The sequence below is a fragment of the Phyllostomus discolor genome, chromosome 12, assembly GCF_004126475.2.
Source record: "Phyllostomus discolor isolate MPI-MPIP mPhyDis1 chromosome 12, mPhyDis1.pri.v3, whole genome shotgun sequence".
Classification (NCBI taxonomy): domain Eukaryota; kingdom Metazoa; phylum Chordata; class Mammalia; order Chiroptera; family Phyllostomidae; genus Phyllostomus; species Phyllostomus discolor.
In genome coordinates, this window is record NC_040914.2 from 17154976 (window position 1) to 17295889 (window position 140914).

General features: G+C 50.0%; 5 protein-coding genes, 2 non-coding genes and 1 pseudogene across 9 annotated transcripts; 3 read left to right on the plus strand and 5 right to left on the minus strand.

Moving 5' to 3' along the window:
* Positions 1 to 5150: 5150 nt before the first annotated feature.
* On the minus strand, positions 5151 to 5844 carry NANOS2 (nanos C2HC-type zinc finger 2). Its single transcript, XM_028530058.2, has one exon. It carries the CDS (start codon positions 5680 to 5682, stop codon positions 5266 to 5268), a length of 417 nt encoding a protein of 138 aa, XP_028385859.1. The 5' UTR covers positions 5683 to 5844; the 3' UTR covers positions 5151 to 5265.
* Positions 5845 to 17606: 11762 nt separating this feature from the next.
* LOC114511762 lies at positions 17607 to 17713 on the minus strand. Its single transcript, XR_003685731.1, has one exon. It is a non-coding gene; the product is annotated as a U6 spliceosomal RNA (small nuclear RNA).
* Positions 17714 to 26950: 9237 nt separating this feature from the next.
* NOVA2 (NOVA alternative splicing regulator 2) lies at positions 26951 to 55874 on the minus strand. The gene is made up of 4 exons (XM_028530016.2): positions 55152 to 55874; positions 46244 to 46387; positions 41078 to 41244; positions 26951 to 32171 (listed from the first exon to the last, which is right to left on the minus strand). Exons 1-4 carry the CDS (start codon positions 55426 to 55428, stop codon positions 31089 to 31091), a joined length of 1671 nt encoding a protein of 556 aa, XP_028385817.2. The 5' UTR covers positions 55429 to 55874; the 3' UTR covers positions 26951 to 31088.
* A 12902-nt stretch (positions 55875 to 68776) lies between these two features.
* On the plus strand, positions 68777 to 93426 carry CCDC61 (coiled-coil domain containing 61). Of its 3 annotated transcripts, none has more exons than XM_036013072.1 (14): positions 68777 to 68871; positions 80638 to 80796; positions 81052 to 81134; positions 84037 to 84194; positions 85266 to 85427; positions 90206 to 90416; positions 90508 to 90590; positions 91274 to 91443; positions 91554 to 91629; positions 91874 to 92016; positions 92129 to 92207; positions 92375 to 92435; positions 92897 to 92977; positions 93105 to 93426. In XM_036013072.1, exons 2-14 carry the CDS (start codon positions 80649 to 80651, stop codon positions 93144 to 93146), a joined length of 1497 nt encoding a protein of 498 aa, XP_035868965.1. In that variant the 5' UTR covers positions 68777 to 68871; positions 80638 to 80648; the 3' UTR covers positions 93147 to 93426. The 3 variants fall into 3 exon arrangements, with proteins under 3 accessions (XP_035868965.1, XP_028385819.1, XP_035868963.1); XM_028530018.2 differs by having other exon boundaries at positions 92375 to 92432; positions 92905 to 92977; XM_036013070.1 differs by having other exon boundaries at positions 92375 to 92430.
* On the plus strand, positions 79463 to 79571 carry LOC114511765. The gene has a single exon (XR_003685734.1). It is a non-coding gene; the product is annotated as a U6 spliceosomal RNA (small nuclear RNA).
* Positions 93427 to 93946: 520 nt separating the features above from the next.
* Positions 93947 to 97666, minus strand: PGLYRP1 (peptidoglycan recognition protein 1). Its single transcript, XM_028530053.2, has 3 exons — positions 97305 to 97666; positions 94740 to 94858; positions 93947 to 94192 (listed from the first exon to the last, which is right to left on the minus strand). The coding sequence occupies exons 1-3, from the start codon at positions 97592 to 97594 to the stop codon at positions 94014 to 94016; spliced, it is 588 nt and encodes a 195-aa protein (XP_028385854.1). The 5' UTR covers positions 97595 to 97666; the 3' UTR covers positions 93947 to 94013.
* Positions 97667 to 115694: 18028 nt separating this feature from the next.
* Positions 115695 to 117273, minus strand: IGFL4 (IGF like family member 4). The gene is made up of 4 exons (XM_028530067.2): positions 117019 to 117273; positions 116401 to 116451; positions 116056 to 116315; positions 115695 to 115854 (listed from the first exon to the last, which is right to left on the minus strand). Exons 1-4 carry the CDS (start codon positions 117035 to 117037, stop codon positions 115768 to 115770), a joined length of 417 nt encoding a protein of 138 aa, XP_028385868.2. The 5' UTR covers positions 117038 to 117273; the 3' UTR covers positions 115695 to 115767.
* A 15105-nt stretch (positions 117274 to 132378) lies between these two features.
* LOC114511460 lies at positions 132379 to 134491 on the plus strand (annotated as a pseudogene).
* Positions 134492 to 140914: the final 6423 nt, after the last annotated feature.

Here is a 140914-nt window from a genome sequence, read left to right on the forward strand (position 1 = left end):
GCTGACCGTGTTTTAATGGGACCACTTTGGTCAGGGTTGGAATGGATACTTTATGGGGGTGTCCAACCCACGGCCCTGCGGGCAGCATGGGGCCCAGAATGGTTATGAATGTGGCCCAACACAAAATCGTAAATTTACTTAAAACCTTTTTTTTGCTCATCAGTTTTTGTTAGTGTTTGTGTATTGAATGTGTGGCCCGAGGCAGCTCTTCTTCTTCCAGTGTGGCCCAGGGGCGCCAAAAGGTTGGACACCCCTGTGAGAGGTCAAGAGCAGAAACAGGGAGCCCAGTGAGGAGGTGACTGCATAGTTCTGGCGAGAGTGGGTGGCGGGGAGCACCCGGAGTGGGGCGGTCAGGGTCTGGGTGTATTCGGAGGGTAGAGCCGGCAGGATTTCCTGATGAGTGTGTGATTTCCCTTTTGGACACGATGAGACATCCCAGCAGGTATTTCTTAGGCAGTTGTATGTGATGAGAGTGGAGTCTGGGAGAAAGGTTTGCATTTGGCAGAATGCCTGCAAGAGAAGGGAGGCAGGGAGGGAGGAAGGAGAAGAAAGAAAGGGAGGAGGGAGAGAAAGAAGGGAGGAGACAAAAGGGACAGATTGAAAGACACATAAAGAGAGAAACAACCCCAGCTGGTGTGGCTCAGTGGATTGAGCACCAGCCTGTGAACCAAAGGGTCACTAGTTTGATTCCCAGTCAGGGTATGTGCCTGGGTTGTGGGCCAGATCCTCAGTAGGGAGCATGCAAGAGGCAACCACACTGATGTTTCTCTCTCTCTCTTCTTCCTTTCCCTCTCTCTAAAAATAAATAAATAAATAAGTGCTTTTTTAAAAAAGAAACAGAAAGCTGAACCTAAAAGTGATCTTTCAACATGCTCAATACAGATTAAAAACAAAGAGACTTCAGTCGATGGAGGTACCTTTTCCCTTCAATTGTGTAAAATTCTCCGGAACGGCCCAGGTTCTGCTCAACATTGGAAATCGGCTTTAACCTATAGTCTCAACACACCAGGACCCTTGAACCCGGGCAGGTGCACAAATTCAGTTTCTGAGACCCACGAGACGGCAGGCACTGAGACCACAGAGGGAGGTGCGGTTCAAGAATTCAGGGAGCAGTGCTTGCTCTGTGGGGTTCTAGGGCCATCTTTAATGGATCTAGTTTTTCTTCCCCGGTTCTAAGAGGGTGCAGAACTGCCCCTCCCCTTCCTGCTCCCCAAGTGGCGCTGCAGGGAGGTGGGAGGGGGTCAGTCTGAAGCACTTGCTTTCTCTGCGTATCGACCAGCCTCTGTCCCCCTCTGTTCTGTTCTAGAACGCACAGAGTGGGCTCACCGGGCGCCTGATCAGACGTCCGTGGTTTCCCTCCAGGCCTGCTCCGCCGCTAGTAGGCCTGCCTGGAGCCCAGGGGGCTGCCTGCGGCTCTCCCTCTTCCAGTTCCCTCTTCTCTGGTTCCTGGGAGGGACCCGCAGGGGGTGGGGGAGGTGCTGGAGTTCGAGTAGCCCTCCCGCAACCTGTCTCAACAGCTCACACCCGCACAGCTGCACAGCCGCATGGACAAACCTCTTCCCTGGGCTGCCTGGCTTCGGCCTTCTCATTCCGCTGCAGATCTGACTCCAGCCCAGATGGCCCCTCAGCCCAGACTCCGCTGGCGCCAGCAACCTCCCCGATGCCCAGCGCATTCATTCCGAGGGCTGCTGTAACAACAGCACAAACTGGTGGCTTAGAACAACAGAAACACTGCCCCTGGCCGAGTGGGGTCAGTTGGTTGGAGCGTCGTCCCCCTTACACCAAAAGGTTGCGGGTTCGATCCCTGGCCAGGGCCTGTAAGAAGGCAACCAATTGATGTTTCTTTCTCTCTCCACCTCTCTCTAAAATCAATAAACATGAGGTGAGGATCCTTAAAAAAAGAAAAAAACAGAACTGCATTCTCTCACACGTTCTCTTCTGGAGGCAGAAATCCGAGTGTAGATCCGGGTGTAGGCGGTGCTGCACTCCTTCGGAAGTCTCTCGGGGAGGACCCTTCCTGCCTCTTCCAGCTTTCGCCACCCGGGGCCTCCCATGGTTTGTGGCCACATCACTCCAATCTCAGCCTTAACTAATAATTTATAACTAATGCCATCGCCACATGAGGCCATGCTCTGAAAGCTCTGAGGGAGAGGACCTCGACATATCTTTGCGAGGAGGACAGCATTCAACCTATAATACCCAGAAAGCACCTTACACTCACCATATCCTAATTGACCCCATGTCCCCAACTGGGACCTCGGCCACACACCTGGTTGTTGCCTAGGCTCCTCCCTTCCCTTGGGTGTCCAGGGGAGCTGTGGCTCCGTGAGAGTCTGGGCTGAGTGGGGGCTAGGTGGAGTCAAGAGAAGGTTACAGGGACAGAGCGGGTGGCAGAGGTGTATGGAGCAGGGCAGGTGCGAGATCAGGGTCAGGGTGCATGATGGCCTCAGCCCCTGTAGCATCCTCAGCTCCTGCCTGCCACTCTGCCACTTAACTACCTGTTAAACAAATGGCTTAATTCATTTAAAAAGAAAAACAAACCCCAAACCCTGTAACTACGAATTGTTTGTCTCTAGCCCTCTCCTCCGAACCCCGGACCCGGGTGTCCAGCAGCCTCCCAGTCCTCACCTCGTGTCCCCAGGCGCTTCCTGGCATCTCCTACTGTCGCTTCTCCAGGTCTCGAGCGCACCCCTCCGCCTGTCCTCACTCCTGCAAGCAGCGAGGAGGCTGGTTGCTGTCCCTAACTGCCGCCCACACTTTGGTCCCTTTATTAAACTACCGAGCTCCCCTCTGTCACCCCGTTTGAGAGGCTGTCATCTTCCTGCCTGATGCAGGGCCCAGCCACCCACTTCCTCCAGGGCACCCCCTCCCCCGCCCCCGTGCGGGGGGGCTCCCCACCACCGCTGTGCACCGAAGTTCCGGGGGTTAGGGCGTCCCTTTTTTTCTATTGCTTGGCTTAACTTGGGGGTCTCTGTCATCGGCAGAGGTGCGTTTTCGGAAAAAGACCTGTGAGCAGAGTCCTAACTGGGTTTTTGGTTCACAGTTTAGTGTAAGTGCGAGGGGGAAGTCCGGGGTGGGTTTCCGAGGCTGAGAGTGCGCAGTAAGCGTCCCAAGCTCACCACTGATCCGCACCGTTCTCGCTGGCCACCCCACTGGCTTCTGCGGTCTTACCTCTCGCTCAGCTGCCCTCTTGTTCTGCAAACTCAGCAGCTTCAGTTCTGCCTCAGGGCCTTTGCACGTGCTGTCCTCTCTGCCTGGAATGCCCTTCCCCCACGTACTCTCCGCTTCCCTCATTCCACTGGGACCCTGCTCAAATGTCACCTCCACAGAGAGCCCTCCCCTGACCACCGTGTATGTGACAGCCTCCCCTCCACTCTCCACCCCTGTACCTGCCTTCTTTTCTTTCCTAACACTTAGTGCCCCCTCCCAAGATAAGGTATTTATTATTATTGTTATTATTTTTTTTAGAGAGAGAGGGGAAGAGAGAGAGAGAAACATCAATTGGTTGCCTCCCCTATGCATCCCCACTGGGGACCACACCCACACTCCAGGTGTGTGTGTGCCCCATACCTCCACCAGGAATCGAACCCATGACCTCCTCCTCCACCTGTGGTTTCCTTGGTTTGTGGGATGCCACGCAACCAAGGAAACCACACTGGCCAGGGTTGCTAGGTACTCACTGATTGTTAGCACTCCCCCTTCCCCACTAGAAGGTCCCCACTAGAAGGTGTTGCCCATTTTGCTTACTGCTGGGTGCGCCAATGTCCAGGCTGGTGCCCGTCACGAAGCAGGTGCTCAGTAAATATTTGTGGAACAGTGGACTGAAGGAAGCCCTGGTGTTATATGCTACATTTTGTGCAATTATGCGTTTCCTTTGGGTGGAGTCCATGCTTTTTATCACCTCCCCAACAGGGTTTTAAGAACGACCGAAGTTGGTCCCGGACCACCTGGGGCCTAGCAGGGTGGGAGACTGACCCCCTGGAAGGAGCCAGAAGAACAGGGGGGAGCCCTCTGGGGGGCAGGTGGACGCTGAGACTGGAGGACCACTCCACGGGGGACCTGTGTCGGGGGTTGTATGACGGGGGTGGGGGGGCACATCCTGAGAGGAACCCAGGGTCCCTCCTCCTCCGCCTCCCACTTCCCACGTGTTGGGGTAAATGAGAGTCCTCCCCCCCACACACACCCCCCGCGGCCCTGCCCCCAGCAAGGGCTGGGTTGAGGGCGGTTGGGCATGGGGAGAACACACAAACAGACATAGCGATTCAAAGATAACCAGAAAAGTTCTTTATTTACCAGAGAGACGTGGGACCCAGCCCTGAGCCAAAAACAACCGAAAATCTGACTGGGGCTCTTTTTCGCCCCTTAAAAAAAATAAAAGCTAGGCAGCTGCCCTTCTCATCCGGGCACCGAAACCCTTTTCCGGTCGGGGTTTTGTTGACTTCACTGTTGGAGGATGAAAAACACAGAAACGGGAGCAAAAGACGACCTTTCGGCAAACTTGGGTGGGGCGGGCGGGAGGTGGCGGAGAGCGGCCCTCTTGCTGCGCGAGAGGACCCTCCGGTGATCTGCGGCTGGGGGCCCGGAGCGCGGTAGAACGAACGAACAGGGAACACAACCGGGGGAGCTGGAGGGTGTCCGCTCGCTTGCAGGCTCTCAACCCTGCGGAGGCAGGGCGCCCAGCAGGGTGTTCGCTCCCTCCCACAGCTCCTGCCGGAAGGGAAGGAGGCACCCGAGTGGCTCACGGTGAAACCGTGGCCCGCAGGTTGCTGAAGAAGGTGGGCAAGGCTGGTCTTATGTCAGTCCCATTCGAAGTTTTGCGCTGGAGGGCCAAGCCAGCTTGCTCACTCTTGGCCCGTTCCCGGGCTGTCCTGGGAGAGCACGGCAGACTCCTGTGGGCCCCAGGCTCCAAGAATTCCGCAAGGAAGGAGCCCAGGGGCAGTGAAGTCCAAGGGCTGGTGTCCCCAGCAGGCCCCAGGAAGGACCAAAGATCCATGAACTGTGGTTCAGGAGCCACAGGGCTGGGTGGCCCGAGGGGCAGGCTTCCTGCACCACCAAGAATCCACAGATGCTTGCAGAGCACGGAAGGCTGAGAGGTCCCAGGGGCTGGGCTGGTCTGGCTCCCCCACAGCCACCACTGTTTCAGGGTCCATCAGAGCTGGAGTTCTGGGGACCAGAAGTTCCAAAGAGCCGGGTGAGTCAGGGAGGGCCTGGGAACTTAGGGATTGAACCAGGAGGGTTAGGGTGCAGGGAGGCACCTCAGGGTCCTCAGCGCTTGACCTTGCGGCCAGCCGAGTTCCGCCCACTGCGGCGGTAGAGAGACTGGTGGCCACCGTTGAGCGGGCAGTACTTGAGCGTGTGGGCCTGGCCCCCGGTGGCCCCGCACAGGGGACACACGTAGTGCCGCAGGATGGGGCACACCACCACGCCCTCCGGGGTCTTCAGCTGGTGCGAGGAGTAGACGTGGCGGGACTCTCCATTGTGCTTGCAGAAGTTGCACAAGGGGCCCGGGCCCCCGCTGGCCCCCAACTCTCCCAGCCCGGGGTCCTGCCCCAGCTGGGGCTCGGGTCTCGACTCCCTGATACCTTGGGTCTCTGGCCTTTGCCCCCGACTCTGGATCAGTGCCAACACCACCTGGCTCAGGTTGAAGTAGTCCTTCCACATGTCGAAGGGTGGCAGCTGCATGGCACCCAGGCAGGGATGGTGCTGGGCTGCAGAGATGCCGGGGCTGGGGGCCAGCGGCAGGAGCAGCTGGTAGTTTTCTGGAGCAGAAACTGCACCCCTTTTATACTCCCCTAAAGACCCTTCTAAGCAAAGGTGGAGCTTAGGATTTAAAGGGCCCACTCCCCACCCACGAGTCCCATCCAACTTCTGTTGCTCACCAAGGTTGGGAATGAGGCCGTTCCCTGTGTCTCTAGCCTTGCTCAGCCTCCAAGCTGCTCTGTGACTCTGGAAAGGCCCATCCTTTCCCTGGGCCTCAGTTCCTCTATCCAGTCAATAAAGCAAATGTCCCTTTCCCTTCTCCTCCCTTATTCCAAGGTGGGGTCCTGCTCCCTCCATACACTCCAGAGCCATTCTTAATAATAATAACAGCCCCTGACTGTAGCCCGACACTATGTTGCACAGTTACCTACAGGATCTGATTTAACCCTCACAAAAACTCCATGTGGGGGACGTAGTTATGATCCCATCTTGTGGACAAACATTTCAAACTGAGAGAGGGAAATTTGTTGGCCCGGCCCAGAGACTCAGCCAGAGATGGGGCTCTAACCCAGGTTTATGGAACTCCGAAGAGTGTTCCCCTTCCTTTCCTAAATTAAAACCTAATGGCCCTGGCTGGGCGGCTCAGCTGGTTAGAGCATCATCCTGAGATGCTAAGGTTGCTGGTTCGATCCCCAGTCACGGATCAAATCAACCATTCAATGCATAAATAAGGGGAACAATGAGTTGATATATTTCTCTCTCTCTCCCTTCCATTCTCTCTAAAAAAATCAATAAATTAAAAAGAATTAAAAACCAATTTCTTATGCCCAGAACTAGGAGCCACTTATTCAACAAGTATTTATTGAGGGCATACCACAGTGTTCAGTGCTTTATAAACATGATCCATAAACGTGACTGGAACCGCATAACCACTCAAGGAGGCAGGCACAATCATTTCCAATTTACAGAGAAGGCTCTGAGCCTCAGAGAAGTGCCGGCATGTACTCAAGGTCACACGGGAGAGACAGGAAAGAGCTGGGACTTGCACCAGCCTGGGGCCAGAAACCCTGGGAATTGACCTTAGAAGCAGCAGGAGACCTTGGCTGGCACAGTCTTACTGAGAAAGCCCCGTCTCAACCCTGTGCGTTGTTCCAACCTTTCCCAACCTTCGGGACCAAGCAAAAGCCTTGCTTCGGGCCATGTCACTTCAAGGAAGTTTTCCTCCACTAGTGGTCTCTGGTGGTCGGTCACCTTGACCACCCAACGCAGTCGTTGAGGCCCCCAGTGTCGGGCCCCAGAAACTCAGCAGTGACCACGGCTACCTTGTGCCTGTTTCATGGGTGAGCAGCCCCTCCTGGGAAGAGCCAGCGAGTGAGACAACAGTAGCCCGCAGACCCCTGGTCACCACAGACAGGGCGCTCTGATGGAGGCTGGCCTGGGTGGGGCGGGGGTGACCAGGAAGCTGAGACCTCAGAGAAGAGCCTTCCATGAAGAGGAACACAAGATATGGAGGCCTGAGGTTTGGGGACAGCAGTGGGGCTGGGTGGCCAGAACGGAGTGAGGGTCCCCAGATGAGGCTAGGCTGGCGTGCAGGGGTGAGTGCCGGGAGGCTGTGGATCTCTCTCTGGGGGTGTTTTGGAGATGGTAGGGACATCTGGGTTTCTCACAGTGATTGGAGGTGTGACTGGTTTTAGCGGACAGGGGACAGGGACGCCAGATATGTTCACAGGCCACACGAGCAAGATCTGTCCCCAGCCCCACTTAACTTCCCAGTGTCCCACTGGACACCCATGTAGGGAGGAAAACCCGTTTGTGACGAGCTGAGTCTAGAACTTCGCTGTGTTTTACGTGTAAACGCCGAGTGCTTTTGCAATATCGTAGGATGCAGGAAACTTTCCTGGAATTCACATAACTGCACCTGGTGGCCTGCCTATTCTAGTTTTGCTGGGAATTTCACCCAGGGTTACTTACTATTTCTAGAATTCACGTCATTGCAGGCAATGCTGGTTGTGGTAATTGTCTGAGCAACACAGTGTATTCCTATCTCATTCCTGGTGAGTCTCCGCGCAGCTGATAGTATCTGCCCGGCGAGACTGTTAGAGCAGTCCTGCCTGCACATTGATACGCAAAAACAGATGACTGAGTTATTATCCATTTCCCCATTGTAGTTAGTTCAGTTAGGACATGACATAAAAATGTTTAAAGATTTTATTTTAAAATATTTTATTTATTTTTAGAGAGAGGAGAAGGGAAGGAGAAAGAGAGGGAGAGAAACATCAATGTGTGGTTGCCTCTTGCGCGCCCCCTACTGGGGACCTGGCCCGAAACCCAGGCATGTGCCCTGACTGAGAAGTGAACTGAAGACCCCTTGGTTCACAGGCTGATGCTCAGTCCAGTGAGCCACACCAGCCTGGGCAGTTTCTCTCTTAAAAAAAAAAAGTTTTTATATTTATTTATTTTTTAGAGAGAGGGAGAAAGAGAGGGAGAGGTACATCAATGTGAGAGAGAAACATCAACCAGTTGCCTCTTGCGCGCCCCAGAGCAGAGACCTGGTCCGCAACCAGGGCACGTGCCCTGACGGAGAATCGAACCAGAGATCTTTCTGTTTGTGGATGACACCCAACCCACTGAGCCACCTCAGCCAGGGCAGGACAAGATACAAATTTTTGAAAGTAAAATTTGTGTTGGTGGGCCACATTATGTAGGAGTTTGGTTTCAGAATCCTAGAGGGGCATTTCCAAATGTTGTATAAAGTGGGTGTCAGGTCTCACACTGTTAAGAACCAGCGACATAGGCCAAGCTCAGCCTGTTGGCTTTGCCTTCAGAGAAATAGGGAGCCCCTGAAGGGGAGGAGCAGGGAAGGGACACGAGAAGAAATGTGTTTCAGGACACTCCTCTGGTCGCCACTTACTGAAGAGGGGCAGCAGGGTTGTCCCCATCAACTCACTCTGTGGCCGTGTGGTCAGGGACTGAAGTCTGGACACAGTGCTGAGGACGCCCTGGTGGTAGGCACTATGCCCGTCATGCCTCAGAACAAGCTTAATAAAACGCTTATCAAGTGAGTTGTGTTGTCTCCGTGGATGGGCTCGAGGTTGGGAGGTGACAAGGGAGGAGTTTGGGGACGTCACAGGAAAGGTTTTCTTGTGATGGGATTTCCCAGCTTTCTGCAATTTCCTTTTCAAGTTATGATTTAGATGACGCTTGTTTGATGTCTGTCCTCGCAGGTAATCTGTGAGCCTGGAAGGTCGGGGACAGGGCTGTCTGGGTCACCGAGGTGTCCCCAGCACTGTCCAGCTCAGGGCTCGGCAGAGAGCAGAGCAGGGGATGTTAGAAGGATGAATGAATGGGTGGAGGTGACCTGATGCTCCAGGCCATGTTATATTTCCTTGCTCTAAATGCCCACAGACTAGCCCTGAGGGTGTGGCTCAGTCGATTGAATGCTGGCTTGGGAGCCAAAGGTTCACTGGTTCGATTCCTGGTCAGGGCATAAACCTGGGTTGCAGGCCTGGTCCCTAGTTGGGGGCGTGCAAGAGGCAACCAGTTGACATCCCTCGCACCTCACAGCAATGTTTCTCTCCCTTTCTTTCTCTGTCCTTTCCCCTCTCTCTAAAAATAAATCTTTACAAATAAATGCCCACAGACTAATGATACATCCTTCACGTGGGTGGTTCCTATGTCTTTAGCGCTTACAGTGTCCAGCTCTGCTCACCGCTCAGCTCTAACGTATCCTCCCTCAGGAAGCCTGCCAACTGGGCCAGCCAAGTTCTGTGGGCCATTGCATCCCAGCCCTGTCCACTCCGAGTCATCACTGACTAGGGAAGGGTCTCTCTCTGCCTCTGGGCTGGGTCATCGAGGGCAAAGCCAAGGTGGTTCCTACAAGGCCGTTTATGCACCTTGTGCCATTGAAGCCTCATTCCCTCCTTGACTTAAGTACATTATTATTTCTGATTTGCAAAGGTGGCACCTGATGCTTAAAGAGGTGAGGTGAACCGTCTATGGTCACACAGCTGGCAGCCAGGAGGCAGCCAGCAGAACCCTTAACCGATGCTCTGTACCGCCTCACCAAGTACTTGTCAACGGAATGGATGAATAAATAAAGGCATGTGAGAGCTTCACGGGACCTTCAGATCACTGGTCCAATGCACCCCGCTTTCTGATGTCACGGAGGCCTGCAATGGAAAGGACCCTTCAAGCTCAGTCTCTTAAAGCCATGGTTCCTGGCCAAGATCCCAGACTCGTGTGTGGACCGAGCGCTTTCTGAAAACCTGTAACTAAAAGCACTCTCACGGCTGTATGGCCGGCTGTGAGGTTTGCAGCCTGCCTGCCTCCCTGAAGAGGCCAGTCAGGCCTCTCTGGCATGACGCTGGGGTCACTGGGTCAGGCAGTGGGGTGACTGGAGCACAAAAATACCCCCACAGTTTAGGGGATGGGCAGCATCGTGGGTCAAAGCTCAGCGATCGGCTCCAGGTTCAAGCCTGGCTCTACAACCTGCTCGCCGGGGGCTGTGGGCTTTATGACTCACCCTCTGCTGGCCTCAGTTTCCTCATCTATTGAGAGGGGACGATGTGAGTCCCTGCCCTAGAGCAGGGACTCCAGGGCAGCCATAAACAACACAGAGGCCACCCCATGAGGTGTGCTCATTAAGCATTAGTTCTAGTAATGAAGGCACAATTGAGGCAAGAATCTTAAGGGCACTTATTTGTTGAGTGTCTCCTCTGAGCCAGCCGGTGCTCAAATAGGCCCTCCCTGTCCTCTCCTTAAAACCTCGCCCAGACCCTGTGAAGTGGAGTCTGTTAATAGTCCCATTTTGCAGATGCGTCCTGGGAGGCTTGGAGAGGCGGAGGAGCTTGTCCAAGGTCATACGGACAGGGAGGGGTAGGCCGGCATGAGCCAGGGCTGTCTGGCCCAGGCGCAGGACATCCTCTGTCTTTTGTGAGATCTGCAGAAGCGGCCCACAGGAAGCAGAGCAGCCCAGACAGCCTGCCAGGTGTAGGGGCGCAGTGAGGTGGGGAGTCAGGAAGGATGGGGTGCATGAGCCACCCAGATCTTCACAGGAAGAATGAATGAGGCCTGTTGCCATCCATGGGCAGGGGTGGTTTTTTTTTTTTTTTAAATCCTCAACCGAGGATATTTTTTTCATTGCTTTTAGGGAGAGAGAAAGGGAGAGAGAAAAGCGTCCATGTGAGAGAGAGTTGCCTCCTGTACGTGCCCAGACCGGGGGTCGTAGTCGCCGGGACTGAGGATGGAACCTGCCACCCTGGCATGTGTCCTGACCGGAATCAAACCCGAAACCCTTCGGTGTCAGGGCGATGCTCCAGCCAATGGAGCCACGCCAGCTGGGGCCCTCCATGGGAGTTCTTTTTTTTTTGTCCTCACCTAAGGACATGCCCCCCCAAACCCCCTCTGCTCTGAGATAGAGCGAAGGGAGAGAGGAAGAGAGAGAGGAGCATCGGCAGGTTGCCTTCCCTGCGCACGCCAGGGCCAGGGGTCGCAGGCACCGCCTGGATCCGGATCTGAGATGGAACCTGAAACCTAGGTGTGCGCGCTGAATGGAACCCGAAACCTCTCAGTTACGGCAGGGAGGACGCTGCTACGGAGCCAAACCGGCCAGGGGCATGGACTTTCTTGAAGGCAGAAGAGATGGGGTCCACCATGTGGAAGAACAAGGTTCCTGGGGGCAGGAGCCAAAGCAAGAATGGGGGTCTCTGTGTTAAGTGCTTTCCACAAAGTCATAGCTGGGACTTTCAGCTCCGGAGGCAGGAGTCCCTGCTTGAGGCAGCGCCAGGACCTGGGGACCCAGTGCTGCTCTCTGCAGCTGTGGCATCTGCTGGATGTATGAGAATGGCTAAGGAGAGGTGAGGCTTCTGAAGTTCCGGGACTCCCCTTAACCATCACACCTGTATCGGGAGACTTAGAGACTTGTTGCTTGCCAGCCTTTTTTTTTTTTTCTTTCTCCCTGCATTCTCTTTCCAATTGTTTTTTTCCTAGGGCTCTATTATTGAGGCCAGGGCTGTGCTTCTCCTCTCCCTCCCCCATCGTGTTTTATTGGGTCAGTAATTGAAGGATGTCCCTGTTCAGACGACCTTTCAAGGTGTGTTTGCTGCAGGGCACTAAGGGAGAGTCAGAGGTGATACTGATGAGAAATTCATCAGCCTGGGGTGTTTACTTGATCACCACCTCTGCTCCTAGGGCAGGGCCAGACCACGTCTGCCAGCCAGACTCCATCCAGACTCCATCAACGCCATCCAGACTTCATCTGCCTTGTTTACTCGTGAATTTCCCCCGGAGCCTGGTGTCTGGCAGGAAACACCTCTTGGAGTCCTTGAGAGGAGTGGGAATGGGCAGGAGGGGAGAAATCTTGAGGAAGAGGGGGAGAGAAACATACAGAGGTGACAAGGACTCCCAGAGGGGCTGAGGTACCCACTGTGCGGAGACCAGGACAGGTGCAATGGAGACCAGGGGAGAGAGAGGCCACGCCCCCTCCTCAGACGGAGGAGTTCAAGATCATTGTCCTTGCAGTCCCACCTTACTGGGTGCTGGCCTGTGCGACCTCATGAAGCCCTCCCTCCCGACAACCCTGTCAAGGGGACTTCTGATATCCCTATTTCACAGAACAGGAAACTGGGGCCCAGAGAGGTGACATCTGTCATTGATGTCACCCAGTTAGCCTGGATTCAGATTCAGGTCTGCAGGGAGAAAGGGACACATGTTTACAGCGATGGGAGGAGCCAGGTTCCAGGAGAGGGGGCCGGAACAGAAGACGGAAAATGAGAAGAATGCTAAGTGAGATACTTAGCACAGTGCCTGAGAGTGTGGCTGCGGCAGCCAGGGCACCTGGGCACAGCCGTGTGGCTTTGAACAAGTGGTGTCACCTCTTGGGGCTTCTATTCTCCTCCTTTTCACAGAGAGAACATTGCAGACTCCCTGCTATGGGGCTGTTTTGGGATGACAGCTGATGACACAGGTAGGGTCATTAGAATAGGGACATGGTGAATTTTAGCCAGTATTTTTAATTTTATTCCTCTGCCAAAGATTTCCTGAAGGTGCTAGGTGGAGGGATGGAGACTGTGGGGCACAGAGATGGAAGAATATTTGCTCATTCATTCAACAGATACTTACTGGATCCCTAACATGTCTGGCACTGTTCTAGGTGCTGAAGATACAGTAATGCATGAAACAAAAAAGTCCCTGCTCTTGTGGAGCTGAAATTTTAGACAAATAGCAGATAAAATAAGCAGAATGCAATATAGCAGGTAGGGCTGTTTGCTGTGGAGAAAAAATAAAGGAGGTATGGAGATAGAGAGTGGTCAGGGAAGGCTTCTTGGAGGAGGTGGCATTTCAGAAGTCTTAAAGGAGCTAAGAGAGGGAGCCTTGTAGATATGCGGGAGGAGAGTGTCCCAGACAGAGGCAATAGCCAGTGCAAAGGCCCTAGGGTCAGAGTGAGACTGGCGTGTGGGAGGAACACTGTGGCTTGGGTAGACTGGGAGGGAGAGAGGGAGGGGGTGAGGTATAACGCAGGACCCTGTGGGCCACTGTACAGCCTTTGAATACTACAGAGCAGAATGAGATCTCCAGAATGTACGTCAGAGTGTGACAGAAATGCTCCTGGCTCTCAGGGAGCAAACATTTTAGTTGGGAGTGGGGTAGGGGAGGAAGAAAACAGACCAGTAAATTAACAAATAGTTATGAGGTTCAGAATGTGAGCCCCCAAGTAGTCAGGGACTTTGTTTTGTCTGCTCATGTCTTTGTCCAGAACAGCACACGGCAATACTCTCAATGGAGACATACTGAAATGGCCCCGGCCGGTGTGGCTCAGTGGATTGAGTGCCAGCCTAGGAACCAAAGGGTCATCAGTTAGATTCCCAGTCAGAGCACAGGCCTGGGTTGTGGGCCAGGTCCCCAGTAGAGGGTCCTTGAGAGGGACCCACACACTGATGTTTCTCTCCCTGTCCCCACTCTCTGAAAATAAATAAGATCTTTTTAAAAAAGGACATGTTGAAATGAATGGATTGTGTTAAGTGCTGTGGAGACTGTAAAAACAGGGTTTTCCCTAAAGAGGCTCCAGAGAGGGGTGAGGTGGGGGTGTGTGGCTATTTCAGGTAGGATGTTAGAGAACACCCCTGTGGTTAGAGATGTTTTGAGTTGGAAAGAAGGGTAACAGCAAATGCCAAAGGTCCCTGAGGCAAGACCAAATTTGGTGTGTTTGATGAGCAGAGAGAAAGCCAGGTATGGGGGCTGAGACAAGGAGTGCAAGTGAGACTGAGCCCAGGTCCTCTGGAGTTCAGGCCAGAGACTTTGCAGAGCACATGGTACGTGGATTTGACATGGGAAGGCGTGGGCAGGGGGTGGGGCAGGGGAGCGGGGTGTCTCTTAAGCAGAGAGTGATGTGATCCAAGATCCCTTGCAATAGAGACACCTTTTTGTCTCTCTTTTTTTAAGATTTTATTTATTTATTTTTAGAGAGGGAAGGGAGGGGGGAGAGAGAGAGAGGGGGAGGGAGAGAGAGAGAGAGAGAGAGAGAGAGAGAGAGGGAGAGAGGGAGAGGGAGAAACATCAGTGTGCAGTTTGCTGGGGGCTGTGGCCTGTGGCCTGCAACCCAGGCATGTGCCCCGACTGGGAATCGAACCTGCGATGCTTTGGTTCGCAGCCCGCGCTCAATCCACTGAGCTAGCCAGCCAGGGCTGTCTCTCTCTTTATTTGTGCCTCTGTCACATTTTGGGAGACCCACTGGAGAATCTGATGAAAGCTGTACAAATACATGCCATTTTCTGGGCAATTTCATGGGGTTCACTGAACACTCAAGTTCAGCTGTCTAAACCGTGCTCCTGAGGCAGGTAAACTGAAGTACCTAGTCATAATGACTAGCACCTGCAGGGCACTTAGTCTGTGACAGACTCTAAGAGATTTATTTTTTTCTAAAGGTTTTATTTATTTATTTTTAGAAAGAGGTGGAAGAGAGGGAGAAAGAAAGGGAGAGAGACATCGATTGGTTGCCTCTCGCACGTCCCCAACAGGGAACCTGGCTGGAAATCCAGGTTTCCGTCTGAAGGACACCGACCAGTCCCCTGAGCCACACCAGTGAGGGCTGTTCTGAGTGCTCTGTAATCAGATAAGTTAGTCCTTGCAAGGCCCCAAAGAGGAAGGAACTTGATGATCCCCATTATGCAGATGGGAAATGAGATTTGTACAGGATAACTGCTTTTCCCATGACCACATAGGTAGCCAGTGACAAAGGAAAGGCAACACCCTGGAGTCCTGCTCTTCCCCTTAGGCTAGACTCTCTTCAAGTTAGTCTGGATCTCAGGGGTCAATGACCCCCTACAGTTCATCCTAGGTCTTCCCAGGGGTCTCAGGCCCAGAGTTTGGTTGAACAAAAAGCAGAGGCTTTTTGTTTACTTTTTGAACCACTGTTGGTTCAGGTGAGGACCCCAGTCTCGGGGGGTGGACTGGGTTGTGGGGGGCGTCACACAGCTGGCAAAGTGGGCATGGGGAGAGGGTCATTCAGTCAGCGAATGCATCTGTGTATTTGTTGCTTGTTACCTTATGTCTGTTTCTGGGGTTCGTGGGAGTGTTTGAGGCCCAGTCAATCAGCACATGGGCTGGGGAAGGAGGGAGCATGACGAACTCTCAGCTTACATCTCACCAGCTGCGAGTGAATTTGGGTAAGTTACTTACCATCTTTGTGCCTCTTTTTCCCTGTCTGGGTAATTGAGATAATCAGTTTCTACCTCGCAGGGCCTTTTCAGGATTCAAGGAGACAGTGCGTGCCAAGTGCCAGGCTTAGAGCCCAGCCTCTGGTGGGGGACTCATCACGATCGGTCTGTTTGATTAGGTGTGTCATTCCACAGCGTGTTCTGGCTGATGCTACCTCAGCTTCACTGTGGGTTACTATGTTTTCCATTCATTTTTCCCTGAGAGAAGTTAGAGGAGCTGCCTCGATACTTTCCGGATCTTCCGCTTCCAAGACTAGTTACAAGATTACCCTTAGCTATCCTCTGTCCTGCCCCTGGGTATCCTCTCTCAGAACCCTGTGTGAACCAGCTTCCTTTCTCCGACTCCCGTGCGAACCCGGCCGGGTGCGAAACCCGGCCCGCTCCCCGACCCTCCAATCCCAGGGGTAAAGAGCGTCAGGACCCTCCTTCAGGGTCGGACCGCTGCGTTCCTTAGCCACACCCACAGCACTACACCACGCCCCGCCTCAGTTCTCCAATCACAGCCATAAGGCCACGCCTCCGTCAGTTTCAGGTCTGGATTGGTCTAGAGAACGCCACGCCTCCTGCCCATTCCACTCTAGCCACGCCTTCTCCCGTCCGGTTTCGCACCGCTCCCTGCCCTCGCAAGTCTAGTAGCCCACCCCGCCTTGTCAAAGCCCTAAGCTTTGAGTAGTCACTACCGTGGGGAGGGTTTTGCCACTGGGAAGGTCTTGGCACGGGAAGTTAGCGAGGTACAGCCTGCGCTGGGGCAACTTGAATCTCTGGGCCTCGGGAGGGGGTTAGGCAGGGGCTGTAAAGGTCTTGGACCCACCCCCTTTGTCTATAAGCGTCTGTCTTTCAAAAACATCTTCAGAGTAAAAAAAAAAACATCTTTTCTGGTGGGGAGAAAAAAGCCGCAGGAACCTGGTGATGTTAGGGTACCCTCAGCAAAGGCCACTTGTCTGCCACCTTCAGGCTCAAAGTTCTGCCCAATCTCTGGGCTCTGTAGCAAGAATAGAAAGGGTTATGGTTGCTTTTTTTTTTTTTTTTTTTTTTTAGGAATGGTCAAGATTGTAGGCTCCCTCTATTTCCTCTAAGATACAAACATTAAAAAGGAAAAAGAAAAGAAGGAAAAGGAAGAAACAATGACACTTCATCTACTAAAACCGACAAGTGGACTATATAAACATATCACTCAGAAGGACCCAGAGTACAGGTGAGCCCTCACTAAGTAAAGAGAGAGGGGAAGGGTGGCTCAGGTGAGAGTGAGGAGGTGACTTCTGAGACTCACCTCCAGCCCCTTCCTGGATTTCTTTTTCCTCCTCTCCCCTTCCTTCCTTCTTCCTTCCTTTCTTTTTTTCTGTTCTCTTTCTCTCTTTGGGTCTCTGTCCACCACCCTCCTGGGTATCTATTGTCCCCCACTCCCACCCCACCCCACCCCCACCACCCTTGTCCCTCTCCCCTGGATCTTCGCCCCTTTCTCTTTCTAGGTTTCTGTCCCCTAGTCCCTGAGTTCCCCCCTCATTCTCTCTGGTCTCTGTCCACTCTGTCTCTGTGTGTCTCTTTCTTAGTCTCTCTCTGTCATCTCTTTGGACTTTTGGCCATGCCCCCTTCTTAGCCCTCCAAACCTGGGGCTAAAACCTGTTAATCCGTCTTTCTCCTCATCAATTCATGGCTCACCAATTCCCTCTCTTTTCAACCCACAGCCCCATCCTGCATCACTAGGAAGGGCCATGTGACTAGCATTTGTGAAAGGAAGACTGGCAGAGGTGACCCGTGTCACTTCTGGGTTCGCAGAAGTTAAGAAGGCTTCTCCTCCTTCCCCTTCTTTGTGTTGATGATGGCAGAGCCAAAATATGTGGGGCTAAATATGCTTCAGCCCCACATTGCACTGTTGTCCTGAGCCCCTGAGATGTCAGGGTTTGTTTGTTACAGCAGCTCATGTTGCCCTATCTAACACCACCCTCAGTGCACATTCCCTATGGAAAGCTGATCAGACCCCAACACTAAAATTCCCGAACCTTCAGCTCACATCCATCTCTATCCTGCTTCAACCCCAACTGAATGGAACCTTAACCCAACCCACATTCTTTTCTTTTGAATTTCAGACATTCCCTTTTATTTAGAAATCCTGTACCTCTTTGTTTTGGTCAAGCCATGTAGTCTTTCTTCAGCTTATTTTAAAAAATTCTGCCTAAAATATAGTCTTTTTTAAAAAATATGAAGCACTTCACAAATTTGTGTGTCATCCCTGCTCAGGGGCCACACTAATCTTCTCTGTATTGTTCCAATTTTAGTACATGTGCTGCCGAAGCAAACACATATCCTTGTATTTTTAAAGTAACAAATAAATATAATGCGAGCTGGTAGAGATCCGGGAGACTGGGTATTGTACGGCAGCTTTTATCTTTTGTCTGCAAATGATGCTGCCGCTGTCGGTGTTCCCATGTTCCCTCTTGCCAAAGCTGCCAATTCTTCGATCTCAGCATTTAATGTATGTATTTACCATTCCGTTACTTCTGGCCCTTATTAGCATTTGAAGACACCGTGCTTGCCATCAGCCCTTGGAGATAACTTCTGAGACTAACTCCTTTCACAGAGATTATGGCCTCTGGACTCCAACAATTTTTACTGGGTCCTGAAGATGTGGTTCATCTATGTCTTCATATGCGAAGACTGTGGTCTTTCATCTGCCGACACCATATTCGTAAATGTCATATTCTTGGCTCTGTGTTCCACTGTCTTCTCTCCAGGATCAGCCACAGAGCATTCTTGAATGTATGTTTGGGTTCTTGCCGCACTGATAAATAAATATAATGTGAGTGGAAGGCAGTCCCCACCCTGTGCTGAGAAATCTGAGGCTGTGCATATTTCCAGAAGAATCTGTATGTTTGTCCCATATACCACCTCTGACCACGCTTTGGGTCATAGGGTTTGGGTATTTCTGCATTGCAGCTGTTGTAACAGTTTCCCATGGGTGGTCAAAGACGTGCTCCAAAGTCCAGATCTTTGTGGTGCTGGCCACTTGGGCGGTGTCAGGAAGGTGCAAGGAGGCCAAGAGGCCACACAGGCCACCACCATGCTCCCTAGCCACACCAACCTGAATTCTGACAAAAGTTGGGTCAATGCTTAAAGGTGATCCTACCCCTGTTCTCGCCTTAACTCTGCCTTTGGCCTAGCCCGGCTCTGACCTCAGCTATGACCTAGCCCTATCTCTATTATGAATCTGACTCTGACTTTGTCCTGAACCCAACACTATCCTTAACCCTAAACCTATGACCTGTTCTTAGCCATGACTTTTTTTAAAAAAATATTTTATTTATTTATTTTTAGAGAGAGAAGAAGAGAAGGAGAGAGGGAGAGAAACATCAATGTGTGGTTGCCTCTTGAGCACCCCCTACTGGGGACCTGGCCTGCAACCCAGGCATGTGCCCTGACTGGAAATCGAACCAGCGACCCTTTGGTTCACAGGCTGGCACTCAACCCACTGAGCCACACCAGTCAAGGCTTAGCTGTGATTCTAATATTGGCCTAATTCTATCTCTAATGACCCTAGTCTTTAACTGTAAATCTGATGATTATGGTATACTCCAGTCTTAAACTGTAACCCTGGTCCTGACTAGAGATTGATTCACCTCGACCTTGATGCCAGAGAGAACCCCAATCCACTCCTAGGTCCAAACAAACACAGCCCCGATTTTAGCCATAATGCTAGCCTTGACTGTGATTCCAGCTATAGCCAGAGTCTTAACTCAATGGCTAATCTTTACCTTTGTCCTATATAATCCAACCTTAACCATGATTTTAACCCAAACACCAACGCTACTTGTCACCTTTCCCCGAATCCTAAGCCTTTCTTCAGCCCCAAACCAAACTCTGGTGATAGTGATTGCTACCAATCTGTAATCTTAGCCTTAGCCTGATTAATTTCTAATCCCAGCTGGAACCAAACTCCAGTCCTAAGAGCTTTAATGTAACTAGAAGGCATCCTTGATTCTTCTTCATCATCTTTCACGCCCCCAACCCAGTCTGCCAGGAAACGCCATCAATGCTGCCTTAAAATTCCATCCATAGCCAACGACTCCCCCCAATCTCCACAGCTGCCACCTTCTTCCTGGACCTCTGCAGCCATCCTCTCACTGGGCTCCCTGCTCTACTCCACGCTCCTAGCCCCGTCCCCTACAGGCCGTTCCCCACACAACAACCAGAGTGATGCTGTTAGAATCCGAGTAGCTCACATTGCTCTGCTCAGAAGCCTCCCATGGCTTCCATCTCACCAGGTGTAAAAATCAAAGCCCACAGTAGCCCTCAAGACCTCAAATTAAAGGGCCCCCTTTGTCTCCTCTCTGACCCAATTTCCTTGCACCCTCCCCTTCCTCACTCTGCTCCAGTCGCCTTTGCTTTCTTGCTACTGCATGTATATTCCAGGCACATTCTCCTCCAGGGCCTTTCACTTGCTGTTTTCTCTGCCTGCAATGCTCCCTCGCCGGATATCTCCATTCTCACTCCCATCTCTCCTGCCCGTCTTTACTGACATGCCACATTTTCAGCCTGTCCGTTCATCTTATTGAAAATTATGATGCCTCTCTCTTCCAGCACTGTTTACTTACTCCATCTTATTTTTCTTCATGACGTGTATTATCATCTGGTGTACTGTATAATTTACCCATTTATCTTGTTTATTGTCTGTTTCCCTCAGTAGAGTGTAAGTTCTTAAGGATAGGGAAATTTGTCATCTCTTTTGTTCCCTAGTGTGTAGAACAGTTCCGGGCAATGAATCAGGAGATACATAGTGAATAATTTTGGAATGACCAAGTGCTTCCAGAGGAGGATGGAGCTCCATTTCCCTGTAGTTTTCCTAGGTAAGGGGAAGAACAGGGAAGAGGGAGCGAGTGGAGGTAGTTACAACTTCTAGGAGAGCTGGTTGTCAATCTATTGCTGACAGAGGGCCTGGCTGTGTCCCCAAGCCCTGATAGGCACTCCAGCTCCAAGCAGGAACTCCCCAAACTCTTCCCTACCTGGAGGGACTGGCTTTTCCCACCTGCAGGGAGAGCAGCGGAGAGACCCCAAAGTCTGGGTCCTCCTCCTGCCTTGTCCGGGAAATCAGGGGCTCCCATACCTTCCCCTCCCTTACAGCTGTGAGCCTCCCGTTCAGCTGACAACTGAGTGAAGGCCGAGAGGGAGCACCCTCCATGCTGGAGCTGGACTTGGGTGGGGACAGGGGTGAGGGTGAGGCAGGGAGGCTATGGGGCTCGGTGCTGAGCAGCCAGTGATGAAGAAAGAGGACCAGAGACAGCCATAGAGATGAAGGACTGAAATAAAACTGGACAGTGAAAAAGAGGCAAAAGAACGGGCCGAGACGAAGAGGACTGAAAGCGAGAAATATATGAACATAGGGAGTTGGAGGTATAGCATAGAGAATCTAGTCACTAATATCGTAGTAACTATGTATGGTGCCAGGTGGGTACTAGACTTAACGGGAGATCACTTAAATAAATGTCTAACCACTGTGCTGTACATATACCTGAAACTAATATAGTATTGAATATCTACTGTAATTGAAATTGCATATGTAAAATTGAATGTCAACTGTAATAAAACAAATTTTTAAAAAGAAAGAAATGGGCAGTGAGAGAGTGCGTGCAATTATGGGGAGAAAATGGGGTCCCGCAACATTTATTCCACTTCGCATCTATTTCGCGCCCCTAGCGCGCTAACTGCAGCGGTCGCAAGCTAAAACTACAATTCCCAGAGTGCCTTGTGGTGGGGAGGGGGCGTTCCAAGAGATTTAGGTTCCACCAATCAGATGCCTCCGCGGGACGCTTGAATTTCTAATTAAGTGGGGGAGAGAGGCAGTCACTTGGCCGCCGCCCTGCCACCGCTGATCCCGGCGAGCTGGGGTGGTCACGGAACCTGCGGCCGGCCTCCTGATCGCGCAGGAGAGCAGCAGTTCCTGGGTGGCCTTTTGTGGGCGGTGGATTTGGGAGTGCCCTGGAGGCTCAGCCTACAGCCCGTGTCTTCCGGCAGGCTCTGTGCTCCTCAATAAGTCCCTTTCTCCTTTCACTGGCTCGAATGGATTCTGTTGGCTGCCACTGAGCAGTAATGGGTACACAGACAGGGAGAAAGAGATGCAGACTCGGGCAGCGACAGGGAAAGCTCTTGGGAGAGGCACACGGGTGCCCCATTCCGAGGAGAGACAGAACCAACTGGGGTGTACAGTGGGACGAAACTGGAAAAACAAAAAAAGTGATGGAAGAAAGATGTGAGACAGAAACCCAGAGAAATACTGAAGGTAAACTGAGGCAGCGAGGAGCGCCGGCAGAGGCAAAGGCAGGGGGCGAGAAACAGTGACAGAGACCTCCCCAGATTGCTGGAGTGGCGGTGCTGGAAGGGGACCCTTTAGGGACGAGACTCCAGCCGGCATAGCATGTGGAGGCAGGAGGACGGAGGGACGGGACGCTGGAGAGGCCCTGGCCTGTTGGAATCACCGAGGCCCCGCCCGCTGGTGGAGCATTCTGGCGGGATGTCTCTTTTCCCCAGCCCCAAACTTCAACAGCCTGACCCAGGAGGGGTGTAGTGTCCCTGAATGCACTCCCCAACCTCTCCGTCACTTGCCTCACAGGCCTTGTCTCTGAAGGAGTCCCAGACTCCACTTGATGAATCAGGAAGGGGTGAGAAGAGTGACCCCACCACTTTTGATGTCTGAGGCAGACCCCTCAGGAAGACTGAGGGGCAAAGAAGGGGAGGGAACAGAGAGACAGGGTCTCTAAGAGAGGGAGGCTGAGTGACCAAGAGAGAGGTCTTAGGGACAGAGAGCTGGGGAGAGGGAGGCAGAGAGAGGGGAGAGAGAGGGGCAGTGAGCAAGGCATGCTGGGGTCGGGGGTCCAGACAGTGGACTGGGGGGACCTGGCTCCTCTCCTGGCTTTGTTGTCGCCCCCCAAATCTCTGTTCTCCATCTAGGGATGCCCGATAAAATACAGGATAACTAGTTCCATTTGAATTTCAGGCAGTTTAGTTTAAGCACGGCCCCAATATTGCATGGAACATACTTAGACTTGAGATCATTATACTCATGGCGCCCTGACAGGTATGGCTCAGTAGGCTGGGCTTCATCCTGTGAAGAGAAGGGTCGCCGGTTCCACTCCTGTCAGGCAGGGCACACGCCTGGGGTGCAAGTTTGGTCCCGGTCGGGCTGTAGGGGCGCGCTGGAGAGGCAACTCAACTGATTGATGTTTCTCTCTCACATCGATGTCTCTCCCTCTCTTTCTCCCTCCCCCTCGCTTTAAAAATAAATAAAACCTTAAAAATAAGAAAATTATACTCATTTTTAAAAGTCTGAAATTCAAATCTCGCTGGACACGCTGTATTTTTATTTGCTAAATCTGGCCACACTCTCCCCATCTCTGTTTTCTTTTGACCTTTTCTGTTTTTTTTTTGTTGTTGTTGTTTGTGCTTGTTTTTCCTTCGCTCTGCCACTCCACCGCTGCCTTCTCTGTTCTCTTAACGACCTCGCTACAATGTGCAAAGGCTTCTCAGAACATCCCTGAGTTCCCCCACACCCCCAACTCGCCCCCCTCCTTCCTCCATCCTCCCAGCCCAGCCCTGTCTCTAAGACATCTTTCTCCGCCAGGAACCTCTTCTGTCTTCTTTCTTCATCTCTCTTCTCGTGGAAGCCCCGCACCTCTGCAATTCTCCACCCCTCCACCCGCATCCCTGCCACCAGAAAAGGTTTGGAAGGTTTGGAAACTTTGAGTTAGGGATCCCCCGGTACTCACCTGTGTCCTGACCTCCTGTCATTTCTTTTCCTTCTCCTGGGCCAGAGAGGTCGGTCGTGACAGATTTCCAAAATCACACGGCAGAACAGAGACTAAACTCCACCCTTTCCCCCAAATCCCTCCCCAGTTCTCAGCTTCCTGGTAGAAAATTCTTCTACTTTTCATGAGTAACAGCCTGACTTGGTGATATCTCTGAATACCAGGCAATACTTGGAGGTCACAGGCCAGGACCAGAGGTGCCTGTGGAACAAGTTATGGCGCATTTTGAGCATCTACTATGTGCTAAGAGTTGGGGATATGGCTCACAGGCTGTTAACACAAGACCAGTGACTGGTTGCCACATCCCTGGGCCTGAGAACATAGTAGGTGCTTGATAAATGCCCATCGAACGAACAAATGAGTGAACAGATGAAGAAACACACCCCAAGCAGGTGAGGACTCCTTCCCATGTCTTCCCTCCTTGTCTTTATCCCCATTGCTGTCTCATACTTTGTCATAGCCTGTGTCCCCTGCCCGGCCCTTGGTCTGTCATTCTCTCCAGTCATGTTATTGTTAGTTTTTGAGCTGGGAGGTTCTTCTCTCCAGTGACCACTATCTGCTGAGCAGCTCCTCTGTGTCAGGTACTGAAGGGGTGATTTGCTCATGGAATCCTTCTGGAATATTCCAGAAGGTGAGTACAGCTTTAATGTGTGTTTTCCAGACGTGGAGACTGAGATCCAGAAAGAAGCAGCGAGGTGTCCTGGTTGCCTCAGAACCAGTGTGTCTGGCCTCGTATCTCTCTTGTCCCTGCATCCCCAACTCTGTTCTTTCTCCTGCTGGCCACATCGCCACCTGCCCAGCCCCATCTCGGACACTCCCAAACACAGTAAAGAGATTAGTAGTAAACACCACAGGGGTTGCAAATTCAAGTTCGTCCAGGGGCCAGGCATGTAAGCCCCCCCCCTCCCCACCTGGATGCTGGACAGTGACTGACCTGCTCACCCAGCCACGAGCAGGTGGCTATCCCCACCCAGAGATGCCATGTCTGATTTCTCAAGAGGGGCTCGAAAGCCACATTTTCAGAAGTCTCCCAATGTTTAAATGCTGGCATCAAATTCTCACAAATGCTGTTTGGGCCAAACACTAGACATGCCCACTGGCCAAAGGTTTACAACCTCTGAGGTGCTTTCAGTTCCACGTGCCAGGTTCTGTGCTAAGGAAGCGTTTCCAGGTTCCAGTAGAATAAGCAGAGACATTTGGGCCTGTCCTGTTAATTGCTTTATCCCCAGCACCTAGGACAGTGCCTTGCCCATAACAGGTGCTCAGCAATTTTTAAGTAAGTGGTGTATTAAATCCTAGCATGAGCCATAGAAATAAGTTTAAAAATCTCCATTTTGCAGATGGGGAAATGGAGACCCAGAGGGGCAAAGTCCCAGAGTTACAGAGTAGCACTGGGATTTGAACCCGGATCTCAACACACTCCCAAACTTTAACCCTAAGCTGTCCAGACTCTGCTTGGGGTCGTGCATTTGCAATGCTGTGTGTGTGGCAGCACGTTTGCAGGACTGTGGTGCTGAGGCCGTGCGGTGGGCACGGTGGCAGTGGTGTCTACCCTCCTGATTGGGCGTTGAGGCCCGGAAACTAAGCCTGGAGCGCCTGCTACCCTGACATACCCGCCCTGGGTGCTTACGCAGTCCAGGGAGAACATTCCGCCCCTCCCCTCCTTGGCCCACCGTCAGAGTTTCCCCCACCCTCCTCCCCTGGATGCCCAGAGCCCTGGGGAGAAGGGGGAAAGAATTTAGGATGAGGGTGGAGGTGTGGGAGGAGGGAGAGGGAAGGGGATGGGTTAAGGAGTGTGTGATGTCAAGCAAAAAAGACAACATTAGACACAGATGCTGAGATGGCGTTTATCGCGGCAAAAAAAGGTGAAGTCGCCGAGGGAGAGGGGGTGGGGGAGGGGGTGTGGTGGGGGCCGGGGTGGGGGCCATGGAAGCTAATACATGGTGCACTAGGTCACACGACGGACACTGGGGGTGGGTGGGTGCGGTGGGCGTGGCCCAGGCATGGCAATGGGGGGAGGGGGAGAGGAGAGGGCAGTGGGTCCCAGCCAGGAGCTTCTGGAGGTGGTGGGGAGGAGGTGGGCGGCGTCTCTGGTTGCAGAGGATGGAAGGAATCAGTTAGAGGGGGTTGGATGGAGACACTGGAGGCATGGCCACATGGTGGACGGTCTGGGCCCAAGAAATGGAAACTGGGAACGGGGGAGCAGGCAAGGGGCCAGCCCAGGGCTTGGACCTTTAATCTAAGGATTGGGGGATACCCAAGGGACCTTCAAAGTCCTCCAGTCCCCTCATTTTCCAAGGGAGAGAACAAGGCTGGGAGAGGCTAGCTTAAGATCCTAATAAGGATTTAGCAATCCGTTCTCCAGCCCTTCCCCACCCCCATTCTTCTCCTATCTTGTCTGACCCAAACAGAGCAAGGGGAAAGAGAGATTCTAATTCCTCTGACTCCACCATTATCTCGCTGAGGCTCCTCAGGGAACCTGGAGGATGAACCCATTTCATAGACGGGGAAAACTGAGTCCTCACATCACACTACACCTTTCCACACCTCTCCCAGCTCCCTGCCAGGGGATCTGTGCATCCCATCCCTCTAGGGCTAATACTGATAATCCTGACATCCTTAGCATTGGGGACAGGTGAGGGGACACACCTTGGGATTTTCCCAAATCACACCAGGATGTGGGCCATGCCTCCAGTGGCCTGAGATGCCAACACAAAGCAAAAAAAATGACTCCCCACGTCCCCTGGCTCAAACCCAGTACAAAAGTGACTATTTACAATGAAGGGGTGGGGAGTGGTGGGGGCACAGAAAGGAGTGGGGCCAGAGCGAGCTCTCCGCTTGGGGGAGGCCACGCCCCTGGCCGCGACTTTGAAAGGGACAAAGCCAGACAGATATTTATACAGGGTCTCTACCCCCAGGGCGGGGAGGACCCTAGGGATGAGGGGAGGGGTGGGGCATGGGATGGGGTGCGGGTGGGGAGGCATGGGCGGTGCGGGGAGATGGAGGAAAGGTAGCTAGTGCCCCTCGCCTCCCCCCTCCCCCGCGCCGGACACACAGTTTTCCGTGGGATGAACACAGAAAGGGTTAATCAAAAAGTTCGATGAGCGAGTCTGACTGTCGAGTGGGGCGAGCTGGAGCAATGAGGCCGCAGGTCCCGGTGGCCGGTGGTGATGGAGTCACTTAGAAAATGAGAGGTTGGTGGTTTGGGGGGTGGGGGAGGGGGGAAGAGAAGGTAGGGGAGGGGGATTAGGCGGTCTCCCCAATTATCTCTGGGAGACAAGAGTATCCTGGACTGGCTGAGAAGGGGTTGGAAACCAGCAGCCTTCACCGCCCCGAACCCCACAGAGACTTCCCCGGCTTCCTCCCTGCCACCCAGCACAGAGACCGACCTTACACGCACCAGCAGCGCACCACGGGAGAAAAGTCCCGCATGGCGTCCAGACGGCTGACTGAGGTGGAGAGGGATCGCGAGAGCAGAGCTGGCTGTCGCGACTCCACGAGAGCCGTAGGCCTGAGTCCCTGGCCCGTAGCGCCCCAACAAGGGCTTCGCGATCCCGTTCTCCCCATCGTGACATCCAGTCCAGGCTTTCGCGACAGCCGAGCGGGGTTCCAGACGGCGCGGCAGGCGCGTGGCGGACGGCGAAGGCCTGCCTGGCGGTCGCGACAGGGGTGCACCCCATCAGCAGCCTGGACGCCCAAACTGCCCTTCTCATCACCACTCTCGGCGAATGCTTTTTCCACCGCTCCGTCTCTCAATCTCCAATCCTGGTCTTGAAAGAGCAATAAATCAAGGCAGGGGAATCCTCTCAACTTTCCAAACAGTAGGCCACCACGAGAAACAAAGTAAAGAGGACGTGGGTGGAGGACTAGGCAGGAGAAACACAGCGAGGGGATACCGAGGAGTTTGGGAGTTAAGAAGGGGAGAAAAAATACCACTCAGAGGAGAGCGGTACCGTATTGTTCCAAGTACAGGTCCCCGACCGTCTATAAATCGACTCTTTAAATTCCAATGGTGATACTTGTAATTCCCATTTACTAGCCCAGGGCAGGTGTTAGGGCAGATTCGTATGGCACGATCTTCACCTTCTCATCACTAATAATTATTGCAGTGAAGCCCCCTTGCCTGTGTAGAGGTGGCTGGGACAGGACAGAAGGTGGCTGGGGCAGGTTGGCTCAGAGCCCCCTCTCATCCCCAAATGGGGGATGAAGGAGGTGAATTTGGCACATTGAACCTTCTTCTCCTAAGTGCTTTGAGGTCCTCTAGGGAATCCAGCTGGCACCACCCCTTGGGTCAGCAGAGGAGGGCTGAGCTTGTCTCCCCTCCCCCACCCCAATTTCTACAGATTTGCCCCAAGGAGGCCAGCGGGGTTCTCCCTGGCTGGTGGAACTTGGGGGAATCCAAAGGGTTAGGGGTTAAAGGAAGGGGAGGTTTTTTTTTGTTTTTGTTTTTGTTTTTTCTTACAAAGATTCTAAGAAAAACTCAGCGTGGGAAGGGTGAGGCAGGGGACCCAACTGAGCTAAATGTTCACAGACTTTTTCAGCGCCTTAGGGGCCTCCTCAGAGAGAAATGGTCCCGTGTCCTGCCCCCCTATCTGAGGTTCCTTTCCCCCAGAGCGGCTCAGTTCCAAGGAAGTTTGGCACTTTTTTTTTTTAATCGATGGGGAAATGGTGGGTGGAGTTGAGAGGAGAGGGGAAAGACAAACATGGACAAAGATAGAGACAGGACAGGCAACACTGGGAGCCACAGGGAGAGGATGTAGAATGCCAGAGTGGGCCAGAGAGAGAGAGGGAAACGCTCAGGGGAAGAGCTGGGGGCTGGAGGGCAAATGGAAAGGAACAGGGAGACGACGATTCGATGCAGCAAACACTTATTAAGCACCTAATGGGTGCCGAAGAGCAGGGTGCAAGGAGGCCACTCAGAGTCTCTGAGACCTGACTGGCTCACAGGGGAAAAAAGAGGCGATGGGTTTTTCAACGATCCCCATCTCTGACCCCATGTCTGTGTCCCCTCTGGACAAACTGCAGCACACAAGATTGAGGTCAGATTGCAGAAGGGACTTTCAAGAGATAGGGAAGATGGTAACTTTCCCAGCGTGAAATGGGGCAAGGTAGGTACTCCCCAGCATGGTGAGATAACTAGCTCACTGAGCTAGCAAGCTACCTTTCAGATAACCCTGGCTGGTGGGGGAGGGGATCCCCGAGAAATGTGAACAGGGAGGGGACTGTCACACAGATACCCCAAGGGAACACTTTTTAGGAGGCCCAGCCTCCAGAGACGTGTCTGTGTGAGAGGATTACTGGATGAATGAGTACAGAAAGCATCTGACAAGCAGAGGGCAGCTGAGAATGCAAAATGATATGCAAATGAGCGCTTTCAAATCCCACCTCCCCACTCCCAGACCTTACTTTACCTCTCCCTGGCTCCTTCCCCTCCTCTTGGGGGCCTGGGGATGGGAGTAGTAGGGGGGATATTCCAGCTAGATACTGCCACACCCACACGTGGGTGAAGACACTGTGAAATACTGTAAAGTCTTTTTGGCAGGCAGGAAGGAGCAAAGGCCCACAGGGCCACCGCCACCTCCAACCTCAGAAGCCCCCAACTGCAGAAGATAATGTACAAAATTACATCAAGAATTGTTTTGGCACTCAGATCTCCATCTGGGTTCAGTCTGGAGATTAGGGGCGGCTGGGGGCAGCAGCGATGGGAGGGAGGGGGTGGGGAAGTGGGGCCTGCCCCCACCACCCTGGAGATGGAGAGGGCATGGAAAAAGTCACCCTAGTGCCCAAGCTACAGCCTCCCATCAGGCGGAAGGGCAGGGGTAGGAAATTCAGTGCAAGGTACCTTGAAGGCTATTGCTTTCTAGGGATTTTCACATTTTGATTTGGGGGTGGCTCTCTAGAAAGGGGCAGGGGCCTCCCAGGCTTTAGAGGTGGGAATTGTCTCTGGCTTTTTCCCCTCCTTTTTGGGAGAGAGATGAGGAGGCCGGATTCCCCCAAAGCCATGGAGAAGGGTCTGGAAGACCTAGGAGGGGGCAAATGGGGGAGAGGGTGGGCATGGGGTGCCCCTCCCCCAGAGATGCTGATGATGGAACCAGGGCACCTGGGGCCCTGCTTTGGGTTGGAGGAAATGGAGGTGGTCTCCGAGGGGGAGGGGGTGGAGGCGGGTCTCAGCTATCCTAAGTCCATAGCGTGGACAGGCCTAGATTTCAGCCTGCGAACCAGGCCAGTGAGCTGACCACAGCCGCAGCGCTCAGGAGCCACTCCCAAACGAACTCTTAGGGCTGCCTGGCTTGGCAGCTTCCATCAGAACATTCTAGCTCCTCAGGGCCCATGGTGAGAACACCAAAACATTCTGATTCGTCAGACACCACCAAAGTGCTTCAGCTCGCTGGAAACCACAAGCCAATCTAGTCCATTAGACCACGCCAAGTGTTTTGGCCAAGGGGCCCTAGCGTGGCTCACCGAACTCCTCGAGGGGCCACACAGGCCCCACAGAGCCACCACACGCTGGGCTCACCAGACTCCATGAAACAAAGCCACGCAGACACGAGCATGCACACAAGAGGCAGGGTGGGGATGGGGGTCTGTAACAGTTTCCACCAGCTCCATCTCCCACCCCTCCCTGCCAGGGGAGTTCACAGCCTTGGTGTGTTCTGGTGCAGGGGACCCTGACAATGCCAGGTCTTTTTTCTTTGAGTCTTTCAGATTAGATCCAAGCCCCGCCCCTCGTTCTCCTCCTAGGAAGACCCTCAGGCCAAGACCCACCAAAGAGGCGTGGGGGGCTGGAGAAGGAGGGTGGGTAACTGGCCACCGCCCAATACAGGAAGTGCATGCTTCATCCCCATGACGTCACAGGAGGTACCCTGGAAGCACCACAGGAAGTGCACACCCCCATGGTATCATTAAAATAACCTTCCAGGAAGGCTCGCTGAGACATCGGAGGAAGAACCTGCCTCTCCTATCATCACAGGAAGCGACCTCTGGGGAACGACTTCCTGTGACATCATGAGGAACGCCAGAAGCGCCCCAGAAAGTACTTGATTCAGTGACATCACAACGTTACATCACATCATTCCTGTTCCTTCAGGAAAAGCTACAGGAGATGCCACAGGCGGTCACTCCAGACTTTCACAAGAGTCTTGCCCACTGGTTTGGCCCAGTCCGAGCGCCGGCCTCACTCCCAGCAGCAGACCCCCACCCCTCCCCACACAACCTGACAACGAAAGAGTTAAAAGCCCCACCTAGGTGGGGGCGACTGTAGTGGGGGGAGAGTAGCTGAGACCATCTGGGGACTCTGGGGTCCCTGCTCCCAGCACCCCAAGTCAGCTCAGGCTCCTGCTACCTCTCCTCCCATTACATCCCTCGATCTGGAACTGCAAGCAAGAGAGGTGGGGTGTTATTTTGGGGAGGCCCCTCATTCTAGGTGACCCAGAGGCTCCCTCCCCTCCTCCCATATGGAAACAAAAACTTATAAAGGGGGGAAAAAAGTCCTTACTGGAAAAAAAAGGAGGGAAAGAAAGAGAAAATAACGCTTTGTTTTCTATTAAAATCAACAAAATGCAATATATACAGATATCACACAGACCTGGGCCCTGGGAGAGGAGAGTCAGGCCCAGCCAAGCGCGGGGAGGGAGGAAGGAGGGGTCAGTTCAGGGCCAGGGAGGGAGCTTCTGGGCTCCGCCCCCGGCCTTTTCTCAATCCTGCCTATGACTACCAGTGGGAGGGGGGCGCGTCAGACCTACCCCAGCCCCAATCCCGGGAAGAGCAGGACCACACCGAGCTGAGGTCAAGAGTTGGGGAGGAGGAGGAGGAGGAGGAGGAGGAGGAAGAGGAGGAGGAAGAGGAGGAGCAGGGAGAAGGGTGGGAGCGCACACCACAGGCCTCATCCCACTTTCTGGGGGTTTGAGGCCCTCACTCCCTGCTCGTAGGTGACCCGCTGGCTGATGAGGTATTGAGCGGCTTGCGTGGCCGCGGGGCTGCCCGTGATGGTGACCCGCCGGTTCCGCGTGCCTGGCAGGAATTCGCCCTTCTTGGAGATCTGGATTCGGGCGCCTGTCAGCTCCTGGTACTCCACCAACGTCTTGCCCCCCTTGCCCAAGATGGCTCCCACCAGGTTCTCAGGCACCGCAATCTCCACCAGCTCCTTGGCACTCTCAGCGGCCAGCTTCTCTGCCGTCAGGAAGCCACCAGCCGCCCCGGCTGCGGCTGCGGCGGCCACCAGTGGGCCACCCCCTCCGCCGGCGCCACCGCCTGCCCCGGCCCCAAGGTAGCCATTGGCGGCCGCGGCCAATGCAAAGGACCCTAGGGCTCCGGGTGGCGGGGGTGGAGGTGGGGCAGCCCCTCCGGCCGGCCCGGCTCCCGCCTCACCCGCGTAGGAGGCGAGGAGGTTGGCAGCGGCGGCGGCGGCAGGGTTGGCACCAGCGGCCACAGCGGCCAGGACCCCAGAGGCTGCGGCCGAGTTGAGGCCCAGGCCAAGGGAGTTGGTGTTGTAGCCGTAACTGGCCAGCGTATTAAGCGCCGTGCTGATGGCCAGCAGGTCGGTGCCTGAGAAGGCAGGCAGCGCGGCAGGAAAGGCGCCCACGCCCGCCAACCCCGCAGGGCCCAGTAGGCCGGAGGCGGCGGCAGCCGAGGCAGCGGCCGCGGCAGGCAGCACATCGGCAGGGCTGGCATATGGTGAGCCGGTGGGGTTGGAGTTGGCCACGGGGCCAGCCACGTTGGCGTAGCTGATGTTGAGGCAGCTGCTGCTCTGGGGGTCTTCCTGTACCTTCTGCACGATGGCGCTCACAGCCTTGTGCACCTGCTCGGGTTCGCCGCTGACTGTCACCACGCGCTCCTGCAGGTTGATGCCCTCTGGCTTCTGGGACAGCTGCACCCAGGCCCCCGACTGTTCCATCACAGCTTTCACTGTTGCTCCACCCTTGCCGATGATCAGGCCCGCCGTGCTGTTGGGGACGATCAGCTTGGCCTGCGTGAGCAGCGAGGGGAGGATGGTTAGGGGGACGATCAGGGCCTGAACAGTAGTAACCTTAGTGTTGTTTCCGACCCTGCTGCCAAGTGTCCCAAATCAGCTCCCCCCCCCCCCATATGACCAGTATGTTCCTACTGGTTGTTAAAAATATCAGAATTTTTCACCCTGGCTGGTGTGGTTCAGTGAATTGAGTGCGGGACTGCAAACCAAAGGGTTGTGAGTTCGATTCCCAGTCCAGACATATGCCTGGGTTTTTGGGCCAGTCTCCAGTAGGGGGTGCTCAAGTGGCAACCACACTGATGTTTCTCTTCCTCTCTTTCTCCCTCCCTTTCCCTCTCTAAAAATAAAATATAAAATCTTAAAAAATATATCAGAATTTTTCCATATTAGTTGGTTAAAAAACCAGCTAGTATGCCAAGTCCCCTCAGTTACCTCTCAGCCACCCTGTCTCATGACCCTAGGACCCCTGGGACCTCCCTTCCATCCAGCACCTCAAAGCCTTAACGAGGGGACCCATCAGGACTCTGCTGATAGTGCCCATGCCCTTCTGTATCGTGAAGTCTTCTGAGTCCCAAAAGAGGCATCATTCGCCTCGCTTTACAGATGAGCCACTTGAGACCTAAGAGGTGAAGGGACTTGCTCCCAGGTCACCTGGATAGTGAAGGAGCTGACATTCAGCCTTATGGATTCCTGCCCCATTGTGCTTCCCACCCCATGACTGGGTCGCTTGCTTAACCTCTTCGTTGTAATGGGCCTAATGGTTCCCCCTCACACCCCTATTCATATGTGAAGTCCTAACCCTCAGTACCTCGGTGACTGTACTTGGAGATAGGCCTAGAAAGAGGTGATTAATACTAAGTGAGGTCAGCCCTGGCTGGTGTGGCTCAGCAGTTGAGAGTCGGCCTGCAAACCAAAGGGTCGCTGGTTCGATTCACAGTCAGGGCACATGTCTGGGTTGCAGGGCAGGTCCCCAGTAAGGGAGGGCAACCTCACATTGATGTTACTCTCCCTCTCTTTCTCACTCCCTTCCTCTCTCTAAAAAATAAGAAAAATCTAAGTTGAGGGGGGTAAGAAAGAAGTGGGGGAGCACCAAACTGATAGGACTGATCTCCTTATAAGGAGGAGATTAGGACACAGAAACAGATTGAAGGCAGACAAAGGCAGCCGCCTACAAGCCAAAGGAGAGAGGCCTCCTCAGAAGAAGCCAGCCCTGCCAACATCTTGATTCCAGAATTGTAAGTAAATTTCTGTTGTGTAAGCAATCAAGTTTGTGGTACTGTGTTATGGCAGCCTGAGCAATCTAATACCGTTGTCTGATCTGTAAAGATAGCTAAACTTCACTTAAACCCCTGTTTTAGGTAGCAAAGCAGCCCATCCTGTGCAGCTACAAAATCGATCAATCTAAATCCCAGTAGGGATCTTTCAACATTAAATGTTCTATGCATGAATTCCTTCTTCTCCACCCTGCCCACGTGCCCTCAGAACTGTGGAACTGTGGCCCCGGAAGCTCTCCCCTCCGCCTCTCCTCTCCACCCCCAAGCCAGATGCTGGGCGTATTTGGGAACTTTGTGGGAACAGCTTCGGTTGTCACAAGGACTAGGGGGTTAGATATGGGCATTCGTGGGCAGGGCTGAGGATGTTTGCACCCATGATGTGAGAATCAGTTCCTTACAACGAACCACCCGAGGTCCTCTGTGACTGTTGGATGTCCCCCTGGACATTCATGTTGTAAAAACTCTGTTTATAAATCTTAGCCCATGATACACGGAAGTGCCATTTTTTTTTTTTTGCTCGGTTTTAAGATCTACTGAGGTTTCCAGGAATGCAACTCTCGGCAAATCAAGGGAGGATTGTACTTTGTTTTGTTCTGAGTTTTACCAAGAGTCTTTTGTCATTTTAGAAAACCGAGACATCATTACTGCTACCTGTGTCATTTCAGTTTCCAATACCACCCTCTGGATTCCTACGTTCGTTGCTGGCTCACTCAGGCTACGTTAGGGAGGAGCAGCTGACTGTTTTCATTATTTTTGCTACTGTGGTCCTGGCTGAGCATCTGCATATTAAAATTCATCTGATTTTTATAACAAATCACCTTAGTTTCATTTCTCCTTTATTAAAAAAATCTAATGGGATAAATAAAATGTTCATCCATAGAACAGAACATTATGTGGCAGTCAATTTAAAGGAACGGAGTACTGATATACGCTTTGGCGTGGATGAGCTGAGAACACATGCTGTGTGAACACATGGGCACAAAAGACCACATACTGTAGGATTCCACTTATGGGAATGCTCAGAGCAGGCAAATCTATAGAGACAGAAAGTAGATTAGTGGTGGCTTAGGGCTGGGGGCGGTGAGCTGGGGGGGACTGAGGGGCGAGAGCTAAGGGGGTCAAGATTTCTTTTTGAGGAAATGAAATGCTCTAAAATTGATCAAGGTGAGGGACACACAGCTCAATATAATAAAACCACTGAACTGTACCTTTAACAGGTGAATTCTATGTAAGTGAATTATATCAGAATAAAACTTAAGAACTATTACAGATCCTGTTATGTGTCATATCCATTTTTTATGTGTAGTTTCAGAGAGGGAGGTGGGCATGGGAAATATTTGTAGGAAAAAGAAGACATTGGGTCCCACAAGGCTGAGAACTGCTCAGCGCCCCACGGGCTCTGATCCCCGTTGATCTGACTTCATCTCTGCCCTCCCTCCCCCTTGTGGACTCCACTGCAGACACACCAGACTCCCTGCTGTTCCTCTAACTTGCCATGCTCAGTCTGGACTCAGGGCCTTTGCACCTGCTGTGCCCTCACCTGGAACACTCTTCCCCAGAAAGGGAGGTTCACCCCTCCCTTCATTCAGGTCTTTGCACAAATGTACCCCCTCAGAGAGGACTTCCCTGACCACCCAATTATCAAAACCTGTTTATTTGCCTATTTTATGTCCCCGGCACAGGCACCTTGAGACTCATATCCAGCCCTGGCTGGTGTAGCTCAGTGGTTGAGTGCTGAATCAAAGGGTCACTGGTTCGATTCCCAGTCAGGTTACATGCCTGGGTTGCAGGACAGGTCCCTAATAAGGGGCAAGTGAGAGGCAACCACACCTTGATGTTTCTCTCTCTCTCTTTCTCCTTCCCTACCACTCTATAAAAATAAATAAATTAAACCTTAAAAAAAAGACTCATACAACAGCTAACCTCACAGTTTGTAACCTCACAGCTTTAGACTGAAGTTGAAAGGATGCCCCAAACATAAAGTCCAAAATGGAACTTCACATCTTTCTCCTCAAATATGTTTCTGCCGTGACCTTCCTCATTTCAGTGCATCGAAAATGCACCCTTCCATTACTCAGGCCCAAGACTAGGTGTCCTCTCCTTCCCTCTCATTCAATATCCAACCAGCAATGCTGCTTCCTCTACCTTCAGAAATCTATCCTAGGCTATGTTCTAGATCAAAAGAGACTAATCAGGTACAGCAACCAAATACAATGACCAAATACTGACTGAATCTTAGATAGAAAAATACATACTCTTTTGATTCTGGGTTTTGGCCCCAAAAAGAAAAAAAAAAGAATATGCACTCTATAGCTATAAAAGATAGTTTGGGGCAATGAGGATATAAACTTTTTGTCAAATAATGGTATGGAATTAGTATTAATTTTTGTAGGTATGATATAGTACTAAAATAATATAGGACACTGTCCTTATTCTTGACAGAGATATATGTTGAAGTATTGAGGGGTGAAGAATCATGAGGTTTACAACTTACTTTCAAATGGATCAGTAACAAACAAACAAAACAAAACAAGCTCTGTGTGTGTGTAGCTATAAAGCAAATGTAACAATGGGTGATCTCAAGTGCAGTGTAGAGGGAGTTCATTGTGTTGTTTTTTAAACATTTGTAAAAAAGATTTTATTTATTTTTAGAGAGAGGGGAAGGGAGGGAGAAACTTCGATCTGTTGCCTCTCCCATGACCCCAAGGGGGGTGGGGAACATAGCCTGCATCCCAGGCACGTGCCCTGACTAGGAATCGAGCCAGTGACCTTTTGGTTTGCAGGACGACGCCCAATCCACTGAACCACATCAGTCAGGGCTTTCCTTTAAACATTTAAAAAATAAAAAGTCAGGAGAAAAAAAATATAGACACCTGATCGACTGTGGGAGCCAGGGGTGGGCAGGGAAGGGGAGAGCAATGGGGTAAAATTGGGACAACTGCAATAGAACAAAATAAAAAAAAAGACACCTCCATAATCCCTTTCTCTCTTCTCTGGTTGACTTTTCCTCATAGAACTGTTCACTCTCTGACATCTTATATATTTTACTTATTTATTTTTCATTTAATCACTTTATATTTTTCTTTTTTCTTTTTTGTTGAATTTATTGGGGTGACATTGGTTAATAAATTATATGTTTCAGGTGTACAATTCTACAATATATCATCTGCATATTGTATTGTGTGCTCATCACCCCAACTCAAGTCTCCTTCTATATTTTACTTATTTATGTATTTTCTGTTTCTGATAGAAGATTTACCATATTTGGTTGAAAGAATTTAATTTAAGATCCACAGGGGTAGAGGTTTTATGTGTACTGTTTACTTCTGGGCTCCCAGTGTGTAGAGGAGAGCCTGGCACACACTCTGCAAAGGGGAGTGAATGAATGAATGAATGGATGGATGGAGGAGAGAATGAATGACGGCATGCCCACAGGACCACGCAGGAGTGAAACCAGGTGGAGGAAACCAGGTGTGTCACCTGGTGGTGATGTGGCGTGTGTGTGTGTGTGTTAGGATGCTATGCATTTGGGTTATCAAACTCAGTCCCATTGAAGTTTTCTAGAGTAATGGGACATTCTGAGTTGCCGTATATGAAGCATCCAAGGTTTTAAATGTTGGCGGCCTCTTAAAAAATGTCTAAGAACCACTGTGTAGGAGCCAGGCCATCAGGCTGTAGCCTGTGTACACACACCATGGAAAAACTGCCGTGAACTCTGGAGACACCTGCTCAGGTTCAAATCCTGGTTCCATCACTGAAGCTAGGCAAGGGATTTAACCTCTTTGAGACTCAGTTTCCTCATCTGTAAAATGGGGATATCCATACCTCTTCTGAAGGATGATTGTGAGGCCCAACTAAGATCATGCTTGGAATTCAAGCATGGCCACATTTAACCAGACCTGGGTATGGCTGCCCTTCAGGGGACTCACAGAGCCTACCACTGCCAGGATGCACCTGGCTACCTCCCCTCAGTCATGTTTCTGCTTGGCCCCTGTAAGTGTGTCACTGTGCATTCATTCATACAAACAACATTTGCTGAGCACGTCCTATGTGCCAAGCATAGGGTGCCATGTGAGTGTGCAATTAATATGAGCCCATAGTAGGTACTCTAAAAAGGTTGTTGTCATTGTTACCCATAGACAGATCTGGATTTAAATCTCACATCTGGGTTAAGGCCGCTTTGGGAAACAGTCTGGCAGAGTTTTAATAGGTTAAACAGATTTATCCTGTGACCCAGTCACTTCACCCTTAGGTGTGACCCAAGAGAACTGAAAACATATGTCCACACATATGTTATTAACAGCTCTATTTAAACTAGCAAAAAAGGAACAGCCCAACTTTCTATCAGTTGATGAATACACAAACTGTGGTATATTCATACAATGAAATATAATTTGTCCTTAAAAATGAATGAAGTTTTGATATATGCTAAACTTTGCATGACTCTTAGAAACATTATGTTTTTAAGCTAGACCCACATAAATATCACTTAATTTACATGAAGTATTCAGAATAGGCAAATCCATAGGCATCAAAATGGTCAGTGGTGGGAAGGGGCTGGAAGGGGGGGCCTGGGGAATGGAAAGTGACTGTTAATGGGTGTGGCACTTATTTTGGGGGTGGTGAAAATGTTTCAGAACCACGTAGTGGTGGTCAGTGCGCACCTTTGTGGACCCACTAAAACCACTGAGTCATATACTTCAACGGTGAACTTTACCGTAGGTGAATTGTATCTCAATACAACTGTTATTTCAAACAACTCATCAGAAAACAAGAAGTCCGACAAGCGAAGGGGAGAGAACAAAAGAGTGGACTAAGCCAGACCTGAGAGCAGAGAGGTATTTGGTATGTGATACAGCATTTCAGAGCAATGTGGGAAGGAAGGGACCTCTTCACCCAAGAAACTGATCACTTAGAAAGAGTGAAAGGAAATGCTTTCGCGTCTCTGTGTTTCAGTTCCCTATCTCCCACACTGACATAGCCACAGCTACTCCATACAGTGATGGGGAATATTCAATGACTAAAGTGACCACCCAGTGCCTGGCACATGGGAAGCCTTCAGAAAACAGAAGCTGCCTTCATGAGAGGCCCAGAGTGGAGAACCGCAGCATCTTAGAGAGATCCTCAGGGGCCATTCCATAGAATCCTGGAGTCTCAGGATGTTAGACCAGTAGAATCTTAGAATAATAGCTCCAGAATCCTGGCATCACAGAGCCATTGGATTGTAGGCATTTTAGAGCCAGAAGGACTTTAGAGACCATCTGTCCCAGTGATTTGCAAGTCTGGAGATTTTAAACTAGTAGTAATAACCACAACAATAGCAATAACTGCAGTAGTAGCAGCAGCAGCAGCTAACGGTGCTGACCATGCGTCAGGCACTTTTCTACACTTTCATAGAGTAACTTACTTATCTTTGCAACAACCTTACAAGGGATGCACTATTATTATCACTTTTTATAGATTGGGAAATGAATCTATAGGGGTTTAGTAACTTAGTCAAGGTCACACAGATAGTGAACACTGGAGCTGGGATCTGATCCCAGACTAGAGTCCAGGTTCAGATTCCTAGGCCTTAGCCCCAAAAATTCTGGTTCAGAGCAGGAAATATATAGTAAGCTACCCGGATAAACTCAGACACCAGCCAGAGTTGAGAGTCATCGGTCTAGTAAAACTGGTGGCAAACTGGTAGTCCCTAGGCCACAGCTGGCCCATAACCATGTAGTGTTTTAAAATTGAAGCTGACCTTTAAAAAGCAGTTGCTTTCAAATATTTCTGGCCTCTTAAAAATAGGGAAGATGTGACAGCACTATATCCACATTCCCAAAGGGCACATGTCAAGTGTGCTTGAGTCAGCCGCTGCCCGCCCCCGTTGAGGGGTGGCATTATATCTCTCTGATAAAACCATGGTCCTCAGTCCTTCATGTTCCCATTCCGAATCCCAGAGGCATTTCAGTTCATAATCCCAGGCTTGGCCCAGCTTCCACCCTGAGGCTTATAGGAGGAAATACCCAGAGTAACACAGCGGGTCCAAGGCAAAGAGAGAATCAACAGACCTGTTTCCTGACTCAAAAATCCCATCACAATAACTACTAATATTTTTTGAGAACTTTCTGTGTGTTAGGCAAACATGCTAAGTGCTTCTTGAACATCAGTGAACACTAACTACCACCCTCAAGTGGGTACTATAATGAAGCCCACATTGTAGATGAGAAAACAAGACATGGAAAAATCAAGTCCCTTGCTCAAGGTCACACAGGTAAGAAGTATCAGAATAAAATTCAACTCAACATCTGATTCCGCGGCGTGAGTCTTCAGTCATTATCTCCCTCATTCTCTGTAGCCCTGGAGTAATAAGGCAGAGGGAAAATCCCGGTTCTATAACCCTTTGACTCCAATATCTCAGAGTTCCTGGGAGTTAGGGGGTGGTGTGGGAGGTTCAGGCACAGATGGTGCTGAGTCCATCTTCCCTGCAACATGTACCAAAGTCTTGATGAACCCAGGGTCCGTTGTGGCAGTGACCAAGGCGGAGGGAAGAGACAATACCCTGGCTTCCCGGTAAACTGTGGCCTGCTTGGTAGGAGAGGCCTGGCACGGGCAAGGAGCGGAGCCGCTTCAGCACCAAGGACAGCGGCCGCGCCCGAGCCCCAAGTCCGCAGTCCTTTTTGGGACGATCTGGTGGGCGACGTTCTTCCAAGGCTTTCCTATGAGCTGGGGGAGGGGTGACTTAGCCCGTGGTCTTCCCCAGCTCAGGGCAACAAGAATTCCCAAGAACTCCAGATTCCTTTTTACCAAGGCCCTCTCTTTTGTCTTTGCTTGTAGGCAGACGTTAAGGAACCCTCTCAGGTGGCCTGTCCTCCCGCCCGGAGCTTCTCGCCCCTTTGCATCGCGTGTGCAAGAATGTGGGAGCAGGCCAGAGGAGAGAAAACGGGAGAGCGCGCGGCCAGCCGGCGTTCCCCTCGGCCTTAGCCCCCTACCCTCAGGACCGTGCGGCCAGGGGCTGAGCCGCCAGCCTACCTGCCCCGCGCCACCGTGGTCATGGCAACCGGAGAGGCTCGGCAAGCTATTGGCCCGCTCCCTGCCACGCCCCTCCGCCAGCGCTTCCCCGTAACTGAGGCAACCGAGAGGCGTTGCCTTCCTCCTTCCAGCTTTTCTAGAGAGGACTGTGTAGGAGAGGGACCCGCCTCCTCTCTCACTAACGAAACATCATTTCTCCAAAATGGTGGCTACTCCCTTACAGTAATTGAGGGAGAGAGCGACTAAGAGGGGATATGTTGTTTGGGATGTGGATGGGCTGTTGCTGAGGTCACTTCCGGCGAGGACAGGAAGTGGGAGGCAGGTTGCTCTGAGAGACAATGGGGCGGGGTGGAGGAGGGAAGAGGATATAGAGAGTCCCAGGAAGGAGGGATAAGCAGAGGGCTGTGGGCCAGATCCTCCCAGACCTTCACATTCTCTCTTAATCACGAGGTCTGGGGTCCCTAGGCGGGCTCCCTGGTAATAACGATACCACTACCATGTATTTGGTTGATAAACATTTTATCGACATTATCCCATTGAACCCCCCAAACAGTCCAGTGACGTGTTCTCCGGATCCTCACCAGCTTTACAGAAACCCTATCTGCCCCTGCTGACCTGCTTGGCTCTGTCGGGGTTCATCGTGGTTTGGGGTTGAAGGATGTTGACCACCTCAGGTTTGGTCATCGCTTGTGGGATTTCTCGGACCTTCTCGGCAATAAAGCTGTGCACAGCATTCAAGGCCTCTGCTGTGCCTTGTACCAGGCATACTCGTTCTGTGGTTCCTGTTGGGTAAGGAAGAGACAGGCCCTATTTAATGGAAAGAGAAAACGGAGGTCCAGGGAGTAGTCATACAATAAGCCTGAGCAAGCTGGCATGGGCTCCCCAGGTCATGGTGGGCCGCTGGGAGAGTGAGTGGAATCCCTGTTTTATAATCTGTAGTTCATTGCCCGCCCCCCACAATACAACCCCAGGGGATGGAAGAATGATGGTTTGGCGATGCCCACAACAGCCCTGGGCAGGGGAGTCAGGGCTCAGCTGCCTCTTCCCAGTCCTTGCCGGCTCCTCGTTGCTTTGGCAACCATTCACTCACTCCCCCCTTCCAGAAGCGGGAGAGCTCAGGCCTGCAACGGTTGCCACAGTAACTGGAACCCCCTTATCGGTCTGGCTGGCCGGGTCCTCAGCCCACCCCCAGGGGGATGAGGGATGAGGCCCCGTTGCCATGGCAACCCCTGAAAGCCTGCAGCGAGGGCCTCTGGGCTTTTGGAGAGGATGGGGAAGGGCTGGGGGATGGGGGAGCCAGAAGAGAGGCCTGAGTGCCCGCCTGGACCCACCAGATGGAGTTTGAGGCGTGGGGGAGGGCAGGGGTGTGGACCCAGGAGAGAGCTGAGGGGGTGGGAGGCAACTTGTGGAAGAGTGGGCACTGGAGGACTGGGTGTCTTTGCTGGAGATTCTCCAGATATTGGCTGTGGTTCTGACCTAGGCATCATTACTGTGTGTGTCTGAGTCTGCTGGGGGGTGGAGGGACAGCGGGGCGAAGAGAAGCTAACTCTGGGTGGTGTCAGGATAAGTGTGTGGGAGAGACACTCTGGGTGGCACTGTGAACAGTGCGAGGCTATTGGTGAGTCTGTCTGGCTGGGTGGTGTGTGTGTATGCGTGTGTGTGTACACTTGGGCAGGACTGGTTAAATGGTCTGTATCTGTGTACGTGTGTATAAGAGAAAGAGCAGGAGAGATGAGATAGAAACAGGCTGCATGACACAGTGATTCCAGGAAAGAGGATTGTGTGTACTCTCGTAGGTGAGAAAGACTATGAGTGTCGCTGTGATGTTCAAGGTTAAGTACACCATGAGAGTTTGAGAGGAAGAAACAAAGACTCTCATGAAGCGACATTGAGGCTGTATGATGAACACATATCACTTTGAAACTGTAGGGCAGTGTGTGTGTCTGTGTCTGTGTATATAGGTGTGTAAGGGAGAGAGACAGCTTTTGAACACCGTAGGTGTTCCAAAGACTGTTTCGATTATGGGTATGTGATACACATGTATATGAGTGTGTGCATAGGATATGCACAAGACTGTGACTGATGTGCGTGAACATAAAAGACCAGCAGGCACCTCTTTCTTGCATCTGGGTGCCAGGATGTAAGACTGTTTGGAGGACTGACATGTTTGTGTGTCAAGTTTACGTGGCACAGCCAGACAAAGACTCCTCTTTGACTGGCTGGCCCGAGAATTTGAGTGCCTGGGTGAGCTGGCCACTTTTGGTGTGTGGGGGGTGTGTGTGTGTGTCTCTCCCAGGGTGGGACTCTGTCTGTAGGACCAGTCAGCTCCCCGGTTCCATAAAAGGACTTGAGTGTGTGCCAGGCTCAGCATCCCTGCGTGTCTGGGACACCTGGGGTGAGTGTGCAATGTCCTATGCGCATTCTAAGGCAGTGTGGTGGTTGCTACTACTCTGACCCCTCATTTGCCATCTCTCAGCCCGGCATGACAGTGTGTGGGTGTCACTGTCTTGGGTCACTCATGTAGTTGACATCCTCCATCTCCTTTGGGCCACTGTTCCTAACTCTTACTCCCCTCCACCCCAGAACAATGGCTTGGTCTGAGCCAAGGGTGAGTCAGCTCTCAGGCTGCCTCCGTCTGGGTGTAAATAGGAAAGGGTGTGGGTCAGGTTGGGAACTGGGGGGCGGTTCGGGTGGCCCCAGGGAGAGCCTGGATGAAGCGGTCAGGCTCTCCATCACTGTGATGTTCCCTTCCAGCTCAGAGAGTCTGTGACCTCCCACCCCCTCATAGTTCTTAACCCGGGTCCAGAGGGGTTTTGTGGGGCTCAGCTAAACTCTGAAAGAATGTCCAATAATAACAGCTGGTGCTTACATAACACCAAGCACCAGGCACCATTCTAAGTACTTTATATATACTTGCTTCCTTTAATGTATAAGGCAGGCGGTATTATTATTCCTGACTTACTACTGAGGACACTGAGGTCCAGAGAAGCTTCGGGGTTTGTTCAAGTTCACTGAGCCAGTAGTAAAAGATCAAAAGGTTTTGAACCCAGGCGTCTGGCTTCAGAGTCTGAGCTTTTAACCACTGAACCACCCTGCCCTAAATTTGGGAAGTGTGAAGTGTGTGTGTGGGATAGAGAAGCAGGCATCACATGATTGCAGTTTTCCTTTTGCATTTTTGATAGTAAAAAAGAATAGGTATGGATTTAGTAAGAGTCAGTTAGGATTTTTGTACTTTGGGGCAAACATATTATAAATCAATACTTTTTTTTGTTTTTTAGAAAAGTGTGTGTGTGTGTGTGTCTGTGTTTTCCTCCCGAGGGCAGGGTCCAGGGCTTCAGGTGCTGCTCAAATTCAGAAGGAGTTTAGAACCACAGGGGTGTCTGGGTGAGTGCACAGGAGGAATCTTTGTGGCTTTGGGCAGGGACCTGTCTCTTTCTGGGTCTCCGAAACCTGAAAGGATTGAATCTGGGGCCTGGGGTTTCCCATAAGAAGGAGGGAACCCTCTTTGTGTTCTGCCCCTCCCTTGAGGGGCCAGGTAGGTTTTGTAGTTGACACACAAGTGCAGTGTGTGCTATCTGTGTTTGTGGTGACCCTACTAGGCCTAGAGGACACTTTCCATCTCTCACCTGTTCTCTGTGCTTCAGCCACACCAAATAAACCACCCTCCCCCCAGTCCTTGAACACGGTATTTCATTTTCCTGGGACACCCCTCACTGTTCTTTACCTGGCTCACTTTTACCTATTGTTCTGGGCTCCTCCTCCAGGAAGTCCTTCCTGACCTCCCCAGGCTGAGTCAAGTGCCCATCTGGGCTCCCACCATCCCCTGGGCTTCCCCATCTTGCTGTGGCCACTCTGGACCATCACTTGTGTTGGGTCTGTCTCCCTTTCTGGGGTGTGAGATTTGAGAGGGCATGGCTGGGTCATCTCAGTCACTGCTGTGTCCCTGTCTCTATCCAGCACAGGGTGGCAGAGAGGAGCTGCTGAGAGAATGTGTGTTGAATGAATGAAAGAAAGGGTGTCAGCCAGAAGCAGAGGGAAATATGTTATTGGTTTCAAGCAGTAGTATCTTATTTCTTGTGCTCCTGTGGGTCCTGGGAAGTCTAGGGACAGGACTGGGATAGAGTGGGCTGCGTCCTGTGTCTTGGAGTCAGGAGCTGGCACCCACCACATGATTTGGAGCGGGGAGGGAGGCTGGTCACATGTCTGAGGGCTCAGGAGAGATTCTGGCTTATGTTGTTTGTTTGAATTGTATGTGTCCCAGGAGAGGCGATGACTGGATAACTGTCCCAACCTTTGGGGTTCTCAGCTGCCTAGTCTGTGGGGTGTGTCACCGAGCTGGGAGGGGATGATGTGTCTCCTGTCACAGAATGTGACCCAAGTGTCCTTGGATGAATGTCCTGATGTCTTATCCATATCTTACAGGCTAGGAGGGTACGGAGGAAACTGGGCCAGAGCAGAAGAGAAAAGCGGGGTTTGCTTGGTTCCCTGGACTGTTCTCCAGAGCTCTGGCCAAAGCTGCTTACTGAGATGGGAGGTGGGTGGAGTAGAGGGTGGAGAAAGAGAGAGAGGGGAGAGAGAAAGAATGACAGAGAGAGAGAGATTATGAATATGAATGTGTCCTGACCCTAAGCTCCAGCTCTGGTGTTTGACCTAAAAAAATCCAAGGGGATTAAGGATGAACGAGAACCAGCGCTGGGCCAAAGATGCAATAATTCGAGGGGCCTTCCCTGGCCTCCCAGATGCCGAAGCTCAGGCATTGGTCTCGGGAGGGGGATGTGCAGGGGTGAGAGATACCGAGGGGGATCAGAGAGCGTGGAGGGGCCTCGAAGAACGCATGGTGGAGGGGAGGGAGATAGAGATGGAGGAGAGGCAGGAAAAAGTCTGAGTTTAGGGAGAGACAAAAATCGAAACAAAACACACGAGGGAGCTGAGGTTTAGCAGAAGGAGAGAAACATGAAGGAGACGAGGGAGACGGAAGACTGGCAAGCCGAGGCAGAAAGAAAGGAGGGGCAACCAGCAGAGAATGACCCATGCAAGGAAGGTGCTGCTGGACACTGGTGGGAGGGGTGGCTGAACAGAGAGTCAGGAGAGCAGGAGAAGGAAGCATGAGAGAATACGAGAGGCGGATGGGATGACAAAGATGGGAAGACCGGGAGGGAAAGGGAGGAACAGAGACGGGTGAGAGGCTGAGAGGACAGGATGTGCGGGACACCCCGACAGAACCAGAGACTCGGAAGACACAGGCAGAGAGATGGGAGCCCAGAGAAGAGCAGGAGACAGAGAGGGGCCATGGGGATGGAGGCAAAGGGAACAAAAAGCTGGAAAGGCAGAGACAGAATGAGAGAGAGACACATAGAGAATGACACAGACAGAAACCCAGTGAGACTCAGATTGGGGTGACAGAGATATCCAAAGGGAAAGTGTGGGAGTTTGTGACATGGATGGCTGGCCCCCGAAGCCCCAAGGAACACCCTAACACCGGCCTCCCTGCCTCTCCTGCAAGCTCCTCCAACTGACCCAAAGGGGCAGGTGTGTGGGAAGGGGCACATCTGCCGGCACACCATGCAAATGAACTCATGAATATGCAGCAGGTCCATTGTCTTGCCCTGCCCCCACCCCCATCTGCTCCGGCCTGGCCCCAGGGGCCGAGGGCAGCTCTATTCCCCGCCTTAGGGGGAGGAGAGATCCCCCATCACTCTCACTGCCCCTGGGGCAGCCCAGCCCCCTCATCAGGGCCCAGGTGGGTGGGACGGGAGGCCTAGGGCAGAGTCGGGGGCTTACCGGGATAGAAGTCTTTGGACTTGGAGAGCTTGATGGTGGCTCCCGTCTCCTTCTGTAGCTGCACGATGGTCTGGCCGCCCTTGCCAATGATGGAGCCCGCTGCGTAGCTAGGGATCAGCACCTTCAGGAAGTATTCACCTTCCTCTGCGGGGGCACATGGTGGACGGAGAGTCAGGGTAGAGGGAGGTGGTGGAGGGAGAGGTCTTCACCTTTAGAGGGTACCCCTTCCCTTCTTCAGGTGCCAGCATGGGGTGCTCTGGGAAACCCCATGATGCCCACTGGGATCACAGTAACATACAGGAGGGATGGCCATGAGGATAGCAGTAAGGAAAATAATAATGATCATTCATTCATTCATTCATTCCACAAAGTTGCTAATCACCGGCTATGTGCTTGGCGCTGTTTTAGTGAAACAGCCTTGAGGAAAACAGACAAAGCTCCCTGATTCCGAGTGTAAAGTAAGGGAGAAACAGTTTTAGTGCCTCAGCTAAGAGCTTGCACAGCTACATTCTTCTAGTGAGGGGAGACAGTACGGTTTGTGTCAGACAGGAGTAAGTACCAGGAAAACAAAAAGAGGCAGGAAGCATGATGAGGAGGGCAGGGGCTGCACTGTGGGATTGGCGACCAGGAAACCCCTCCGGGAGAACTCGGCTTTCTTTGTTCACCAAACACTCTACATACAGCACCTAATATGGGCTGGACTCTCTCCCAAGGACTTACAATATCAGTCCTTTGGGTTTTCACACTGATGCAATGAGGGAGGTACTTAAAAGGTCCCATTCTACGGATGGGAAGCAAAGATGAAGAAATTGCCCCAGTTCACACAGCTAGTAGGCAGCAGGGCTGAGATTTGAAGCCAACCTGGCTCCAGAGTCCATGCTCTGAACCTTTAAGGTTTACTGTCTCCCTGCTGTGGAAGGGGGGACAGAACCACGTGGCTATGCGGAAGAGCAAGTACAAAGGCCCTGGGGTGGGGTTACACCTGGGCTGTTCCAGGGAGAAGGTGGTGGCTGTGCAGCTGCTGCTAAGTGAGAGAGCAGGAGATGGGGCTCAGCGAGGCGGTGGTGGTGGTGGGTGTTCAGGCTTGTGGTCCACAGTGAGGTCACTGGTTTCCACCCCAAGGAAGATGGAAGCCACAGAGGGATCTGAGCAGAGGAGGGATGTGACCTGACTTAGGTTTCAAGAAGATCCCTCTTATCCCCTGGCTGGTATGGCTCAGCGGGTTGAGTGCTGGCCTTCAAACCAAAAGGCCACCAGTTTGAATCCTGGTCAGGGTTGCGGGGCCAGGTCTCCGGTTGGGGTTGTGAACTGATGGATGTCTTTCTTCCTCCCTTCTACTCTCTCTAAAATATCAATAAAATATTTTTTTTAAAAAGATCCCTCTGGCACTCAGGAGGGGAGCAGACTGAGAAGCGCAAGGTGGAAGAGCTGTAAGTCCAGTGAAGAGCTGAGTGCAATGGTCTAGGCAGGAGATGACGGTGGTCTGACTGGCGGAAGCAGGGAGAGGGGAGAGTGGAGGAGGGCTGGGTTCCGGAGACGTCTCAGCACTCACTACGGGCCTGATGCTGCTTGGCAAGCTTGATCTCTTCCATTCCTCACAACCTACCAGTGAGGTGGGTAGCATGGGCTCTGTTTTTACAAAAGAGGAAACTGAGGCACAGGGGGACTCAGAGAAGGAAAGGCACCAGCCCAGGGTCACCAAGATAGTTAGTTGCTGGGTTGAGATTCAAATGCAATTATGCCTCAGTCTTGGCCCTCTTCTGCTTAACACCCTCTCTGGCTGGTGGCTAAAGACCAAGGTGTTCAAGGACAGTTGGTCTCAATACCTGAGGTGGCCAGGTGGGGCCAAGGGTGTTTGTGGGGCTTTGACCATTCTTTGCAATGGGCCAGTTTTCTTGGTCATGTGTAAGGCGCTTTGTTAACACAGGCTCAAGGCAGGTGCTCAGCCCTCCTACCTTCTCACCAAACTGTAGCCCCTAAGTCCTTCCAGGGTACAAATCTGGAGCCTTTTTCCATATAAGTCCCTTGGTGATTTGGCCCCGCCCACCTTTCCAGCTTCAGGCCCCCATCTTTCTCCATGGGCACTAGACATACTTTTCCTTCCTCCAACGTCTCTCCCTCTGTCCCATCTCAGGGCCTTTGCACATTCTCTTTGCCTGGAATGTCCCCCTCCACGCCTCCCAGTGAATTCATCTTGTCCTTTAGATCCCCACTCAAATGCCTCTTACTCTCAGAAGCTCTCCTTGAGCTCTGAGGAGGGGATGGGTTTCCCTGTCTCATGCATTCGGAGCCACGTGTCGCAGAAGCCCATTGTGGGTCGTGTCATTAGAGCTCCGCTTTGTGTCCCAGTGCCCAGCAGTAGTAGGCATGCAATCAACACTGGGGGAAAAATGGGGGCAGGGGGAGCCAGGTCACTCTCTTTCCAAAGCTTAAGGTCTTCAACCACCTCCAGTGGTTTTCAACTGTTTCTTTTAAGTGGAGGAAACCTATTTTCAATGTTCTCCCATGAAACGCCGACATGCAGAGCAGGCAGAAGAGAAACTGTGCTAGTAATAGTGGGGGCAGGGCAGGGGCGGGAGTCCTGCCCATCTCCACCTGGTCCTGCAAGATGGGAGGTTCTTGGTTCCCTGATGTGTTATGATGGGGGTCGGGGTAGGGGCGAGGGTTGGATGTGGCTGTGCCTGCATGGGGAGGGGGCACAGAATTAAGGGTTTCCTTGAGCCTAAGGCAATCCTCTTAAACTTGCCTAATCAGACCATTAAGCCTGTTAGGTAATTAGCCCCACCCACCAGGGTGCCTTCCCATCAATCACCCTGACACTGCCCCCGATTCACTTTCTTCCCTGGGCTCCCGGGGTTGGCCCCCTGCCTGCCCTGCTCTTAAACCCATCACAGAGATGGGGGCTGGTTCTCTAACTCGGGGAGGCTCAGAAACAAGGTTCAGTAACACAGAGATGCAGCCCCTCTCACTTAGGGCTCCGTCCTCTATCCTTCTCTGACTCCATTCCCCATCCCTCCAGCGAGGACGGAAGAGACTCATCTGCTCTGCAGAAAACTATGCGCATCCCCGACCCGGTTTCCCGTGCTCCTTCCCACACTTCCCAGGTTTTACCAGAAGTCCCATAGGAAATGGCAGGAACGGCCCTAGGCTGAGGGCGGATTTTCTCACTGACTGCCTGTGTGGCCCTGGGCAAGAGGTGTCACCAGTTTGGGTCTCAGTTTTCTCATCTGTAAAGTGGGGGCATGATCATACTCTCTCGTAGGGTTATTGTCATGGATTGAATGATAAACTGTAAAGTACTCAGGAAGGTCTCGAGCACCTAAAGCACTTGAGGAATGTTAGATATCATCATCATCATCATCATCATCATCATCACCACCACCCAGTTCATGAATACAGGCAAAGTTCTTGTCCCAGTGTCTGGCACACAGTCAGTGCTCTATAAATGAGGAAAGGAGCCTGTAAGGTTTGCCATTTTGCCAGGAAATACAAAAAGGAGGGGAGACCCCTCTTCTTCCATCCCCTTGCTCCACTGGGAGGGGCTGCCCCCACCTGTCCCTGCTTCTTGGAGGAGGAACATCTTCTCACTGGTAGAAGTGAGATGCTGCTCCCCCAGTCTCCTGCCCCAATGTCTCTGTGACTCTCCTTCTTCATGCCACCTTTGTGAATTTTCCCCTTCTTCCATCCTTCTACCGTTCTACTGTACTTCTGTCCTGTACTATTATTTCCTTCCTTCTTCTCTCCCTCTTCCTTCCCTTCCCTTCCCTGGCACCCACTGTTCCAGGTGCAGCAGATATATCCAGGAACGAGATAGGTGGATCCTTTATTTTAAATCCACTCACTTGTCACATTTAAATGCAATGATTTAAAGAGGATATTAAACAATCATTACTAATAATCAGAGTTTGAGGGGCTGGTTATATTGTTTCCTCCCACAAAGTACATTCATATAAACATACAGTGGTAAAACAAAAGTTTGTCTGTGGACCCCCATAAACCACCTTGTGGCTGTGGGTGGTCTTTGTATCGGACCTGCAGAAATCTGAAGCCCCACCCTCTGGCCGGCTTTCAGTGGAGAGGGGCCAGCTGAAACCTCCCCCCTGTTCTAGCTCGGAACTGTAGGTCCCGGCCATCCCCGTTGTGGCCATCAGCCTGGTTCTCTTCAGAATTTGCATGTCCTTCCTATTTGGGGACACTTTCTACTGTGAGTCCCACTTCCCCTGGGAAGAATCCAGGCTTCTGTTTCCCAGCCTGCCTTGCAGCAAGGACAGACACTTGACCTAGGCTGAACCTGCAGCCCCCAAGCGTCACCCATCCCACTCTGAACATTCAAGACTCTGCCTGAGAAGAGTGTTTCCTTCTGGTGAAGCAGAATCTAGATGTCAGAACCTTCCACCCACCCCAGCCCTCCGCTTTCAGCTCTTTCCTTGGGGGTCCAGGCAGCCCCCTCTACCCATGACAGGGACTGAAGAACTGAAGATGCCAACTTCCTCTCCCAATCAGTCTGTGTCCCTGTGGCTGCAGCTGCCACCATTTCCGCCTTGGGAAGGGGCAGTCTTTCCTCTTCTAGTCTTTATGAGGCTCTGCTCCTCCACCCCCTGGATGCCCACCCTCCCCAGGAGTGTTCCTGAAAGCTTCCAAAAAGCAACCAAAACTCCTCTACCCCTTCTCTAAATAATGTTTACCTACCCAAAAGTGGTGCTTTTTACCATCAGAGAGTTGACCCTGAAAAGTGGCTTTGATCTGGAAGGGAATTCATTAACGACCAAGGTAGGACAAAAGGGGTGTATGTTGTAGAGGTGTTTTCGGTGACAGTATGTCTGGGGGGCAAAGTTGGGGTGCTGCACTCATGGTACCTGCTCTTGTCTGGGGGTCAGAGGTGGAAGTGTCGCATGTTCCATGGAGGTTCAGGGACGCTGGGGGTGGTGGTGATTTTGTCAAAGAGGCACGTGAGGGAGCTGCCGGTGCAAGACAAGAGATGGGGGGTGAGGTGTGGGCTGGTACCGCCGAGGGCGTGGGACGCCAGGCATGCGATGTCTTTCTGTGAATGATGGTGTTGCCCGCTAGTGTGAGAGATGTACTACTACTGGAGCGTGCCCCCGAGGGGATGACATGCCGGAAGGTGTGATGCTGTCTTTGTGCTGTGACACTGTCTGTGAGTGAGAGAAAGATGGGTGGGGTATAACTTCCTTGGGGCGATCCACCATTAAGTGGTGAAATAGTGACATTCTCAGTGGCGATGATGATGATGATAATAGTAAATGACAGCTATTGTTTATTGAGTACGTCTCATCTGCCAGGCCTCGTGCTGTGGACTTCACACACACAATCTCGTTTAACCCACACGACAGCCCCGAGAGGCAGTGGGAGACCTTACAGTCCCCATTTCTCAGATGAGGAGACTGAGGCTTTAGGGCAGCAAAACAACTTGCCTGAGGGTCCCACACTGAGCACGAGACAGTGACGAGTGGGACCCTGGAAGATCTCACTCTAGGGTTCGTAACCCGGTGCTGTTGTCTTTGTGTTAAAGAGTGTGGGGTGTTGGGAGCAAGACCTGGCTAGTGTGCTGCGTTTGGGGTGTGGGCTGTGAGGTGTGTGTGTGTGTAAGTTTCCTGTTTATTTGGGGGTGACAGAGGTGGTAATATAGTCAGAAGTACGGAGGCCATTCTAGTGAGGCTTCATAGTTATCATCTGTACTTAAGGGGGCCACTCTCTGTCACTGTCCCATCAGACTGGGGTCATTGGTTTTTCCTAACTGGGGTTTCCACCCAACTCCTCACCCCACGCCTCCTGTCCTCAGTGCCCCGTGTCCCTCCCAGTGCTGCTGCCAGTCAGTTTTACAGCCACCATCTCCTCTCTCAGCCCCCAAGAGTGGGGCAGGAGTGGCAGGCTGTGACACCCCGGAGGAGTGCCCTCCTCCCTCTGACCCTGTTTCCTCACCTGAAAATGGGGTTCACTACAGTGGACACCCACACAGTGGAGCCGGCCTCCCGAGTTCACATCATGGCTCTGCCTCTTACTAGCTGACTGATTTCAGGCAAGTTACTTAACCTCTCTGTGCCTCAGTTTGCCATCTGTAAGATGGACAACGTAACAGAATCATGGGGATTCAATGATTGGTCTGTATGAAGTGTTTCCCAGAATTATTCTTGGCATACTGTAGGCCATCAATATTAGCCATTATTGTAATTTATTATTATTATTACATCATAGAGTTTTGGAAGAATTAAACGGAATACTGCACACAAGGCATTAAGCAATTATATTGGTTGCTTTTGTTATTATTATTGTTGTGGTTATTGTTATGTCCCGATTTGGCAGATGGTCACACTGAGGCGCAGAAAAGGGCGGGGCTGATCCAGCCTCCCGCAGCCATGATAGTGTTACCAAAAGGAGCCCTCATGTTGGAGATGGAATTCCCGGACCCTTTCCCAGCCCTGCCCCTGGGTGTCTTTGTAAGTGGCTGTCCCTTTGCATTTCGGGGCCTCAGTTTACCCATGGGTCAGTGGAAGAGGAGGTCAGGCGGCAGAGGCTGGAGGAGCAGGTCTCTAAGGGCTCATCCTAGTTTCCCCGCTGCTGGGAGTTAAGCACATGAGCTCTGGAACCCGGCACCCTGGGCTGACTAGATCCCAGCTGTGCCAGTGACGAGCTGTGTGACTTTGGGCAAGTGGCTTCATGTTCCTGAGCCTCAGTTTTATTCATCTGAAAAAACAGCTCAGATCATCTCCCTGGAGGAATTTGTTGGGAAATTAACCCATATCTCAGAGTCTGACTCAGAGTAAGTGCCAAGTACTTGGACCTGGCAATCTTCTGCAGCATCACTATTGATAGGTTGTGCTGTTCTGAGTGATCTGATTCGGAGCATCTCAGCCCCTTTAAGAGAAAAATGGATGTGCCGCCCCCCCCACCGGTGGGGGTGGGGCTGAACTGCCCGGCTTGGGGACCACCTGGGTCCCTGAGCCTCTGAGCACTGGGAATGGCAGTGGGACCGGAAGGAGGGAAGGAAGTCAGTGGGGCCACATTCATGTGTGTGCTGGGGGTGGGGGAGCAGGAAGAAGGACAGGAAAGTCACTCCCAACCCCTCCCCCAACTTCCTTTTCCTCCAATTTCTGCTGGACACCCTCATAGATGGCCAGGGGGTCCCCAATTCCTGTCCCATCTGGACAGGGATGAAGGGAGTCCTGGGATGGGAGGAAGAGCCTCGACTGTGCTCATCTGAGGGGAGGATGTGGGAGGTCCCCACCCGGCCCACGACAGCGCCTGGCAGCGTGGGAAGGGTGCATTCTGCCTGAGGCCATCCCGCTCCCATCCGGAGGAAAAGGCCAGAGGAAGCAGAGATTTTGGCCAAGGTGACCGCAGGGAGGGGCTTGTCTGCTCTGGGGTCTCCTTCCTTCCAGGGCGCTGACGGGCTGGGCTCTGAGGACCCCCGCAAACCCTACCTGCTCCCTGAGACAAATACCTAGCGTTCCCAGCTTGTCTTTTATTCTCTGGGACACAGCCCTCCCCAGGTCACACACACAGTGAGAACCCCCCTTGTCTCTCTCTCACACACACACACTCACACACACCTTCGGTGGGGTCAAACATTCAGCCATCACACACATACACACACTCCCTCGACATACATACACCGTCATCCCCACCTCACTGGTGCCACACACTCAACCATTTCACACACACACCTCTCCCCTTCTTACAAATACACACACTTGGGTGTCATACACACACCCCCTTCCCTTCCATACCCCTTGGGTGTCATCTGCACATGTTCCCTGTCACACACCCTCATGCGTTTCACCCACAGAGCCCCAACCTCTCCCTCATCATACACCCACCTCCCCTTGTCGCACACACCCCCTCTGATGTCACTGTTGCACACCTCCATGTGTCACACTCAGCCACAGCCTCTCTGGAGTCACACCCACACCATTTTCTTGTCATACACCTTCACTAGCTTCCCCTGGTCCCACCCCACCCCAGACACGCCTGTGCCATACACACTGAACTGCCTTCCCTGGATCCACACAGACTTTCATGGCTCACACCCAGAGTCAGCCCATCCGGCGTCCCCCACACACCCCCTTGCATGTCACACACATCCTCTCACTCATGTGTCACACTCACCACAGCCCCTTTTGGAGCACACACTTTCCCTTGTTACACATACTCACCCCTTCATGGGTCTCAAACATGGATCTCAGCCCCTTCTCACCTCGCCCCGTCTCTTACAAACACACACACACACACACACACCCTCTTTTCCTGTCATACCCATGATACCTAATGTCACACTTCCAGGCCTCACAGGGCCCACAAGCACACACACACACACACACCCCTGTCCCAGCCACACAGTTCTCCCACCTAGCTTTACACACCTACACTTTCCTCCATCTCACCCAACACACCCACCCAGCTTGTCCCACGCACAATTCCGCCCACGGCCCACACATGCCTCCCTCCAGGACAACCCTTTCTCAGGACATCCCCTGGGAGGGAGGCTGGGAAGCTCCGGGTCCACAGGCCTCCTCTACTCCTTCCCCTCCCCCCGCCAGGACACGCCAGTCGGGGAACACCCTTGCCCTGAAAGGGTCACATCACACACCCCTCAAGGACACAGACACTAGCTCAAAGAGACCCACGCCCCCCAGCCTTTGCGCCCCCCCAAGGACACTTACCACCCCCTCCCCCCCCAAGCCCTCTCGTCTCAGACAAAGCTCCCAGACCCGGGCCTCGGCCAGAAGGGGACAGGGTCCGGACCCTGCCAAACTCCCCTCTCGGTTCCGGGTCTAGGGAGGGGCGCCCTTGCCCTCCCCAGACCCCTTGCACCTGCCAACTGGGGAGAGAGGAGGATGGAGAAAGACGAGGCCTCTGCCGCTCCTCCAACCCGAGCGCAGCCCTTTCTCACCTCCCGTGTTGCTGCGCTTGGTGCAGACCACCTCGGGGGGCGTTTCGAGGGGCCTCTTGCGAGAATCCGGGGCCTCGGGCTCCATGGGGGGGGCCTGGGGCGGCGGCTGCTGCTGCTGCTGCGGCGGCTGCGGCGGCGGCGGCGGCGGCTGCTGTGGCGGCGGCGACGGCTGCTGGGGAGGCTGGGGCTGCGGCGGCGGCGGCGGGGGCGGCGGCGGCTGCGGGGCCGCGGAGGCCGTGAAGAGGCCGTGCACCGCGCCGGCGGCCATCATCCTCATGGTGGGGGGGGGCGGGGGAGGGGAGGGGGAGGGAAGGGGATGTGGGAGGGGGAGGGGGCGGTGGCGAAGGGAGGGGGAGGGGGAACCCCCGGAGAGGGAAGGAGGGAGGGAGCCGGTTCTGGGGGGCTGACAGAGGTAAGAGAACGGATGTGAGCAGTGTGGGAGGGCCAAGGGGGTCTCTCCGATGGGGTCTGGAGAAAACTGAGGGGTGGGTTCTCTCTCAAGATCAGGGAGCTCCGGGACTGGGCACGCCACTGGAGGGACGGGACCCCCTTGTTTGCTACCCCGGGCAGAGGGCCGAGCCCCCCAGACCCTGCTCGGGGCGGGGGGCCGGAGGTGGGAGGCGGAGGCGGGCGCTAGTGGAGACTCGAGGGGCGGCGGGCATGGGAGGTAGCGGCGGCGGGGCTGGCTGTGGCTGCTGGCCCGAGCATCTTCTTCCCGGAGGCTCCCACAGCGGCCTGGCCCCGCCCACCCGCGGGAGACCACGCCCATGTCAGTTAGGATAACGCCCATCAACTCCCCATTGGTTTTCTCTTGAAGCCAGACCACGCCCGTACAGGTTGGTCACGCCCCTTCCCACAGCTGCCAGTGGAACCCAGCTCCCCCAGGCTACAGTAGGACCCTGGGCTTTAGGGCACACGTTTCCCACCGTTCACCTGTAAAGAACGTTTATTGAGCACTTACTGTGTTCCAGTTACGGTTCTAAGAAAACGCTTCACAAACGTTAGCACATTTAATCCCTGGAGCAACCAACTCGGTGAGGTACTCTTTTCCCCATTTTGCAGATGAGGAAATTTAGCATCAGTGACTTGACATCACTTGGTCAAGAGAAGAAATCCCGCATCACACGTCACTTAATTGACAGCTGGGAAGTCCCTCCTCAAGTTTTTCATCCATTCCTTGAAGAATTAACACAGGGTTACTGCAAAGTCTCAAGGGATTAATTCAGTGAACACCTGAGTGAAAGCATGTAACTCTGAGCCTAGCACCCAACTGGCGCTCAATTCAATCAGCACATACTAAGTGCCAGGCACTGTTCCAGACGCTAGGATACAACGGAGAGCAGTCTTGGACTTTGTAAAGTACTACTATCCAGGTCATTGAGAAAAACACATTTTCCAATGACAAAGTGGAGGCCCATGGAGCATGGAGTGTGGCTTGTCCAAGGGCACGCAAGTAGACAGAGGGAAAATTGGGATTTGAATGCAGGACAAGCTTAATTTCAGAGCCTAAAGTCATTGGAAGTCTGGGGTCTTTCCTTGGAATTGATCATTACTAGTATTCAATATTCTCTGACACGTGAATTTTCTTCTCTTTGGATTCCTGGTCTCCAAGGATTCTTTCCTCCCAAGGTCAGCCAGAGGCAAGATTAGGCTCAGAGGAGGCCTGGACGGAGGTGATGGTGGCAGCTGGGGGGCCCCTCCCTCTGCTTCGTCCCACTGCTGCCCCTCCCTTGCCATGCTCTCAGGTCCCCAGGATGGGGAGGGTAGCAGATGGCCTGGGGTGGATGGGGTGGCTGCCCATCTGTCCCCTCCCCCCATTGTCCCTAGAGCCCAAGGGGATGGTAGGGGGTTGTGGTCCACTGCAGTCTGGATCCTCCCCCTTCATCTTCCTGGAGGGAGCTGAGGAGCTGGTTGCCATGGAGATGGAGAAGAGGGAAGAAGAATGCAGGGAGATACTGAGGTCAGGCCGAGATCCACACCTTAGACCCTTTGAATCATATATACTCACAACACATAAGCACATATCCCAACATCCATGGAGTTGGGAGCAAAGCCCCCCACCCCAGTCACACAGACCCCCTTGCAAACACACAGGTACACACTCAATAGTTCCACATAGGCACACTCTGATGTATGAAGACGACTCACGGGGGATAGGCACACATGCTCACACACACACTCATCAATAATGCATAATGCACATTCAGTTATGCGGACCCAAAGGCACGAGGAGGCTCTCACACACGAACAGATGCAGGCACGTCCAACATCTCAATGTTTCCCAGGTGCACACATTCAGAGCCAAGCAACTCCGCACTTAGCCACACACACACTGAGAAGTTACACATACACGATCACAGCCACAAAACAAGCACAACCTCTGTTACATATGGCATATATGTTACCAACATGTAGTACATAGACTGACACACAGACTCGACTCTGTCTTCCATACACATTGGGTAATCACACACATTTATATACATGGCCCACAGAGACTAATGCACACGATATATGAGACATCACGGGTGGCTCAGCAACATGCACAACACACATGCCGTCCTGTGTGCTGCTGAGCCCCTGCCCCCAAGTCATGCCTGCAGCCCCAGCTCTACCTCCCCACCCCAGCCCTCGAGTTTGGACACACAACAGCACGGTTGGTCATGCACTCACACTCACACACAAACACAAACCTCCTCCCAGATATTTTTAAACCCAGGCTAGTTCTGCTACTATGGCAACCGCCCCAAACCCATTGCCATAGCAACTCAACGTCAGCTTTCCAAGCACCAAATCCTGGGGGATTGCAGGGCCCCAATCAGAGGCCGGTGGAGGGAGCTGCTGCACCCTCTGCCACCATACTTGCCACCCCAATACCCTCATCCTAGAGCCTTCAGAGGAGTAGCCACCCGAGGCTGGGCAGGGGCTGGAGCCAGGGATACAACACAGCCAGGCTGAGCTGGGACAAAGGCAACCGCCAACTTGCACTTTGCTCCTGCTCCTTGGAGCTTTATGGAGAGGCTCATGGGACAAAAAAGTCAGCCTGCATCTGGACACACACAAGCCTGGGTTCAAAACCTGGCTCTGCCATTTATATGCTGTGTGACTTGGGCATGTTCTTACCCTCTCTGAGGCTTACATTTCTTAACTTGGAAAATGGTGCTGCTGTTGCTGTTGAAACTACCATCCCAAAGGGCTACTGTGACTGGGAGGTGAAAAGCCCAGGCAGACCTGCATCCAGATGCTGACCCTCCCATGTTCTAGCTGCATGAACTCAAGAAAGGGCCTCCCCCTCTCTGCAACCGAGTAGGGGTCAAATAGTAGTCCAATTACACAGGTTGCTGGTAAGATTTCCAACAAAGGGCTGTGCCCACTGACCTAGTAATTTTGCATGTAATCCAACATATTTAAGTCTTGAACATGGCCTTCGAGGTAGGTACTATTATTAATCCTGTTGCAGAAAAGGAAACCGAGGCTCAGAGAGCTTGCCTGGGATCATACAACTGCAACATTAGGAAGCTTGGGCTTTGAACTGGGGTGGTCCAAGACACATTTTTAGTCATTTCTCTCTCCTGCCTTTCAAAGAGGGCTGTCAGAAAAAGAGCAATAGAATGGTGGATTCTTGGAAACGCTTTCTAGCCTCAGTTTTCTTTTTTCTTTTTTTTAAAGGATTTTGTTTATTTATTTTTAGAGAGAGGGGAAGGAAGGGAGAAAGAGAGGGAGAGAAACATCAGTGTGTGGTTGCCTCTCACGTGGCACCCAATGGGGACCTGGCCTGCAATGTAGGCATGTGCCCTGCCTGGGAATTGAACCAGCAACCCTTTGGTTCTCAGGCAGGCACTCAATCCACTGAGCTACACCAGTCAGGGCTAACCTCAGTTTTCTAGCCTGCTAAGTGGGAGTTCATGCCTGCAGCCCCAGCTCTACCTCCCTACCCCAGCCCGATCCTGCGGGCTGCAGTGTTGGAGGATCCATGGGGCGGCTTGCAGCTGAGGGCTCTGAGCACACACTGGCACGCCTGAGTGCTCTGTGTAGGTAGGGAGCAAATTGGGAGGGGCAGGGCCAATGGGTGACTCGGTGGGCATGGGAGGGAAGTTGGCTGGGGCTGAAGCGCTGCTTCTCTCTTTCCCAGCCCAGTGACCTCAGGCATGGGCTCTCTTCAATCTGAGCCTCGGTCTTACCCTCTGTCAACTGGGTGGCGAGGAGTCTGAGAGCCAGAGGAGGTGAAACCACTTGGCATGGGTCCCAGGGAGGAGCTGATACTAGCATCATGTATCTGGCCTATACATGGGATTTAGAAGAGGCAGGACTGTGCCGTGCAGGGTTTAACAAACATTTTGGACCCACGGTAAGAAATACACTTAATCATGAATCAGTGCATATAATGCTGAAACAAAAGTTTTATGAAATCATACTCCATCTGTATCTTAGTCTATCCTATGTCTACACTCTAGGCACAGGCTCCCATCAGCTCTATTGTACTGGAAAAAATGCTGGCTGGTTTCAGTCCACTAAGCAGTGGTGACTGACACTGTGGAAAACCCTGGTGTTGTGGGTACCAGGTGGAATCCTGGAGTCGCTGGGGGATTTTACGCAGGGGAGTGGCATGGGCTCCAAAGGGGCAATGGAGAAGGGGCCGGATGGGAGTTGGGGTGGAGCCAGAACAGATTCCAGGGAGAAGGGGTTCTTCACCTAGACCCCAGCAGGGGCAGGGGAGATGGAGAGGTGTGATCAGAGGCTGATACATTAACTCAGTGTATCACACACAACATCTGGTGATTATAAGGACCCACCTGAAGGCAGCCTCTCACTCATCCACCTGACAAAAATATTTACTGAGCACTTACTTATGCCATGTGTTTAGGCACTGGAGATGAACAAAAAAGACACAAATTTCTGACCTCCTGAGCTCACCTTCTAGGGAGACAGACAATAAGCAAGTAGAAAAGTAAAACATAAAGTAAGTTAGATGATGGTAGTGCCATGGAGAATAATACACCAGGGAAAGGGGTGAGGGGTTGGGGTACAATGGGTGGGAGGGATTGCAGTTTTAAGTAGAGTGAACAGTGAAGTCCTCACTGAGGAGGTGACATTTGAGCAGAGACCAGAAGCAGGTGAGGCCCTGTGGATCTCTGGGGAAGGAGCAGGTCAGGCAGAGGCAAGAGCAGGTGCAAAGGCCCTGAGGCAGGGTGCACCTGGCCTGTTGGAGGAAGGAGGAGGAGCCCAGGGAAGCTGGAGAGTGGGAGGGGTGAGGTCAGAGAGTTAGGCAGGGAGCCCACTGTGTCTGCCTGAGGGCCAGAGAAAAGACTCCGCTTTGACTCTGGGTGAGATGGGACCACGGGAAAGGTTTTGAGGAAGGATGTGAGTTGATGTTGGTTCTATCACAGGATCCTCCTGGCTCCACTGTGCCAGCGGGGTGGGGTAGAAGTGAGGAGCCCAATGAGGAGGTGAGCTGGACCATGCAGGTGAGCGGTGCTGGGGGCTGGACCTGGGTGATGGTGGCAGTGCAGGTGGGGAGACATCACTGGAGTCCTGCTTCTCCCGTGTGACTTGGGGCAAATCCTTTCACCCCTCCTGTGTCTCAGTGTCCCCATTTACTAAGGGTGGGGGGACGATACTAAATCACCTGTCTCTCAGAGCTCCTGTCTGGCGTCAGTGTGGTGGAGCTGAGCTAGGGCCCTTGGCGCAGGATGCGTGCTCGGCAAATATCAACAGCCATCGTCACCGATATTATCCCCTAGGCTCCCAGACTAGGGAAAAGTGTCCTGTCCACTGGGATGAGGACTGGCTTTGGGGGAGGATGAGTAAGAGAGAGGTCTGACTTTGCATAGTACTGTGTGTGTGTGTGTGTGTGTGTGTGTGTGTGCGCGTGCGTCTGATACTGGGGATACTTGATTTTAGTGCGTGTGCTGCTGAAGCGAGCACCCAGGGATTATTTGAGTCAGAGAATCTTGGAGCAAAAATCTTTGCACTGAGAGGACTTTTAGGAGTCTTTTGTTCCTAGCAGTCTCTTTACAGGATAGGGAGAGGGAGGTCCAGGATGGTTTTGTCGTGCCCAGGAGCTCACAGTGAGCTGGGGGCTGAGCCAGGGCTGGAATCCATCCTGTCTGCTGTCTCTCAGGCCTGTGTTCCCGGTCCTGGCTGCCTCCTTGGTGATTATGGCATCTGACCACATACCCTCCCCCTTCCCAGCCTTAATATCTTCCTATGATTTCCTACAGCCTCTGGGATAAATTCCAAATGCTCCCAGTTGCTCAGGCCGAAAACCTTGCATTCGCCCTTGACACCCCCTCTTTGCCTCACACCCATGTCCAATCCATCAGCAAGTAAACCCTTTCTGCTGCACCTTTTGATTCCAAATCTGATCCCATGTCGCCGCCTCTATCAATACCCCCAAGGTCCAGGCCCCCAGCAGATCCCCCCCCAGATGCTCACAGGAGCCTCTCTCCTGCGCTCCCCGCTTCCACCCTTGCCCATCGTTTCAAACCAGAGTCATTCTTTTAAAAAGCAAGTCAGATCATATACTGTGTTGTATGCAAGAGAAGAAAATTTTCTTAAAAAGGGATTTCTGTAGGGACTTTGAAGAACAGGGTAGATTTCTTGCCTTAGGTTTGTGGAGGGAGAGGGAGCTATCTGTGCATCTCTCTGAAGGGTGGGGTTTTACCAGTACTATGGATGGGGAAACTGAGGCACAGGAGGTTAGGTCACTAGTAGCAGGACTGGAAATTGGATCCTGGCAGCCTGGCTGCAGAAGCTACCCAATTCTACCACACTGCCTTCCTTTCTCAGATGCGTCTCTCTTCTCAGCCAACTTTCTCCAAGGTGTTCAGACCCCCTCCCCCACAATCTAGATGCATTTCCAGCTTATCACGGTGCATAGGGCTGAGCTGATTCTATGCAATCATCTCTGGTTGAGTTTAATTTTAGTAATTTCTCCCTTTCATCTGCCCCCATCCCATACGCACCCACTCTAGGGTTCTGAATTTTTGGCTCCCAACCCCTCTTCTATTCTTTCATTAAAATCCATGTCAAGCTTTAAAGTTCGTTTTGTCTTCTGTGGCTTTCAAATTTGCAAAAATGCCTTTGAGCTACAAGCCTATCTTTCTTTCATTGTACTTTCTGAGAGCTCTCTACGGGGCTCTGCTTATTTCTAGCTCGTGATGAGTGAGTCTGAAGAGGACTCTGGAGAGGCTGCCTGGGTTGAAGTCGCAGCCTGGCTGCACTAGCTGAGTGCCCTGGGGCAAGTCACTTAACCTCTCTGGGCTCCAGTTGCTCCATTTGGAAAATGGGAGGTGTTAAATAACGGTACTTCTCTCTTTGGGTCCTTGCAAGCTGGCATTTAAAGCATTTAGCACCTGGCATTTCCTAAGCATGACACTGGCTTCTTTTATATTGTTGTGTGGTATTCCATCATACGTGTATATTCCCCATTCTACTTCCCAAGCCCTGTTAATGGACATCATGTTCCTTTCAACTCTTTGCCACCTACACTGGCCTCATTGCTCATTCTCATGCATCACCTCATTCACGAGCCTGTGGAGAGTGGGGAAACTGGGTTGTCAGCCATCCTCACGTTCAGTTTCTCCACATATTGCCAGGTTGCTCTCCAGAAAGGGTGCACTCGGTCGTACTCCTACTGTCAGTGACGACTGACCTGTTCTTCTGTAGACTTCTCTAGAACTGGGTGTTCTTAGACTGTCTAATTTTGGCCAGGCTAATGGATGTAAAAGTATTGCGCTATGTACTCTCTTATGTAGATCAGTTTAGCATTTCTGGGCTTTAGCCTTCGTCTCCACCCAGAATTACTAAAAATGAACACATGCCTCCCGGCGTGTGTGCAAGGCTTTGAATGCTAACGCTTTAATGTTTTAGCCCTGTCACAGTAATCAAGGGATCGGAATAGTACCTTTCACTCGTATTGTTAAGACGATTTAAAGAGATGGCAGTGGTTCCTGCTTGTTGAGTGTTCACTGCCGGGCAGGCACTGTGCTAAGCACTTTGCATGTATTCATTTATTCATTCCTCACGGAAACACCGTGTGGCACCTGGTGCTGTTATCATCCCCATTTCACAGATGGGAAAACTGATGTGCGGAGAAGTTGACTACAAGAAGCGGAGCTGGGATGCAAACCCAGGCAGACAGACTCATTAACCACCCACTGCCTCTCATGGAGATGATACAGGAAGAGCACCCAGTGCTGAATGGATCCCCTGTACTTTCACAGCTTTAAGAATCAGACAGGGCAATGTAGACGGGCTTGAGCAGTGTTTGATAATGGATTTAGCTTCTGGGTCATTGTTTAGGTATAATAATAATAGCATCATATATATATAAATTTTAACCCTCACTTGAGGATTTGTTTGTTTATTTTTAGACAGAGAGGAAGGGGGAGAGAGAGAAACATCAATGTGAGAGGGAACATCGATGTGTCCTGACTGGGGATCAAAACCAAAACATATGTGCCGTGACTGGGAACTGAACCTCAATTTTTTGGTGTGCAGGATGGTGCTCCAACTACTGAGTCACCTGGCCAGAGCTCATATATATATTTTTAAACATTGTGTTAGAGAATGTGAAACTTGGAAGGGACTCAACTGGGCCTCGGTGTCCCCACCTGTGGTCCCTATTCTTTTTATAGACCTTCCATTTCCTAATTCAAAGCACTTGTAACTATCACAGTTGGCCTCCTTTCTAGCACCCACTGGGTACTACATCCTGTTTTCAGCTTTGTTATTTTAAAGATTTCATTTATTTATTTATTTTAGAGAGGGGGAGGGAGGGAGAAAGAGAGGGAGAGAAACATTAATGTGTGGTTGCTTCTCATGTGCCCCTTGTTGGGGACCTGACCCGAAACCCAGGCATGTGCCCTGACTGGGAATTGAACCAGTGACCCTTTGGTGTGCAGGCTGGTGCTCAATCCACTGAGCCACACCAGCCAGGGCCAGTTCCCCACTTTTATGTGAATGTGGTTGGTGGACATTCACCGACCTCTCTACCTACTCTGCCCGTACCCACTGAACATGTCTGGACAAAACCACACACTACAAGGAAATGATGCTCACCACAAGTTCAAGATCACTCATATCCATCCAGTCACTCGCTCCTGCTCCTGGAAGACCTTCTCATCCCTCCTTTGACCTCCACCACCTCCTCCTAGTTCTCATTCTGACTTGTGACCCCACCTCTATTTCACAGAGAGAGGAGAGGCCATCAGAAGAGAACTTCCACAGATTTCCAGGACATTTACCCCAGCACCTGCACCCGAGCCCCTGTTCGCTGCTTTTCCTCCTGCCAGCGACAGTCCCTCCCAGCCAAGGCCCCTTCCTCCTGCACACGCTGTATCCTGTTCTTTCTCCCCTCTCCAGGGTCATAAGTCAACCAGTTCTCTCCTGCATCGTCGATTCTTCCCTTTCTTCTCGATCATTCTCTTTGGCATAAAAACATGCTCTGATACAAATATGCTTTCTCACCTTGTCTAGTTACAGTGCCAACACTTTGCTGCCTTTTATAACAAAACCCTGAAAAAAGTGATCCATGCAAAGGTCTCCAATTTCTTGGATCACTCTGGTCAGGCTTTGGCTCCACCACTTGGCCGAATCAACCCTTGAGGATCCAATGACCTCCATGTGGCTCAGGCCAAGAGTCCGGTGGCCCGCCCTCATGTGACTAGAGTCTTCTCACTGGTGGCCACACCCTCTTCCTAGGTTTGTTTTCTTCCCTTTGCTTCCAAGACAGCCCACTCTGATAAGTTCCCTCCTTTCTAAGTGGCTATTCCTTCTGACTCTCCTCTGCTGTTTGTTACTTATTTTGGGTTTTTTACACATTGGAGGGTCTTGGGCTCAGCCTTTGGTCCTCTTCTCTTTTCTCTCTTCATCTCTCCTGTGGCGATGGCTTGCCAAATCTCTATGTCTCTCTAGGTGGGACCTCACCCCGGAGTTCAGACTCACGTGTTCACCTATCTTCTCAACACTTCCGCTTGGAAGTCTGTTAGGTTCCTCCACATGTCCAAAACCCAACTCCCGATCCCCATTCTCCCCCGCCCTGCCATCTAACCTCATAAAGGAAAACTTCATCTTGGCAGCTTCTCAGATCACAAAACCTTGCAATCATATTTGACGTCTCCCTCGCAACACCCAATCCATCAGCAAATTCTGTCAGCTCTACTTTCAGAACGTATGCAGATTCTAACCCTGTCCCACCCTCCCCCACTTCTGCCACCCTCGTAAAAGCCACCATCATCTCTCATTCGAATTATTTTTTTAAATCTTCTGCTGAAATATTTTTATTGAGGTGAAAGCCACATATAAAATTAACCATTTTAAAGGGCACAAGCCGGGGACATTTAGTATATTTGCCATGTTGTGAAAGCATCATCTCTGTTTAGTTCCAAAACATTTTCATCATCCCCAAAGGAGACCCCACACCCATTAAACAATGACTTCCCATTCTTACTTCCACCCCACAGTCCCTGGAACCACTAATCTGCTTTCTGCCTCTGTGGATTTGCCTACTTTGAACACTTCGTATGAGTGAAATCACACAATATGTGACCTTTGGTGTCTGGCTTCTTTTGCTTAGCATAGTGTCTTCAAGGTTCATCTGTATTATAGCACAGATCAGAACTTTATGCTTTTCTATGGCTGAATAACATTCCATTGCATGGGTATACTACATTTTGTCCATCCATTCATCTAGTAATAGACATTTGGGTTGTTGCCACCTTTTGGCTATTCTGCATGATGCTGCTATGACTATTCATGCACAAGTATTTGTTGAAACATCAGTTTTCAGTTCTCTTGGGTGTGTGGAATTGCTGGGTCATATGGTAATTCTATGTTTACCTTTTTGAGGAACTGCCAAAATGTTATTTCATCTGAGTTATTTTAATGGCCTATTCTCCACAGAGCCATCAGCAGGACCACTTAAGACATGAGTTAATTTATGTTCCTGCTGCCTTCCACCTTCAATGGGTCCCATCTCATCCAGAGCGACACCCAAAGACCTCACTCACAGGGGCCGAAAGCCCCTATACGACTTGGCTTCTGGCTCCCTCCCAGCCACCTTTTACCACATTTCCACTCACTGAAGATGGACCTTCTCACTGTTCTTCATTTTATTTTATCTTTAATTTTTTTTAATTTATTGATTTTAGAGAAAGGGGAAGGGAAGGGGGAGAGAGAGAGAGGGAGGGAGAAAGAGAGAGAGAGAGAGGGGAACATCAGTTTGCTGTTCTGCTTATTGATGCATTCATTCATTGATTGATTCTTGTATGTGCCCTGACTGGGTATCAAACCTGCAACCTCAATGTATCGAGTTGAGGCTATAAACAACTGAGCTACACGTCCAGGTCCTCCTCAGTATTCTTTAAATGCATCGGCATGTTCCTACCTCAGGACCATTGCACTGACTATTTCTTTTTCCTGGAATGCTCTACCCCTGTACCCTCAAGGCTGTCTCCTTCACTTACTTCAGGTCTCTGCTCTAAGTCAGCCTCTCTGAGACACATTCTCTGACCATCCTGTCTCCTTTACTCTGATTTGTTTTCTCCACAGCACGCATCTGCACCTGACGTTTATTTATTTATATTTTATGGTTTGTATCCCTTTCACCGAGGCATGAGCTTTTTCTGTTTGTTCACTTGACATACTTACGTCCAGCACCCTGGAAAGTTCCCGGAACATAGCAGGTGCTCAATAATGTTTGATGAATGAATGAATGCATGAACGAATTGAACTCTATTTATAGATCGAGAAAGTGAGGCTCACAGAAGCAGCATGATTGGTGGGAGTTCCCCCAGCTGGTAAGAGGAAGCCTTGGGATCTAATCCAGGTCTCTCTGACTGCAAAGCACTAGTTTTTAACCAGACTGTAATGTGAACTTTGTATTTAGGCCTGACCATAACCCTAAATGTCAGTCTTTTAGCAATACTCAATTCTCCGGCAGGAAAGCTCTTACCCAGAGAGGAAAGGGGGCCCACAACCATTTGGTGGCAGTGTCAGGATTGGCTATTTTGCCGCAGGGCAGGATTTCTGGTACTAGCCTCTGGCACACAGTGGTCAATCAATAAATGCAGAATGACTGGTGTTGGGGGGGAGGTTATAGTAAAGCTCCGATAAGCTTCAGGGCCCGTGATTTGCATAGGCCCTTCCAAGGCTTTACCAATGCGTCCTTATGGGCTGATGTTTAAAGGAGGATATTTAAAATGCAGGTGGTTACTACCACTGTCTTTTTCCAGTTTCCTCCCTGCTGCTGCACTTCTCTTTGCCATGGGGTGCTAGAGAAGTCTCAGGCATTTATGGGACCCATCTGAGGGGACTGGGAGTTGAGGATACATTTAGATTGGGTTGTGGGGATATTTGATGGGGTTCATAGACACTTTCAGGTATACTTGAATTACCTACCTAGTTGTCACGGTGTAGGAACGACTTCCAGGAATGATCCTATTGTCCAGGTGCTAACTCACTATGTGCAAAGCCAGGGTCTACTGCGACACGAACTGTCCTTTAAGTGGCTCACCCCAGGAGCACCAGCACAAGGGAATTAGTTGGGTCAGGAATTTAAAGGACTGAGCTGGAAGCTAGTCTGTGGAAACATTTTCCAGAACTTACCACTAACCTGTAAGTTAAACTTCATGAAAGTTTTCACAAATTTCCCCCAAGTGTAGAGAGCATCACCAATACTGACTTGTAAAGCTGAAACTTTAAAAAAAATTCTAATGACTGAAAAAAGTTCCATCAAGCGTGTGAGAGGAAGGATAGTTTACTTTTCTCTCTGGAGATAAGGATATTGTGAAATAAGTACGCGAAGCCAAAAGAGTAGGAAACATATCACAGAGGTGTGTCAGGCAGTAAATTAATAAAAACATTACGTTATCATCTTTTGGGATTTCGCGATGTTTGCGGTATTTGTCAGTTCTTTCGAGTATGTAATTTGTTGTCGTTTCATGTGCGAAGTAAATTTGTATATTCATACCCAATTTTGTGTTTGTGATTTTGTATTCATTTTCTTAAAGAACGCTCCCCTCCTATAAGCTCCATCCGCCCTGTTGCTGCCTCACTGGCACAAAATACTTGTTCTCAAGCTCTGTGGTGAGGGGCTAGTGACTGTACTTCGAGCCTGTTTCTTTAGGGGCAAAATGGGGATCATAACAGTGCCTACATTGCAGGGTTGTTAACTTTAAATAAGCCAAGGCCTACAAAGTACTTAGAGCAGGCTGGGACGCTCTGAGCACTGACAGATCTCAACTTGTCTTTTTTATGCTAATAGCACTTCTGTAGCTTTCCGACAAGGCCAGTATCTTCCCTTGCGCTTGCGCGTCCGACACTCCCACTTCCCCCTCGGTCTAGTCATCCCATGGGCTGTGCCTATTCTGTCGCAGGGGGTGATGGGCGGAGTCCAGTGGCTTTTTCCGGGATTTCCTCCCCTCTCCAAGGAACAACCCTTTTCCTATGACTGGCAGTAATGATTAGTTCGTAGTGATTGGAAATGGGATCCTATGGTCCAACCCATTTTGGAACCTCTCTTCCGACTTGGCCAGTTGCAAATTTTGGAGGGCGGGTTCTTCTGTGGGGCGGGACAGAGTGACGGGCGTCTGTTTGACTAATAGGAACTTGGCTGTAAGTAAGGCAGAGCCAATCAGAAGTGAGAAAACCGGATCTTGGGGCGGGGCTGGAGCTTCGGCAGTTGAACCGCTCGCGAGGAGGGGTGGCAGTGAAGAAGGTGAGCGGCGGAGAGAGCCGCGGGTGCGCGGGCTGGTTTGGCGATTCCGGGGGGAGGGGGTGCTCTTGGGGAGTGTGGGCTGCGGCGGGCAGCTGACCCGGCAGTGTGGGATTCGGGAGGGGCGTGCTTTTTAATACAGGAGGGTCCTTTGATGAGGATTTTTGAAGCAGAAAGCAGACTGAATCAGAGGGGGTTTTGTATTTCTCAGGAGGTTCTTTAATGAAGAAAGTGTAAAGCAGGACACAGCAAATGGTAAAATGTAGAAATGGACTTGTAATATAGCGATCTAATGGGAAGTTTTAAGGCAGAGAATTAATATAGCGCAGTATGGGGGGCGGTCCCTGCTATGAGTTATAAGCTTTGGTTTGGATGGAGGGCATGTGTAGAAGCAATATTGAGGAGGGTAAGAGGGAGGCCTCTGGAGATGAGGTTATGCTTTAACGAGTGGAAGGCTTAGTCTTTACTGGGGGCTCACTATGTGCAAAGAGCATCTATCAGGTATTATGTGAATTAACTCTTAAACTTCCTAACGACTTTGTTGTTAAGGCTGTGGCCTTGGGATGCTTGAGTTTGAATCCTGGCTTTGCCGCTGACCCTGCCATTGAATATCAAAGTGGCCTCGGAGAGTTCTTTACCCCTTGTGCTGCTGCGTCATCACTGGTAGACCGACCTTTTCTCTGACTATACCACTCCCCTAGTGGCCTCACGTAGCTTTGGGGCCTCGATAGTCTTTACATAGCGATATTCCCATGTACTCCCCCGTGAATTCCAGAGTTAAAATACCCAATGACTGACTCTTCTCTATTTGGAAGTTCAGCTGACATCCAGACCTTAAAAACTTATCCTGATTCAAACTGTGGTTTCCCCTCTTCAACCTCCAAATCCTGTTGATGGCATTTTCATTCTTCCAGGAACGCGAATGTGGGGCAAAAACCTTGAAATTGCCCTTCGCTCCTCCTTTTTGTCAAACTCACAAATGCCTTATCAGTCAAACATACCAGGAATCCGGCCGCGTCTCGCCACCTCCTGTGCTACCACTCTGATCTAAGCCCTCACTTGTCCTTGGTCTTTGCAATGAGCTCCTCACTGGGATCCCTGCCTGTGCCCTTGACCCCACATACAGGAGGATCTTGTTTAAACAGAAGTCAGGTCGTGTTGCTGCCCTGTTCAGATCCTTCCCTGTTTCTCACCTCATGTAGTCTCACCTCCTGTAGAAGGCCTTGCCAAGCCCACCGGGCCCCACATGATCCAGCTCCCCCTCCTCCCTGCCCTTAACTCCTACCACTCCTCCTTGCTCACCTTGCTTGAGCCACCTTGGCTTCCTCTTGTCACTCAGACATAGTAACTACCATCTCACCTGGAGAATGTACTTGTCCCCTGCAGATTACGCTCCTCCCAAATGTCTAGCTAGACTGCTTCTCCCTCACCACCTTCAGGTCTCTTCTCAAATGTCAACCTCACAGACGGGTCCTTGGCTGACCACCCAAGCTAAAGTAGCTTCTGTCACTCCCGGGCCCCTTGCCACTTGGTTTTAGTTTTCTTCATAAAACCACCATGTGACATATATCAGTGTTTGTTTATATGCACTGGGCTTCTTTTCTATTTGAGTTATTATTTATTTCAATTTTTAATTGAATTTGTTGGGGGCATTGATTAATAAAATGATATGTTTCAGGCATACAATTCTATAAAACATCATCTGTATGTTGTAGTGTGTGTTCACCTCCCCGAGTTGTCTCCCTCCATCACCATTTATCCCCGTTTGCTCTCGTCTACTTCCACCCACCCCATCCCCCCCATAATCACCATACTGTTGTCTGTCTATGAGTTTTTTCGTCGATCCCTTTGCCATTTCCACCCAGTCCCCCACCCCCTCTTTCTTCTGACAGCTGTCAGTCCGCTCTGTGTATCTAGTCTGTTCTATTAGCTTATATTGTTCATTAGACTCCACATATGAGTGAAAGCATGTGGGACTTGTCTTTCTGTGACTGGCTTATTTCCCTTAGCATAATACTCTCTAGATCCATCTATGCAACCTTAAAGGGTAAGAGTTCTTTCTGTTTCATAGCCGCTTATTATTCCATTGTGTAAACGCACCACAGCTTTTTTATCCACTCATTTACCCATGGGCACTTAAGTTGCTTCCAAATCTTGGCTGTTATAAATAATGCTACATAAGGGTGCATATATTCTTTCAAATGAGTGTTTTGGGTTTCTCTGGATATATTCCCAGAGGTGGAATCACAAGGTCATAAAGCAGTTCCATTTTTAATTTTTTGAGGAAACTTCATATTGATTTCCACAGTGACTGTACCAATCTGCATTTCCATCAACAGTGCAGGAGAGTTCCCTTTTTTCCACATCCTTGCCAGCATTTGTTGTTTGTTGATTTATTGATGATAGCCATTCTGACAGGTGTGAAGTGATACTTTCATTGTGGTTTTACTTTGCATTTCTGTTGCTTAGTGACATTGAGCATCTTTTCATATGTCTGTTGGCCATCTGTGTGTCCTTTTTGGAGAAGTGTCTATTCAGGTACCATTTTAAAATTTGGATTTTTTTATGTTGAATTATATAAATTCTTTATAAATTTTAGCTATTAACTTCTTATCAGATGTATCATTGGCGAATATGTTCTCTCATTCAACAGATTGTGTTTTCATTTTGTTGGTGGTTTCCTTTGCTGGCAAAGACTTTTTTGTTTGATGTGGTCCCATTTGTTTATTTTTTCTTTTGATTCCCTTGCCCAAGGAGATAAATCAGAAAAAATACTGCTATGAGAACTGTTTGAGATTTGACTGCCTGTGTTTTCCTCTAGGATTTTTATGGTTTTGAGTCTGACATTTAATATTTAATCCATTTTGAGTTTATTCTTGTGTATGATGTAAGAAGGTAGTCTAGTTTCTTTGTTCTTGCATGTGTCTGTCCAGTTTTTTTCAACACCATTCACTGAATAGACTATTTTTACCCCATTGTATGTTCTTGCCTCCTTTGTCAAATATTAATTGACCATAAAGGCATGGGTTTATTTCTGGACTTTCTAGTCTGTTCCAACAATTTATATGTCTGTTTTTAATGCCAGTACCATGCTGTTTTGATTACTATGGCCTTGTAGTATAGTTTGATATTAGGTAGCATGATTCCTCCAACTTTGTTTTTCTTTCTCAAGATTGCTGTGGCTATTTGGGATCTTTTGTGGTTCCATATAAATTTTTGAAATACCTGTTCTAGTTTTGTGAAATATGCCAATGATATTTTGATAGGAATTGCATTGAGTCTATATATTGCTTTGGGTAGTGTGGATATTTTAATGATGTTAATTCAGCCTATCCATGAACATGGTATGTGCTTCCACTTATTTGTAGCTCCTTCAGTTTCTTCCTTCAGTGTCTTATAATTTTCTGAGTACAGGTCCTTTACATCCTTGGTTAAATTTATTCCTAGGTATTTAATTTTTTGACACAGTTATAAGTGGGAATGTTTTCTTAGTTTACGTTTATGATAGTTCATTATTTGTATATATAAATGCAACTGATTTTTGGATATTTATTTTGTATCTTGCTTCTTTACTGAATTCATTTATCAATTGTAGTAGTTTTTTGGTGGAATTTTTAGGGTTCTATATATACAATATCATGTCATCTGTAAATAATGGCAGTTTTATTTCTTCCTTTCCAATTTGGGTGCCTTTTATTTCTTCTTCTTGTCTGATTTCTGTGGCTAGAATTCCAGTACTATGTTGAATAAGAGTGGTGAAAGCAGACATCCCTATCTTGTTCCTGATCTTAAGGGAAGCACTTAAGTTTCAGATCCTCTGATTCTTCCTGATTTGGTTTTGGAAGATTATATGTTTCTAGGAATGTCTCCATTTAGCCCAGGTGTTCCCATTTGCTGGCATATAATTGGTCATGATATTTTCTTACAGTCCTTTGTACTTCTTCAGTGTCAGTGTTACTTCTCTTTCATTTCTGGTTTTATTTATTTGGGTCCTCTTTTTTTCTTGATGAGTTAAAAGCTTGTTAATCTTGTTTATTTTTTCAAAGAACCAGTGCCAGGGTCCAGCCTCAGCAGGGTCTCAGGGTCCCCAAAGGATGCATGGCTAAGGCGAAGAGACTGAAGCTAGACACCGGGTGGGGTGCCAGAGGATAGCCAGGCTTTTTGGGCCTGACTGACTCACCTGGAAAAATCAATTTTTATTTTTATAGGGGAGGTTATACAACATTCAGTGCATAGTGTGATTATTAAAACAGAAACAGTTACCATAGAAATAATTTAGAAAAACAGAAGGTTTTACAGATCAATCATTTTAAACCAAGAAATAACGGAAAAGTACAGGAGGTCCCACAGATCAACTATATTAAACAAAGTTTATTTTGACCAAGAGGGTCATTAATCAGATAGCCAACAAAGCTATACGGGCACAAACTTTCTGGTGCCAGTTAGTAACTAGGTATCTATTAAGATTCTAGGAATTGGTCTAAATTAAAAGGGGGCAAGGGGTGATTTATAGGTATATAGAAATCAACTATTATCCATTGAGGTTAAATTTGTCTCAGTTAGGTAACTGGTTTTTTGCCTAGGTTTTTTGATTTATACATCTTGGGGGGCCATGTTTTTTGTTTGTTTCCATGTATTGAGATTATTATTCTCAACTAGAACTCCTTATTTCTATACACTCCTGTCCAGGGTATGGGAGGGGTAGTGGCTCTAATAAATCTTAACCTCTCAGGTGGTTACTCCCTAAGAAACATTCCTAGCAACAGCTTCCTTCAGCATTCTGGCAGTTGGTCTGTCCATAGTTTAATTTTGTCCTTAACTTCCCAGGTGGGGGAAGCAGGCAGCATTAGGGTTGCTAGGGGCTCTGTTGTGTGGTCAGCAAATCATTTCATGCAGAATCAGAGGCATCGTGCAGATTTTTTTGTTATAACACACAGGTATCCAAAAATCCCACCACCTATTGCTAGCAGGGACAGGCACACAGGAGGAGATAGACAGGAGATCTGGCCACAGCCACCTCTGCTGTGCGGATGCGTCTCATCTGTCCCGACTGTGTCAAGGTCAGCTGTTGGTTTCATTGATTTTTTGTATTTTTAAGACTCTAGTTTATTTATTTCTGCTCTGATCTTTACTATTTTCTTCCTTTTGCTTACTTTGGGCTTTGTTTATTATTCTTTTTCAAGTTCCTTTAGGTTTAAAGTTAGATAGTTTATTCGAGTTTTAACTTGTTTCTTGAGATAGGCCTGTAATGCTATGAATTTGCCTCTTAGGACTGCTTTTGCTGGTCTCATAGATTTTGGGTTGTTGTGTTCTCATTTTCATTTGTTTCAAGGTATCTTTTGATTTCTTCCTTAATCTCATTGTTAACCCATACATTGTTCAGTAACATGATACTTAGCCTCAATGTCTTTGTGTGTTTTTCAGTTTTTTTCTTGTGATTGATTTGTAGTTTCACAACATTGTGGTCAGAGAAGATGCTTGATATGATTTCAATCTTCTTAAACTTATTGAGGCTTGTTTTGTGTCCTAACATGTGGTCTGTCCTAGAAAATATTCCATGTGCACTTGAAAAGTATGTATATTCTACTGCTTTGGGGTGAAATGCTCTGAATATTAATTAAATCCATCTGATCTAGTGTGTTGTTTAAGGCCCCTGTCTCCTTGTTGATTTTCTGCCTGGAAGATGTACCCATTGAAGTCAATGGGGTGTTGAAATCCCCTACTATGACTGCGTTACTGTCGATCTCTTCCTTTTTTGTCCAGCAAGATTTGCTTTATATGTTTAAGTGCTCCTATGTTGGGTGCATGTTTACAAGAGTTATCTCTTCTTGTTGGATTGCTCCCTTTATCATTATGTAGTATTCTTCTTTGTCTGTTACTATATTCTTTGTTTTAACGTATTTTGCCAGATACAAGTATTGCAACCCCAGCTTCTTTTTCCTTTTCCATTTGCATGAATTATCTTTTTTCCATCCCTTTACTTTTAGTCTCTGTGTATCTTTCATTCCGAGGTGGGTCTCCTATACATAGCATATATGTGGGCCTTCTCTTCTTGTGTGTTCAGTCCACTGGGATTCTTAGACTCCCCCCACTAGAGGGCTGGCTCTATGTGAATTTAGAACTTGGCACCTAGAAGTGTACATAGGTGCTTAAAAGGTGGTACTTGTGCTGTATATAGCACCATTTTTGGCGTTTCTTGCGGGGAGGGGATGTTGTCTCCCTGTCTCACAGGGCAGGGTTGTTGAGCTGGGGGGTCTTGGGTGGGTCTAGATGGTGATAATAAACTGGGCAGATTGTGGTGGCCAGGGGCAGAAGCTCTCAGCTCTAGTTAGTGCTGGGGGAATGTGTAGGGAATGCGGATTCCTGGGCCTGCCCCCAGAGGTCTTGCTTCTCCAGGTTTGGGACCATGCCCAGGATCCCTCACTTCCATTAAACACCCTGCGGCCCTCACTGAGCCAAATAGGCTGTTTCAGAGCTCCAGCTGGAGCTCTCTCATCATTAAACCCCTCCTCTGTGGCTGGCCCTCTGCTGGAGACACCGAGATTGAGCAGGTGTCTGGCAGTCAGGGTGGCCTCCTGCAGGGGTGGATGTTGGAACTGAGACCTCAAGGGTGACAAGGAGTGAGCTGAGGGCAAAGAAGCCCTTGGCTATATCTCCAGTGTCCAGGCCCCCATTCCCCAGTGTCGTTCAGTTCAAAAGCTGCCCCTGACCTGTGCTTGGCCCAGGGCGCCGAACAAGTAAGAATAATCAGAATGGCTCTTTCTCATGGCTTCAGGTCTGGCAGCAAATCATCCACTCGTTGCATACATGGTCATAACTGACTGCGTGCCAGGCACTGTTTGAAATGCCTTGCATGTATTTAGTGAATCCCCAAAACAGTCCTACAAGGTGGGATCCCTGCTTTACTGATGGGGAGAGGCCCAGAGAGGATAAGTGCCTTGGCCAGGGCCACGCTGTGGGTAAGTAGTGGAGCTGGATTCCGAACCTGGAGTCCCAAGCCTGTAGCGTGTGCCATGCATAGGGTGTGAAGCCACTTTTAGATTAGTGCTGGAGGAGAAGGAACAGAGAGTTATGTGGGGACATGGAAAGTGGCCGGGGAAGGACACCTGCGTGATGACTAGAGGGACAAACATTCCAATCCACTGTGGGGTGCTGGGCAAGCCTCAGTTTTACCCTCTGTGAAGTGGGGATGGTTACAACACCTATCAGAGAGCAGAATTCAGCGTGAGTCTTTGATAAGTTGCCAGGTCCTTATCTAAGATAAAAGCTTTTGAGGGAAAGTGTGGGAGGGGGGGTCTGGACACCCTACGGGGTTGTGGTGGGCTGCAGTGTACACTGTGGAGGTCTGGAATGTGGGGTGTCCCAAAGGACTTTTGGACCTATACATTCTGGGGGTCACTGTGGAAGGCTTCGGTCTGTATTCTGGGGAGTACCAGGTGAAGTGAGGAGGGGATGCTATCCAGCTCAAATTCACCCACATGGTGGGATGTGATATCAGAATAGGGGCCAGGCTGTGTGTGTGTGTGTGTGTGTGTGTGTGTGTGTGGTGAATTGAAGAGTCCCACTAGGTCATGGCTGGGCTGAAATATGTGGTGGTGGTGGTGGGGTGGGGCTGCAGGGAGTGGGAAACACCATGGGGTGGGGGCTGCCAGGGGTGGGGAAGTACCCATGTCTGGTGTGGGAGGCGGTGCTGTGGATTTGTCTTCGGGAAGTCCAGCATGGAGGACTGTCAGCTCCGGCCCTGGGGTGAGGGCTGTGAAATCTGAAATATCCAGGGGAGTGTAATTTGGGGGGAGGAGCCAGGGGCAGAGATGTAACACTGGAACCCAGAGGGGGTCACCTTAGTGAAAGACCAGAGGGTGAGGCTGGGGCTGGGAAAGTGTGTGCGCGCAGAAGGCATGATGTCATGAGCCCCAGAAATGGGGTCAGGTGTGTGGGCCAGAGTGGGACTCTGGGGTGTCCACATGCAGTGCGCAAGGTTGAGGTGCTGACTTTGGGGTTGACTAGGGCAGAGCCTTGAAGGCTCGGCTGGGATGCCGGGATGCTGGGATGCCAGGATACCAGGATGTTGGGATGCCGGGACGTGGCCTGTAGAAGCTGAGGTGGGGAAGAGGAGCTAGGAGAGACGTGGAACTGGAACACCTGACCAGCCACCAGGAAGGGCCACTGGTCACAGAGCAGGGATAGAGCATGCAGGTAGAAGGACAGGGTCAGCTGGGGGACTGGGTTGCGGGGAGCAGAAGGGAGGGAGGGACTCCAGGCTTGGGGAATCCCCGGATGGGGGAGGGGGGCGGGGAGCAGGTGGTGTTCAGGAGGGTCTCTCCAAAGGAGAGAGGGGTGGAAAATGTGAGCGTGGGGGAGAGGGGTTTACACAGGATTTGGGAGGGAACAGAATCCAGGCAAAATATTTGGATGATGGAATACAGACTGAAAATGGGGTGTGTGAGGAGTAGAACCTTGGGATATGCAGGCAGAATCCTGGCGGATTAATGGGGGCAGAGAGCAAAATTCAGGTACTATACGGAGGAACCCCAGGAGAACGTGGGGGCTGCTGCAAGGAGAAGGGGAGTGTGCCCCGCTCTGCGCCCCCTACTCTCGCTGAATCTGGGAGATGGGGATGGAAGGAAGGGACTTGGGGAGGGGAGGGGAGGGGGGGTTGGTCTTGGGAACTAGCAGAAGAGGGGCGGGGCTGCAATGTGGAGGGCGGAGGTTCTGCAGAGCGGACGGAACGGGCGCACCGAACCTCCAGGCCGTCTAGGGAAGGAGCGATGGGGAGCCGGGGTCAGGAAGGGCGGGTCGAGCTTGCAGGGTGGGAGATTTATTCTATCAGCAATTGTTGAGCGCTCACCTCGTGCCTAGAAGAGGGGATGGGGAGGGAGTGGGCGAAGTTTGTGGAGGTGAGGGAGGCAGGTGTGTTAAGGGAAGGGTTGAATTCGGGTAGAACATTCACGGGCTTATAGCTAGCTGGTGACTGAGGGGAAGCTAATGTTTCATGGCTCCTGGATTTGGAAAGGTCCTTATTATCTAGTGAAGGGCTGCTATCTTTGGGGTGAGAATGGGGGCTTATGTGGGGGAGTGGGGGAGGAGGAGAGCTGGAAGGTTGCAGCAAGGATGGGGTGGGGCGGGCCCCCTTCCTCCTCTGTCCCCTCCCGGGAGTTAGGTAGCACAGATGGGGTGGTAACCGAACTCGGAAGTAGTGCGGTTCCCGAGGTGTGTTTTGCAGCTGCTTCGAACGCCTTGGTAACCGAGATAGTGCCACCGCTGATTGGCTCGTGGCGTCTGAGGGCAGGTCAGTGGGCGGGGTCCGGTGCACCTGTGGGGCAGGTCCGGTGCCGGCTTTGGGGACCAGGGGATGAGGGGTACGTTGAAATGTGTGGCTGCACAGAGCTCCGAACCTCTCAGAGAATGGAAGCACAACTGCAAGAGTGTGAATTTTCAAAGGAAAGAGGTCTCCAGATTTTAGGAGCCCCTCTAATACCAGAGACCCCTCCATCAAATAAAGTCAAAGTGAGCACCTCAACAATTGCTTGGGTCTAGGGACAGGTGCCTGTCAGGAGGTGCGGGGCTCAGACGGTTGTCACTGGGCCTTTGAGAAAGGGAATCTGTCGATGAACCTGGCGGTGGTATTCAGGGAGCCCCCGAAATTAATTGCAAAAATATATGAGTTTATTCAGTTTGTCTGGGGAAGTTTCAGAGATCTTACTAGATTCTCAAATGCTCACGACTTGCAAACGGCTGAAAATCACTGACCCCAAACTTCAGGGGTCATCATCTTCCCTGACAACATGACTGACATTCCTGATACCGGAATTTAGGAGGGGCTTCCTTGGGAACGTGGGAGGACGAAAGGAGGCGGTGGGGGAGAGGAGGTCAGGCATTGGAGAGGTCCCCATGACTGGCGTCTCGGGAAGCCCTGGGTGGCCCTTGTCTTTGGAGCAGCAGTGGGACGCTGGGCAGGGCTCTTTGTCTCCCGGAGCCTCAGTTTCCCTGTCTGCACACTGGGGAGGGAACGGGCTTGCCTTGTCTCCATAGTCCCTGTCACGCTCAGACACAACAAAGCAATAATAACGATGATGGTGCCAGTAGGTATTGAGTGCTTGCTGTATGCCAGGCGTGACTCAATTTCTCCAAGGGTTTTGACATGATTAGTTCATTCAATCCTCTCACCTGTCTGAGGAGACGGGGTGCTGTTCTCTTACCTAGGTGTCCGGCACGGACATCACCTGGCCTGTATACCTCTACTGGCATCCTCCTCCCTCTTCCACCTCCTCGCTGCCCTCCTTGCTGTGCTTAGAACAAACTGGGAACTACTCACCTTGGGGCCCTTACCTGGCCGTTCCCTCTGCCTGGACGCTCTTCCCAGGCTCTTCCCAGGCACTCACGTGGCTTTCTCCCTCCCTCCAGGCTGCTGAGCAGAGGTGCCTTCCCTGGCCACCTTAGCCAAAAGAACAACCCCACCTCCCAGCATTCCTGTTCCTCACTACTTGACACTTTTCTACCTCTGACTCCTGGCCATCCTCACTGAGGGTGGGACTGCAATCTGATCCCTGATCCCCAGCCCCCAGGGTGGCCTGCGGTTTAAAGATAAGGAATCTCTAAAGATAAGGAATTTAGGCTGTACTAAAATTGGAACAATACAGAGAAGATGAGCATCACGCCTGCCCAAGGATGACACACAAATTTTCGAAGCATTCCATATTAAAAAAATAAATAAAGATAAGGAATCTGGCTCCAGGAGAGGTTAAGTAACCTGCTTGTGTCTGCACACGTAGCTGAACCTGGACGTGACCCAGGCAGCCCACGGCTGCCATCCTGAAGCAGCCCCCGGACTCCGGGCCGAGGTGGAGCCCTGACTCACTTCCAGCTCCTCCACTTGAAGAGCTGACAGTGAGTCATAGCTCTACTGGCTGAGAGAAAGTTCTTGTGCTTACGACAGACTAATTAATAAAATCAATGTTTAATTCAGTGTGAGTGATTTACATGTCATTGATAGTATGTAGCACTGGGTGTTCTCTCAACGTGGACCACTGCCCCTGTATGGTCAGTCATGGCCGCTCCCTGGCCGCCTTCAGTTCTCTGCTCAGATGTCAGCTTCTCACAGAGCCTGCCTTGCCCCCTCTTTAAACTCTCTGCCTCACCTCACCTCACCTCACCTCACCTCAGGACTCTCTGTCCCCTTTCCAGCTAGACTTTTCTCTACAAATGTTTGCTGATCAGTGAGTGAATAATAAGTATATAACAAGTATAGAGATTAATAAATAATAGTATTAATCACGATTGTCTTTTTTTAAAAAAGATTTTATTTATTTATTTTCAGACAGGGGAAGGGAGGGAGGAGAGAAACATCAATGTGTGTTTGCCTCTCGTGTGCCCCCTACTGGGGACCTAGCCCACAACCCAGGCATGTGCCCTGACTGGGAATTGAACCAGTGACCCTTTGGTTCACAGGCCAGTGCTCAGTCCATTGAGCTACACCAGCCAGGGCTTACTCATGATTCTCTTGTTGGAAATCATATATGCTATCAGCCAGCATGTATTGGGCATAGTTGTGTGCAGGAAATAGTCCTGAGTACTTTTATGTGCACTGTCCAATTTAATCCTCACATCAACACCATGAGGTCAGTGCCATTATTATACCCATTTTCCAGATGAGGAAACCAAGGCACAGTCTCTTTCCTAAGCTGCCACAGCTGGTAAATGGTGAAGCCAGGAAATGAATCTGGTCTTCCAGTTCCTGAGTCTGGCTCTCTGTCTTGTCCCCTCCTCCAGTGACACTGGCCATGGACCAGCCAGCTGGCCTGCAGGTGGACTACATGTTCCGGGGTGTGGAACATGCCGTGCGGGTGTTGGTGTCTGGGCAGGTGCTTGAGCTGGAGGTGGAGGACCGGATGACGGCTGACCAGTGGCGGGGCGAGTTCGATGCCAGCTGTGAGTGTGCCTGCCCCAGGGGGGGATGCCCCTGTTCTTCCTCGGGGTCAGCTTCTCCAAGAAGATGAGCCCACCTGGTATCCTGCCCACCAGCCTCTTCTGCCAGACCAGAAAAGTTCTGAGATTGGGAGGGGGTGTAAGGCTCATTCCTCAGGCCAGAGGCACTGGGGTCAGGGAAAGTTGGAAAGTCTGGATGCATGGCCCTTGGATGGGGCGAGTGGTCAGACTTCAGGAAGAACTTTTCTCCCCACTCAGTCATTGAAGATTTGACTCACAAGACAGGGAACTTCAAACAGTTCAACATCTTCTGTAACATGCTGGAGTCAGCCCTGACCCAGGTAGGGACTGGGACTGGGGGTTGGGGGGGCGGTTTCTGTGCCCTGGATGCCTGGGCCGGGGGGTAGATGCCCATCTGATGTGTGTGAGATCGTGAATCTTCTCCTTCATCGAAGGGGCGGGGCTATTTCTTTCTTTCCTTCTTTTCCAAATGGAAATGGCTTATTGATTCTGATGAGAGTTATTCTCATGAAGAAAATTCAGGCCACAGAGAAATGTAAAGAAGACAGGAAAAATCGCTTTGCTGCTAATCCTCATTCCTGGTAATATTTTGGTGAAAATCACTCTGGTTGTTTCTCCATTTCTCTATTTATTTGTGAACTTCCATGAGTGTGTGTGCGTGTGTGCATTTAGATCTATAATGGTCCAGGGTGAGGCTAAAGTAGATTTACAGTTGTGAGTATATGAAACAGGGTTTATTCTTGTATTCATATTTATTAATTATTGTGTTATTTTCCACATGAACAACCGTGACCCCACTTCTGCCGCTCTATGTATATGTAGTTGCTGTATTTCCCAAGCTATTCTGTAACCTGCTTTTGAAAGATTGAACGATATTTCATAACAATGTGGTCACATCCGTGCCCAGGGCCAGTCATTCATTTTGTCACTGCTGTTGGCACGGAGATACGGCAGCGAACAAGGACACCAAGGTCCCTGTCTGCATGGAGCTGACATTCCAGTGGGAGCGATAGACAAGGGAAAATCAAGTCCTGTCAAATGGTTAAAAGTAGTAATAGGGGAAAAAAAGCAGGCTGAAACTGAGTGTCAGGGAATGTTACTCAAATGTCATTTGAAAACTATGTTATCAAATGACCTACGTTACCTCTCTGATTGCAGATAAAATATGCACCTGTGTAACTGCGACAGCAGTAGTGTGGGGCCTAGAAAGTGAGAGTCCCTCTTAACCCCCTTCCTACCTCCCACCCCAGACTGTTAACATTTCGGTATCTATAGACATGATAGCGTGATCCCCAGGAGCAGGGAGTTGGAATTCCGGCCCATCACTGCCACTTACTAGCCAGAGCCTGGGCCAGTTACTGCCCCCCTCAGTGCCCCAGTTTCCCTATCTGTAACGTGGGGTGACAGTAGCCCCTGTTCCATAGACTTGTGAAAATTAGATGACTTACATGAAAAAGTTTAGAATAATGCCAGGCTTGTAACAAGAGCTGTATAGGTATTGTCTGTTTTTATTATTAATGACGTTTGAGTTTGTCATCTTGGTTAGTGGTTGCTCGGTGTTCCAGCGTGCTCATTTGCCGTGATTTCTTGAACCCAGTGGTGCTGAAATGCCTTGGTTTCAAGATCCCTTTATACTTGACATAATTTAAAAATTATTGAGGATGCCAATGAGCTTTTATTTATGCAGGATTTATCTATCAATATTTGTTGCCACATTATAAATGAAAAAAACAATTTAAAGATATCTATTAATTTATTTAAAAATAACAATAGTAACAAAACTGTTTATGTTAACCTCAATAACATGTTTATGAAAAATATAATTTCTAAAACAAAAGAGGAAGGAGTGTAGCATTGTTTTACATTTTTACAAATCTCTTTAAGGTCTGGCTTTATAGAAAACTCCTGGATTCTCCTGTGTGTTCTTGCATTCAGTCTATTGTGACAGGTTTCAGCTGAAGTGTATGCAGAAAGAAACTGCCTTCGGTAGACATGTAGTTGGAAAGAGAGTCCTTTAGTAGCTTTTTCAGATAATTGTGTGCATCCTTCTTAGCTAACACGTTAAAACTGGGCAGGTTGGTTGCAATGTGGAATCAGAAACCACAGCAATGAACTCTCTGTGTTCTGTGATAAAACCTACTGGTGCATCTGGCACTTTGCCTGGGTATTTTGCCCGTTTTGTAACATCCCGTGTTGGTCATTTGGAAATATTGGTGCATTGGTTGTGCAGCTCTTCCAAATGTCGCCACATTTCATTATCCAATGTCCGGAGGTCACGTTTGTTAACATCCTCATTGATCGTGTCAGGAGAACCTGTCAACACCCAGAGGCTGTCAAACACATGGTGGCAGACCCGAGGTTTCCCAACTTCCAGTTTTGCTCTGATGTTTGAGTTTTATCATTGGCAACAAACACTGTCAGCTGTTTTTCTGGATGTGGCAGGCTCACTGTGTTCGTTGTTGAGAAAATGCCTGCCAGACACCCAAGGCCAAATGACCCCGGTTCTGTCGGGTAAAAGTAGCGTTCCATGTAGGAGTGGCTGCCTTTGCTCCAGGCACAACCGCACAGGTGCTCTTCCTGAGACAATGGTTGCGCTTGGGTGTGCCGCAGGAGGCACGCTTCCGAGTGTGTCACAGAGTCGTGCAAAGCTGTGTACAAGAGGGTTGAGCTGCAGTGAAATTAATCATTTTTACAGCATTATTGAGAACATTCCCAGGGTTCATTTCCTGTTATCTATCTCTCCCTCCCTCCTGCCCACCCCACCCCTGAGACTGCGAGGCGCTGGAGAATACAATGCCCACTAGTACGTGTGTGCCACTGGCTGAATTTCTGCCAATGGGCACCAACATATTTACCTGCCCCTACTTTTGCACCATTAGTGCAAATGTCAAGACAGTGAAAAGGACAATGACATCTTAGCATCATTATGCAAATTGTGTTAACCTCTTGGACTCCCTGAAAGGGTCTCAGAGATCCCAGGGGTTCGTGGACAGTACATGGACAGCCACAGTCCTAAGCTGTCCCCCATGGCTGAGCATTTAGGCTCTTTCTAGTTTGTCCCTCTGATGAGGCCCTGGCGCCAGCACCTTGGACAGGGCCATGGTGTTCCTCAGGTGCAATGTGGGAAATAGCCCCGAGAAGGTGGCCCAGGTGTGCAGGCTGTGTGCTCTGGGCATGGCCATGTTGGGTCTTGTGGCAGCTCCGCCCACCCTCTCCCAACAGAGCAGTGAGTCGGTGACCCTTGATCTACTGACCTACACGGATCTGGAGTCCCTGCGGAACCGCAAGATGGGGGGCCGCCCAGGCCCTTTGGCCTCGAGGTCGGCCCAGCTCAACTCCAAGCGCTACCTGATCCTCATCTACTCTGTGGAGTTTGACAGGTGGGACAAAGGGCTGGCTCTAGGTCCAGGCTAGTGGGCAAGTGGGAGAGGGTGTGGTTAGACCTCAGGAACCCCCGATACCCAGGGCAAGGTAGGGATGTTGCCTAAACCCGGCTTTTGTAATCTTCAGTGTTGAGGTTTGTGTCATTTAGTATAGTGTTCGGTTACAAGTAGCAGGATAGCCGTTACCAGTGCCTTAAACAAATAAATTTATCACTTGACAAGATGTCTAGGTAGGTGGTGGCAACTCAACAGTTTTATAAGGAGCCTCTGGCTCCTTATGGGATTTTTTGTTTTGTTTGTTTTCTTTTGTCATCCTCAATGTGTTTGCTTTTTGATTTCATCCGTATCTCTTCATGGTGACAAAATAGCTGCTGGACCTCCTGGCATTGCATGTGTATCAAAGCAGGAGGAAGAGGAACAGGGCTATGCTTGCTAGTTGCATCTACTCTTTTTATCAGGAAAAGAAAAGTGTTCCCAGCAGACTCCCAACAGATTTCCCATTATGTTTGGCTGGAAATAGTCACATGGCTTTTCCCATAATGCTTGGCTGGAAATGGCATCCCTTTCAAAAGGGATGCTGGGAATATGAATGTCTGTCTTTGTGACGGGAGGCAGCAAGGGAGAAGGCCGCTGGGAATGGCAGTTAGATAGCTGGGGAAAGCATCTGCTCCCTTTGTTAGTAGCTCCTGGATTTTCTAGTGGGAAGTTATTAATCTCCTCTGAATAGCACCTGCTGGGGCAGCTTATCAAGGTGCTCTACCTTCCTCCAGCCAATGGGGACCCAGGTCAGGTCATCTGGAGTCTCCTACTATGGAATCTCGGTTAGGACTGTGCTTGGCTGTACGTAACATGGCCCAGCGCTTCCACAATTGCTATGTAAGAGGGTCTTGGGGGAGGCTGACTGGTGGAAAGCAGGCAGGGAGGGAGCTCAAAGCTGCCTTTGGAATTTAAGCCTCTAGGAATGTGAGGCCTTTGGAACTGTGTGTTTTCCTATCCTAAGGTGCTCAGGGGCAGGTAGATACCCTCAGGGATTCTTGGCCTCTGAGCCCTGGTTCTAATCCTCCCCAGGATTCACTACCCGCTGCCCCTCCCGTACCAGGGCAAGCCGGACCCTGTGGTCCTTCAGGGCATCATCCGCTCGCTGAAGGAGGAGCTGGGTCGCCTTCGAGGTCTGGATGGCCAGGACCCTCGAGACACCAGGGATTCTGAGATCTGGCACCTGCGGGAGCAGTGAGTCTGGGAAGGGAGGGCAGTTGGGGCGGGGGGTGGGGGCACATCCCACCATGCACTGCGGGGTCCTATGTTCTGCGCTGTTGGGAGGACGCCAGTCCCTCATTCACGGAATATTCTAAGCTCTCCTCTGTGCCCTCCTTGTGTTGAGTGGTGCTGGGGACACAGTGGTGACTGAGACAGTCCTGGCCATGCTGTCCTGGGACTCTCAGTCCCATAGGTGAGATCTGTGCAGATGCAGTGGGGGTGGGGGTGGGGGATCTCGGAAAGGGTGTGTGACCCAGCTGGGTAATTCCAGACCCAGGGAACGACATGGGGACATGGGCGAAGACAGAGTAGGAGGAAGTGCTATACCCTATGCTTCTTTTATTCTGGTCCCCTCCCTGACCCTCATGTGAGTGACAAAGACAGGGGGCAGGTAGACGTTGACCACATAACTACCCAAGTATGTCACTGTGAGTGGAGGTGGAGTTAGTCAGGGAAGGCAGCCTGTGCTGTGGAAGGCTGTAACAGGAATTGGGTGGGGTCTTGGGGAGGGTCAGAGGATGGGGTGGGGAAGAGCATTCTAGGCAGAGGGAACAGCATGTGCAAAGGCCTTGTGTTAGGTGGCATGTGGTGAGAACAAGGGTCTGGAAGAGTGAAATGAAGTGAGCAAAGGCTTTTGACATATTGAGTGCCTGCTGTGTGCTCTGGGCTGAGGGGGAGCTGAATCGGGGGCTTGGTCTCCACTTGGAGGAGGCCCCACATGTTGGGGAGGGCTAGTATTTTCAATAGTAGTAGCAATAATAGTAATAATCAATAGTAGTAGTATTAATACCAGTTGCGAATGTTTTTGAGCATTTAACTGGGTGCCAGGGACTCTGCTCAGTGCTTTATGATTTTAATGCATTTAATGCTCACAAAGTAGGCATTACTATTGTCCCTATTTTACAGAGGAGGAAACTGAGGCCCCAAGAGGTTAGAGTACTTGCCCAAGGTCACACAGTGAGTAATGTGGCCAAGCTAGACTTGAATCCTCGCAGCCAGCACCAACTGCCCTCCTCTTCTCCAGCCACTGTGTGCTGTTGGCAGCTCCTAGCCCGGGACTGAGTGAGCCCTCAGTGCTGACTGGGAGAACCAGGCCTCTCCTCTCCCGGGTGTGAGAGCTCAGGGCGCTGCAGGACCCTGCGGGTCCTCCTGGAGGAGCTTGGCTGTGCAGTGCTGGGAGCAGGATGAGCTTTACCTTCCATTCATCCTCGGGAGCTGCGCTTGTTAGCTCACTGGGGCCTGGTGGGTGCGGGCCTGTGTGCGTGTTCCCCGGGATGGCCACGAGGTGGCGCACTCTGCACGGAGATCCCACAGCTTGACGGTGGCTTCTTACTTTTCCTTCCCAGTTTGGAGTTAGGGAGTTTGGGAAGACGTCAGCATTTATTCGTCCATTCATCCAACACTTACCGAGTTCATGCTGTGTGCTGGGCACGCTATCTGGCACTGTTAATGTTTATTGAGGTCTTAGTGCCAGACCGGGTCTCTACAACTTTATCGGTGCTTGTTACTATTGTCTCACCTCACAGAGGTGTGAAGGGACGCTGCCCCAGGTCACCCAGCTTGTAATGGATGTGGGCAGCCCGGCCACAGAGCCCACCTAATGGCCAGACACCTGGTGACCGTCCTCATGGGGGGAGGATCCAGACAGAAAACACTGATAAATTACCAGCTAGAAAGCTAGGAAGGAACGTGCAGCCAGCCCGGAGAGCGGAGAATAGGGATCTGACCTAGCGGTGGCGGGGAGTGTGTGTGGGGGGGGGGGGGTGGGGAGGCATGGGGGGGTGGGACAGTCAGGCTTCCCTGGGAAGTGATGTTTGAAGGATGGGTGGAGTCATTCCCGCCTGGAGAAGGAAAGTTCTAGGAGGAGGGAGCTACTTTTGCCAAGAGAGGCTTGGCTGGAGCCCCCCAGAAGAGGGAGTGGGAGGTGGGGGGGGAGGGGAGACCTCTGCTGGAAGGGGCTGAGTGGGAAGCTCCTTGGAGAGCTTGGGGGAGCCACAGATTTTGAAAAATACTTTATTGGGAAAAATTTCAAGCACACACAAATATAGACAGTAGTGTAATATGTGTGTATTTGTGCCCTGGCTCCAGCGGTTGAGACATTTCGCCCATCTTGTTTGACTTGTGTCCCCCCTCCCCAAAGAAGCGAATGCTAGACATTCCTCTTCTGTAAATGCTCAGTGTGGATCTTTAACATACAAGGGCAGTTAAAAGAAAAACGCAAGCACTGTTATTACATACAAGGAAATGAGCAAAAATTCCTTACTGTGTGTATGTGTTGACGTTTCTCTGATTATCTCACAAATGTCTTTTGTAATTGGCTTGTGTGATGATACCTGAATTCAGCTACACTTTGCAATGTGTGATGTACTTCTTAAATCTTAATTTATTAGTCTCCCCCTTTTTCATGCTACTTATCTGTGGGGGAAGGCAGGTATTTGTCCTATGGAGTTTCCTACAGTGTAGATTTTGTTGACTTTGTCTCCATGGTTAATGTGTTGCCCTGTTTTCCATATCTCTGGTGAAGTGTTTATCCAGCCTATAGGTGAGTGAGATTCAGGGTTTTGAAAGACACCTCCCGTGGGGGTGCTGTGTCCCTGCCTCCTGTCGGGGGCTGCTGGGACTGACGCCATCCGATGTTGAGAGCTGGATCCCTCTCTTATGAAGTTCCCTTCTGCCCAGCACATCTTGGTTGTTCTCATTTGCTTTTCCCTACTCACCGATGAGGCTGAGCGCTTTTTTGTGTGTTTATTAGTCACTTGGGTTTCCCCTTATGTGAGTTGCCTATTCACCTATCATGTCTGTTTTTCTTCTGGTCATCTATTTCCTATTGGACTTCCAGGAGTTCTTCATATAGACTAGATATGAGCCCTTTGTTACTTTATATGTGTTTCAGAAACCCTCCTCTCCTCCTTCTCCTAGCCTTGTCACTCTCTTAATAGTGTCTTCTGGGAAACATCCGTGTGAAAGAGAACATCATGTATTGGTTGTCTGCTGCATGTGCCCCAAACCCAACCAGGGAATCAAACCTGCAACCTAGATATGTGCCCTGACTGGGGATTGAATCTGTAACCTTCTAATGCATGGGATGATGCTCTAGCCAACTGGGCCATCTGGCCAGGGCTGCAGGTTACTTCTTGTACACCCCTGGCTGGGGACCTGGCCTGCAACCCAGGCATGCATGTGTCCTGGCTGGGAATTGAACCTGTGACCTTTTGGTTCGCAGGCCAGCACTCAGTCCACTGAGCCACACCAGCCAGGGCTGCAGGTATTCTTTCTGATGCTCATATTGTCTTTGGCCAGTGGGAACACCATCATTTTGGTTCCTACATCGTTTTGAAATGACCCTAGTAACCGTTGATGGCTTCCTTGTGTTCTGGCATGTCAAGCTGTCTTGGACTTTCTTTACCTTTCTAGTCTCAGAACTAGTATAAGGAATTTTTCCAAGGAGCTCTGGTTTCTTTTAGCGGAAAATTGGATTTAGAGATCATAGTCTGGTTGCTAGGGTGCTCTTTCCCATTGGGTGGACATTGCTTTCACACCTTTTTAGTGGAAAGAACAAGAAAGTAGATACATTTTTAGAAACAGAAAAATGTGTTGATTTAACCTCTTTTATTTGTATGTCTTTTTCTAATACTGATGGTCTTAGTTTCTAGTAATAGTAACATATTTTCTTTCTTTATCTTAATACCAATATAGTTACTACTAATAAGGGTACTGAATGAAGTTCAAGATTTTTTTTGCAGTTCCTTTTGTCCTTAGGCTATTTCCTGCTTGCTAAAATAAAGTTCCTTTTTTGTCGCTTGACACCATTTTCCAACATGCCACTAATTCTGATATAGTTGTGCTTGAGCCAGTTTCTTTGAATAATTTTAGTGATTGCTTTTGTTCAAGCTTACTTACATAAATTATTTTCATAGTTCCAATTTCAAAATGAAAAAAGAGGGTACATTCAGAGGGGTCTGGCTTGTATCCCTGTTGCCACCTCTGTTTTTTCTTTTTAATTTTTTTGATTTATCCTTATATATTTTTGAAAATATACATATGAACATATATAATTTATAATTCCCTTTTTTATTTTTCATAAAGAGACATACTAAACATTCTTCTGTACTGTGTTTGAACATATCCTGGCTATCACTCGGTGAGAAGAAATAGAAATCTTCCTCGCTCCCTCCTACAGTTGTGTGGTCCTCAGTTTAGTGGATGTACCACAGAAATTCAACTAGCTCCTTGTTGGTGTACATTTGGGTTATTGCCACTCTTTTGCAACCACAAATAGTGCTGCAAGTCATGGCCTTGTGTGTGCATCTTTTTCTCAAAGAAGGGTTTCAAGCACTGTAGTGACCTGATTGTATCTGCATTTTAGAAAGTCCTCTGGTGAATGGGAAGCAATGAGACCCCGCTAAGGGGTCAAGGGGAGGCTGGGCTGGGGTCAGCATCTCAAGGTTAGGCTTTGAGGTTATAGAGAAGGACAGATCAATGATATGTAATTAGAACTCAACACAGCTGTGTCCGCCCGTGGTATGGATGGGGGTGATGTGGCCGTGTTCCTTGTCACGTGAGAGGTGGAGGAGGGGAGATGATGGGACCATGGGGGCAGCTGGGAGTGTGGTGGGTCCCCCCTTTGTGGGGGAGGTGAAATGATGGTGTGTGCCCACTTCCGTGGAGGAATGGGGATGATGAGACCATGCCCCTCTGCTACCCCCGGCCCCCCAAGCTCTCGCTTTCTTCTCTTTATCCCCTCCAACCAGGGTGTCGCGCCTGGCTTCTGAGAAGCGAGAGCTGGAGGCCCAGCTGGGCCGATCGCGCGAGGAGGCTCTGGCTGGGCGGGCGGCGCGCGAAGAGGCCGAGGCGCTGCGCGGGCTTGTGCGCAGCCTGGAGCTGGAGCTGCGGCAAGAGCGCGGTCTCGGGTACCGCGGGTCCGGCCGCCGCAGCCAGGACTGCCGCCGCCTGGCCAAGGAGGTGAGGGAGTGCGGCGGCTGGCACGGGCGGCTTGCGGGGACGCAGACCTGGGTCACAGACTGGACCTCTGCGCCCCTGTCCATTCCCGCAGCTGGAGGAGGTGAAGGCGTCGGAGCGGAGCCTGCGCGCCAGGCTGAAGACGCTGAACAGCGAGCTGGCCACGTACCGGAGGGGGTGAGGGGCGCGGCCCTGGTGGGCGGGGCCTCGGAGCAGCGGACCTGGACTGCGGGTGGGCCCGGGGCTAGCGGCCCGGAGTCTGAGGGAAGTTGGGCGGGCCCACTCTGGACAGAGGGTAGGTGGAACCTGAGAATGGGCGGGGATGGTGGGGTAGGCGGGGCCTAGTGGACTGCATGCGGTGTAGAGTTGGGAAAGGTGAGTGGGGTCTGGAAAGATGGGCAGGCTTGAGGTGGCATTCAGGAGGTTGGTGTTGGACGAAGGGACCAGGGAAGGGGCGGGACCTAAAGGTCCAGCAGAACGAGAAGGGCGTGGCCCAGCAGGTGGGAATCTGGGTGATTTCTGCAGGGTTTTTTTTTTTTTTTTTTTTGCGGGGGGAGAGGGTTGGAAAATTGGTGAGGGAAAACCAGGGAACTATGGGAAACCTCAGGAAGAAGGGTCAGGTGAAGAAGGTGGTTAGATTGTAGGGAAGTGACAGGTGGTGCCTTTTGGAAGGGATGATGGGGCTCCGCGAGGGGCGGATCCTGGGAGAAGGTTCCTGGAGGGTCGTATAGTTGTGGGAGGGGGTGAATGTCCAGTAACTGATGGACCTGAAGGTTGGAAGATGGTGAAGTCTGATAAGAGGACTGGGATCGGAGTTGTCACCACCCGTGGGAGACTGACAGTGGGACCTGTGCTCCCAGGAGACGGACTCCGCCAGTGGTGCCGCACCCAGCCCGGGAGGGCCGGGCTTCGTCGTCGCGGGAGCGCTCCACGTCCCGTGGCCGCTGCGCCGCCCGCTCCTCATCGAGGGAGAGTGGCCGCGGGGCCCGGGGTCGAGGCCGCCCTGCCTGCCCCTCGCCCTCGCCCATAGGTGTGTGCCCTGTCCTGCCCTGCCGGTGGGTGGGACGGACTAGAGCGGTGGAGGCATTATCCTGTGACCGCAGCCGCTTCTTCTCTCCACACCCTTCCACTCCGTCCTAGGTGGTCGCATGCCTCGTTTTGACCCCACAGCCTTTGTGAAAGCCAAGGAGAAGAAGCTGAGAGAGATCAAGATGAAGTTAGCGTGCATTTCCTTCTCACTTGCCCATATCCCTGCCCCTTTACCTAGTCCTCTGACCCGAACCCTCATCTCTCCCGGTCACCCATTCCGTCTCCATCACCTGTCACCTGCTCCATCTCTTCCCTTCCCTCGCGTGACCTCAAGCGAGTCACCGGGCCTGGCAATGACTCACAGGGGCACAGCGAGGCCCTTCCCCGAATTAGCCAGGCGCACAGGCATGCGTTTCATTTCGGTTCCCCAGGCAGCAGCGGCAGCGGAACCGACTGGGCAGTGGAGGAAGCGGGGACGGGCCGTCTGTCTCCTGGGCTCGCCAGACTCGTCCCCCTGCTGCCGTGACCGGCCGAGGGGACGCAGCTAACCGCTCCCGAAACCGTAGCTCCTCGGGTAACGGGCTGGAGGGGCTGGAGCGCGCCGGGCGGGGAACGAGTGCTAGGCTGCACGAGGGCTGGGCGGGACTGGCGGTAGCTGAAGGCTCACCATCTCCTCCTCCCTCTAGTGGACAGTTTCCGCAGCCGCTGCTCGTCTGCCAGCTCCTGCAGCGAGTTCGAAGATTTCTCTGAATCCCTTCCTAGAGGGTAAAACTTGGGCCGGCGGAAAGGACCTCCAACATATAGACGTCTGGGGAGACTGGGAACAGTCTGTTGCAGGCAAATTGAGTGATGGAGCTTTGAAACCGCAGAGGAGGGTGAGGTGGGAGGTGCCAAAGACTCCTCCCATTGGTCCTCCATTCCTTCCTCCTTAGCTCTCGCCGGCGCCTCGGGAAGACCCCCAGTCCCATAACCTTGAGTGGGTCCAATACTGTGAGTGTCATTCCTCAGGCCTTGGGGGAGGCAGGGTCAGCACGAAACCACCAGAAGCCTATGCGTTTCTCCTTGATTCTATTCTGGGGAGCAGGTTGCCAAAGCGCCTGTGAAATGTCTCTGGACAGGGAGTGTTTTGAGACCACTGGATTGCAGGGGAGAATGGGCGGGCATGAGGTTGGGGCACAGGACGCTGGTTAAGAGCCCCACAAATTGCCTCCTACCCCCTGTGTGACTCCAGGGTGGTTAGTTACTCAGCCTCTGCCTCAGTTTCTTGATCAGTTAAATGGGGATGGTAATAGTATTCATCTCAGAGGGTTTTGATGAAGATACAAAGTTATTTTGTATAGGTGCCTGGAAGGTGTCAGCTCTTATTTTTTCCTGAGATCCTTAGGTTCAGAATTTCTGGTGGGATTTGGGGGGCAGGAGGAGAGGGAGGGTGCTCACCTCTCTCATGCCTCCCCCCCTGCAGAAGTCCACCCCCTTGGGATGTGGGCGCCGTCAGAAACACCTGGCCAATTCTGGGGGCTGGGTCCCCATCAAAGGTGAGCCCAGGACTCCATGCCTCCCCCTCACATGCCCCAGAGCCTGCCGGGGTGGCACTGAGGCCATTGGCACTCCCTGTGGCCTGAGGCCCCCCACGGCCCCCCACACCGACGCCTGCTTTCACAGAGTACAGCTCCGACTACCAGGCTGCTGACATGGCGGAAATAGATGCCCGTTTGAAGGCCTTGCAGGAATACATGAACCAACTGGACACGAGGTCCTGACCTGGTAGAGGGATCACTGTCCCTCCAGCCCCTATCCACCCTGGATTTGGCGTGTTGGAGGCGGGGCTGGCGTGTCCTTCCAGCGCCACCCGGGCCCGCCCCTCCAGGTGCTCTTGGGGTCTCAGGTGTGTGAGGCCCTTACATACACCTCCAGCTCCCTCAGGCTTTGCATGCTGGGAGGGAGGGTCTGTGCCTTTTGTAAATAAATGTTTTTGTACTTGGGATCCCTCAGCTTGTGACTGAAGGGTAGGGGTAGTGGGGGTTGGGGGAGATACGAGGACTGGGAGGAGGTTTCTTTGGGACCTGTGTGCATTTCTGGGCATGTCTGTGACTGGGGACAGATTAGGGGTCAGGCTCGGGGAAAATCTTGCACTCCCTGAAGCAGTGAAAGCTGCCAACCTGCGGGGTGGTAGTGAACCACCCGTCCCAGAGGGGTCCAGGCAGAGATTCTGCACAGGGTGTCTGTGGCCGTTTGGTGGAGAGGGGTGTCTCATAGTATGATGCACTGCCTGTCCCCCTCCCCCCGCACACACACCTGCTGCCAGAGACACCTGGGCTGACCTGGTGCTGACTCCTGTGCTCTGACCTCTGGGTTCTGAGCTGCGCTGTTGCTTTGGAGCTGGTGCCTTGGTTCAGGGTTGGAGCCCTTAGTTCTGAGCACCAGTGAGGACCGAGTGCTGGAGGTAGCTGAGTGTCTGTGGGAAGGATGTGGGGATGGGAGGCAGTCGGCAGACACAGGAGCACAGTTTGAGCGGCACCTTTATTGGGTGGGGGAGGCTGTGGGATTCCGACTGTGGGTGGAGAGAGGGCCTCACAACCTGTAGTGCGGCCACTCGCGGATGATGTCGTAGAGCCGATCGCCTGGAGACAGGGTCTGCTGCACATCTCGGTGCCCTTTGAGCTCGTAGTCAGGGGTCAGAGCGTTCAGAGCCACTCCACAAGCTAACAGACTCCTGGCTGCCCGGAGGGCCCGGGGCGCAGGTGACCGCTCTGCAGTGGGGACAGAGGCAGGAGTTGAGCTGGAGCTTCCTCGGGGGCAGCACTAGTGTGGGGTAGTGGTTCCATTTGGGCGTCCCCAGAACCCCAGCTGCCTCTCCCTAGCCGTGACTCAGTCTCTCTGTGCCTCCGTTTTCCGCATGTGCGGGAGAATAACGGCCCTGCCACAGGGCGGTGGCATCACAAAATGAGCTGCTTTGTGTAAAGCCCACTGAACGGCGCCTGGCACTGCCCTACTGCTCACTCTCCCTGGGGCCCTGGGCCTGTGGGTCCCACCCATGGCAATGCTGTCACCAAGTGCTTCTTAGATGCCGTGTTCTGACTGGCCTAGGAACCTTCCTACAGAGTTACTCATCCTCATCCCAACCACGTGGTTGAAAATGGTCATTATCCAAAAAGGAGGAACTGAGGAGCAGGAAAGCAGAGTCGTAGTCCAGGGTCACAGAGCTCGTGCGTGGTGGAGCCTCTCCACAGCCACACGCCATGCCCCGCCGACCCCTGGCCCAGAGGCAGCCCCTCTCCCACGTGGCTGAACACTTACCCATGAAGTTGCCCATAAAGGTGATGCCGATGGCTTTGTTGTTCCAGAGACTTGCGTGGTCACCCATGAGGTCCCAGCCCCGGCCCTCATACACAAGCCCATCTTCTCCGATCAGGAAGCTGTGATGGGGGTGAGGGAGGGAGGTTGGTGAAGGAGGGAGGGCTTCCGGGAAGAGGGCTTCCTCTGCCCCCTCCACCACTTGCCCTGCCCCTCTGTTCCTGCCAGTCACAGCCCCCCCCCCCCCACTCCCCAGCCTTCCTCAGTAACAACAGTGGCAGTGGCCCCTAAAATGCCAGGCACAGCTCTGCATGCACCCATTCTCATCCTCGCAGTGACGCGGGGCCCAGCTGCCCCCGTTCTGCAGATAACCAGAGAGGGGGAGACACCTGCCCATGGTCACGCAGTGGGTTGGGGGGCAGAACCAGGGTTCTCACCCAGGTCCTGTGACTCCTACCCCCAGGGTCTGATTCCTTGCTCCCTCCCGCCACCCTGGAGGATTTGCTGGGCTCCACTCTGCTGAGGCCTCACGTGCGTGCGGTTGGTCCGTCAGTCACCCAAGGCGGTACTGTTGGCGTCCCTACTTGAAGCTGAGGGAGCAGACTTAGAAAGAGAGGTGATTTGCCCCAGCTCATGTCCCAGAGGCCCCTGCTCAGAAGTTGCCACAGAGGAGCTGCAGTGCCCTCAGTCCAGCCTGCTGCCTGCTTCCCGCTCCCTGCTGGGCGTCGGGGTCGGGGCCAGGGCCTGAAGGGCTGGGGCCACAATCAGACTCGGACCCTCAGCCCTAGCTCTTTGAGTCCCCAGTCCTGGCAGGCCCCGAAGACTCTCATTGCACAGGTCTGGACTGAGTGAGACAGCCCCTTCGGAGGAGCAGTGTCTGCGCCTCCGCCCTGTGGCTCCCCGGCTGCCAGGAACACACAGCGTATTGGAACTTCCGGATATCGGGTCCTGAATCTGCCACTTAGGATGCCAGACTCAGAGTCTGGCTCCCAAGAGACTAGAAATGTCAGAGTGACCCTCAGGACTAGGCCAGCTACGGCCATGTGAGGTCCCCAGCCCCTGGCACAGGCGATGGGTGCTCCTTGTGTATCTGTTCAGTGGGTGCAGCTGCTGTAAACCTCCACCTCCACCGCAGGTGGGTGCAGTCAGGGCCCCGTTTCGCAGGGGAGGAGGGACTGAGGCCTGAGGGAGGACGTGTCGTGACAAGGAAGGAGGATTCGGGGCTTTGAACCAGGCTCTGAACCCCGCACTCCGAGGGACAGACTTCAGTCCGCTCTTCTGTGGCGTGACCGAGGCCGACGGCTGTGGGGCCCGGCCCTGGCCTTCGTCACCTCACAGGGACACTTGGAATTGGGACACTTGGAAACCAGACCTTGATTTGGTTTCTTCTTGATTCTGGAAGCTTCAAATTGTAAACTCTTGAACCGGAAGAGCTGGGTGATACCCTTGGAGCATCTAAAATTCCCCCAGTGATGTTCCCAGATTCCCCCGCTTCACCACAGCCCGCACCCCCCCCCGCCCCGCCCCCTGCCAAACCCTCTAAGGGAGGCGCCTGGGAGCCTGCATCTTCAGTGAGGTGATTCTGGTCCTCACCAACGCCTGAGAACCTGTGGGGGCCAAGGGTTCTCTTGCACTGGACCCCAGCCTGTCACCCTGGAAAGCTGGTGGGCATGGGCCCCCGAAGCAGAGCTAATGAGCCCCCACCCTGTTTCTGTCCTCCCCACAGTGGCCAGAGGGAGCGGCTGGTATCTAAGGAGGCTCACACCCCTGCCTGGGCTCCTGCCTGCCTTGCTGGTGGCCACCAGGCTCTGTGTCCTGGCTCCTCCCAGTCACCTATGCCCTGCCCAGCTCACTCCCCCTCAGAGCCTCCCCCTGCCTGCGGCCCCTAGCTTATTACACTTCCTCCCCGTCCCAGAGCCACAACACAGGGCGGCATCCCCTCCCACTGCCCTTCCAAAAGACCCTGAGTGGGTCTGCGTTCCCTTCTGAGGTTGCCCGTCATCACTCTTTTCCATCGCTTCTGTCAGCATCTGAACTAATCGTGCCGCCTTTGTTTCTCCCTGCTGGGCTTCACATCCGGTCGGGCTAGAGGCCCACTGCTCGCGGCTGTGTCCCCATCCCAGTATCCCACAGGTGGCCTGGGATGTAGCAGGTGCCTCATGGCAGCAGTCCACGGATTCGGGGCTCCCCCCACTTGCCAGGTGGGATCCTAAGTGCTTCTTTGCACCTATGGTTTTAATGCTCAGGTGGACCCTAACCCCACAGACCATAGAGGAGGAAGCTGAGAGCGGGCGACTACCTGGCCCGGGTCTCAGGCAGCCGTGAGCAGAGCTGGGGACTGGAACCCGGCCCACACTTAGCCAGCCTGACACCGGACGCTGGTCTGTGTCCTCAAACTTTGGGCAGCAGACCTGGACGCCAGCCCCTTTCCCCTCCTGGCATGTGTGCCGTCTGCACACTCCCAGCCTGTGCGGTGACTCCGGGAGAACGGAAGAGACCGCTGCGGGGGCTCCAGGACGGTCGGGTCCCCGCTGTCTCCCAGGCCCGCACGCCCTCCCCAGCACTCACTTGTAGGCCACATCGCACCAGTCCAGTGTCTGCGCGTGGTAGTGCTGCACGTTCTGGGCCTGCTGCCGGCACAACGCTGGGGTGTCACAGTGGCTGCCCGCCGTGTGCGACACCACCACGTAATTCACCGGCAGGCTCAGTTTCTTCGTGCACCGGGAAGGCAGGGCGTTCCACTCTCTCCGAGGCACAATGGGACCGCAGCACGTCTCCATCTGGTTTTCTTCTTTCGCCACTGCGAGTCCAAGGAGGGCGAGGAGGGCCCAGGCGAGCGGCGCGCCGAGCCAGGACATGGTGGGCAGGCGCGCAGCGTTGGCGAGGAGCGTGGGGCTCCTCAGCTGCCTTTATATGCTGGGGCCTAAGGGTGGAGGGGTGCGGGGGGCGGGGGGGGGGAGGGCAGGGGAGGGGAAGCCTTGCATCACGCTCTGGGGGGACTTCCTTAGCAGGTGACATTGGACCCCGACTCTGCTTCCTTTTCTGGACGGGCTGCCACAGGATGCCGTGTGGTTGGGGCTGAGGGAAGCAGGGAAGGGGAGCCCACGAAACTGTCAAGGGACCCCTTGTCCGGCAGAGCGGGGCGGGGAGAGGCGCACAGGTCCCTGGGCACTCTGCGCTATGGTTTCTGGAAGACTGGGAGCCTGGATCCTTGCCCGGCTTTGTCTCTTCTCTCAGCCGGGGGTTGAACAATTCACCAGGAGCTGAACCCCAGGGAGAGGCCGGGAGCCTCTTCCTTCTTCCAGCAGGGAATGAAGCAACAAAGACCGCCATTTTTTAGCCACTTCTCCCAGGCCCAAGCCCAATGCCATTGAACCTTTTCAGCAGACTACAGAGGTGGGCGTGGGGAAGGCCATTTTACAGTTGAGTGAACTGAGGCTGGGAGAAGGAAAGTCACGTTGCCGAGACCTAGTACATAGTGGAGCCTGGTAACCTAGAGCCCGTATTCAGAGCCAGGTTGCCTGCATTTGAATTCTGGCCATTTTCCAGTGTGTGGACTCTGGCAAGTGACCTAACCTTTCTGTGCCCCAGTTGCCCCACCTGCAGAATGGGGATGATAATGAATAATAATAGGGTCCACGTGAGATTCAGTGGGTGGACAGCGTGGAACCCACAGAAATGCCTGACTCATGGTGCCTGACAAGCACCCCTGGGACTTGGATTCAAATCTGCCGCTGGTTGTAAGCAGCCTGCTTTCCGTAGGTGCCACTGGCAGCTGCGTTCTGCACGGGAGGGGCTCTGAGGGCTGGAGAGGAAGGATTCTTTGCCCTGGGGCCACTCAGTGGCTGGGTTCACCTGTTGGGGCAGAAGGCTCTCCCGGGGCCTCTGCTCCACCCCTGCTCCGTCCCTGCCTGCTTTCCCACTCCCTCCTACAGCAGGTGGTGAGATAGGCATGTGTGCCCTGGTTTGCTCTTCCTACTTTCTGGATACTTTTGGGCATTAAAAAGTGACCAAAGATTTGGGGCACTGGGTGAAAGAGGTGGAGGGACTGAGAAATGCAAATGGGTTGTCACGATGTAGTCACGGGCACATGAGTAAAACATAGGAAATAAATACAATAATAGTGTGATAAGTCTGTACGGTACCTGTAGGGTGCTGGAACTGTCGAGGGCAACACTAGGTAAAGTATATGATTTTCTAACCACTAAGCTGCACACCCACACCAATACGTAATAAAGGAAACACAGATCAAGTGCCATGAAACAAAAAAGTGACCAAACTCACACGTGAGCTGTAGCAAGTGGAACTGATCCAAAATGCTAATCACCTGTGTCCCACTTCCTCCAGCTCCACCGCCCAAGGTCACCAGCGAGAACAGTGGGGCAGGTTTTCTCCTACTGTATGTTCTGTGCTCAGGTGGATTATGCTTCTGCCCATGATGTCATCCAATGGCACAGCAGGTGTCTCTAAGCACTTTCCATGAATTATCTCAGCACATGCTTCCAGCAGGTTTGTAAGATAGGTTTTATTGTTGGCCCCCATTTAGAGCTGAGAAAATGGGCCCAGAGGGGTTATATTCCTGCAGGTAAAGGAAGAAGACGATGATGATGTCAGGGTTTGGCCACAGGCCTCCTGGCTCCAGAGACTAAGTTTTAAACCACATACTCCACTACCTGCAAACATATAAGGACATAGATTAGAAGATCAAAACCATGCATATCACTTTGCCTTTTGTCACTTAGTATTTCATGTGTGCCTCTCCAGGTCACTGCCTCTAATTTATGCTTTATTGTACTTGCATAATATCATCTGGGTTTATCACTGTGACAATCTTTCAGGGGCTTTCCTGTCCCCCCACCAATGCTGCAAGAATATTACCAGCCCCACAGCCCCACACGGGGACACCATTATACATTATAAATAGAGACTCCTGGTCAAAGACTGGATATATTTAATAGATATTACAAGCTTGTTTTTCCCAAATGACTGTTAACAATTCATAGTTCTACCAGTAACGTAATAGAGCCCTCATTCACCCCAGAAGTGGGGGTTAGCGCTTCTTAACTATGCGTATGAAGCGATATGTCTTTGTAACTTTAGTTGGCATTTCTATGACCATGCAGGAGAATGAATGTTTTTCTGTGTTTGCTGTCCATTTGGAGTGACTGTCTGGGTCTGTCTTTTGTCAATTGCCTGTTTATCTTCATTGCCCATTTTTATTTTTAATTTTTAAAAAAATCTTCATTTCAAGAGGTGCAAATTAAAACCACAATGAGATACCACTTCACACCAGTCAGAATGGCCATCATAAACAAAGCAACAAACAACAAGTGTTGGAGAGGTTGTGGAGTAAAGGGGACCCTAGTGCACTGTTGGTGGGACTGCAGACTGGTACAACCACTATGGAAAGCAGTATGGAACTTCCTCAGAACACTGAAAATGGATCTGCCTTTTGACCCTGCAATTCCACTGCTGGGACTATATCCTAAGAACACTAAAACACCAATACAAAAGAACCTTTGCACCCCGATGTTCATAGCAGCACAATTTATAATAGCTAAGTGCTGGAAGCAACCTAGATGCCCATCAGTAAATGAATGGATCAAAAAACTAGGGTACATTATTTACACAATAGTATTCTATGGAACAGAAAGAAAGAAGGAGCTGCTACTCTTTGCAACTGCATGGAAGGAGCTGGAAAGCATTATGCTAAGTGAAACAAGCCAGGCAGTGAAAGACAAATACTATATGATCTCACCTTTAACAGGAACCTAAACAACAAAACAAAGAAACAAGCAAAATATAACCAAAGACACTGAAATAGAGGACAGACTGACAGTGACCAGAGGGGAGAGAAGAGGGAATTTCAGGGGAGAATGGGAAGGGTTTACAGGAACAAATTTAAAGGACACATGGACAAAAACTAGGGGGAGGGTGGTAATGGGAGGGAAGTGGGGAGGGTTGGGTGGGTGGGCTGGAATGGGAATAAAAGGGAGAAAACTGTACTTGAACAATGATTAAAATAAAATAAAAAAATCTTCATCTGAGGATATGTTTACAGATTTTTTTTTGACAGATAGAGATAGAGATAGAGATAGAAACATCGGTGTGAGACAGAAACATCAGTCGGTTGCTTTGCATATGCGCCCTGACTGGGGATCGAAGCCTGATCTTTTCAGTGCATGGATGATGCTCCAGCTGATAGCCACCCAGCCAGGGCTCCACTGCCCACATCAATTGGGGTGTTTGTCGTTCTGTTATCAATCTTTGAAATGAAGAAAACAATGCCATAACTAGTGCTGAGTTGCTGCTTATGTATGTTTTGTGTCTCAGTTCTAATTTTAAAAGCATTGAAGAATAACATATATATCAAAAAGGTGCTCAAATGTACTTTTTAATAGAGCTAATAGAACTCAGTTATACAGTTGATATAATTAATAGGGTGGAGAGCTCTATTTCTGTGCCATGAACATGCCCATGTATCCAGTATCCAGATCAGGAAATAGGGCTACATTAAAAATATTAATAAATATTGCCAAAACCACTTCAAAAAGTTTTGGTATTTCTTTCCCCCAGCAATGTGATCAGTTTTAAAATGCTTCACCAACTCAGGGAGTGGTATATCATTAGCATTTCATTTGCATTTTCTTGACCGTAGAGAGGTGATCATCTTTTACACATTTATGGCTGCACCCACTTTCTGTGAACTGTCTGTTCATCTTTTAAAATCGTGTGTACGGTTGGGTTGTTGAATGTGGCGGATGGTAACTGTGTGTTTACTGTGCTGCCAACCCTTTCTCAAGTCTATTAAAAAATCTATTTTTTTCCTGTTATAGTTTCTATGTTCCCTATAATTAAGAAGATCTTTCCACACCAAGATCGTAGAACTTTGTCTATTTAAAAAGTATTATTTATTCCATACTCTGACCTGGTTTGAAATTTTAGCTCTACCACTTACCAGCTGGATGGATGCCCTTGGGCAATTGGGCAGCATCTGACACAACCGACCACTTCCTTTTCCTTGAAACACTCACTTCCTTGGCTTCTGTGTCATCAGACTGACTTCCCTTCTCCGACTGGCCTTTGCTTCCCCCTTTCAGACTCGATCCTCCCTCCTTGACTTGTCACGCTTGTTTCTGCCGGGTGATCTTGTCCAGATAATGGCTTCAGCCACCCCCGAAATGCACATAATTTCCCGATGTTTCATGTCCAGCCCAGAGCTTTCATCTGAATTCTGGGCCTGTGTGTCACCTGCCTCCTTGAAGTCTCCACATGGGTGCCCCACAGGCCCTTTGGACGTGAGATTCCCCAAGTGGCTCCTGACTTGTTCTTCCAAAGGGGGTTCTCTCTCCTGAGTTCCTGTCAGAGGGCTGATACATCGTCTTCCCATTACACAGGCCGCACACCTGAGCGCCATCCTTGACTAAGCTCTGCTCTCTCTCCTCTTGTTTCCCGTACCCAAAACAAACCCAAGCCCGTAGCAGGTGCCCTATAAATGCCAAATGGTTGAACGAATACTCAGTTTACCCCTCAGCCACATTGCTGTTACGTCCTGAATGTCTTACAAATTAGACCTCTCCTGTCTATTCCCACTGTCTTCACCCCATTCTGTCACCATTTCCTGACACTTGGGGTTTGCTCCCACCTGCCCAGTGACCTCCCAGCATGCACCTTGGCCCGTGAGGCCAAAGCTCAGATTTGATCAGGTCTTTCCTGAAGGTCACCCTAAGAAATAAGTCATATTTTTTTGTGGCTTCTCATGACTCTTAGGAAGAATCCCAAAGTCCTCACCACGGCTGCCCCCACAGACTGCCCTCACCCTGCTTCACCTCGCTCGTTCCCGCTCCCCAAGTGCCCCAGCCACCGGCCCCTTCTTGCTGCCCTTGAAGATGCTTTAACTATCCTGCCCCTTCCAGGGGGCTTTTTACACACCATTCTGTTTATTTATTTTTAAAATATTTATTTATTTATGTATAGAGAGAGGGGAAGGGAGAGAGAAAGAGAGGGAAACATCCATGTGTGGTTGCCTCTCGTGCACCCCCCACATGGGGACCTAGCCTGCAACCCAGGCATGCACCCTGACTGGGAATTGAACCAGAGACCCTTTGGTTCACAGGCTGGCATTCAATCCAGTGAGCCATACCAGCCAGGGCTGCACATGTTTTAAATAGAGGATCTTGAGAAACTCAAGAGCTTTGTACCTTAGCTTCAAGATTGCAGAACACTCAGCTAGCCTTTTGTAAATATTTTCACATCAGATTCCTTAATGATACTAATCATATAATCATTAGCCTAGTAGGGTGAAGTCTTCCCTCATTAGAATTTTGTCTGGGCTGTATCTTGTCAGCATAAAATTGCAACATGCCCTTGTGAGCATTTATGGAAACGTTAATCAATGGGCAGTTGCTCCATTGCCTTTAATCTTGGGATTTTTCTAATAGGAAATTGTATTAGAGTCACTCCCTGTATGCTTTAGGAAGTTAAATTTTAAAATATTTAACTCACCTACTGCCTTCATTTAGTCTTGTTCTCATTAATTCAGCCACTATAAATGCTCACCAGATGCTCTTGCAGGTAGCAGAGAATACTGGTTTCCTTTGTTGTATCAACAAACAGAAATCAAATGAAAGGTGATTACAGGGAGGACAAGTTTGAAACACAAGGCAGAATTGTCACTGGTTTCCCTGACATCCCCAGGCCAGGAATGCTCAACCCCCTCACTTTCCCCATTCTAATGGTCACTTACTGTTCCTCTGGTGTCACCTTTCAGGAGGTGACTAATCCCTCTATATGCTTTCCCCACATTGTTTCCACTTCTTCTTCGTATTTATCATAACTGTAGTTATTAACTTGCCTGTGCAATGTTTTTCTTAAATTAATTTCTGTCTCTCGTACTGTACAGTGAGGCCTGTAAGTAGGGTCGTGGTGTGCTTTATCATCCAAACCACGGTACTGGAGAGGAAAAGAGGGAGATTATTAACTATGCTAGGTCAATAGGTGTACATGGACTGTCCTGGGTAATCCCGGATGTCTCCGGTAAAGAAAGGGCCCTGGCCAGTGTGGCTCAGATGGCTGGAGTGTCGTCCTATACACTGAAAGGTTGCAGGTTCGATTCCCGGTCAGGACACATGTCTGGGTTTCTGGTTTGATCCCTGGTCAGGGCCCATACGAAGGCAACTGAACAATATTTCTATTCTATTGATGTTTCTCTCCCCTGCTGCCTCTCTCTCTAAAAGCAGTGAAAAATGTCTTCCGATGACGATAAAGAAAAAAGTAAAGATGAAGAAGGGACTATCATTTTCCCCTTCCCCCCATCATTACATCCCCAGATCCTAGTTCCTAGTTGGCGATACATACATGTCAATATCACATATTAAGCCCCGCCCCCCACCCCGCAGCTTCTCCATCTGCAGAGCGGGCTTAATGATAGCCAGTCCCTCCGAGGGCTGTAGTAAGCTTCAGTCTGCCCCTCAAATGCGTGTTCCTCTTGCTAAATAAAAGCTGTAGTCAAGCTAACAGCTGCTAAACAAAATATGATTTACCCTCCTCACCAAAACACCTGCAAAAAGGCAAAGTAGAAACATGCGTGCAAAACAATAGTCCAAATGACTGTGAACACGGCGATTTCAAAACGGATTTCCTTTTCTGCGGAGACCCTGGTTCCCTCTGGGGAGCTGGGTGCGGGGAGGGGCGGGCAGCCTTCTACATTTATTGACTCAGTTCCTCTTTGGTAATTTGGGAAACGAGAATCCTAAATACCCATTTTCCCTTAATTTCTATTGGGGGAGGGGACCGCTCCCCTTTTGCTCCTGTCCTCACCCTCACCCAGGGCTTCTCACAGGTGTCTCCTCCCTCGCCTGGGCGAACCTGGGAGACCTCAGCTCACGAGGCTGCCGACCTGCAGGAGACACCCTAGTAAGTTCCTCAGCGGACGTGGAGGCTGGACGGCTCTGTTGGAACTGAGCATTCCTTGGAGTTCTGCCCAGGAACATGGAGGCTTCTGGAGAGCAGACTCCCAGCTCCCAGTGCCGCAGCCCACCCCTCCTTCTCACCTGTCGTGGGGCCTCCTGGGTACCCCTCCTCACTTGCCCCACATCTGTCCACAGTCCCTGAAGCAGGGGCCCCCTTGGGTTTAGGGTGCATGTCTGACCTCCTTGTATCACTGACTTAGGGCAAAGGCCCATGCAGGTTCTGGAAGGGGGTTCAGGGCTGCCTGTTCAGGGACTTCTAGGGTCTCCGGGTCCCAGAGTATGTCCAGAGCAAGGGGCCCATATTGCTTTCAGGGATCCCTTGTCCCCGAAGAGAGAGAGAGAGAGAGAGAGAGAGAGAGAGAGAGAGAGAGAATGCGCTGTTCAGGCAGAGGGATCAATGGGCCAGAGAAGGGGCAGGGTAACGCTGTGGAACTATGGGAAACTTGGTGTTGCCGGGTGTGAGGGTTTGAGGGACCTGGGTATGTGGGCAGCCAGGTCTGCAGCATGGCTGGCACTTCTCTGGCCCACTGGGCAGCTGGACTTCATGCTGTGGGCACTGGGGAGCCATGGAAGAGCATATGCATTTGGAGTGACGGGAGCCACTTTGCATCTTTGAGAGACCATTCTGGAGAACACAGAGGGAGAGGGAGTGGCAGACAGACACTCCTGGAGGGCACCACAACCACGAAAGCTTCTGGAAGCCAGTTTTCAACCAGGAGGGAAGCCATGATCAGTGCCCTCAGTGCTCCAGAGGCGGGGAGGATGTGGAAAGAGACCGAGTTGGTAACACTATTGCTGAGCCACAGGAGGTGCCTCACCCAACAAAAGCTCTCTTACCACATTCTTCTGCCCTTCGACACCTCTCAAATTAGATTGGTTCTTACTGTTTTTGTGTTCCGACCTCCCAATGGATCAGGACTGTTGTATTTACTGTGTCTATGAAAGGTTGTGTAATGGAATAGTTGTGGCAGGCTTAGAGAAGTCCCTCTAAAGAGACCCATGTTCTAATCCCTGGCACCTGTGAATGTTAATTTTGTAGAGCAAAACACCACCACCATCACCACCATCATCCCCCGAAAGGGTCTTTGCAGGTGTGATGAAGTTAAGGATCTTGAGATGGGGAGATTATCCTGGATCATCCCAGTGGAGCCTGAGTACCATCACATGCATCCTTATGGGAGGGAGGCAGACAGACGAGAAGGTGATGGGAAGGCAGAGGCAGAGGCCGAAGGTACCAGCATCCACCAGAAGCTGGAAGAGGCTTAGAGGAAATTCTCCCCAGGAGCCCTCAGCAAGAGCTTGGCCCTGGCGGCAGCTTGGTTCTGGACTTCTGGCCTCCAGAACTGTATATTTCTGTTGTTTTAAACCACTAAGTTTGTGGCAATTAAATTAAAATACTGCAAGCTTAAGATGGAAAATGTCAGCCTGCGTCAAAAAGCAAGGAAGTCCTACTACATGTTGTTTGCAAGTGACATAATTTAAATATATAACTTTTTAAGTTTATTTATTTATTTATAGACAAAGGGGAAGGGAGGGAGAAAGAAAGGGAGAGAAACATCCATATGTGGTTGCCTCTCGCTGCACCCCCCTACTGGGGACCTGGCCTGAAACCCAGGCATGTGCCCTGACTGGGAATTGAACCAGTGACCTTTTGGTTTGTGGGATGACACTCAAACAACTGAGCCACACTGGCCAGGGCTTCAGTGTATTATTCTTCCACATCTTTTGTTAAATTTATTTCTGTGTTTATTCTTCATGATGCTATTGTAAATGGAATTGTTTTCTTAATTTGATTTTAGGATTCTTCATGGCTAGAGAGAGGACAACTGATTTTTATTTATTTATTTATTTTTAGAGAGGGAAGGGAGGGAGAAAGAGAGAGAGAGAGAGAAACATCAATGTGTGGTTGCTGGGGGTCATGGCCTACAACCCAGGCATGTACTCTGACGGGGAATCAAACCTGCGACACTTTGGTTCGCAGCCCGCGCTCAGTCCACTGAGCCACACCAGCCAGGGCAGCACAACTGACTTTTGTGTGTTGATCTTGTATCCTTCAGCTTTGTTGAATTCTTTATTTAGGTCTAATAGTTTGTGGGTTTTTAAAGGAACTGCTATCTGTAGATTTTGTCGTCTGCAAGTAGAGATAGTTTTACTTCATCCAGTTTGGATGGTTTTATTTCTTGTACTTGCCTAATTTCTCTGGCTAGAACTTCCTGTACAAGGTTGAATGAATAACAGCCTTTGTTGGGGTTGGAAATCCAGGTTCCCTGACCCTGTGGCTCCCTTCCTGGGACTTTCCAACATACCCTGGTGGTGGAGTCCAGACTCCTCCTTACAGCCTGCATGCAGCCTCACTAGGGAAATCCCAGCTCTTTATCTTTCACGGAACTGAGTGGGAGTGGTTTCACAGTTTTATTTTTGTTGTGTTTGGCTGGAGTAGAGACATTATTGTTTGAACACTGTCTGCCTTGCTAGCCTGTGTCTTTGCTAATCTTTTGAAGCATTAAAAAAATCTGTATCTGTTGGTGTCTCTTGGTTGTGGCTTCTTCAGCTCTAAGTCCGGGATATTTTAAACAGAAAGAAATGAGATGTCAGAGTGTGGGCATAGCAGAGGAGATGGGTGGACAGAAGCGCTCACCTACATGGCTTGTGGGCAGGTAGCGGGCAGTGTGCACACTGAGCTGTGGGCCTGGCTGTTCATGCGTGGGGCAGTCAGGCGCTTCAGGGCTCCAGGGGGGCAGCCTGGGCCAGGTGGTGCTGGTGACAGCAGCAGCAGAGGCAGTAGTTGTGGCAGCTGTAGTGGCTGCAGCATCTACAGCTGGGGGAGAGAAGAGGGGCCTTTCACAGGGCAGCACTGGGACCTGAGGTGAGAGACTGGCTCGCCCACCATCTCTGGAGCTCATCCGTGTGGCTGTCCCACGAGTATTAACTCTTTGGCCTGAGGGGCAGGACAGGGGCGGCTAGCACTGGGGTGGTCTTCTGCACCAGTGACTGTCACAAAACAACACGCGTGGGGCTTCCTGTTCTTGGACAAGAGAGAGTGGACAAACTTATCTCTATATTCCATGAAGTACATGCGTGTTTCTTCCAGGTACATAAGTACCTGAAAATTAAATACAAACAAACATAAAAATCAGAAAAATGGAGGGAAGAGGCAAACTGGCGAGGGGCTCAGAACCCAAGCAGGTGGCACTGTGTCAGAGAAGCCCAGCAGAAGAACAGGCCAGCAACCCCTCGTCATATAAAGAAGCCAGAAAAAGCACAACTTTGATGGGGAAAGATAACCACTGAGATGGTACAGGTGTCAGAATTATCTGACTGGGGTTCTAAAGCAGCCATCTTATGAAAAATGCTTCCACAAGCAATTACGAAACAAAGGAAAAAATACACAGTCTCAGCAAGAAAACAGAAGATATAAAGATGAACCAAATGGACATTTTAGAACTCAAAAATACAATCACTGGAAGAAAAACTGTGGGACTAGAACAAAAGGCCTAACATACATGTCACTGATGTCCCAGAAAGAGAGGAGAATTGAGAGAGAGACTGAAAACATATTCAAATAATTAATGGGTGAAAATTTCCCCCCTTTGGGAAAACATAGAATCTTAGGCATTCAAGAAAATGTATGAGATCCATACAGGATAAACTCAAAGGACTCCAGTTAAGATACATTATACTCAAAGTTTGCTTCCTTTATTCCATTGATTTGACTCTTCCTTTATCATTGATTTGACTCTTGGCTTTATTCACGACACTGTTGTGTCCCTGTAATTGTTCTTTTTTTTCTTTTAAAGACTTTATATATTTATTTTTTAGACAGGAAGGGAGAGAGAAAGAGGGAGAGAAACATCAATGTGTGGTTGTTTCTTGTGTGCCCCCTACTGGAGACCTGGCCCACAACCCAGGCATGTACCCTAACTGGGAATCGAACCTGCGACTCTTTGGTTCGCAGGCTGGCACTCAATCCACTGAGCCACACCAGCCAGGGCTCTGTAATTGGCCCTTATTTCAATCAGTGTATCCTTCATTTCTGACTGGATCTTTTTTATGCTGCTGAGGTCCTCACTAAGTTCCTTGAGCATCCTTATAACCAATGTTTAGAATTCTGCATCTGAAAGAGTCCTATCTCCATTTTGTTTAGCTCTTTTTCTAGAGTTTTAATCTGTTCTTTTATTTGGGCCATATTTTTTTTGTCTCATCATTTTGGCAGCCTCCCTGTGTTTATTTCTATGTATTAGGTAGAACTTCTTTACTCCACGTCTTGGTAGTGTGGCCTAATGTAGCAGGTGTCCTGTAGGGTCCAGTGGCACAGCCTGCTCTATCACACAAGCTGGGTACTCAAGGTGTGCCCTTCATGTAGGCTGAGTACACCTTACTTTTGTAGTTGTGCATTGGTTGCGGTTGGCAGGTCAATGGGAGGGATTTACCTAGGCCAGTCAGTTGCAAGGACTGGCTGTGACCACTGACCACCAACGTCTGCCCTCTGTGGAAGATCAACTGTGCAGGGACAGGGATGGGGTGGTGGTGCTCCAACATGGTCTGTAGCTGTCCACTGGGTGCACAGACCCTGGGGTTTCCTGGGTGGTGCAGGCCAAGGTCAGTCCGCACCTGTGTTTTATCCGGGGCTGCCCTGCCTGAGCTATAGAGCAAACTGAGATGGCTGCTATTTGTGCTAGGCTTGGAGACTCCCAGGCAAAGCCAAGCTGTGGATTTAGGCTAGCTGCTGCTGGTGCTGTGCCTGGGGCTCTTAGCAAAAGGTACTGGGGCTAGGGACTCATTGAGGGCATTAGTTGCTTCTCTGAAATGATTTAGGAAGTTGTGAAGCTTGAGTCAAGACCAGCCATGCACATGGAAAAGCTACTGTTAATAGCTGTTAGTTGGGTGGTTCAGAGCCTTCGGGCATCTCCAGGGTGGGGCAAACAGTGTTAGCCAGGTCGATGGAGTCTCAGATGCATGTGACACATGCCTGCCAGCTCTGTGTCTCTGCCTGCCTTTCTGTCTGGGAGAAAGTGTCCCCTAGCTCTTGCCTGGATGCCAGCCCCTTCAGTTCCTCCCTGTGTGCCACTGGTGCCTTTGACGCTGCTACCCCAGTGCTGAAGCTCAGAGGGAGTGAGTCTAAGTCCATGTGTGCATTCTTTAAGAGGAGCTGCTTGGCACTCCAGAAGTTTCTTCCACTTACTCAACCCCTGCTGGTTTTTGCAGACAGGAGTTATAGGGACTTATCTTCCTGGCACTGGTACTCTGGGCTGGGGGGCCTGGTCTGGGGTTGGGACTCCTTGTTCCTGAGACATCCTCTTGAATGTTTATCCACCACATGTGTATGTGGGACCAGCCTGTTGTGCATCTCTGCCCCTCTTACCAGTCTGGATGAATGTGGTTTCTTTAGTTCTGTAGTTGTCAGACTTCCATTCAACTTGATTTCTGCCAGTTGTGAGTGACGGTTGTCGTATAATTTAGTTGTAATTTTGATGTGGTTGTGCGAAGAAGTGAGCTGTGTTTACCTATGCTGCCATCCTGACTGGAAGTCAAACATATGGGTAAATTAAAAAAACTTTCTCTTCTTGAGTTTTCTAAATTATGGTCAGTTTAAAAAAATTTTTCTTATTTTTTACAGAGGCAAAGGGAGAGAGAGAGGGAGAGAAACATCCATGTGTGGTTGCCTCTCATGTGCCCCATATGGGGGACCTGGCCTGCAACCCAGGCATGTGCCCTGACTGGGAATCAAACTGGTGATTCTTTGATTCACAGGCTGGCACTCAATCCACTGAACCACACCAGCCAGGGCAAATTATGGTCGGTGTTGATAGAGTTGTCAAGGTCATTTGATAGAGAAAAGATAGTCCTCAGTAAAGGATGCGGGGGAGTTGCCATACCCATTAAAATAAAAGTAAATGTGAACTTAAAATATTGTTTTTTAAGGATTTTATTTATTAATTTTTAGAGATAGGGGAAGGAAAGGAGAGAAACATCAATGCGTGGTTGCCTCTCACATGCCTCTCTTCCCCCACCAAAGAATCTGTCCTGCAACCCAGACATGTGCTCTGACTGGGAATTGAACCTGCGACCCTTTGGTTTGCAGGCTGACACTCAATCCACTAACCCGCACCAGCCAGGGTGTAAATCTCAACTTTTAAGTCTCATGCCATACCAAAATTTCACTTGAAGTGGATCACGGGTCTAAAAAAATGATGCTAAAACAAAACAAAATAAAAAATAGAAATACTGAAGAGAAAATGTATGAACTTGGGGCATGTAAAGATTTCTTAGACAACACAGAAAAGAATGCACTAAAATGAAAAAGTGATAAATTAGATTCTGTCAAAATAAAGGCTTCTGTTCTTCAATAGATAAAATGAAAATGCAAGTTGAAAGGAGAAGGTCAGTGCCATTTGCTCACACGGCACCATTTGCTGAGCAGGCCTGTGACCTTGTTAAACCAGACTCTCTGAGCTTGTGTCCCTAGGGCTGGAGTTTACTGGAAAGCAAGAACAGAACATGACTAACCACTTCCTATAGCCACAGGCAGAAGATAACATTGGGACAAACTGCAGCCTCCTGTTGCAACTCCAACAGCCCAAGGGATACATACAACAGCACCCCCACCCTTTTTATCCAACTGCAGTCCAATGAAAGCTCAAAGCCCCACCCCTCAGTGCTGGTGCATCTCTCCACACCATGTCCCTCACCTTTCTTGGTGAGTGAATAAAAACTTTATACTTTCTTCTCTTTGTGAATTCTTTCACAGACCGCATCACCGACCACCCTAACACAAGTCACGTCCTGAGAAAAGTATTAACAGTACAAATAACTGATAAAGGAATTGTATCTTGATATGATAACCTTTAATATAGTAATATTTTTAAAAGGGCAATAAAATTTCACTTAGCATAATTGTCTCCAGTTCCTTCCATGCTGTCCCAAAGGGTAGGAGTTCCTTCTTCTTTCTTTCTGCTGCTAGTATTCCATTGTGTAAATGTACCATTGTTTTTTAATTCATTCATCTACTGATGGGCACTTGGCTGTTTCTAACACCTGGCTATTGTAAATAGCACTGCTGTAAATATGGCAGTGCATAAGCATGTATGAGTGACCCATGGACATGGACATGGACAACAGGGCAGGGAGGGACTGTAGGAGTGGAAGATGGGATGGGTGGAGGAGAGCAACTGTAATAGAATAAACAATAAAATAAAAATTTAAAAAGGGCAATAAAATTGAATAATTCTTTACAAAAGAAGATACACATATAACCAATAAACATGAAAATATGCCTAAGCCCTGGTAGGTGTGGCTCAGTGGATTGAGTGCTAGCCTGTAAACCAAAGGGTTGCTGGTTTGATTCCCAATCAGGGTACAAGCCTGAGTTGTGGGCCAGGTCCCCAGTAGGGGGCGCATGAGAGGCAATCACACACATGTTTCTCTCCCTCTCTTTTTCCTTCCCTGTCTCTCTAAAAATGAATAAGTAAAATATTAAAAAAGAGAAATCATTAAAAAATAAAATATGCCTAATATTATTAGTCATCAGAGAAATGCAAATGAAAACTACAATAAGATACCACTGCAGCCCCCTTAGAATGGGTACAATAAAAAAGACTGACAGTATTCCTGGCTGGTGTGGCTAAGTGGACTGAGCTCTGGCCTGTGAACCAAAGGGTTGCTGGTTCGATTCCTAGTCAGGGCACATGCCTGGGTTCTGGACCAGGTCCCTGGTGGGGTGGGGGGGTGTGCAACAGGCAACCACACATTGATGTTTCTCTCCCTCTCTTTCTCCTTCCCTTCCTCTCTCTAAAAACAACTACATAAAATCTTTAAAAAAAAAAGACTGACAATAGCAAGTGTTGCCAAGGATGTGGTGAAACTCTCATATATCACTGGTGGGAATATGAAATTGTACGATCATTTTGTAAAACAATTTTAAAGTATGTTATAAAGTAAAAATTTTAACCATATGTCCCAACAGTTCCACTGAAAGGTATTTAAGAGAAACAAAAACTTAAGTCCATACAAAACTTGCACATATATGTTCTTTGAAAATAAAGCCCCAAACTTGAAATATGCAAATGTTCATCAACAGATGAATCAACAAATTGTGATGTATCCATACAATGAAAAGAATGAGCTACAAATAAAGCTACAATAAAAGAAATGAACTACTAAGGCAAGCAAAAGATGGATGATTGTGAAAATATATTGAAGGTAGGTAGATGCAAAACTATACAAAGTGGTTTGGTTTCCTTTCTATGAAACTAGTAAAGACAGACCTAATCTAATTCTAATCTGTAGTGACACACAGTGTGTGTTTGCCTGAGGTCTTGGGTTGGAAGGAAGGATTGCCTACGATGAGGCAAAAGGGTACTCTTCTGGGTGATGCAAATGTTCTATATCTTGATTGTCATGGTAGATTCCATAAGTATATACACATATGGATGACAAATCAATTACTAACAAGGAAGGTAATTTTAAAATTAATTTGTCCTTGTAGTCAAAGATAAAGTGATGAAATATGTAAGGTTTTGAATTATATGAAAATTAGGAAGCCAGCCCTGGCTGGTGTAGCTCAGTGGACTGAGCGCAGGCTGCGAACCAAAGGGTTGCCGGTTCAATTCCCAGTCAGAGCACATGCCTGGGTTGCAGGCCAGGTCCCTGGTGGGGGCCATGTGAGAGGCAACCACACATTGATATTTCTTTCCCTCTATTTCTCATTCCCTTCCCCTATCTCTAAAAATAAATAAATAAAATCTTTAAAAATAATTAGGAAGCCACATTTGTTTTCTCAGACAACTCCACATTACAGGAAATGTGAGATGAAACATTAAAATACCATTGTGTATATTCACATTTAAATAAATCCATGCTCACACAACACTGATCTGTAAAGTTAAATCCTGTTTTGAAAAATTGTCCTGAGAGAATCACTGGCTCTAGAACTACTAAAATTCACATTAGAACTAATTTGTCAGAAGTTTCCCATAATGTCAGAGATTATAAACTCTTCTTAAGGGCCTCAGAATGCTTGCATCATGAGAAAGTGAATTCTAAAAATTAAATGTTATCATAATTATTTGTGATTTGGCATTTTTAGTAACTGAAAATAGTTGTTGATGTATACATTTTAATGGTATGATAACTTCACAGATGAACAAGCTAGAAAAGTCTTATAATCCATCAAGATGTAATTTAATAAAACTATTTTCTGGTTACATTAGAAAAACTTGACACCACAGTGGTGGAGGTGGGTCCTTCCCCTTGGTCCTCGCCAACAGCATCCCCAAGGGAGGGTCGTGGCTTTTCCTTACAGGCAGGTGAGGATGGAAGTCTGGGTTCTTCACCTGGTTTTTGCTGGCGGAGCGGAGTGGGGCCAGAGTTCTGGGTGATATTTGCTTGGAGTAGAGAAGTTATTGTCTAAAAGTGCATGTATTTCTAGGCTGCCCCTTTCCTGGTTCTTTAGTTAGAGAGCAGACTTGGGTGAGGGTGTGGGCTCTGTTGGTCTTCTCTCATTGGTGTTTCTGAGTTGCTGGCTTTTTCCATTGCATCTCCTGGCTAGACCTAGGGGATATTATGCTAAGTGAAGTAAGTCACACAGAGAAAGACAACTATCCAAAACTTTTTAGCTTAAAAATTAAGCCCTAGAAATAAGTCAGTAAAATTTCAGCAGTTGTGGGCTTTCTGTTTTCAGTTTATAGAAATTTTAAAGGTTAAGAAGTGATATTTATTGAGAAAAAGGCTGTTCAGTTGGCCTTGCTGATAGGTTGTATATATGTGTTTGAGCTCTTATATACAAATATATGAATGCATATTTTCATCACCAATTAACTCACATGAAAGTCATAACACAATGAACTAAAAATTATCTCCAAAAATCTTTTCTAGGATGCACTCTTGCATAAAGGCAAAGTGTGATAGATAAACTTTTAAATTTATTATAGAACAAGTTAGAGCTCAAATTAAAAAAAAAGCATTAAAACTATTCCCCCCACTAAGTCTTCATGTTCTCATCTGTGAAAGCACGTTAATGTGTACTCTCCCTATTAAGACTGGGAAACATCATCTGTATATTGTATTGTGTTCACCACTCCAGGTCAAGTCTCCTTCCATCACCATTTATCCCTCCTTTTCCCTCTTCTATCTCCCCCACCCCCTTTCCCCTGGTAATCACCATACCATTGTCTGTGTCTATGAGTTTTTTTCTCAATCCCTTCACCTTTTCCCCCCAGCCCTCCAATCCCCCTCCCCTCTGACAGCTGTCAGTTTGTATCTATGAGTCTGTTCCTATTTTGTTGCTAGTTTATTTTGTTTGTTACATTCCACACATAAGAAAAAATCATCTACAATTTTATTAACTAATGTCATCCCAAAAAATTAAAAAAAAAGACAGATACATACATATGTACAAAAATGATTTGGAATCTTGAGAAAAAAGAAATAGAATTAAATCTACTATTGCCTTCTCTGGTTAAAGATGGACTGTCTAACTCAAATAATAAGTATACCACTATTTATCTAGCAAGCTGAATACAAGTATTGAAGGATATGTAAAAATGGTTATCAAATGTAAAAAATGTGTGCAGGAGATAGGGATTAACTACAGATTTTGTGGAAGCTTGGACTAGTATGATGGTCTTCAAAGTGGAAAAAAGGGGTTATGTTTATGGTTAAAAATCTTTTGTTATAGGACTGCTGATATCACAGCAAATATCATGGTCATTTTTAATATAATTTTTCTTTATTTAAATCATTTATTCCTTTTTATTTTTTTATCTTCACCTGAAGACATTTTTTCCCACTGCTTTTAGAGAGAGAGGAACAGAGAGAGGAAAGGAAAGAGAGACACAATGACGGTTGGGCCAAACCTGCACCCTAGGCATGTGCCCTCACCAGGAATCAAACTCACAGGTTTTCAGTTGTGGAGCGACACTCCAACCAATGGAGCCACACCAGGGAGGGCTCAATTTTTTATTTTTCACATACAGTCCAGGTACATCGTATTAGTTTCAGGTGTACACTCCAGAGATGAGACATTACATAACTTACCAAGTGTCGATAAATCTTCATAAATATCACAGTCTTGAGTGTCCTGTGTCTGTGTTCCTCAGGATGGTCCAGATAAATCCAGCTCTGGTAGAGGACTTGTTGGGCAGATATTTCTTTAGAGAAATAGAGATAGAGAGATGAGGAGAGAGAGAGAGAGAGAGAGAGAGAGAGAGAGAGAGAGAGAGCGCTATCACAGGCTCGCACAGAGATGGGATGATGGAGAATTTAGCAGAGACTGCACATCTGGGTGAACAAACACACACAACAAAACTACACCCCCTGTGCCCATTCCCCAGTCAGAACCTGACTCTTACCTGAGCACAGATCCTGGTGAGGGGGGCAGAGGTGCAGTTGGACTTTGTGCCTGGGACCTTAAACCTCACAACAGCCTGTCTCTGAGAGTCCAAGGTCTCCAGGCAGCAGTGCTGGAAGCAGGGCCAGAAAGTACAGTTGGGGCCACACAGGCGGGTCTCATTCAAGGGCAGGACAGTCCCTTCATCACAGCAGTGCTCCAAGGGGTTGTAGATCTCATCCCCACACTTGGGTGCTGGCTGGCACATCCATTGTCCAGTATCTAGAGGAGCCAGAGCAGAATGGGCTCCAAGAGCAGTCTGGGACCTTTGGGAACCCCTGTCCCATCCACAGTGCTCTGTTCTTACCTGGGACTCCTTCTGAGTGTGAGCACAGGAGTCTGAAAACGAGGACAGCAACTGAGAGGCAGAAGGGGAATGAGAATAATGCTGGAGAGTAGCCTTCTGGTTGCTGTTATGTGGCCCAAGATAATGTTGATGAGCTCCTTTCATTGTAGGTGACAGCTCAGAGTAGATTTTGAGACTGACTCTGGGTGGCAGGGGAGGGCTCTGGGAAGAGTGAAGGTTCTGAAATTTGCAGGTTGGGGGAGAGTTTGCAGTATAGTCAGAGATATCACAGGGCTTGTTACAGAGTGGGATGCCAAGAATGGAATAGGAAAGAGAATTCAGCTCTAGCTGGTGTGGCTCCATGGATTGAGCACCAGCCTGTGAACAGAAAGGTCACCAGTTCGATTCCCAGTCAGGGCACGTGCCTGGGTTGTGGGCCAGGTCCCCAGTAGGGGGCGCGTGAGAGGCAATCCATACAGTGATGTTTCTCCCCCTCTCTTTCTCCTCCCCTTACTGTCTCTCTAAAAATAAATCAATAAAATCTTAAAAAAAAAAAGGAAAGAGAATTCAGTTTGAGGCTCAGAGGTACATTAGGCTGTGATAACACATCAGCTAGACTTGGGGCTGGAGCCCTCTTACCGAAGATCCTGGGCACCATGGGTCTAGATTATGTTCCATCCACAGTAGTTGATGACAGAGCAGCAGCAGCACCTGTGTCCTGTGACTTATATACCTCATGTGCTCACATGCATCACAACAGAAGGGCAGGGCTGCCAGAATGGGAGGGGCATGAAGAGCCACAGTTACATGCAAGGAAAAAACACATGAAAAATTTAATGACATGTTCCTGAGCCAGTTCCAACAGCTGTCACCTTCCCAGATATCATGAAACCTCAGGGTAAATACCACCTTGACACCTTTCCGAGTGATAACATGTCTTCCCAAGAACACTGCTGAGGGGAAACCCAGCAGGAAAAGACTCCTTGGCACATCACCCACCAAACGCCTGCTCCTCCTCAACATCCCATTCTTCTCCCCCCTGGATGTTTCAAAGTCCCTCTAGTCCCATCCACAATCCACCTCCAGACCTGCACTGTCTGCAATTCTTCAGTTATTTAGAGGAAATTATGAAGTCACAGAGTGCTGTAGAAGAGCAGGGGACATAAAAACCCTGCTAGGGAGAAAGAAAAGGGAACAGATAGATGTAGGATAGACCTCTGGGATCATAAAACAGAGAAGAGCACCTTGTCCAAAGAAAGCCTCCACCTGTGTTTCTCACTATGGTTTTGTGTCACCATCACGGTTATTGGGACGAGATAACACATGGGCTCTTATTAGATAGACCCTCTGTTCTCTGCTGGCTTCCTCCCATGTCACAGTGAACAGCCTGGGAAGGGGTGAGAGAGATAAAGCACAAACTTTAAGGCCTTGTAAAGCTCATGGTTCATGGGCCAACTCCTTCTTCTTCTCTGTGACAGTATGTGCAATCCTTCACCACAAGTGGGGGATGCGCACATGTGTGTCAGCCCTCCCCCTTCATTTGACAGGTGTCTGTGAGGGCTGCTTTTTGTGTTGGCAGGTTTCCATAATGTCTCCACCCGCCCATGCCCCTGACAGGTGTCCCACCTGTGGAGACTCACCTCCCACTTACACTGCACAGCTGTTGGAAACGCAGACCTGGAAGAACTACATTCCCATTTCCTAAATTCATAAGGTTGACACATCAGACATAATTCTCAACCTACAGGCTAGGAATTCCTGACTAAAACAGAAAGTCCTTAATAAGCAATATACCTGACTATGAAGCAATATCATAAAGGGTAAATGTGAGGAACTGGTGTTGGTGTAATTAAATTGTTTACACAGAAATCTCACAAGAGCTGTGATCAAACCAGAGGCAAGGCTGATAGATCAGCAGTCACAAGACAACAAGCCCTTTTTAGATTTAGACAGTTTATTGCTCACCTGGGCAATGAAAGTACAACTGGTCAGAGGTGTCAGCTGCCTGTGCCCCTTGCACAGGGTGACACTCAAGCAGAGGGGCCCAGGTGACAGCAGCAAGGGTGGAAGGATGCCGTGTTGCTGAGTAGGGAAGGGCAGGCTACATCTGAGCAGTTTTACAGACTGAAGCTCAGCTCCGCAGAGGTGAGGGAGGAGCCTCAGACCTCATCTCCCCTGGGAGATGGCAGGAGCAGCGTTCTTAGGACAGCGTGTCTGAAAGACAGAGAAGCAGTGAGAACAGTGTTATAGCAGCTCTTCCTAAGCCTCCCAGGCTCTCCTGTCCCAGGAGCAATGGAGTGTTTTGCCAAGGTGATGGTGAAGGTTAGCTGTGTGCAGTCCTTGCTGATGAGCCCCATGTGGACACAAGAAAGTACCAGGGAGCTGAAGCCATCTCCCTCAGCCTAACAACAAAAAAGACAAACCAAACCAAAAAACCTCCTGGAACTAACCATTGAAGTTGGAAAGGTTGTAGGATCAAAGTCAACACACACACAAAAAACGTGTTTCTGTGCACCAGCATTAACAGTGGGGACTGTAACTTAACAACCCGCACCATTGACCCCTCCTTTGAAAATGTTTAGAGGTGAGTCTAATAGAACATGTGCATGATGTATGTTGGGAACCGCCCTGCCTGGTTTCAGGAACTGTAACTCCCCATGGCTAAGGCTGAGTGAGAGACCTCCGGACCAGGAGCCACTAAGGAGACAAGCTTATCTCCCTGGCAGGAGTGCTGCTTCTGCTCCTTGCCTGGTCCCCAATGCTTGATCAGTTAGCCAATGATGGGTAAGATTTCCGAAGGCGGGAACAACCTACGACAGGCATGATCATGTGGAGGCCCAAGGGAAGGACTTGGGGGGCTGTGGAGAAAGGGGGTGATGGACCCTTGCCCCTCCGCTTTGACATAGCCTGAGTCCTCCTTCTGCCTGCAAGAAGCCTCCTATCTCTTGGCTGCCTTACTTCCCCTGCCTGACTTAATGACACAGGGTGGTGCAGCTCTGTGCTGGAAAGGGCAGGTTCCTCTGGTGATCAGGCCTGAGAAAGAATACGTAAACTCCTGTGAAACCTGCTTTGATAAGAATGCTATTAATTAAATGATAAAGGTCTGGGCAGGAAATGAGTTTGCTTCCCAGAGTTTTGTAGCCCGTTAGCTAACAGACCCTGACCCAGAATAGGCCTTCAGAGTTCTTTGTATGTTATCTATTTTTTGATCCTTACTGCCTGACAATGATTAATGAACTTTACCTGTATTCCTGTGCAAGTTAAAAGCCAATAAAAACCCTGTGAAGGAAGGATAGGACGCTCTCCTTTGAGAGAGTGGCCAGGCTGCTCCAAGGCACCCTCCCCTTGAGAGAGTAGCCGTGCCATCCCTTTTCCTCCACACAGGACTGGGCAGTCCATGTGAATGTCTCATGTCTCATCCATGACGCCTCGGACACTGCAGGCTGGTGTCTGCATTAGATGTATATGAGGAAATTATAAATAATGAATGAAAGAAATCAAAGACAAACTAAATAAATGCAGAGACATTCACATCATGATTTGGAAGACACAGTATAAATATTAAGATGTCAGTTTTCCCTAAATTGATCTCCAGTTTTAACACAATTGCAATCAAGATACCAGTAGAAATATTTGAAGATACAGACAACCTAATTCAGGGAGAAAGGAGGGTAGGGGGGTGATGCAGACTCCGGCCAGCAGTGTTGTAGCTGCAATGCACAGATTCACATGGACTGCAGAAGTCCTGTGGAGAAAAAGGGATGGCATGGTCACTCTCTGAGTGAGAGAGTGCTTTGACCCTTGCCTGGACAGGCTTTCATTGCTTTCTAATAGCATTCATCAAAGGAGATTCTCATTCATTATGTTCAAGTTTGCTTTAGGTGATTACTTTTTACAGATAACAGAGGAAAGTAAGTTACTGAATACTTCTTACAGATTAACCAGGAAAAAATGTTTCAAATGCAAGGGAATGATGAGTGATTGGTCTGGTTATACTCTGTCCTTGGGAGAATTAGCACAGACTTTAGGAAGTTACTTTAAAGATATGCAGGAACATTTGCTGCTTCAACTCAGGGTGAGGGAGTTTTAGCAAGAGCAAGCCCCAAAGCAGCCTAGGTATGATGCAGGCCTGGTCCCCACGGGCAAGCCGATCCATGGATTTGGCTTCTGTGTACCGACTCGCACCTGTCAGTGTTCCAATATGGCTGGGGTACATTTGCCATGCCAAGTAAATCAGTTCTGTTTAGGGGGTAGGTAGAGGGAGGCCCTGGGGGAAATCGGGATGGAAGGAGACTCTGCTTGGGAAGGTGGGCGCATGATGCAGTGTGCAGATGATGTTTTATTGAGTTGTCCACATGAAACCTGTATGGCTTTGTGACCCTATGTCACATAAGAAATTAAATAAAAATGTTATAGAAAGGCAAAGAAAACTACGATAGCCAAAACAACTTTGAAAAGAAAAAAAATGTTGCAAGACTTGCTACTCAATTTTAAGCGTTACTATACAGCCACAGTAATGAGGATGGTGCAGTAATGACCAATGAATAGACACAGATCAGTAGGACAGAATTCAGACCAGAAATAGACCCACACAAATGTGGGCATGGGATTTGTGACAAGGACCTAGAAGCAACTAAAAGGGGGAAAATAGAGTCAGTAAATAGTAGTAGAAGAATTAGGCATTCATATGCCAAGGGGAAAAAGAATCTACACTATACCTCCCATATTATATAGAATTTAACTAAAATGGATCTAAATGTAAAACCTAAAACCATAGGCCTTCTAGAAAAAAACACTGGAGAAAATACAAGTGGCCTGGAGATGTGACATCAGAAACACAGTCCTCAATGGAAAACACTGATAAGTTGCATTTTGTCAAGATTTAAAACGTTGGGGGAAAATATTTGCACATCACATACCTGACATAAAACTTGTATCCTGATTATTCAACTGTTTGAAAAGTAGGTATTCAGGATATGTGAGAACATGGAAAAGTCTCAAAAGTAAACAGTGAGAGCCCTGACAGGATTGCTCAGTTGGTTGGAATTTGCTCCCTTACATCAAAGGTTGTGGGTTCAGTCCCTGGTCTGGGGGTGTAGGGGAAGCAACCTATTGATGTTTCTCTCTGTATCTATCTCTCTCTCTCTCTCACCCCCTCTCTTCCTCTCCCCCTCTCTCCCTCTCTCCCTCTCCTTCTATCCTAAAATCAGTAGATATATCCTCAGGTGAGGATTTAAGGGAAAAGTGAACAGTAAGCAAACAAAGAATGAGGACAGACGAGGAAAGGATGAACTGCACTTTACAAAGAGGAAGTACAGACAGCAGACAAGCCCAGGAAAAGATGCGCAGTGTCATTAGCCATTAGGGATCTGCAACTAGATAGGACCATGGGGAAATCACCTCCCATCTATGAGAGGTTAAAATTAACAAAATATGGACAGTAGTAAGTGTTAACAAAGATGCTGAGAAACTGGATCTCTCAAAATGGTCCAGCACTCTGGAAAACAGCTTGGCAGCTTCTTATAAGACTGAATATTCACTTACCCTATGACTTGGCATTCACACTCTTGGGCATTTATCCCAGAGAAGCAAAAACCTTATGGTCCGACATGAAAATTACATGAGTGTTTATAGCTGTTTTAGTTGTAATAGCCCCAAACTGGAAACAACCTTAATGTCCACCATCAGGTGAGCTGATGGACCAGTTGTGAGAAATTTTCTGACAATGGAACACTGCTCAGCGACTGAAGCAAGAACCACTGATGCACCTGAGGAGGTGTCTGGGTCGCAGAGGCATCATGCCTGAGAGAGGCTGGTCTCAGAGATTACAAACGAGTCACTCTGTTCAGGTAACATCTGGGAAAAACTGTGAAGGTGGAGAATACATTGTTGTTGCCAGAAGTCAGGCATGTGTGTGTGGGGGTGACCACAAAGGGGCTTCATGAGGGCTTTTTGGGGATGAAGGAACTGTTCTGAGAAGAGACAATAACTCTAATGCTGACAGACCAGAGGGACTTTGGGAACGTGGGGGATTGTTATTGGCAGCAGTGGTCACTCCATACCTTCTACCTAGAAACCTCACCCAACCAGTGCATTTATGGAGTTAAATGACATTCTCTTTGATTTTGCAAGGCATGGGTATTCTTTACTATGTAATTTGTATCATGAATATATTTGGTAGACAGAGTTGATTGGACTAAGCCAAAAAAGGTAACCTGAATCAAAACTGTTGACAGGTATAAGGGTGGGGACTGGAAAGTTGGGTAGGAGCCCAGGGTGGAGGGTGGTGAGTCCTGTGCCGGCTCCTCCTCTGACTGGATGGAGTCAGGCTTGTCTGTATGTGTTGAGCATTGTCTCTCCTGCTGCCTGCCCCTCCCTGAGGGGTTGGCTCTGGAGTGGGTCTCATGGGGTCACCTGTCATACCTGGTGGCACTAGTTGCTCAGGTCCAATTTAGAGATCATCTTCTGTAACTCTAATGCATTTTACTTGCATACATTTTCCATTACCACACATGTAGTTTCTTTTTTCTTTTTTCAGGGTTGTCGACCTGCATTAGTTTCCTCCAGCAGCTGCAACACCAGCTCAGTCCCGCAGACAACACACACTGACTGCCTCACTGCTGTGCAGGCGGAATTCTCGGGATCAGTCTCACTGGACTGAAGTGCTCGTGTCCACAGGGCCAGTTCCTCCTGGAGGCTCCAGGGCAGAGTGCATGTCCTTAGCTTCCCCAGCTGCTAAGCTCGACCTTTGGCTCCCTCCACCTTCAGAGGGGCAGTGTAGTACCTTCGGCGCTCTTTCCATACTATTTCTCTGTCAGAGGAAAAGGAGATGTGTCTCTACTCTCAGTGTTGTTCTCCCTCTAGGTGCCCGTAGTCAGTGTGGGGTTAGAGGCTGAGAGGCTGACTTCTTATCACGGTAGCTGTTTCCAATGCTTTGTGTCATGTGGCAATGCCTGATGGCCTGTCAGGCTTTCACTGAGTATTTTGGGTATATTTTGGGGCCATTTCTTGAGTCTGTTAAATCAGCTAGAAATGAATCATTATTTTTTGCCAATTAAAGTAGTATTGTAGAACCCAAGTTCTGTGTTCTGAAATGTTTCTATCTAACATGGTGCCAGAAAGGGACTCAGTTTGGATCGTAAGGAAGATGCCCGGAGCCCCCAGATTCCATGGCATCTGTGGATGTGTTTAGTTGATTGGATACTTGTATGTCCCAACATCAGGGTGCTATTATTTCACTGTATTTGAAGAGGGTGCTAAAGCTGTGAGACATTAAGTGTTTCGACAAAATCTGACAGCTTGTAAGTGGCAGTTGGACCCCTGAAATCATAACAGGAAATTATGAGCATTTAAAAAAAAGATTTTATTTACTTATTTTTAGAGAGAAGGAAGGAAAGGAAAAAGAGAGGGAGAGAAACATCAATGTGTGGTTGCCGCTTGAGCGCCCCCCACTGGTGACCTGGTTCACAACCCAGACATGTGCCCTGACTGGGAATCCCTGACTGGGAACCTAACAGGTGACCCTTTGGTTCACAGGCCTGGATCCACTGAGCTACACCAGCCAGGGCTATGAGCATGTTATTTAAAACTATGAAGATGCTGTTCTGGCCAGGTGCTCAGTTGGTTAGAGCATCATCCCATGCATCAAAAGGTTTGCAGGTTTTATTCCTGGCCATGGCACAGACCTAGGTTGAGGGTTCAATCCCCAGTAGGACGCATGTGGGGGACAACCGACCAATGTTACCTTCTAACATCAATGTTTCTCTCTCTCTTCCCCTCTCTATAAAATCAGTAGACATCCTTGAGTGACGATTACACAACACAAAATAAAACAACAAAAAAACAACTACAAAGATGCCACAGCTAGAAGCTGGTAACAGCACTGGACTCGGGAGTGCAAATGGGGATGGAGGTCAAAGAGAAGAGCAAGACTTTTACTTTTCATTTGGGAAAAAAACGTGCTGGAAGTTTTCATTTATATATGCACACTTTTTAAAAATTTACATGAATCCAGGTTGGGCCAATAACCAGGACGGTCACACTGGCATGGTTAGCACAATGACAGAGCAGAGCAGGAGTGCTGTGAGCACAGGTAGAAGGGTCCTTACCTTGATCTCGGGAAGACTGGAGGCAGGAGGGGAAGGCGGGAGGAGTTGCTGCCTGAGCTGAGCCCTGAGGAAGTAAGGGTGTTTCTGGGAAGGGCGGAGAGCTGCAGACAGGGAAGGCCAGAACCAGGTGTAGCCTGTCTGGGAAATTGCCGGTGCTGGCAAGGGAAGGAGGCCAGCACCTCTGCAGAGGCAGGTGCAGAGGGCAGAGCAGGGTGGGTCCTGGGACCTTGATTCAACCTGCAGGCAGTGGGAGTCACCCAACAATTTCAAGCCACGGAAATCCAAACCAGGTCACAATCCTGTGCCACTGAAGTGTCTGTTCTCACTCTCAGGACCGGCACAGGCACCACTGCAGCAAGGCCATGGCTCCCTGGGTCACACACCCACTCCCCAGTATCTCAGTGATTAACTTGTGTCTTTATTATACTATTGCTTGTGGGTGTTGGTGTCAGTTCCCATGGGTCTCTTGCATTCTTGCATGTCCTGCAGTGAAGCAGTGACTGTCTTTTTCTTCCACATTCTTTCCAAGGATGTTTGCACAGTGAACACCCTTGGCAGGTAGAGAGAGCCTCTTCCTCCAGAGCCCAGGACAGATTCATTTAGTGTCCTGTATGTTAGTGACATGATCTTCCTCCAGGAGAAGACCAGGCTGTCCAGTGTAAAAAAGCCAGGCTTCCTCACTTTGGGGTGTATCTCCTGTAATGCAGCCCACTGTGAGTGCTGGTACCCCTGGTCCTCTTCCCTTGCCCTGCAGGAAATGGGGCTTTAGGGACGGGTGTGAAGGTGAATACTCTGGTTACTCTGTTGCTGTGTATGGGAAAGTGTCCTTTGTCTCTGACCCAGAAGTCTTGTGTCTCCTGAGAGAAGCCAGTGAAACTGTGACAGGATTAAGTCCCTTCCCAGTTCCTGACAGTTGGTTTATTTCTGTGTATTTTTGTTTACGTCTTGTCATGCTTCCAAAGGGACTTCATACAGCTGTTTGCTGCTACAAGGGCAAAAAGACAAACCCATATATAAAGGATAATTGCCGTGTCCACTAATAGACTTTATACGGCCTACTTTTGAACAACTTTATTGAGACATAATTTATACATCATAACATTTATCAGTCTAAAGTGTGTGGATCAGTAATTCTTTTGCCGACTACACTTTAAGATTTTCCATTTTTCTGAAGGCCACAGTCAGACTCCCCAGGAACACAATCTGCGTGGTGACAGCTCCCACCAGGTGATGGGAGGATGTCCACCAGGTGACGCTTGCACACACACCTGGGCGTCATTTCGGGAGAACCACAAAGCTGAGAAATCAGAATCACTCTTCACTGTGACAGCTCTGTTGGTGCAATCACTAATGAGATTTGCATCCACCCCTGAAGGCATCTAGACTGGCCTGTCCAACAGAACTTGCTGCCGTGATGGACGTGCTCTACACCCACACTGTCCTGTGTGGGAGCTGCCAGCACACGTGGATGTTGAACATGTGAGACGAGGTCAGTGAAACTGAGGTACTGAGTTACTAATTTCATTTCATTTTAACTAACTTAAATAGCAGTGTGTGTCCTGTGCCTGCAGCATTGGACAGCACAGGTCCACTAAGTGATAGTGCTGCTGCCTTCAGAGAGAACCTCAGGACTGCCGAGCCATCCCCGAGGTGCCCCGGGACCTCCTCTCCTGGAGCACACTCCTGAGCCAGGGCCTGAAGTCAGCAGGCCCTGGGAGAGCTCGGGGGACTGGGAACTCACTCTTGGTTCCCATCGCTCTGGCTCTTCCTGGGTTTCTTGTTTCTGAGCTGCAGCTGAACCTGTCGCAGGTGGTCCAAGCGTGAGGTGCACCTGGCTCAGAACTCACACCCTCAAAGGAGCTCACTGGTTCCCTTCTCCTAGGAGTGACTAATGCCACCACAGAGAGATGGGCCAAGTCCATCCTACAGCTGTGCCCTTGTCCTGTGGAACTCTCCCTGCAGGGCCCTATTATCATAATTTTGTAAACCCTCTAAATGGCTACAATATGGTAGGACAGTTTTGTGCTAATTGCATCAATTTTAAAATGTGGGTATTTACACTAAACCAAGATTTTGATCCTTTTTTTGGCCTTGCTTTATTTTTCAGTAGACAACATCCTCAGAAAATAGGAAAGAGACACACACACACTGGGCCTTGTGAAGTGAACCAGACTGCAGAGCACTGTGAGCCTGGACCGCCTCACTCTCCTGTAGAATGTGCTCATGACTGGTTCAGACAGGTGCAACTTCCTTCTCTTATGGGCTGCCTGTTGCCCTGATTAGGGTGGTTCTGGGCTTCTGTCTCTGTCTGAGGGGCTACACCCTGGACAAGCTGAAGCAAGCATTCTTGCAGGTAGTACTGGAGATGGACATGTCCCTGAATGGCAATTGTGCATGGTTATGGTGTCGGTGGGGTATGAGCATCTGTAGCAATTTTGTAGAGCCCAATGGTGTAATTAAATCAGTTTATCCTGCTGAGAATGCGGATACCAACTACCACCCAAGGTCTCGATCTGCTGACCTGAAATTTGGAATTTAGCATGTATTGAGGGGTTAACCACTCCAAGTATATCTATCTGAAATGATAAATACATGGGAAGCTTGGTTCCCCCCTCTATTAAGTAAACTCTGTTTGCCATAATGGAGTCACCAACACCAACTAGAACCTTCAGTGCTCAATATTCTCTGTGACACACACATGCAACTCCTGGTGAAGACGCAGATGGTGGACATACCCTGGGAAGACCCCAGGGCAACGGGACAAGTTCTGTCTTAATGTGTTTCTCAGACCGTGTTTTCCAAGGGTGGACAGTGTGTTTCCTCTCCCACATTCTCTGTTGCAGCGTGACCTTGCCACTCCCTCATCAGCAGATGGAGCCTGACTCCCCTGCCTTTGATTCTGGGTCAGCCCTAATGACTTACAGTCCCCAAGATGTGGCAGGAGTGGTGTTGTGTCACTTCCCAGACTAGGTCAGAAAAGATCACATCCTGTCCACCTCTTTCCCTCCAATGCAGCCTCTTGAGAGGCTCCCACTCAGCCCCACCTCTGGTGGGTAAGCACCAGAGCACACGCAGAGGCCACGTCTCTGGGTTCTGGTGGAGCCCCAGCTGTACTGAGCATTTCAGTCATTTTGTCCGGGGGCCAGACATCTGCACAGTGGCCTCTGGATGATTCCAGCCCCAGCCGTGGGTCACCCGGCCTTCAGGTCTTCCCAGCTGAGGCCCCGAGATGAAGGAGCAGAGACACACCTTTGCCCTCTATGCCCTGTCCAAACTCCTGACCCACAGAATCCATGCAAACACTGAAGTTGCGGTTCTTGTCACTACATCAGTGGTGGTTTCTTATGAAACTACATGTTGCTAGAACAGAAATTGGTACATGGCCATGAGGAGCTGCTAAAACAAAGATATAACGAAGAAATATGGTAGGGGCCAGGGCTGGGGGTTGGGCAGACACTGGAAGAAACTAGAGAACACTCTAGAAGGCTAGAAGGGCCTCAAATAGACTGTTGATGAAAGCTGGGAGGACAGGGGAAACAGTTATGGAATATGGAAAAAACCTAACTCTTTATATAGTAGCAGAAATTTTCCAACACTTTTAGGACCATTGAAAATAGTAAATATACCTGATGATCTCATGGATTTAGGTTAGAGTATTTCTACACAGAAAATGGAATGTAATAATTGTTCTTTATAATCACATTTAAGAATAGAGATAGAGATGTAAAAAATAGGAAGTGTCCAGTTTTCAAAAACTTTTAGAGGACTTATATAGCAATAGCAGGACCTGCTGAGGTCACAGATAAAGCTGTTTCCCACTTCCTGCCTCCCCAAATGGCAAGATTCTCAAATTAAAAAACAGATTCCTGGCAAAGATCAAACCCAGGGTGAAGCTGTGAGGTTCTCTGTGAGAGGTCAGAACTATCCAGGGCAATGCCACCACGTAGAGCCTTTCAGCAAAGCAGGATGTCCTCTAAGTATCCCAAGGTCACACCTCCCAGGCCCTGCCAATTAAACTGAAGGGCAGCCAAGAATCTCAAGGTAATTGCACCACAAAGGGGGCTCCAGGTACAGACAAGGGCCTGTATCAAAGTGATATGCAGTGTATTTTCTTTTTTAATATGAAAGATATCTATAGACCAGCAATATTCATGGACACTACATCTGCTGGAGTTCTCCAGAGAAACAGAAGCAACAGAAGCAATTCTCTCTCTCTCTCTCTCTCTCTCTCTCTCTCACACACACACACACACACACACACACACACAACGTTCACATGCCCTGGCCAGCTGTGTCCTCTACTCATGCCATATGCACCCAGGGATCACCTTGAGTTTTATTAGTATTTGCTGCCATGTCTGGAAACATCTCCCTATGAATTTGAACACTGTCAAGTTCATGGGCGAGGGTGGAGGCCAGCGATTTTTGGATAATTGCAGCACCATGAACGGTCATATCACTGATACCAGAGAGTACAAGAAAAGGAGTCACAGGCAGTGAGAGTGAAGCGGGATAGTTAGATGTTACAATTTTTACAAGTGGGAAGAGGGAAACTGAGGCAGGTGGCTAGACAAATATGGTAAGAAAAATTCAAGCAAATTACAGCCAGCTAGGGAATCATAAGAACTTACCCTCCCTGACCAAGGACACTTGAGAGCAAATGGTTTATACTTCTCCTCCCTATGAGAGAGTAAATAGTTTAAATTATCCTGTGGGGAGATAGATAGCAGACACCAATGAATGCCATTTGTGCCAGCAAAAGCCAAGGATGGATAAAGGTGGGGAAATAAATTACACCCCCCCCACACACACACCCACACACTAACAACAACAACAAAAATCCCAATAAGAACTAAAGAAATCTAAGATAGAGGCAAAGCTGGCCAGAAAATGGTTCTGGCCCCTCTATGCACTCATTTTGGTGCATCACCATATTCAAGAGCACACCTGGAAAGCTGGTGAACATTCTCTTGATACCCTCCCCTGAGACCTCCTCTAAGAGTCCCACCTGGGGCGGACTTCTGGCAAGATGGAGGCATAGGTGGACGCACTATACCTCCACGCACAACCAAGATTAGAACAACAACAATTTAGAACCAGAATAACACCCAGAACTGACAGAGAATTTATCTGAATGGATGTCGGACAGCCAAGAAGCTGAAGTAGACCCGTTCATCCAGACTGGTAGGAGGGACTGAGAGGAGGAGTGGGCGCAGGTCGTGGCACGCAGAGACGGGGAGAACTGGGTGCATAAGGCAACCAGGAGCCCGTAAGCCTTCCGGGATGCAGCGGTGGACCCTGAGTATGCAAGCGGCGGCTGGCAGACCCAGTGAGGTGGCATTGTGGACCAGGGCAGAGTGTGCAACCCAGGATCCCAGAGAAGGGACCGAGATCCCAGGAGAATGGAGTTACTGTCATTGTTCCTGCCCGCCCCCGCGCCCGCCCCCACATACAACGTCACAATCTAGCGACTGGGGTGCCCAGCCTAGGTGAACACCTAAGGGTCCACCCCTCACCATAACAAGAGCGACCAGACTGAAAAAAAAAGGAGAGAGAGAGATATGTCTCCAACAGAAGAACAGATCAGTCCCCCAGGACTCATCTTTTTGAGTGACTAAGAAATAGCCAATCTATCAGATGCACAGTTCAAAACACTGGAGATCAGGAAGCTCATGGAATTGGTTGATTTTGGGTGCAAATTAGATGAAAAAAATGCAGGTTACCATAAAAGAGATGAAGGAAGATGCACGGAGAACCAATAGTGAAGGGAAGGAAACTGGGACTCAAAAGAATAGAGTGGATCAGAAGGAAGAAAAAAACAACCAAGCAGGAAAGAATGGAGAAATAAGAATTCAAAATGAGGAGAAGCTTAGGAACCTCCAGGACATCTTTAAACATTCCAACATCTGAATTATAGGGGTACCAGAAGGGGAAGAGGTAGAGCAACAGATTGAACATTTATTTGAACTAATAATAAAGGAGAACTTCTCCAATCTGGCAAAGGAAATAGACTTCCAAGAAATCCAGGAAGCTCAGAGAGCCCCAAAGAAGTTGGACCCAAGAAGGAACACACCAAGGCACATCATAATTACATTAGCCAAGGTAAAAATGAAGGAGAGAATCCTAGAAGCAGCAAGAGATAAGGGGACAGTCACCTACAAAGGAGTTCCCATCAGACTGTCAGCTGATTTCTCCAAAGAGACCTTACAGGCAAGAAGGGGCTGGAAAGAAATATTCCAAGTCATGAAAGACAAGGACCTACATCCCAGATTGCTCTATCCAGCAAAACTCTCATTTAGAATGGAAGGGCAGATAAAGTGCTTCTCAGATAAGGTCAAGTTAAAGGAGTTCATCATCACCAAGCTCTTATTTTATGAAATGTTAAAGGGACTTATCTAAGAAAAGAAGATAAAGAAAAAACATGTATAGTAAAAGGACAGCAAACTCACAATTATTAACAACCACACCTGAAGCAAAACCAAAAGAAACTAAGCAAACAACTAGAACAGGAACAGAACCAAGAAATGGAGATCACATGGAGGGTTAGCAACAGGGGAGTGGGAGGAGGAGAGAGGGGGAAAAGGTACAGAGAATAAGTAGCATAGAATGTAGGTTGAAAATAGATAGTGGGAGGGTAGGAATAGTATGGGAAATGTAGAAGCTAAAGAAATTATAAGTATGACACATGGACATGACTAAAGGGGGGGATATGGGTGGGAGAGGGTGTACAGGGTGGAGGGGAGTGAAGGGGGGAAAATGGGACAACTGTAATAGCATAATCAATAAAATATATTTAAAAAAAAAGAGTCCCACCTGACAAAAGACAGATGAAAACCTTAAGAAAAAAGACCCAGCGGCAGCTGTCCTTGAAGCATGCCCACGCCTCCTCTGTCTCAGGTGTGAATTTCTGAACATGAAGGGTCCCCAGAGACTTGCAGCTGGTGTGGCTCCATTGGTTGGGGAGTGTCCTGCAAAGACAGGAGTCACTGGTTTGATTCCTAGCCAGGGCAACACACCTGGGTTGTGGGTTTGGTCCCTGATCGGGGCACATGTGAGAGGCAACCAGGAGATGTTTCTCTCCCTCTCTTTCTCCCCCCTTCCTCTATCTCTAAAAATAAATAAATAAAAACAATCTTATATCTTAAAAAAATGGTTCAATACTTATCCCCTAACACCTGTCCCCTGCACTAGACTCAGCCCTAGCTGCCCCATATTCACTCTGCACTCTGCATCCAGCGCAGGGCCCTGCACAGGGCAGATGCTCTCTGCTCACTGACGCCGACGTCAGCAGCCACGTCTGGGGCCCAAGTGGAGGTAACCTTGATGCAATTGGATAGAAAAGGGCCAGGAAAGACCAAATACACAGGAGTCAACTTGATACAGGTGTGCAAGGTCTTCATGGTGACAACTTCAAAACACAGCTGAAATAAACTAAAGAATATCGAAATGAATTCAGACCTTTTACATGTTCCTGGATTGGATGTCTCAATATTCTAAGATGTAAATTCTCCCCAGGTGATGCATAGATTCATTTCAATCAAAATCAAACTCAAACTCCTAACATATTATCTTCATTTTTTGTTGTTGTTGCAGATTTACTTGCTGGATATTGTCAAAGGACCTGGAATAACCATATAATTTTACCTGGGAGAATAATGCTTATGTGTAAGATAACAGTAATAAAACAGTTTGATGTTGGTTTAAGGACAGACAATCTAAGGGACCAGGCAGAGAGCCCAGACAGACCCACACATATGCGGCCACTTAATTTCCCAAAAGACACCACTGCAACTACATGGAGAAGAATGGTCTTTCTCCACACAGTGCCCGGTAATGAAACATCCATGTGGAAAATGAACCACCTCACAGCAAATACAAATAAGAATTCAAAATGGGTTACAGGACTAATGTGAATGGTGAGACCATAGATCTCCCAGAAAGAAACATAGGAAGTGAGATTAAACACAAAACCCTTTAAAGGACACAAAAAGCACTAGCCATAAAAAACAAACCCCCAAATCAATCAATTGATAAATTGGACTTCATTAAAATCAAGATCTTCTGTTCATAAAACAAACCAACACAAAGAGTGGGAGAAGGTAAGACACAAGCTGTGTCAGAGAGGAGAGATGAGCTACAGACAGAAACACCATGTCCAGAGTACAGCACCATAAGAAAAAGAACAATCCATTTTTGTTTTTTAAAAGATTTTGTTTGTTTGTTTGTTTATTAGAGAGGGGAAGGGAAGGAGAGAAACATTAATGCATGGTTGCCTCTCACATGGCCCCAACCGGGGACCTAGCCTGCAACTCAGGCATGCGCCCTGACTGGGAATCGAACTAGCGACCCTTTGGTTCACAGATAGGCACTAAAGCCACTGACCCACACCAGCCAGGGCAATCAATTTTTAATAATAGAAAAGAACAGACACTTCAGATGTGAGGATATCCACGTAGTCAGTGGGCAGAGGAAAACACGCACAACTTCGGACACGGACCGTCAGAGGAACCCGAGGTCGTACCACCGTTCACCCCTCAGCTGGGTTTGAACGAGCAGCGTGGCAGCCCCGCGGGTCGGCGAGGGTGCTGCTGCCCCTGGGACTCGGGGGGTGAGACCTGCTCCGGCCACTGCGGAGACGTGTTTTATCCGTGGGGGCGAGCACACGGCTGCCCTGTGAACTGGGACATGCGTCTGAGGGAATATGTACGTGGGCTCATCAAAAGATACGCACAAGAATGCTCATAGAAGCCTTACTCGCTCCAGCCCCGCACCGCAAACAACGCGCACACCCCTGGGAGGCGCACTAGAGCAGTACCGGGTGTGAACTCAGAACCGGGAATGGGCCGCAGCAGCGAGCACAGGCCGGTCCGGTCCGCTGCTTCCACCTGGGCCCCCGTGTCTCTCAGACAGAACATTACATGAATAAGTAAGGTCAGAACTGAAGAGAACAAACCCTGAGATCACGGATAAAACATTTAATCTACAATCAGTCTCAGAATACAATAAACCTGGCCATGGGCAGAGGAGGGGGAGGGCGGTGGCGGGAATAGCGCAACGAGCAGTTCCCACCAGCTGGGTGCGGTTTGGCTAACCCGCGGGCACAGCTGGCGGGCTCACTGCAGTTAGTTGTTCACGCCCCTGCCTCGCCTCACCTCACCTCTGTATACTTTCGGCTCCACCTGCTGAACAGCCCCGAGAGTTTTTAGAAATCAGCAACCCAGGAAAAATTACTTTTACTTTTACTCAAATGAGCCGCCTTCTTAGGGCCCCGCCCTGCAGAGATGGGAGAATCCACGCGCCTCCAGCTCAGGTCTGCGGCTCATCTCCGCGGGGTTTGCAGCTGCTTAGGCCCCAGACACGCTCTGGATGCCACCAGCCGCGTTACTGCAGTAACAGGCACCAGGCTGCGGACCGGAGATCATACATAAGCAGGACTGTACACAATCGGATAATTTGGACAATACAGTTCCAGTCCATAACTTCCTGTTTCCAGAACTTGAAATCGTCGCAGAAACAGAAGATGAGATTACACCTGAGTTTTTGCAAACAGAAGATGAGTCAGAGATTACCTATCGGGAGTGTGGGTGAAGCTCATGAGGAAGTGCTGGCTGGGTTCCAGGGCAAATCATGAGTCGGGGAAGACACACCCTTCCAGAAGTGTGACATTTAAATAGTCCTTTAACCAAAAGAGACTCTCAGATACGTCAGAGGGATTGCCCCCATCTGGATCCCTGGTGACAGTATCCCTCAAGGAAAGGCTAGTGCAGATTGCCCCTGTGGTGCCAAGAGAATATTTGAATTCCAGGTCCTGCCTCAGCTGCCCAATGACCCAAAGGCCCCCGACTGGGCAGGTGTGTTGAGTGGGACGTCCTGGCCGTTTCACTGGTGCTGAAAGCTGCAGGCGGGGCACGGGCTCCTGGGAGCAGCTTGTCTGGGAGCAGGATGTGACGGAGACTCCTCCAGCGCAGTGCCATGAAGCCTTGAACTTGCTCACAACCTCTTAGACCTTGCGGTAAATTTTTAGGGCTTTCTCCTAAGGAAATAATTACATATACTACAGAGAAGTACAAAGATGTTGTTTTAGGCATGGTTTACATTGTCTAAATATTAGCGAAACGAAAATGTCCAGCAACAGGAAATTTAATAAATTTTGGTGTATTTATCCAGTGGGAAACTGTGGGGTTTTAATGACACAGGCCTATGTGCACACCAGGGAAGCTGCAGATCCCAGTGACATCAAGACACCATTAGAGATGGGATGCATAGTGTGATCGTATGTTTGGAAAAATAAATGCACATATGTATGTGCACAGAAGTAAATCTGAAAAGATACTTAAAAATCACATAGTATTAAATCTGGGTGGAGTTGCTGACCAGCATGGGGAATGAGAGAACATTCTTGAAATGTGTAAATGGCCGATCTCTGGTTGTGAGCGGTGGCTATACACATGTGAATTCTTCAAGCATAAATGTAATGTTTGTGTACTTCTGGAAAATGAGAAACAATAAAAATTATTTTTGTAATGAAAAATGTTTTCTCTCTTATTGAAAATAATGCTAGTATTTTCTGGCCAATGTTTTCTTTTGGAATCTCAATATTTCTGACAAACAGTGTTGCTTAGGTGTTATTTTCCTTCTTAATGGAAAGACACATATTCTAATGTATTTTTCTTGATAAGATCTATAAAATTAGGCATTTTCCTCTGATAGATTTGTGTACACACCCTTATTTGTGAAACTAAAAGATCTCATCTGTTCCATATTATATTTAATTACTTACGAAGTTCCATTTTCTTTATTGATGCCTTTTTCCCTATGTCAGCACTTTCGTGTGTACATCACTGCAGAACCTTAAGGCAACTAAGGCTTTCTCTGCTCTTCATTACTCCTTGCCAAATCACGTTTTGGAGATCACAACTCAGAGATCCTGTATTTCATGTTGTTTTGAAGAAAATGTGTCACAGAAACCAGCTGAGAGCAGAGGTTATCTCTGGGGAGTGGGAGGAGCCCAGAGGAGGGGAGAGAAAGTCTCGCTTTGGAAGGGCTTGCACGGGCAGGTGTGTGCCTGGAGGAGGGGCCCAGTATTCTGCTCCTTCCCAGCACAGCGCGGTGATGTGGTTTCGGGCACCAGAGAAAATGGTCCTGATGTGGGCTGTGCACACTGGCACCCTGGGAAGAACCCGGAGCATTTTCGATAATGTTCCATTTTTATTTCTTGTATGCCTCTCTCCAAGAAGCCTCTTCCTCCTCCAGCTCCTGCTGGTTTCTTCTCCACCGAGGAAGACCCCTGAAGGGAGTGTCAGTCCAAAAGTGGCAGATGGCCCCTTGTGGTCAAGCCTCTAAGCCAGTTCGTTTTCACAACAGACAGGGCTCCCTTTGCCTGCAGCCAGTGACATTAGGTCCAGTCACATCCATTCATTTTTGTCCAAACGTATTTCAGCAGAAAATTGTGGGAGTTCTGGCTGTGCTGGGCACTGTCCATGGTGCTGAGGACACAGCTGTGAACAAAACCATGTCCTGCCATCGTGGAACATTAGCTCTTGGTGTAAGCAGAACAGAAACAGGCAAACCCACATCTGTTATGCTACTGAAACAAGTACAACCAACACGAATACATCAGAGTTGCAGGAGGGATCAGGATAGAGGTGGATTGGGGCTATTTCAGATAGAGTGGTCAGCGAAGGCCTGTCTGTGGAGATGACATGTGAGCAGAGGCTGGAACACAATGGGGCAGAGAGGTGTGCCCCATTGTGCTTCCTCCTCTGGAGGAAGGACAGGGTAGAAGGAGGAGAAGGTGATTGAGAAATCCTGAAGGAAGCTGAATCAATGTGCTCGAGACACGAAGGAGACAGTGAGGGGGAGGAGGGGGCTGTAAGAAGGGACCAAGTGATGAAAGCTTCCAGGGGCGAAGTCACACAGGGTCATGCGAGCCATGAGGAGGATCTGGGACTCTAGGCCTAGTGTGGTGGGAAGACACCGGGGGCCATATTTGAAGAGGGCAGTGACCCACGTAAAGCACCCTCTGAGTGCTGCATGGAGAACAGACATAACAGGCACGACTCTTACCCTCACTCACATGTCACAGCTCTGCTCCCCCTTCCATGGTACAAAGACCTCTCTCCTCCTCTGAGCCACAAGAAACAGGCTGTCTGCCGCCTGCATGCAAGCTGCCCATCTGCTCACAGGAAGTACTGCCCCTGGGAATCCAATCTTGGGGGCTCCAGCATCTGCTGCATGAACACCTGACCCTACCTCCTTCTGTTCCCTGGAGTACAAGACCCCACAGGAAAGATGTGAACACTTCCCTGCGTCTGGAGATACCTGACCTTATGAGGGTTGGTGAGGCCAAAGGTGTCACCAGTATTGTAGGTGTAATACCAGAATCCCATTTCCCAGACTCCTTGCAGCTGGGGTGCTGACAGGTGACTCAAGCTCAGCCAACCAGATGCACCCCACCTGCCTTTGGCTAGGAGGCTGCAGGCTGAGGTGGGAGGGCTCTCAGTCCCATGCCACAGACACAGACTTAATGGTGGCTTCAGGGTAGCACTCAGGGCCAGAGGACCCAGTGCTGCTTGGTGACACATGCAGGAAGACCCCATTTCTGGCACACATATTACTGCCAACAGCTTCTCCCTCTTTGTGATCAACAACGTAGCTTAAGAAGAGTTCAGACTGCTCAGCTGTGTGCCATTTCTCCATTCTTCCAATCCATCTTCAGGTTCCCCCGTGTCCCTTCAATAAATGCCTTTTCTTACTAAATCATCCAGAGTGCACTTATCCTGATCACAATGTAGACTCCTCACTGACATAGAGGATATCAGAATGGAATTTAAAATGTTTGAAAGTTACAGCTGTGAAGAGACTGTTTCCTATTATTGAGCAATCACTCACAAGACTTTACCAGGAGGAAGGCACTGTTCTAAGTATCTCACAAGTGGACACACATGTCCTGCTACATGCTTGTGGACAGAAACACCAGCAGCACCATGCAGTGTAAGTACATACAATGGGGTTTCCCGGGGTGGACTCATATACCAAGGGAGAGGGAGCTGAGTGGACTCAGTCCCCTGAACACTCAGTGTCCCCCTGAAGTGGTGTCTTTGCCAGGCATAGTGTGATTGATTACGTGTCCCAGCCCCTCCTGTCCAGTGGAGAGAGAGCTCACATGAGGTTTCCTCATGTCCAGTCTGATCCTCATCAGAATGACTTGAGAGCTGGAAATTCTCTGATCTGTCTGAGGTTAACCAGAGACACTCCCAGAATCACATGTAGGCCCTTAAGCCGCATTACAGGAGCTGTTTCAGAACCTCGGACAAATTTCCACCCACACTCTGGAGGCTGCTGCAAAGCCATGGTGACCAGGAGCTGGGTAAGGAGGACCCCAGCCCCAAGTGCAATATCCTCAGCCCAACACACCCCATCCCCGCCCCTAACAATCTCCAGACACCCACTTCCAGTCCAGCCCCCTTCCCTCTGTCCCCCTGGTCCCTGCAGCACCTCTACCCCGCACCACCTCCCACCAACCAGCACACTCAGTCCCTTCCCTGGATGCTAATCATGGCTCTTTGAGAGCACCCCTGCATCCTTCACCTTCCAGGGTCCCAGAGAGCCCATGACCAGCTCTGGGACACTGCCCCCAACCCAGTCAACCTGATCCCCAAAGAATCATCCCCAAACTAACACTGAGCTTTAGCTAGAACCCAAAGTAGCCTGAGAGCATACCCCAGGCAGGAAACGTGACTACAGATTGGTTCCATCGCCATCCCCATTACTTTCCCACAGGGCTGGTCTACATCCTCATGCACCTGTGCTCAGACTCAGTGGGAGTTTCAGGTGAGGACAGGGAGGGGGAGGAGGCTACTCATGGAGTGGTGGGATGGGCTCCTGTATCACCCCAGGGTGGGAACCAAGTCTGTTGCTCCCTGGGTCCTACACCTGCTCCACATCCCAGGATCCTCCTCACACTCTGGGCCCTGCCTGTTCAGCCAGCCCCCAGGTGTGGTAATCAGGTCTATGACTCCATGGAGAACTTCAGGGTGGAATAGACTGTGGTGCTCTTTGTCCAGAGTCACCTATGTGGACAGAACTGCACATACTGGACCTGCTTCCCGCTGTGCTGCCTCCAATCCTCTGGTTTCCAGAAGATGACTTTGAGGCAGAAGGTGCCAGGAGTGATGTCTCACTGCTCATTTGTTCCTGTCAGGGAGGGATGCCTCGGGCGGGGGCTCTGCAGGCTGGAGGAGGGAGTGTGGGGTGGGCAGGGGATGGTTCCCACATCTGGGTCCCCCCTGGCAGGGCACCCTGCTCTGTCCTTTGTCCTCTGTCTCTCCACCTCTTGTCCCAGATTCCCGTCTACCTGCTCACCAGTGCTGTCTCCCTCAAACCCTGTCTCACAAAATCCCTCTCTTGGTGTTTCTCTCAGTTGAAGAGAGACCTGTCAGAGGGACCAGAGCTGATGATTCCCACAGCAGCCTAGAGAGGAGCTGGGGGCTAGCCTGGCCCTGGGCTAGGAGGGCAGGGGAGGGGTGCAGGGTGCTCTGATGGCCTGGAGACCACAGCTCTGTGTGTCCCAACTCATCACGATGCAATTCCAAATGAAGCAATGCTGAATGCATACACCATGCTTAATTGTGTGTTCAGTTAAACAAAAAAATTGTTTTTCTTGTTTTTCTTGATTGTTTTGCTTGCAAATTTTGATCTAGGGTAACCGGTCCTGACCTGTTTCCATCTTTGTCCTCTTGCTTTGGTGGGCCCTAAAGAAATCCTTCAGCTTTCAGGGGCTGAAGGATTTGAAGCCTGTGGGAGGGCGATGGTGCGCAGAGATAGAATTGTCTCTGAGTGTCCCCACCTTCCCTTCCTGGTTAGGCAGTCCTGCCAATTGCAGTTTCCTCCTGAGAAATTGTTGGGAAAGACCCCAGGCAAGCTAGTCTGTTGTGACTGTATTCTGAGCCATAGTGTGTCTTAAAGGGAATTTCTGATGACTCAGGCATCTATCACCCTCTCAGCCTCAGGGCCCAATTCACTTGAAGGTGCATCAGTTATCCCAGCACTGGGAGCAGCATCTCTTTGTCCAACTGGCTGAAGTTCCACTTAAACCAGGTCCTCATGTTGGGGACAATCTCGCCAGTGATTGGGATGGAAGAACACATTCCTGCATTGCCTGTCTGCTCTCAGATTCTGGCTGGAAGGACAGTGAAGAGTCCTGGCTCCAGGCTGTAGGTAGGCAGTGGGAGAGCTGTCTGGTCAGCTCCACACAGATCAGGAGGTCAGGGGAGAGGCCTCTTGGACTGAGAAAACCTGTTGCCATGGACTGTCCCCAGACAAGAGAGGGATTGGTGAGCTTCGTTCCAGGGCTGGTCCAGAGGCAGGCCAACCACTGCCAATGCTGGAAGCTATTGTCTTCTACCCTTCCTTTGACTTCTCCCCTTCTGAATTTTCTGTTGCTCTGTCTCTTCCCAGCCTCTGTGACTCTCTTCTCCTGTCACCTTTCTCAATCTACCTTTGCTCTATCTTTCTCAATCTTCAGACATCACTTAAGATAACAGTAGAGACAATAGAAATATATTTCACTACAAATTGTTCCATCTGTTGAGAACTAGAGATTATACGGTGAGAGTCAAAAATAGTCATTACAGCTCTTTCCCTCTCTGCTGGTAACTGTTTACAACACATTGTTCATATTTTTAAATAAAATTTAACTATCTATATACTTATAAATATGTGTACATATATACCACTTTTCTCTTTATAAAAATAGATTCATATTATACATACCCCTTTGAAATCCTAAAATCTCGCCAATATTTCTTATGATTACCTAGATTTCATTTTATGAATAAATTGTAATTTAATTTGTTTTCTTTTTAAAGTCACTTGGGTTGTTCCCAATTTTTCAGTCTTACCCTAAAAATGCTGTAATAAATATTCTTGCACATCAGTGCTTGTATATTTTAGACAGGTTTATCAGTGGCAGCACTAGGAGGGGAATTGTGAAGCAGGTTGTGTAGGATGCCAGGAGTAATAAGTGGGCAGAACACAGATTTTAGGATTGCTAATGATAAACTTGGTGCTGATGCCAACATCTCCAAATAAGAGACATTGATGATCATCAGAGATTTTGTTTCTGGAGAGATTTCCCACAGTTGTACAACTCTGCCTGCAATTCTGACTTAACAATCTCTCGCCCAGGTGAAAATGTCCAATCCCTTTCAGGGGAAAAGACTTTATTATGCAGCTTTTGTCATGAAGATGCACCCTCACTAACTCACACAGCTGAGTTACATCATAGGCTCACCCACCAGGTCTCCTGCATTTTATCCAAACAAAGCCCCTCTCAGCAGCAGAGGCACAGTAGCCGCCAAAGCACTAGGAACTGCTGTTCTTGCTCCCTTCTTACATGGGTGAGCCTGAAGTGCTCCTATCAGCAC

Coding starts and splice junctions, on each gene's coding strand:
- CCDC61 (XM_036013070.1), top strand. CDS start 80,649: ATGGACCAGCCAGCTGGCCTGCAGGTGGACTACATGTTCCGGGGTGTG. Junction 90,417..90,507: donor GCCGCCGCCTGGCCAAGGAG/GTGAGGGAGTGC, acceptor CCATTCCCGCAG/CTGGAGGAGGTGAAGGCGTC. Junction 91,444..91,553: donor CCCCTCGCCCTCGCCCATAG/GTGTGTGCCCTG, acceptor ACTCCGTCCTAG/GTGGTCGCATGCCTCGTTTT.
- PGLYRP1 (XM_028530053.2), bottom strand. CDS start 97,594: ATGTCCTGGCTCGGCGCGCCGCTCGCCTGGGCCCTCCTCGCCCTCCTT. Junction 94,859..97,304: donor TGGTGCGATGTGGCCTACAA/GTGAGTGCTGGG, acceptor CCCCCATCACAG/CTTCCTGATCGGAGAAGATG. Junction 94,193..94,739: donor CTTTATGGGCAACTTCATGG/GTAAGTGTTCAG, acceptor TCCCCACTGCAG/AGCGGTCACCTGCGCCCCGG.
- NANOS2 (XM_028530058.2), bottom strand. CDS start 5,682: ATGCAGCTGCCACCCTTCGACATGTGGAAGGACTACTTCAACCTGAGC.
- IGFL4 (XM_028530067.2), bottom strand. Junction 116,316..116,400: donor ACACTCAGAAGGAGTCCCAG/GTAAGAACAGAG, acceptor TGGCTCCTCTAG/ATACTGGACAATGGATGTGC. Junction 115,855..116,055: donor TCACCAGGATCTGTGCTCAG/GTAAGAGTCAGG, acceptor ATTTCTCTAAAG/AAATATCTGCCCAACAAGTC.
- NOVA2 (XM_028530016.2), bottom strand. CDS start 55,428: ATGAGGATGATGGCCGCCGGCGCGGTGCACGGCCTCTTCACGGCCTCC. Junction 41,245..46,243: donor GTCCAAAGACTTCTATCCCG/GTAAGCCCCCGA, acceptor CTTACCCAACAG/GAACCACAGAACGAGTATGC. Junction 32,172..41,077: donor ACCCCGACAGAGCCAAGCAG/GTCAGCAGGGGC, acceptor CTGCTCACGCAG/GCCAAGCTGATCGTCCCCAA.